Source organism: Ziziphus jujuba, chromosome 5, assembly GCF_031755915.1.
Source record: "Ziziphus jujuba cultivar Dongzao chromosome 5, ASM3175591v1".
Classification (NCBI taxonomy): domain Eukaryota; kingdom Viridiplantae; phylum Streptophyta; class Magnoliopsida; order Rosales; family Rhamnaceae; genus Ziziphus; species Ziziphus jujuba.
In genome coordinates this window covers 14,461,688-14,604,920 of record NC_083383.1, presented here as the reverse complement: position 1 = coordinate 14,604,920, position 143,233 = coordinate 14,461,688, and the positions used below count along the sequence as shown (strand labels likewise).

At 31.8% G+C, this 143,233-nt stretch overlaps 13 protein-coding genes and 1 long non-coding RNA gene across 48 annotated transcripts; 6 read left to right on the top strand and 8 right to left on the bottom strand.

Annotated features, from left to right (window-relative positions):
* Positions 1–1,410: 1,410 nt before the first annotated feature.
* Positions 1,411–10,959, bottom strand: LOC107421126 (UDP-sugar pyrophosphorylase). The gene is made up of 17 exons (XM_016030296.4): positions 10,665–10,959; positions 10,459–10,563; positions 9,266–9,382; positions 7,987–8,127; positions 6,947–7,046; positions 6,581–6,708; positions 6,427–6,498; positions 6,211–6,275; positions 5,667–5,727; positions 5,434–5,551; positions 4,825–4,949; positions 4,210–4,286; positions 3,832–3,937; positions 3,577–3,636; positions 3,283–3,363; positions 2,321–2,560; positions 1,411–1,845 (listed from the first exon to the last, which is right to left on the bottom strand). Exons 1-17 carry the CDS (start codon positions 10,773–10,775, stop codon positions 1,678–1,680), a joined length of 1,875 nt encoding a protein of 624 aa, XP_015885782.1. The 5' UTR covers positions 10,776–10,959; the 3' UTR covers positions 1,411–1,677.
* Positions 10,960–15,412: 4,453 nt separating this feature from the next.
* Positions 15,413–19,495, top strand: LOC107421105 (uncharacterized). 22 transcript variants are annotated; one of them, XR_009639091.1, is made up of 7 exons: positions 15,414–15,687; positions 16,010–17,394; positions 17,550–17,808; positions 17,962–18,044; positions 18,111–18,323; positions 19,111–19,227; positions 19,427–19,495. XR_009639091.1 is itself a non-coding variant. In XM_048476176.2 (6 exons), the coding sequence occupies exons 2-6, from the start codon at positions 16,138–16,140 to the stop codon at positions 19,222–19,224; spliced, it is 1,632 nt and encodes a 543-aa protein (XP_048332133.2). In that variant the 5' UTR covers positions 15,413–15,687; positions 16,010–16,137; the 3' UTR covers positions 19,225–19,403. The 22 variants fall into 22 exon arrangements, 13 of the variants coding, with proteins under 13 accessions (XP_048332133.2, XP_015885752.3, XP_024930308.3 ...); XR_007241610.2 differs by lacking the exon at positions 19,427–19,495 and having other exon boundaries at positions 18,118–18,185; positions 18,307–18,323; positions 19,111–19,403; XR_007241608.2 differs by lacking the exon at positions 19,427–19,495 and having other exon boundaries at positions 18,118–18,185; positions 18,277–18,323; positions 19,111–19,403.
* A 7,595-nt stretch (positions 19,496–27,090) lies between these two features.
* LOC107421112 (uncharacterized) lies at positions 27,091–31,122 on the top strand. 3 transcript variants are annotated; one of them, XM_016030272.4, is made up of 5 exons: positions 27,091–27,568; positions 27,891–29,269; positions 29,436–29,664; positions 29,799–29,881; positions 30,675–31,122. In XM_016030272.4, exons 2-5 carry the CDS (start codon positions 28,004–28,006, stop codon positions 30,939–30,941), a joined length of 1,845 nt encoding a protein of 614 aa, XP_015885758.3. In that variant the 5' UTR covers positions 27,091–27,568; positions 27,891–28,003; the 3' UTR covers positions 30,942–31,122. The 3 variants fall into 3 exon arrangements, with proteins under 3 accessions (XP_015885758.3, XP_060672928.1, XP_048331255.2); XM_048475298.2 differs by lacking the exon at positions 27,091–27,568 and having other exon boundaries at positions 28,410–28,590; positions 28,677–29,269; XM_060816945.1 differs by having other exon boundaries at positions 27,091–29,269.
* A 268-nt stretch (positions 31,123–31,390) lies between these two features.
* Positions 31,391–32,561, bottom strand: LOC107421113 (NAD(P)H-quinone oxidoreductase subunit M, chloroplastic). The gene is made up of 2 exons (XM_016030274.4): positions 31,957–32,561; positions 31,391–31,795 (listed from the first exon to the last, which is right to left on the bottom strand). The coding sequence occupies exons 1-2, from the start codon at positions 32,416–32,418 to the stop codon at positions 31,613–31,615; spliced, it is 645 nt and encodes a 214-aa protein (XP_015885760.1). The 5' UTR covers positions 32,419–32,561; the 3' UTR covers positions 31,391–31,612.
* Positions 32,562–33,061: 500 nt separating this feature from the next.
* Positions 33,062–44,969, bottom strand: LOC107421110 (uncharacterized). 3 transcript variants are annotated; one of them, XM_016030270.3, is made up of 10 exons: positions 38,861–44,968; positions 38,284–38,485; positions 38,039–38,189; positions 37,781–37,883; positions 37,551–37,625; positions 35,379–35,469; positions 34,946–35,216; positions 34,797–34,839; positions 34,611–34,714; positions 33,062–33,922 (listed from the first exon to the last, which is right to left on the bottom strand). In XM_016030270.3, exons 1-10 carry the CDS (start codon positions 44,823–44,825, stop codon positions 33,500–33,502), a joined length of 7,428 nt encoding a protein of 2,475 aa, XP_015885756.3. In that variant the 5' UTR covers positions 44,826–44,968; the 3' UTR covers positions 33,062–33,499. The 3 variants fall into 3 exon arrangements, with proteins under 3 accessions (XP_015885756.3, XP_048331254.2, XP_048331253.2); XM_048475297.2 differs by having other exon boundaries at positions 33,805–33,943; positions 38,861–44,969; XM_048475296.2 differs by having other exon boundaries at positions 33,805–33,943; positions 34,797–35,216; positions 38,861–44,969.
* A 5,749-nt stretch (positions 44,970–50,718) lies between these two features.
* On the bottom strand, positions 50,719–55,327 carry LOC107421127 (protein kinase STUNTED). Its single transcript, XM_016030297.4, is given in 11 exon segments — positions 50,719–51,154; positions 51,156–51,371; positions 51,697–51,846; positions 51,953–52,100; positions 52,224–52,303; positions 52,399–52,562; positions 52,677–52,925; positions 53,028–53,765; positions 53,859–54,108; positions 54,444–54,541; positions 54,658–55,327. Coding segments are annotated over 11 exon segments (2,331 nt in total). The 5' UTR covers positions 54,836–55,327; the 3' UTR covers positions 50,719–51,094.
* Positions 55,328–69,885: 14,558 nt separating this feature from the next.
* On the top strand, positions 69,886–71,967 carry LOC132803916 (uncharacterized). Its single transcript, XR_009639157.1, has 2 exons — positions 69,886–70,615; positions 71,407–71,967. It is a non-coding gene; the product is annotated as an uncharacterized LOC132803916 (long non-coding RNA).
* A 10,320-nt stretch (positions 71,968–82,287) lies between these two features.
* On the top strand, positions 82,288–84,978 carry LOC107421115 (glutathione S-transferase TCHQD). Of its 4 annotated transcripts, none has more exons than XM_016030281.4 (3): positions 82,288–82,540; positions 83,713–83,975; positions 84,156–84,978. In XM_016030281.4, exons 2-3 carry the CDS (start codon positions 83,767–83,769, stop codon positions 84,748–84,750), a joined length of 804 nt encoding a protein of 267 aa, XP_015885767.1. In that variant the 5' UTR covers positions 82,288–82,540; positions 83,713–83,766; the 3' UTR covers positions 84,751–84,978. The 4 variants fall into 4 exon arrangements, with proteins under 4 accessions (XP_015885767.1, XP_015885765.1, XP_015885766.1 ...); XM_016030279.4 differs by having other exon boundaries at positions 82,289–82,540; positions 83,707–83,975; XM_016030280.4 differs by lacking the exon at positions 82,288–82,540 and adding an exon at positions 82,547–82,753 and having other exon boundaries at positions 83,707–83,975.
* Positions 84,979–86,105: 1,127 nt separating this feature from the next.
* Positions 86,106–104,717, bottom strand: LOC107421114 (uncharacterized). 2 transcript variants are annotated; one of them, XM_016030277.4, is made up of 18 exons: positions 104,447–104,717; positions 100,734–104,252; positions 100,373–100,535; positions 99,171–99,337; positions 98,805–98,881; positions 97,490–97,621; positions 97,295–97,411; positions 96,030–96,122; positions 95,135–95,212; positions 93,313–93,369; positions 91,817–92,621; positions 91,676–91,731; positions 91,162–91,241; positions 90,974–91,056; positions 90,776–90,855; positions 88,732–88,811; positions 87,684–87,729; positions 86,106–87,438 (listed from the first exon to the last, which is right to left on the bottom strand). In XM_016030277.4, the coding sequence occupies exons 2-18, from the start codon at positions 103,930–103,932 to the stop codon at positions 86,206–86,208; spliced, it is 6,546 nt and encodes a 2,181-aa protein (XP_015885763.3). In that variant the 5' UTR covers positions 103,933–104,252; positions 104,447–104,717; the 3' UTR covers positions 86,106–86,205. The 2 variants fall into 2 exon arrangements, with proteins under 2 accessions (XP_015885763.3, XP_015885762.3); XM_016030276.4 differs by having other exon boundaries at positions 100,373–100,550; positions 104,447–104,714.
* A 6,907-nt stretch (positions 104,718–111,624) lies between these two features.
* Positions 111,625–115,074, bottom strand: LOC107421109 (agamous-like MADS-box protein MADS9). Its single transcript, XM_048475314.2, has 7 exons — positions 114,770–115,074; positions 114,474–114,540; positions 113,743–113,804; positions 113,543–113,642; positions 113,262–113,291; positions 113,079–113,123; positions 111,625–112,027 (listed from the first exon to the last, which is right to left on the bottom strand). Exons 1-7 carry the CDS (start codon positions 114,955–114,957, stop codon positions 111,902–111,904), a joined length of 618 nt encoding a protein of 205 aa, XP_048331271.2. The 5' UTR covers positions 114,958–115,074; the 3' UTR covers positions 111,625–111,901.
* Positions 115,075–118,068: 2,994 nt separating this feature from the next.
* LOC132803886 (uncharacterized) lies at positions 118,069–119,631 on the top strand. The gene is made up of 2 exons (XM_060817690.1): positions 118,069–118,187; positions 118,747–119,631. Exon 2 carries the CDS (start codon positions 118,751–118,753, stop codon positions 119,366–119,368), a length of 618 nt encoding a protein of 205 aa, XP_060673673.1. The 5' UTR covers positions 118,069–118,187; positions 118,747–118,750; the 3' UTR covers positions 119,369–119,631.
* A 1,416-nt stretch (positions 119,632–121,047) lies between these two features.
* LOC132803871 (uncharacterized) lies at positions 121,048–122,595 on the bottom strand. 2 transcript variants are annotated; one of them, XM_060817655.1, is made up of 3 exons: positions 122,408–122,595; positions 122,022–122,039; positions 121,048–121,506 (listed from the first exon to the last, which is right to left on the bottom strand). In XM_060817655.1, the coding sequence occupies exons 1-3, from the start codon at positions 122,419–122,421 to the stop codon at positions 121,230–121,232; spliced, it is 309 nt and encodes a 102-aa protein (XP_060673638.1). In that variant the 5' UTR covers positions 122,422–122,595; the 3' UTR covers positions 121,048–121,229. The 2 variants fall into 2 exon arrangements, with proteins under 2 accessions (XP_060673638.1, XP_060673639.1); XM_060817656.1 differs by lacking the exon at positions 122,022–122,039.
* A 153-nt stretch (positions 122,596–122,748) lies between these two features.
* Positions 122,749–127,315, bottom strand: LOC107421104 (PLASTID TRANSCRIPTIONALLY ACTIVE protein 6, chloroplastic). Its single transcript, XM_016030264.4, has 6 exons — positions 126,491–127,315; positions 126,319–126,387; positions 125,735–125,839; positions 124,051–124,170; positions 123,252–123,341; positions 122,749–123,168 (listed from the first exon to the last, which is right to left on the bottom strand). Exons 1-6 carry the CDS (start codon positions 126,998–127,000, stop codon positions 123,052–123,054), a joined length of 1,011 nt encoding a protein of 336 aa, XP_015885750.3. The 5' UTR covers positions 127,001–127,315; the 3' UTR covers positions 122,749–123,051.
* A 5,256-nt stretch (positions 127,316–132,571) lies between these two features.
* Positions 132,572–141,075, top strand: LOC107409768 (ubinuclein-1). Of its 5 annotated transcripts, none has more exons than XM_048475569.2 (13): positions 132,573–133,286; positions 133,848–133,934; positions 134,051–134,143; positions 134,284–134,360; positions 134,586–135,183; positions 136,245–136,341; positions 136,467–136,576; positions 136,737–136,820; positions 137,694–137,819; positions 138,643–138,780; positions 138,893–138,940; positions 139,491–139,592; positions 140,351–141,075. In XM_048475569.2, the coding sequence occupies exons 1-13, from the start codon at positions 133,062–133,064 to the stop codon at positions 140,804–140,806; spliced, it is 2,241 nt and encodes a 746-aa protein (XP_048331526.2). In that variant the 5' UTR covers positions 132,573–133,061; the 3' UTR covers positions 140,807–141,075. The 5 variants fall into 5 exon arrangements, with proteins under 5 accessions (XP_048331529.2, XP_048331526.2, XP_060673227.1 ...); XM_060817244.1 differs by having other exon boundaries at positions 132,574–133,286; positions 134,589–135,183; XM_048475568.2 differs by having other exon boundaries at positions 132,575–133,286; positions 136,734–136,820.
* The last annotated feature ends 2,158 nt before the right edge of the window (positions 141,076–143,233 follow it).

Below are 143,233 nucleotides of genomic sequence, written 5' to 3'. Positions count from 1 at the left end.
AAAAATTTTATCCTAGTCATATGAAATAAAATATTTTACAAGTATTTCTGATGGAATATTCATTAATTCTATCAATTTAAAAAAATCTTTACCACAATAGATTGATAGATAGTTTTTAAGAAAGAAAAGATTTTCTCCAACAGTGTTATGTAAGGGATTTATTAAGATGAGATGACAAAAAAAAAAATATATATTTTCACACAAGTCTATTAGCCAGTATGAATTATTAGTCTTTTCTCTCTCCTCTCTCCTCATCTATTCCAAGCCTCTTCTCTCTCCTCTTTTATCTCTTAGCATGTCAATCTATTTCATTTAAAATTCTAAATATGATTTATTAGAAAAAAAATTTAAATAAACATTATTTATTGATAAACACTATACCATCTAAACTTCAACACTTTCTAAATTCCTTACCAAATCAATAGAGATGCATCAATAGAAATGCTCTAAGCCACACTTGCATATCCTTGTCTAAATACATGTTGAAATTAAATTACGGGCATATAAAAAAAATTTAGGATATATGTTTTTTGTTTAGAATACTTTTGATTCTACCTTTTAAGAGAATTGAGCTTCCAAGAAAGAAATTTGAAATTCATTACGGTTACGATAAGAGGATAAGCTTCAAAGATCCAAACCTGGATGAGACAATTTTGGAGCATGAGCTTCAGTTTTTCAATTAACCAAATTCATCTTAATATTTTGAGGAAGATAATGGATGAGAGGAAAACAAAAAGGTACGAAGAGATAAAAGAGAAAAACCACATAATAAAAATTCAATACTACTATAACCATCAATATATTGATAAAAAAAAATATTTATATATATAGATAGATAAATATAATATATATATATATATATACAGTTTTTCATCTTCTTAGAAACGTTTTAGATTACAATGGCTATTAATATTTAAACTTTAACCTTTTAGTTTCGAATGAATGGAAAATAAAATTGCTTTCAAATATTTATTTATTTATTTTGTTTTTTCCTTTCTTTCTCCTTCCAAGTGTCTTTGTCTTCCCTTACGGTACAAAAGGGGTCTTTCTCTTTATTTCTTGGAGCCGAAAGGTGGAAAGAAATTTCTTACTTCCATTCCAACACCAAAAACGAAGTTGTAAGTGACAAAATGACTTTTGTTAAATGAACATGGCTTAAAGCCTATAGGCAAAGGATCCACATGCTCTTGAAAGCCCACATGCATAATGATTCAAATAGCTTCAAGAGAGAGCCAAAAACAAATAAATAAATGATTCATTCATTGAAAGCTTTCACTCTCACAAGACACACACTGCTCCACGTAATAATCCACATGAGCTTTGCCAAACACGTATCAAACTCTTGTAGTAGAGAGCTTTTCTAGTCATCTTCTTGACAACAACTTTAGAGAGTTTTTGAATCAGAGCCTATAAAGCACAACTGAAAATGGGAAATTTATTGGGTATTTCCACAGAAAACTTACATGTTTTGAATCAGATTGTTTCAGAATAAGATTAAATAATACTAAAAACAAAAGTTCACAAAAGGAAGGCCGTACAAAATTTTTACCTAAAAAATTTCATACTTGATATGATTTTTTCCCCCTAATTCAAGGGGGTCTAAGAAAAATACAAAGGAAATTTATCTGGCTTGAGAACTTGCCAAAAGATTTAACTAACTCTGTGAATCAGCCAACTTCAAGGCTTCAAGGAGAACTTGCCAGGTTCAGAGTAGTTCTTTTCCAGCTGCTCAATTTTGTTAATTCTGAAACCTCTGATCCTTAGTTCCTCAGGCACTGAAGTATCTTTATAATCAACATTTTCGATGGTCCAGCCCTTGTTCTGAATTGAACCCCCTATTCTTACCTGTTTAAAGTGAAAGCATTAGGAACATCTCTGATCACAAACATACAGAAAAGGTATCCGTTTGTTAAGAATATTATGAGATTGTCTTCCTGGTTTACACAAAACCGAATTTATTGTTTTGCTGATATAGATTCAATTGTAATAACTTGATATGCAAAGAGCTCCATAGACAATGTTGAGTAACAGTTCTGGTATAGATTGTAATGTTTAGCAACAGTTCTGGTATAGATGGTTAGTTTAATTATATGAATTCACGGATCTAAGACAAAACAAGTAATACTTTCTTCACACATGATTAAGAGTCTAATTAAACACATGAAAACATATTTATTTTCGTTTCTAATTAGAGGGAAGTAAAGGAAAAAGATATAGTAGTTGCTACCACATTGACTGATCCATGTCCATTTGCGACTACAACACCCGTACTTGCTATAATATCTTTTAATTGCTATAATATCTTTTAAACACAACATACCTCTGCATGATCAATGGCATCAATGAGAAGGGCCCCATCCAAAGAGAGATCTTCCACAAAGACGTTACGACCCTTAATAACCATTGTAGATCTTTGAGATATGCAGCAACTTCCACCGACTTTCTTTTTAACATTCGCAAAAGTGAGAGCCCATTTCGGCTTCCATGCGATACAAGGCCACACTTCCACTTCCTGCCCATTGAACACCTGCACCACTGGATCGGCTACTTTGACACCAGCCTAGGAAACATGCAAGTAGAAACCCAAAATCAAATGAGACAGAACCACAGAGACACCTGCTATTTCCATGCATATGTAGTTTAAAAAATTATTGGTAAAAATTAACCTGACCATAAAAGGTGTGCATACATAGGATATACATGCATGCACACCAGGCATACACCCACCTACTAATACCGAAACAACTTAGATTCGCATACTCTAGTGAGAATGGATTCAGTGAGACAGAAAAGAAAACCTATGTTCGCCAAATCTACACAGATCAGTCTTGAGGCCATTCATTATTATGAGGGTAACTCAAGATTGATCAGCCAGGTCTCTGATGATTCTTCTGCAGAAATCCCGAAAGACCTCAGGTCACTGTTCAAACTATGCTTCTTGGGTGCTAGTGAAGCACAGGGTTTCATGCTTAACTCAGTTAATAGTGGCATTGTTTTGTACCTTGATCAGTGGTCCAGTTACAAAAAGACTACTCTACGACTAGAAAATGTGTCATGTTGATGAAAAATATCTAGCATAAGTCAAACCAAATGCTAATCAGTAAACCTTTGGTGTGTGACCAATTGTTCAGAATCTGTAGGGAAGAAGATCAAATCAACTTAACCAAAGAGCTAACATTTCAATCCCCCTTCTGCTGTTCTAGGAAACTATGTAACAAGAATAAACAAGACCTTAGCATCATAATATTCGATACTCTAAATGATTATTTAAATAAATATTACCTTTCTTAGAATGAGGCTATTTGCACGGTAGATGGCCATTTCTCCGGAAGTTGCACTATGATATGGATTTCCCTTTGGTACCTTCAGATAAATTCATGCAAACAATTAGGAATTAAATCAGACAACATACTAAAATCCCCAATAAGTACAAAGGTAACCTTAAGAAAAGAACAAATAACCATACATTACTAAGCATCTACACTTCTCTATCCATAAAATGTAATGGATTTGCAGATATTAGTCAGAGATTCTCAAAAGCATATAATAAATTAAAGGTTGCTTTGGTATTTGTACCTTAGCAGCATCCTCAGGGTTGTTCTTCACAGGAGCATAAGCAAGCCATGCATCCATTACCTAGGCAACCACATTAAAGGTAGTAAGCTGACTAGTTAAATCAATAATGGACAATAAGTTAATGAAGAATGTTAACAATACTATTAGAAAGCTAATATTTGATAACAAATAAGAGATGAAGTCCATATAAACACCTAAAGGCTCTGTCTCAAAACAGCATTTGTTTGCTCAACATTGATGGAAAAGAAACTTTACCGTGAATCCAACCCTAGCTGTAGGAGGCAGCGTTTGTGGATAGTCTTGCATCATGCACTCTAGCCGAGTTGAAGACTTGAATGAAGTTTTGCTGGCATCTTTATATCTGTAGGAAGATTGGATTAAACAAACAAAAAAATACACAATATCTGCAGGAAGATTGGAGTGTCAAACAAAATGATTATATAATAATGCTTAATCTAAGTTTATTACACAGAACAATTTAAAAACAATAAGACCCTTCTCAGTGTTCTGCTAAACCAATTCATTATCTAGATGTCAGGTGAGCCAAATAACTTTAATGGTAGTGGGGAATTGCACTTGTACAGTCAATAGGAAATCTAACAAAGAATAACAAGTTATAGATATAAGAATTACTTTGGGTTTACAAACTCTTTTATAGAGCCTCCTGTCTTTGTGAGCTCCTCAATGTAAGGACCAAGCTCCAAAATCAACTGCAGAAAAGAGAGGAAAATTGTACATGTCAAGCCCAGGCGTAAAACAGCTCCACTAGATAATACTACATGAAAAAAAGTTGGACCATAGAGTGTGAATCAAAATGGAGGATCAGATCCTTATGGTGTATCATCTACTTCCTCCTGCCACACTTAGTGGCAATAGAAAACTAATAAATAATATAAAAGATCCATAACAGGTGAAGAAGGACCAGAAGAAGCACCACATGTTATTAATTCACTTATGGCACCTTTCTCTTTACAAATAGCAAGAGATTTTTTTTTTTTTTTTGGTTTTTTTTTTGGGGGGGGGGGGGGTTGGGGGTGGCGGAGAGGAGGGTGGTAACAGGTGAAGAAGAGCCAGAAGAAGCACCACATGCTATTAATTCACTTATGGCACCTTTCTCTTTACAAATAGCAGGAGATTTTTTATTTTATTTTTTTGGGGCGGTTTTTTGTTTTGGGGGGGGGGGGGAGAGAGAGAGAGAGAGAGAGAGAGAAGAGGGCTTCACAGGCATTCCAAGGTGAGAAATATTACTTGGTTTATATTTCCAGGGAAAGGGGAATAGCCAGTCTCACAATTCACATCTCCATCAGCATGTCCAGTAGCTCTAAGAAGAGGATCAAGTTGGTTGTATTCCACATTGATCACCATTGTTCTACCTGAAGTTAGTTTTCAAGATGAATAACTAAAAATATTTTTCAAAATGAATGACTAAAGATAAATAACAAGAACTATGTTGCTTTCAAGCTACATTCAGTATAACTGTTCCACACATATTTTATCACTTGTACCACAAAATAAACTAAGAAAATATGAAGTTGTCCTTTCATAGGGAAGAAGAAAAAAAAAGAGATGAAGCTCTAAGAATCTTGATGTAATACAAACATATATGCAGACATGGTGAAATGATACCCCACTTTATAAGTATATGAAAGACTAGAATGTGAGTTTTCATACCAGTATTAACAAGTAAAAGCCTACATCAATAAATAGCAAGTAAATTCAAAACAAAATTGATTTGAATGAATCTGCAATTAATCAAAGCACCTTTAGAATAAGGTTTATAGCATAACTTTGGTTAAAAATTTTGATATTCTAACATGGTTCTCTCTGTATGAAAGGAAATGAAAAGAAGCTGTATACCATCAGCATGAGTAAGTCGGGTTATTCCTCCTATGGCTTCTTTTGCTTTCCGTGGAACAGCAAGGGAATTAACATGATATTGTTTGGCAGCGCTTACACCTAAAGCTGCTGGAATTGCCTACACAAAGTACGAATAAATGAATAGGGGCAAAGTGTTTTATAGCCAATTATTGATCTTCAAACAGAAAGAGATATATAGATGATACGATTAGACATGGGTGCAAGCAACTGACATTGAACAGAAGTCCATTTGTATCTTGGAAAAATAGAACCCATCTGAAACCAGCATCATGCCTGTGAAGATGAAAAGACTGTTAAAATCATGCCTTATACAAATTATGAGAAATTGGCAACATGATGACAAAAACTATGAACCTCCAAAGGCAACAATTCAAAAAGAAAACTGACTATTCAAGTTAATAAAATATATAACAAGCCTATTAGATGGAAGAGCCATAGTAAAGACAGTAAAATATTTTCAATATTTCAATCACTATCATATTTAATTCATTTTAAAGGCAGTTATCAACTAAGCATATTAGACATGCTGGCAACAACACATAAAATAGATACAGATATTTTGCCTTTCTAGCAAGCCATATGTGCATGCTAATGTCAAACATACAAGTGCCTGCGCAATATCTATCAAATGGATCTCATGGTGAAATTAGCATACCTAGATTAGAGTTTGCTATGCATAACATAAAATAAAACATAAAGATGATGCTAGAGACAGATGGGCAAATTCCAGAGATTACATAAGCAGTTATGACATACCACGAATTTAGAAGGCCACTGGAATATAGTAGGGAATGCACATCACCATGGCCATGAGGTTTGGTCTATTACAGGGAAAAGCAGTAAAGGAACACATGTAAATTGAAGGTAGGAAAAAGATATTATAAAATCCTTCAAATCATTAATTGACAAGAATATGACATTAAGTTTATATGTATTATCTATATATGAAATTGAACCATGTATGAAGGCTACCTGTATCCTGTACTTATTATGTGGGTCCAGAGCAAGCCGGGCATCATTATCATTTAAGCATGCAACTTTTTCCTGTAATCAATGGCAAATTTAACATCCTCAAATTACATATATATTAAGCTTTCTCCAGTAAGGCATCAATAGCCATTCTTACCTGCTTTAGAAGCTTTACTTGTGTCGGCTCCATTCCAAAATAAGAATTTGCTTCTAAAAGTTGCAAAGTACGGGAATGTGTGTCATCTGATGTCATTATGACAAAGGGAATCTTTGCTTGACATTTACCTACAAATAAAAAGCCAAAACATTACTTTAAATGAGAAAGGAAAATCCACAAAACATAAGGCTAAAGATAAGGCTTACGTCTCTTGGCATCATGCACCAACCCTTTTATTAAATCATGTTATCTCTATTATAAAAGGGGCTATATAAATAATGAACCCATGCATCAAGGTAAGTCATATATCTATAAGTTTTTGCTTAATCACTAGCTCTATATGTTATGATAACGGTCCCGACAAACCTTGCGTAAGCTTACAGCTAGCATCTTGAAGGGCCAGAATAGATTCAATGTAATGCTGTAAAAAACATGTTCCTGTAGTGGTTTCTCTTGGAAGAGCCACCTGAGACACGTAAAATTGCTTACTTAAAGTTGGAGGTACTACAAATCAAATCAAGATATCAGCAAATAATTTATCAGTATCATTAGAAATTTAACAAGGATATCTATTATATGACTAGAAGATATATATATATATATATATGTATATGATTTTGCTATAAAAAGCGCCTTTTTGTGGACGCCAAAAAAACTGATACATATATTCTCAAAAAGAACATGCATGTAAATATTTTTTAACGCCTGTCCCTTTAAGGATAGGCATGAAAATGTTTAGGTGCACACATGATGGATTGGAATAGGCACTTATGCACCCGTCCTGCTCCATAATGTGTTTGCCTAACCATTTACACACGTAGCCTTCAAAGGATACGCGTGTAAATGTTTTCAGCGCCCATAGACAGGCACTTTTTATAGCAAAATCCTACATATATATATATATATATATGTATGTATGTATATATTTATTTTGAGGGAAAAAAAAATACAATTTCATGAAATGGTATTCAATGACTATCCAGAATGCATGCAATACCTGCTGTTAGGGAGGAAAAGAATTATGTCCTTAAAAATAAACTGAATGTGAATTTAGGATCTTCAGTTGAAGAAAGAATCCAGGGAGAACTATCACCATATCAGTGGCAAGGAATTCCAAATAGCATCATGAATAAGAAATATAATTAAGTAATCTAATTTGATTATATGCAACAAAGACCAGAATGGCCATTTCAACAACAATAGAGTTGATTTGAACCAAAGACACTTTAAGTAAAAGATGGACAAGATAACTGAAGCAAGAAAAGAAAACCAAAATGAAGGGCTGTCCCAAGAAAGAGAGATTTTGGCAAATTATCACATTGTGCTATTGGGATAGCAAGTGTATAGAAGTTGTCTGACTATCGGTTAAAGAATGCTGTATTTAACAAAGAACTAAATTGCTTTACCTTAATTCCATTGTATCCCAAACGTTCCCCAAGCCCACCAGCAACAAGAACAAAAGCTGCTTTATGGGCTTCCCTAATGCCTGCATCTTCGAAATTTATAAAGTTGTCATCACCAAAAGTCAAGACTTCACCTTTTGGAACCTTCAAAATCATTGCATAATTGTCAGCATAGTTTAATTTTGTTCCCAGCTGAGTAGTTCTTACTAAGAATGTGAATTACTTGCTACATATATATAGCCATTATGTGAACTACTTGCGACATAAATAGCCATTATATCAAACAGAGACAAAAAGCAAATGTATATAATTTACTTTCTAAATTTTCAATATTGCTGAATACTTTATTTGTTGCTAACTGATAGAAGTGAAGTCGTTACATACAATTATATCTAAAAGACAGATATTTTATCTTATCAATAATAAACAAGCAATTTTTAAGATAGCAAAATATCACTAAAAACTAATTTCTTCTTAATAATTAACATGTCTTTTATATGGATGAACAAACGATCATGAATCAATTTATTTTGTTTAAATTCACATGTCAATGTAACTACAAACCTTATTTGGAAACCATTACAAAGTTTCCATAATTCTGTCGACCAGAGATTATATGAACACACATGTCCCCTTATCCTAATCCAATCTTACAAGTAAAAAATGGCATAATTCATTGCTTCCAGATAATTAACTAGGTCCAAGACTTCAATAAAATGTAAAGGTGGTATGATTCATGCACAGCAGCGCGAAAAATAAATTATGGAATGATGCAGAGAGAAATAAAAAGACTGGAGACCAAATGCTTATTAATAGTGTATACACTTTCCAAGTGATCATGTACCTAAAGTGCCAAGTTGTAGTCAAGTGTTTTGTTAAAGAAAAATGAGCTATACGAGATTTGAAGTTCCAGCATAAAATAGGAAAAAATACACTTTTGGAAACAAACTGTAGATTCAGTTTCTTCAATATAGAAACTAGCAAAAGGAATCCAAAGATCTAATCCAACTGTTTCCAACTGACAAATATGTTTTTATCTTGAAGCAAATGCAAACAAGAAAGTCAGCAATTTGTATATCAACTAAGGGTTCTAAGCTGATGCAGTTGTTTCAACTGTTTCCAAAGTTTTCAGACAGATGCAAGCCCAAAAAAAGAAAAAAAGATTAAACAAATCGTAAAAGAATTTGCATACTTTAGCTACTTTTTTCCTATAGGTTAGTTTAGACGTAAACAAAGTTCATAAGTATTTTAATCATGAATCATTAGACATGTATTCACTTACTGAAGGTGTGAAGCCATCAAATGGGTTCCTTCCAGCTTTTGAATCTGCTAAGAGTTCTTTTGCAGTTTTAATGTATGATGCCAAGCCACCAGGATAGCTTGAATTAAGACGAGTCACCTGCAAAGAAATTGCAATTACAAAAAGAAACTTAAATTGAAAATGAGGTTGAATATTATTTAAAGATATAAGGAACTGTTTAAAAGACATGTTTTAAAAAGCAAATGGCAGAACATAGGCAAACAAGTAGAACTATAAGATCTATGCATGTTTTTTATGCATGCATATAGATACAATTACACATGCGCAAGTCCGTAAGAATAGTGTGACTACAAGACAGTTAGGTATGTGGGTGACATTTCTAAGCACTGCCCTAATGCCTACGAGGAATTCTCCTATATAGATATATATATATATATATATATCAATATAACTTAACACTTGCACATAAAAGGGATGAAAAGGGCGAAGTAATTAAAAGCTCTGCAGCATGGTTAATCCCAATGTGTCAACCATGTAGAAAATTTTGGCACTTTATTACATTCAACTTGGAAACCAGTGATCATCAATGGTTGACCAAGTGGGAAATCCTAAGTCGGAAAGACTTTGAGCAAGTGGGGCTTAACAACACTTTACGGCGACAACGCATTTGTAAGATAACAAATTTACTGTTTTGGCTCTACGAAATTCCGGGACATCTACTAAAATCACAAAGATTTCTTACCCGTTAAGTCTTCTAATACCCATTTGTTTTGACTGTTCTAATATTTACTAATACTTTGTTCTTTACCCTACAGCTCATTCCAGAGTAATAGTTGGTTGGTTCTGTTTTCTGTTTTTGTTTTCCCCCTTTTTTTTTTTTTTTTTTTTTTTGGGTTTCTGCCAAAAAAGAAGGTGATAGGTACTCTTGAAAAAACCTATTTGTAAGCAAATCTGGTCCCTAAAAAACCATGTTGCTTTCAGAGGTGCGCTGTTTTATGTGAATTTGGTGCCTAAACAAATTAGAATTCAATCCAAAATTATCAAAATGCATAACAATAGCAACCAATTCGGTTTCAAGGCATTAAATTCACGTGCCAGAGCTCCAATAATCAGACGCAAAAAAAAAAAAAAAATAGAATCACAGTGTCAGTCAAAATCGAAAACACATCTACAAAGTTCATTTCCATACCAAGGCAAAAATCCGAATACCATACCTGTTCGAAGAAAGCTTTCTTTTCCTCATCATCAACGCCAGGCTCAGCCCAATGCTGGAAAAGATGGCTTTGTCCCGTTTCCAACAGAATCTTCGCAAGCTCAATCTGCAAAATCAATCAAAAACACCATCCTCAACAAATTTCTATACCAAAAAAAGAAAAAAAAGAAAAAAGAAATGATATAATTGTCAAACACCGATAGATACCTGTTGAGGTGACAGAAGGTGGATGTTTTTCTGAAGATTAGGCGCAGAAGCAGCGAGATCCCCATCGATTCCGAGCTTGGAGAGCTTTTCGGTGGTGGAATCTAGCGCCATTAGAGCGAAAACGAAAGCGAACTAGTAACGTAGATAATGTGTTCGACGAAAGGTGGATGAAAGAGAGAGAAAGAGAGAGAGAGAGAGAGAGAGAGAGGCAGATAAACAGTAGGAGAGTAGAAAGAGAGAGATACGTAAACAGGAAGTAGAAGAAGAAGAAGAAGAAGGCCGTTAATGAGTTTTATATATATTTTGTATAAATGGATCTGGAAAGAGAGACAGATTAGCTGGTCACCGAGTTGTACGGGTGACCAAACCGTTAGTTATTTGGGCCCCACTTTCCCTTTCCCACTCACACGGGCGTTGTTTTGAAGCTGCTGTTTTGGTGATCGATTAGACCGACACGTCAATCTAGAATCCCTTTTAACTTTTTAATCCTTAAAGGAATTTTTTTCTCTTTTTGCTTTTTCAATCTTTTATTATTTTAATTTGTAGAGGAAAAAACAAGTAAAAAGTAGATTTTTTTTTTAAATAAAAAAAACGAAAAGAAAAATAGAGCTCCTCTTTTTCTTTTTTTTCTTTTTTCATTTTTTGTTTTTGTTTTTCGTTTTAATTATTGGAACAGTGGCAAAAGTAGAGCTTACTGTGGATATGTTTTTGATATATTTCCTAATTTGAAATTTGAATGTTAAATTATTTAAAGTGGGATTTTATTGTATTTAATAAGATAATTATTAATTATTCAAGTATAGAATGTATATGCAATTTCCCCTCATTCTCATTTGATTTTAAAAATGATTCTAAAAAGATCATTTTATTTTTGGTGCTTGTAATAAAGTTGGTGAATATAGTACCAAAAGAATACAAATTGTGCTGATGTGTTTGGTAAGACGTTGGATGGAAATCTCTTGTATAAATATACATATATATATATATATACACCTCTTTTTTGGATAATTACTAATACATTCACTATAAACTCACGCCACGTAGTTTTGTTCTATTTGGAGAAGACCACATGGAGATGCTCATCCACTTAAAAAGCATATTCCCTTCAATAATGTTTAAAGTGATTTAGAGATAACTAAATAATACAAATATTTTTAGATGCAATGTGAAAATTGTTATGGATTAAATTATAAAATGGTGAGATTCAAATGAAAAAAGGATATTTAAGTACTCAGATAAATATGATAGTTCAGTTGGTATAAGCATCACTATCTACATTTATTATGCTGATTCGAGTTCAATTGGAATGAATATCACCATCAAATACCTAAGCCCTAGAGACAGAAAAAGGCATAATAAATGATGAAATGCTTTGGGGAGTTGAAAAAACAAAGGGATTGGTTAAAAGAGGGGAGGGGGTTGAACTAGATGTATATAATCTAATCGTTATAAAACAATTCTTATATATGTTTCGAAAAATGATTTTAGAATCCAATAGAAATTTTCTTTTATTTGAAAAAAAAAAAAAAGAATAAACAGATAAAAGAAGAAGAAGAAGAATAGATAATACTCAGCCATGCATAGACTTTCATTTTAGAGGGGTTTTCCTTCATGGCCCTTTCAAAACAAAAATTAATTAATCTCAATTTGTTTTGCTATCTGCGAGATGGTATGAAATCAAAAAGGAAAAGTCAAATCTTTTTTTCTTTTTTTCCTTTTTAATTTTTGCCTTCTTTCTTTTTTTGGTAAAACCTCGGCGAAAATTTAATTAGAATTTTTTCAAATTTTCGCCTTGGTTTTTCATCAGTTGGTCATTTTCATATTGGAGAAACATTATTACATGCTTATTAACAAACAATATTCTCTTTTTCAAAAAAAAAAAAAAAAGAAAAATCATAATCTCACATGAAAGGTTCTAAATTTAGATTATCGAAAAATAAAAATTTAAACTCATCGTTTAATTTTTCTTTCCAAGAAACAGGTATATCGGTAGCTCAAGTACATCAAATCATCTCTTCCTTATTAATATATATATATATATATATATATAGAGAGAGAGAGAGAGAGAGAGGGAGAGTATATTAAAATATATTGTATATTGTAATTCAAAAAACTTCTCTTTTTCTTTTTGTCTCAACTCTCAAAAACTTCTCTGTATATGATTGGATTTTTTTTCTTTTTTTCAGTTCTTTGTCGATAAAGCATATAAACTGAATTGTTATCAAGCATATATATATATATATATATATAAATAAATATTTATAAAGTATCAATCATATTTTGACAAAGTTAATGACAATACCGTAATTAATTATTATAAGAAAAATTATAATTAATTGATTTTTTTCAAAATCAATAATTTTATTATTAATTATATATATGTGTGTGTATATATATATATATATTAAGTTTGTGCATTGGATAGTATGTTAATATATAGTTTTGAGCAATGGTAAAAATGTCGATATCGACCAAAATGTTGAGTATATAATTTGATAAAAATATCTATGTTGATGAAAATATTGAAAAAATTAAAAAAATAATAAATAATTTTTGTATATGAAATATTTAATAAAGTATACAAATGTTAACAAAATACTTCATAAATATTAAAAATTATTGTATATAAAATAAATACAGTGTTTGTTGGCATTATAACATGTAACACCCTGAAGCATGGGAGGTAAGTAAAAAATATAAAATTAGTAAATAATACACTGGGATGGATTGTGATAAACATAAATGAACTAGTGTAATGTCACCAGAGTAAATGTGGGTAAATGCAAGGTACTGATATGTTATCTTACTACGAAAGCCACTTGGTGTCCAATCTCATACCATTCAAGTGTGGAACTGTGATATTTTAAATATAAAGTATACACAATCTTAACATTTTTAGACCTGTTGCCTTTGAAGTTTGTAAGAACTTTGCAGCTAAGTGTATTTTAGTGGAAATAATCTAATGATAGGGGCATAAAGTGCTGTGGGTAAATGGGAAGTTAATATAACTCATAATAATCTATGGTTTAAATTAATGACTATATCCAAATACTTAATGTGCATAACAATAGGTATTCTAGTAGCTCCACTATCCATAAGCCATTTTTGATTAACAATTATATCTGGTTATGCATAATAAAAATAATTATTTGCATTATTTGTGGGAGGACCATTATAATCTCATAAAACTTGCGATAGCATTTAACTACTGTATGATCTGGAATTCCATAAAGTTGACAAACTTGTCTAGGACCACATTGAATTACCATTTTTTTCAAAAGCTTAAACTGCTGGGATATGGATTTTCATTTTTTTTTCTTTATATATTTTTTCTCTAACATTCTCGTTTACATGTAGGTTCATTTTTTTTGGATTTGAACTTGAGTTTTGAATCTAAAACTTCTTATATTGTTGGCTTTGATATCATATGAGAAATAATACGCAAAATATTAATCAAATAATATTGAATTAACAACTTCCATATGGCAAAGTGATGATTACTCATTGATGTATTTGTGTATATATACAATTGACACCTTATGGATTACAAAATATACAAACTAAATATAGTTTAACAATAATTTAAACTTCTACGTAGCCGCTGCTTCCTTTAAGAAGCTAGTACACAAGCTACTAAAGCTAGTAAGCTAGTATACACGCCTTTGCCCCGAGTACTTTAAGAGAATTACCTCCTAGTTTCCAGTTTAGCTTGATATTTTGGGGAAAATGATTTATAAGATAAGACAAAAATCCTTCAATACGACCATCACTTATCCTATTAAAAGGAAAATACACTAAACTTTTTCTAAAAATTTGAGACAACTACATTATAACATAACAAGAAGTTATCAATGTATCTATATATATATATATATTTTTTTTTCTATTACCTACGAAATATCTTTTGTAGTTCTGACAACATATCATGTTGAATCGTATTTATATTGTATTATGTCATATTAACATGCAATTTAATTCACCTACATGACTATTAAACTTTAATGTAGAAATAGATAAACTCAAATTTATTTACTAAATTATTTTATAACTTATCGCTCAATGTGCTAACTTGAGAAAAACTTATACAAATTTATAAATTCAAATTTGACTTAGTTTTCAAATAATAATATGATCTTATTAGAAAAAATTGCAAAAATAAACCTATTTGTTTTATATTTTTAAAATTATAATGATTTATAATTGTAAAAACATCTTTCTTATTGGGTATTGATAAGCAATTTATCTGTGAAAATTTATTAATTTACTAAATTTTATCCATGCATATCCAATATTATCAATTTAAACTTATAAATTACCATATAAATTGAATATAATTATCATATACTTTGAAATTTTAACGTATCTAATGATTAATGGCAAGTAAAATAGTATAATGACTAAGAATTAGAAAACAACTAAACTACCACTAATAAACAATTTAATAAAATAATAGATAAATAAATATTAAATAATAAATATCTAATTTAAATAAATAAATAAAAAAACTACCGCTTACAAACAACTTAGCAAGTGTCAAGAAACTGGGGCTTCCCATTGAAACGCACATTGTAGGATTTGTTTTTCTTTTTTCAAAAAAATATAAAATAAAATATCGAAATCCATGTTTGCATAATAGGTGGACAGCCAAGTCACACTTGAGTCAAACTTCATAATCGCAGATAATTATTATTATTATTTTTTAAAATTAGGGATTTTTAAGTATATTAAACCCTAAACGTTTGGGATAAAACCTAAAAAATCTACAAAATCGTCAATTCAAAAAAAAAAAAAAAAAAAAAAAAAATCGTCAGCAAAATCTTTATCGGTCGGACCAGAAAGATTTTACCGAAAACAGCAACGCGAGGTCGGTTCGTCTTTCACACCACCACCGCTACTACTACTACTACTACTACACCGGCTTTTTACAAAATGCACGCGCTTCAACTTTCTCTCTACCTTCGCAAAAGTTTAATCCTTGGGTTGCCGATGTTTCACACTTTTTACCCCTCCATCTTCTAACCAGGTAAGACCATTATCTCTTTTAACTTAACCCCCCCCAACTCCCGTTTGGTTTCCAAGAAAAGCGCGGGAAAGTTTTCATTGTGCTGTAAATATGGATTTTATCTTGTCGTTGTGAGTGTAGAAGTTTTTGGGTTTAGATTAGTGGAGTTTTTCTTATAGAATGAAAGGTTTAAAATTTGTGGGTTTTGATTGATTTTTCTTGTATTTCTTTCTTCAATCAAATTAGGGTATTCCTTAGCTTTATGATCTAACCCTTCCTTCTTTTTTTTTTTTTTTTTTCCTTTAATGGTTGTTTCTTTTGGTTTTTGCTCTGTACATTACAGTTCTGTACTGGTGAGAAAGCAGAAACTTTTACCCATTGAAGAAAGAATTTTCTTTAGGGAAAAGGGAAAAAAAGAATAATAATAAACAGTTGGATAGTTTGGAGTAGTGTGATTGTTTGTGAGCTCAAATGGGTACCAGTTCAGGTAGCAAAAAGGCTCGGACATTTGAGGGGCTGGTGCTTCAGCAAGGTTGTTTTGATGATTTTAAGGATGATTCGAGGTTGAACAGGCGGTTGAGGAGAAAGTTAAATGTGTTAGCTGCAAATCAAAATTCCAAGCGAAAGTCAAGTGGCAATGCCCCAGGGAGAACAAGAGTAAAAAACAAAATGCATGTCGAAGAAGTAACATCTGCAGGTGGTGTTAGAAACACAATACGAGCTGAGGAAATAATATCCCTGGATGATGTGTGTGATGAAGATGATGAGAACGATTCTGATTATGTAGCATACTTAACGGAAGGTGTGCGGTCCAGTACTGATGCTGCTACATCTGTGCAAGAAGTTAGTGATGATGTTGATGGTGATAGTAATGAAGACGATTCTGATTATGTAAATTATTTAAAATACTTAACGGAAGGTGAAAAGTCCTGTAATGATGCTAGATCTGTGGATGAAATTGGTGATGATGGTCATGATTGCGATTCTAGTTATGAGGAATGCTTAAGAAACTTGCTTGGAGATGGAAAGTCCCAAAGTGATGGTAGATCTGTGGGTGATGTACATGATGATGTAGATCCTGATTATAAGGTATTCTTAGAAAATGTGAAGAACGATGAAAACTCCTATGTACTGGAGGCTTTTGTTGGCGGTGAGATTCTGGATCCCATAATGTACGAGAAAGATTCTGGTCCTCAAGACATGCTCTATTTAGAAACTGAAAAAACTTTGAAGAGCTGTTCAGTGAATGGGAAGACTAGAGTTCAAAGAAGTTTGAGTGGGATTTCTGGTAGAGAAAATATGAGGATCACGAATAGTATAGAAGATTGTGAAAACCCAAGAACATTGAAAGAAGCACTGGAAGCTTCTAATGAAGTGGTTCGTAGAAGAAGGGCAGTGAAGAGGAATGCAAATAAGAAATGCTCAGGTCCTGTTTCTATTAGGATGCAAGGGTTTTCTAATATGACATCTGGTTCAAAGGCTACTTGTTCGGCTAAGCAAGACAGCACTGGTAATGCTGAATCTGATGGAGAAATTTCCTATTTGAAGTATTTGAATGGTCATACAATAGATTGTGAAGTAGTATCTGTAGGTCCATCTGATAACCCACTGATAGTTGATGAGGATGAGAAGAGTGACTCTGATTTAAAAGTAATTGCAATGGATAAGGATCCATATTGTAATGAAGGTTATACTCCATTTGTATCTGCAAGACCATTTCATGAGCGTGTATGTATTCTGCTGCAACTTTGGTCTCATTTATTTATGTTCTGACTTGACATACGCAAACACAAACACGCATATATGCATACATATGTACATGCATTGTTATTTTTTTATGTAATTTTATATATCTGATCAACAATATTTTCCATTCCTGATAGCTTATTCTGTTCTTGTTTGGACTTAAAAAGATAGAAGCTGACGACTGGACATGTGATGGAAGTCTTACTACCAGTCACTCCCAGTTTAGAGAGAAGCTTATGGAGATTCTTAAAAGGCCCTATGACTCGAATGAGTGTAAAAATCTTTTGAAAGAAGCATCTTGTCGAAAGCCTATAGTGCGAGATAGAACTTTGCGTAGTGTGACAAAATCATATAAATCAGACTCCATTGCCCAATCATATCTTGATTGGTGTACGGGTTGGTATTTTTGCTTTTTCTTGGTTGTGTCAATTTTTTATTTTTATTTTTTTGTTCATGCATCTGACATGGTTTCTTTGGCATGCAAGTTCTTTCTTTAGCATGGTTTCTTCCATGTTACTATTATTTTCGTTTTCTTTTTCAATATTGCAGATCTTGCAGAAAAAATTGATTTAGCAAGAGGTGATCAACTTAGAACTTTGAATCTTCTACGTGGATTTTTCTACTGGTTGAAGGTAAATTATTTTATTTTTTATAATTTGTATTAGTTATTTAAAGGGTAATATTTTTCTTCCTTTTAGTTCACAGACAAACCGTTTGTTGAAGAGGATAGATAGATAGCATTGCGAGGTCCGTTTGTTGAAGAGGATAGATAGGTAGCATTGCGAGGTCTCCTTGATTTTTTCCCTCTTTTTGTTCACGTGTTTGATATTCATACTATTCTGACCGGAAGAAGTTAAATGATAGGTTGTGGATCTTGTTGATGTTTTGGTGCAGCACTTGGAAGCTACTAGGTGGTGTCTAAAAACCAGTGTTGTATATGTATTTGTGTGTGTGTGTGTGTGTGTGTGATATTCATACTATTCTGAACGGAAGATTGCACCTTGGCTTGGAAGTAAATTTCTAAAAACTTGGGAAGTAGTGTGAGAAAACAGAGGGGGCTGTAGATTGGGTCAGAACTTTGCTTCCCAACCTCTCTCTTTATGTGGTCGTTTATATGTTATGTGGTCAAACTGACATCCATTAAGAGAATGCAACTCAGTTTGTATTTTGCAGGATTTTTTATTGTAATGCAATATTTTGGACAATAGTCTTAAGTTTTGGAACAGGGGCCTGTTTGGTCTGAATTCAAGCAGTTTTCAACTTAAAATATTTTTTTTGAAATGGCCTATATCCTATATTTCTTGAATACTTTCTCATTTGTGTGCATTTTTTTTTTTTTCCATCTCAAAATTTTTTTTAGTATTTTTTTATTTGCTTTTCTTTGATTCTGAAAACTCTCAAATTTCCTTGAAAATTCTTTGGATCTTTAAAATCATCATTAAACAATCTTGTTTATTGAAGTCAAAAGAACCCAAAAAAAAAAAAAAAAAAAATTAACTTTTTTTTTTTTTTTTTTGGGAATCAAAATGTAAGTTACTTAATTCAATTGTATTTTTGTCAGAGTGGGTATGTATAAGGATGTAAGAATTTGTGTGTATGGAGGTATTTATTTATGTTTATGCCTACATGAGATTTGTGGTTAATGTAATTAAACCTGGTGACATTTCTGATGTGTATAATTGGTGCAAATCTGGTCAGAATTTGTCCCAGGAAGGAGCATTCCGACCATGGTTGGATCCAATATGTTCAGAGGTGTTGCCGCCGTTGGAATCACCTGTAGATGACAATGCAACAGTGGAATCTGAGGAGTGAATTGTAAGTTGTCAATGAGGCAGGGTTGTGCAAAGCTGACTGCTGCATATATTGTTGAGTGGAAGTTGGCTGTGAACTTTGGTTGTCTAATTTTTGTACATGCTATCTTTTATCCCATTTTTGTTGTTACTATCTTTAATCCAAGGTTTCATTACTCTCGATAGAGTGGTGATTTTTCACTTTCTGGTGTTCTTCTTTGCAGATGTACATGGGAAAGGAAAAAGAAAAGTGAATAATAATAATAATAATAATAATTTTTTGTTATTTGGAATTCCATGTTTCCCTTTTGGAAACTTAGTTTCCAGCAACTGTATTGAAAAGGAGGAATGGGATTCGTCAAGAAGTCGTCAACTTGATCATTTGTCTTTGTACTAGAGAATTTACCCATTATATTTTTCCTAAATACCACTTTCCTAAGAAAATCAAAAAAGCAAACAAGAAAAGAAAATAATAAATTGGAGTCAAATGTAAGTGTTGTTTATGCGAGAAAATTATGTACAAATTTAATTGCTGTTTGTCACATAATATAGCACTTGATGATGATCTAAAATGGAGAGCAGAGAATAAAATTGCAGATGGAACTTTTGTTTTTTTCTTGGTTAATTACTATTTGAACGTGGGAATAAACATAGAATTAGGATAAATAGAGAATGATCAAATTTTTTTATTAAAATTTTAATATTTATGATTTAATATGTTTTAAAAAAATTATTTTTTTATGAAAATATAATAATATTAATTTAATATTATTAATAATATGTTACGTAATTAATTATTAAAATTTCGATTAAAAAATTTGATATCTACAGAATTGACCATAAACTTATAAAAAAAAGAAGGAAAAAGAGGTGATAACTGAGAATCCTTCACCGCAGATCTTGAGGTTCGGATATCGGGCATATATAATTTTAAAGAAAACAAATATTATTTAAATATTTTTTGAAGAAAATGTTAATTTTAATATTTTTTAGGAAAATATTATTTTTTGCATTTTTGTAAAAATATATATATATATATATATATATATAATTTTAATATGTTTTTTAATAAAATAATACCTTTTTTAACAAACTATATTTTAAATGTTTTTCTGAATAAATTATTATTTTTAATATATATCATCAATATATTAATTACTTTTAGATAAACTTTTTGTTAAAATATTATCAATTATTAATTATTAAAATTAATAATATTACAATTTTAGAAGAAAATATTATTTTTAATTATTTTTAATAATATTACAATTTTAGAAGAAAATATTATCGATTTGTAATTAGCTATAGAGTTTAGGGACTAATTATCTAATTTACCCTAAATTTTTAAAATAAATGTTAAAAAGAATAAAAAAACATTTAAAAAAAAATCTCTACAAATATTAAAAGATATGGAAAGAACATTGCTTATCATAATTGTTCACAAAATTTAAAATTTGTTTCTGAAATTCATTAAATAAATTTGAAAATTGACATGAGCAATAAATAAATAAATTTGTAAAGTTTTATTTTTATTTTTTTATGTTAATTTACAATTGTTTATATGAATAGTTATTTTATTTTATTTATTATAAAATAGATCAAAACTTATTTGAAACGAATAAAAATTATCAATTTCTTCTTTTACTTACAAGATTAGATATTTCTCTCTTTTTTAGTATTAATTTAGATTTTTATAAAAAAAATTAATTAATTTTAAAAAAATTAATTTTTTAATTATTTTCAAAGTATAATATTCAAACTTTCTAAAATAATCTGTTTTGAAAATAAATTATTTAACATAAATATATTTTTACAATGATAAAATGACGCATATATTGGTTTTTATTTGTTATTTAATTCATTCTGTAAAATGGATTTTTTTTTCTATATTATGATAAGAAATATATTTTTTTTTTCAAATGCATATAAACTTTTCAATTTTTTATTTTTTCCAAAACTTGTTGAGTTTTTATTACGGTTAATCTTTAAATTATAGTGTAATTCTAATTTAGTTCCTGAATTATTTTTTTCTCTTCTCACTTTGATCCCTAAAAATTATCAACCCTACCCCTGAATAATGAAGCACATGACATGTACATGCCACTTCCACTTGCTAAATTGATAAAAGATCAAATAAAGACTAACAGTGAGACTCTATATATAGCTTAGATATCAAAATGAGCAAAAAATTAGCTGGACAAAAGTGGAAGTCACCCTATAGTTGAAAGCCAACAGTGAGAAAAGCCCTTCTTTTTATGTCTGTGGTTTGGATGTGTTGGAATTAATTTAAGTTTTGCAGGAATTATTTTGGGATCTATTAAGATACTATGTATATTACTTAGTGGGAGTTGAGTGTTAGGATTTGAGTGCTAGGGCACACTTTGGAAGTATATTGTATGAATATTAGTGTCTCAATATTTTTTTATTTTATTTGTGTTATGTTAGAATGTTTTATAATGAAAAATGCCAAAATAAGAAATTGTAAAGTCAATTTTGTGTGTTGACAATTTTCATGTCACAATATAATTGTGTACCTACTATTGTTTGTTTCAATAGTTCAAGAACAAATCTTTTTTAGAAATGGCAAAGTGACCTAGAGACTTCATTTGATTCTTAGGTGGCTAGGCACTTTCACATAAGTTTTTAATAATTATTTTTATAACTTTTTAAGGTAATTTGATGCATGATTTTAATTGTTGTTTATTGTCATTTATCATGTGTCAAAATTTATTTTTTATTCTAGAAAAAAATTGGTTTAGTTTGAATTTTTATTTGAAAATTGATCATGTGGTGATCAAAACTAGACGATCACGATTTATAATAGTGATCAATCACCACATATATAGTGATTGATTATTAAGTCCACATAAGTGATGGTCGATTATGAGCTGATTGATCACCAATTTTATATTGATTCGTCACCATTGAGTTATAACTGTTTCAATCAGCTATTGATGGGTTTTTTTGCTGGAAAAAGAAAACTTTATTCCTCTTTAGGTTTCAACCCCATGATACTTGTACCCCAAATATGATATGTTTGACATAGATTTCATGGTTTTTGTTCATTATTCATTGTATTATTTATTTCATGATTTCATATTTTTACTTGAAACTCACTTACACTTTTATGAATCTAAAGAGTTGTTAGGTTGATTTCTCTTTAAAACTACCAAGATTGGTTTAAAACCCTTATTCATCATTTATCCTTGGGATATAATGCTACAAAATCTTGGAAAGTAGTGAGCTTGTAAGAACGGTTGCGATAGCAATGGAGCTATGCCTTTGCAATAAGAATTGTTGTGACAGTGTTATAGTCCAAAGTCTAAGGTATCTAAGCCTAGAGATTTGGGTCATCCATTATGATATTGGATAGGGATGCCGATATATCCCTTATACTTTAATTCCCAATGGGATTGAGAGTAAGAATAATAGTTACAATAATATTGATCATTTAGTCGGTGGTGTTAGGAGGTACATTCGAAATTTCATATCTAATTAGGGATAGTAATAGAGAACATTACTTCATATATTTTGATATTGAAAATCAAATTTTTGAGATTGACACCAATCATTCTTTTCTAAGTGCCCTAAAATTTTTTTTTTTAGTTATCAAAATTTTAATTATCCGAATAAAGTATCTAAAAGTGATGATCCTCACTATGAAATAAATCTAGAAAAAAAAAAAACCATAAAAACCAAATTAAATACAATTAAAATTGTGTTGATTTTTTCATATTTTTTTTTCTTCAAATTTATAATTATTTAAAATGTCTAATAGACTATAACTATTGCAAACTAACTCTTAAAATTAGCAAATTACACAAAAAACTAAAAACTAACTGCATTAACAAATTATTTTTTTCAAATAAAATATCAAAAATCATGTGTGCATCATAAGTGGACAGCTTAGTCTAGGATTGTACCCAAAAAAAAAAAAAAAAAAAAAAAACAGATAACAAGAAAAATCAATCAAAAGACCCACATCGACCGAAATTTTCCAATGATCGACTGCTAGTCGATTAGTTAACTACCATGGGCAGGAAGGTGGTGGTTGGTTTCGACTTCCAATCTTGTAAAACATTTGGTCACCAAAATTGACCGAGTAATTGCCAAAATCATTGATCATTCTTCTTTCAATTCAACCAATCCTACTAACTCACATTCATTGTCATAAAGCCTGCCATGATATACGATGATATTCTTCAAATTACTCTGACTTTGTCAAAAATTTTAGTTCAGCATTAGATGGGTTTTATTCAATAGATCTTATATATATATATATATATATATATTTTTTTTTCCGTTGGTGTAATATTTTGGTGCTCTAAATTATGATTCCAAGCCTGGAATCATGAAAGGAAAAAATGGCTCCTTTCAACAATTTTTTTTTTCCCTAATGAAGGATTGCTTTCGTTATAGTTTTGAATCTTAAGCTCCCCATCGAAACCCATGGCCAACACCTTGGTTTGACAAATTCCACTATTGATGGGAATATATGCAACCAATTTTCAGATCTCTTTCCAAATTCAACATTCAAATTGCTTCCATCGATATTAAATTTCACATGGTTTGGATCCAATATGATGGGAACAAAAAGTTGTTGGACGTGTATATAGCAGAAAAGGAGAAAGACTTTTTACTATTAAGGGGAACATGGTTCTTTTAACTTTCTTTTTGTCCACGATAAGGGAAAAAAGTCATTCGGCAAAAAGGTGAAACAGGAAATCCTTAGTTTTTATTACCAACATTCTTTCCTAAGTGGTGTCACCACTAAAAAAGTGCTGGAAAAAGGAGGCAATCTTTTAACTCATTGCTCTATGGCCTTCTAATTTATCTACATTGGTATTGGCATTGTAAAAGCTTAAAAAATTGTTCTTAGACACCACCAAAAAGATGCTTGAAAAAGGAAAGAGCCTCTTGACTAACAACTATATGGTCTTGTAATTTATCTTCCTTGACATTGACAATGTAAACATCCAATATACTAGTTTCAAAAATTCTCCTTCTTTACACTTCTTTTTAGTTGCTTGGCCTGTAATAGATATTTGGTTCATTGCTTTTGGTACCAACACTATGGTTTTCAACTTAAATTATTTCAATTTCAACCAATCTGTAGTTGATAGTTAAGATCATGTAATTAATACCTAAGTTGATATTATTAACCGTATTAACTTCAGTATCAAAGTTATGCATGAATGTGATGTTCATAACTTCCCTTTAGAACTAGCTGCTGTCAAAGTTTCATTTACAAATGGATAAGACTTTGATTCTAGTGCATACAAGTTATTGAAAATAACAGAAAATGAAAAAGTTCTCAACTTCTATTAAGGATCAAGTTAGTGTTCAATGAGTTAAGATAGTTGCCTAACAAGTGATGAAGACACCCAATCAAGTCTTTTTTTGGCCTCGACCTTCATATTACCAAAGTAAAACACAACATATCTAAAAAAATTGTACTATAGTTTAGACTCGATTTGGTGAATAAAATTCCAAGGTTCAATTAAATGCTTATGGAATAGTGGTAGATGAAACACAAATAGTAGGGGCAACGAGTAAGCTTTAAATATACAATTTAAATAAAGAATTCAAGTAAAGGCGGAGCTAATGTTTGTGCGTGCCTTGAAGAATTCAAGTATTTATGGTCATGCTCACGTTTAAACCAAAATTGACATATCAATCGATTTTGGTCGATTTTTAAAAATTGAAAATTGGTTTTTAAATTTAGAAAAAATAGTTGTCTGTGATAAAACATCCAATTGATCAATTTATCTGCAGGCATAAATGATAGAAACCGAACAATGAAAATTTCTAGCTAGTAACACTTGAGCCAAACTTCATCTTTGCAAATAAATTTTCAAAACACAAAGTTAGGGGGTTTTAACCATTAAACCCTAAACTTTTTGGGTTAAAAAAAAATCTGTGAATCATCTATTTAAGAAATCAAAATGTTGGTAAAATATTATTCGTTGGTAGGACCAGATTTTAGCGAAAGAGAAATGGTCTGGTCGCTTCGTCTTCCTCACTCGACCGACTTCACTGATTGAATTTGGTTTATGAATCAAATTACAAAAATGCGCTTCAACTTTCTATGCCTTCACAAAGTTTAAGAAAAGTGTATTCAGTCTAAATTTTAAAAAGCTTTTAATGACTTTTTTTAGATGGTTGACTTTCACAAATTTGATGTATTTTTAATAACTTATATAGGGTTTTACAAAATTATAATTAACTCTTATTAATTTTTACAGATTTCATTTTAAAAAACTTTGATAGACATTCATGCATTTTTATTGACTTTTAAATATATATATATATATATTATAAAAATTTGTACTACCAAAATTATATTTCTCATGGCAGTAAATAATTTTTTTAAAAAATTATATAAAAATCTGGATTTTTAAAAGTCAATAAAAATTATTGACAATTTAAATAAGTTTATTCAAAAATGAAAAATTACTTATAAAAAAAATAGCAGTAAAAATTCATGGAGATGCAATTATCATTTTACTTCTTGTAGTAAGCATAAGTAAATTAAATAAATAAATAAAACAAAAGAATAGGTGGAACCTACCGGCTCTTTTTCAAGTTTATTGCGCGTGTGTGTGTATATATATATATATATTAAAAATATAAAAATATGTATAGATTTAATTATTCAATTACTACTTTTTTATTAAAAAAATAACAATTGTTTGATCGAGAACATAAAATAAAATAGAAAAACAGGAGAAAAAAATAACAATAGTCTATAAATTCAAAAAAAAAAAAATCAATTAGAGCTGAATTAAAGCTTTAGAGAAATAAGTAAGATGAAATCAAAACAACATGAAGAAGAAAATTAATTAGTGAAAGTGATCTAAATATTTATTTATTTGGTAAACTAAATGGAAAGGAAAAAACTATTATTAATTCTTTATTTATATTTTCATATATAAGACCAAATAAAAATATGAAAAAAAAAAATTTGGTCCATTCTCAAGCCTCTATAAGTTTTTCAATTGGAGAGAGAAAAAAATGGGTATACTACCAAAAGTGTTGAGAATAGCTTTTAAAAGTTTTGGAGATGGATAAGGGATAATTTGTAAGAAAAAGGTTTCCATTTTTTTAAAATAAAAATTATATAAAAGTCAGGATTTTTAAAGTCAAGAAAAATTATTGACAATTTAAATACATTTAACTTTTATTGATTTAAAAAATAATAATAATTAAATATATCATAACTTAAATAGATATTTTAAAAGTCTTTAAAAATTTAAAACTTTTTAATTTTATAATACTATATTTGGATCAAAGAGATAATAAGTTTAATGAGAAAAATGAAAAGAAAAGAAAATATTTATTAATAATTATCTTTTGGATTATTGAATAATGGAAAGGAAAGGAAAATGAAAATATTTATAATAATTGTTATTTGATGAAAATGAAAGGAAAAAGAAAAATAATTAATGCAATTTATATATTTTTTTTTTACAAAAACATCCTACATACAAAATATTTCCATTAATTAATTTTTAATTAATAAAGATAATTTTCAAATATTTAAATGCTCCATCAAACTCATTTGTTGTCAAAATTAAGTGAAAAGTTAGACTTATTAAATATGCATAATTTATCTTTTCATTTTCTTTTTTTTTATCATTTTCTTCCCACTAATGTTAAAAATCTAAATGAAGAAATTTTCTCTTATTCCATCAATTCAATCATGGTGTAAAAGTTTATAAAAGTTTTTTAAAAATTGGTGTTGAATACAGCTCCTAAATCGTTTGGGCTGTTGGGCTGCTGATGTTTTATTTTTGAAATACCAGTTGCACTCTAAAAAGAAGAGAAAAGTAAAATAAAATAAAAACTAGTATTTATGGATTATCATGATTTTGAAATTCCCATAGTACCCCTCATGAAATTTTTTTTTTTTTTTTTTGTTTTTTGTTTTTTGTTTTTTTTTGAGTTTCCAATGGCTCTCTCCCAAAGCCTCTAGTAGGACAAACGGAGTCGTAGCACCCAAAACCAAACCCCAATCGGAATCCGCAAACCATCGACTTTGACATCGAAATCTGGGGAACCCAACTGGCGCAGCGCATTAATGGTTTGGGGGTTCAACCTCAACGACTTTGCCATCAAGGAATTGGGAATCAGCCAGGGCTGCACTGCACAAACACATAAAATAGACCTCTCCAAGCGGATGCAAACCAACAAGTCGCCGACACCATTCTTTGCCCGGATTAACCAAAAAGCTGTTTTCTTTGGTTGGTTCCGAGTCTAGACAAAAGAGAGCGCCTAAAAAATGTTTTTTATTTAAAAAAAATAAAAATCAAAAAGTTATTTAGGGTATTTGGGTCATTTTACGTTTTTCTCCTCCATCTAACCAGGTAAGACCGGCTCCTCTGAACCTCGTTAACCCTCCCGTTTGGTTTCCAAGAAAGCGCGGGAAAATTTCCATTCTGCTATGTATTTGTATATTGTTGTTTTGAGTGGAAGTGTGGGATTCAGTTACTGTGAATTTTCCATATGTTGGTGTTAACTTTTGGTGGGAAAGTGTGAAAGGTTTAAAATTTGTGGGTTTTCGTTGCTTTTTCTTGTATTTCTTTCTTCAATCAAACTAGGGTATTCCTTAAAGTTCGTGATCTAACTTTTTTTTTTTTTTGTTGCTTGTGTGGTTGTTTGTCTTGGTTTTTGCTCTGTACAATGCAGTTCTGTACTGGGAAAGCAGAATTTTTTATCCGCTGAATAAAGAATTTTCTTGAGGGAAAAAGGAAAAACAGTTGGATAGTTTGGAGAAGTAGTGTGACTGTTTGTGAGCTTTGATGGGTTGTTCTCGTTCAGCTAGCAAAAAGGCTAAGGAATTTGAGGGGCAGATGCTTCAGCTGGAGTATTTTGATGACTTTAAGGATGATTCGAGGTTGAACAGGCGGTTGAGGAGAAAGTTAAATATGTTGGTTGCAAATAAAAATTCCAAGCGAAAGTACAATGGCAATGCCCCTGAGAGAAGAGTTAAAAACAAAATGGAAGTCGAAGAAATAATATGCTCGGATGGTGTCAAAAACAAAATGCAAGTCAAAGAGATAATACCCGTGGATGATGTTTGCTATGACGATGATGAGAATGATTCTGATTATGAAACATGCTTAATGGAAGATGAACAGTTCTGTACTGATGCTACTACATCTGTGCAAGAAGTTGGTGATGATGTTGATGATAGTAATGAATACAATTCTGATTATGTAAACTATGCAACGTACTTAATGGAAGGTGAAAAGTCCTGTAATGATGCTCCATCTGTGGATGAAGTTGGTAGTGATTGCCATGGTTGTAATTCTAGTTTTGAGGAATGCTTAAAAGACTGGCGTGGACATGGAAAGTCCCAAACTGATGCTACATCTGTGGGTGATGTGTATGATGATGACGATCCTGATTATAAAGTGTTCTTAAAATATTTGAAGAAAAATAGAAATTCTTATGTACTTCATGTTTTTGCAGGCAGTGAGATGTTGGATCCGATAATGTATGAGAATGATTATAGGCCTCAAGACATGTTCAATCTGGAAACTGGAAAAACTTTGAAGAGCTGTCTAGTGAGTGGGAAGACTAAAGTTAAAACAACTTTGAGGGGGTTTTCAAATAGACAAAATATGAGGACCAAGAATAGTATAAAAGACCGTAAGAGCCCAAGAACATTGAAGAAAGCCGTGGAAACTTCGAATAGAGAGGTTGGTAAAAGAAGAAAGGGTTCAGTAGTGAAGAGGAATGCAAATGCGAAATGCTCTGGTCCTGTTTTTAGTAGGATGCAAGGGTTTTCTAATATTAGATCTGATTCAGATGCCACTCTTTTTACCAAGGATGACGGCAAGGATAATGTTGAGTCTGATGGAGAAAGATCCTATTTAAAGTTTTTGAATGACCGTGCAATAGATGATGGAGAAGTAGTATCTGTAGGTCAATCTGGTAACCCACTGAAAATTGATGAGAATGAGAAGAGTGACTCTGATTTAGAAGTGATTGCAATGGATAAGGATCCAAATTGTAATGAAGGTTATACCCCATTTGTATTTGCAAGACCATTTCATGAGTGTGTAAGTATTGTGCCGCAACTTTGTTCTTATTTGTTTATTTTCTGGGTTCACATACACAAACACAAACATGCATATAAGCATGCATATGTACATATTCATTATTATGTTATTAACAACATTGTCCGTTTCTAATAGCTTGTACTGTCCTTGTTTTGGAATTATAAAGATGGCAGATGAGGACTGGATGAACCATGGAAGCTTTGCTGCCTGTCATTCCCTGTTTAGAGATAAGCTTATGGAGATTCTTAAAATGCCCTATGATCCGAAAGAGTATAAAAATCTTATGAAAGAAGTATCTTGTAGAAAGCCTATAATGCGAGATAGAATTTTGCGTGGTGTGACAAAATCATATAAATCAGACTCCATTGCCGAATCATATCTTCAACGGTGCACAGGTAGGCATTCTGATTTTTGCTTGCTTGCGTCCTCTTTTTTTTTTCAAGTGATTTCTTTAGCATGCAAGAGTATTTCCATGCAAGTTCTTTCTTAGTTACTTTCAACATCTTTCTTTTCTTTTTTAATATTGCAGAGCTTGCAGAAAAAATTGATTTAGCAAGAGGTGATCGACTTAGAACATTGAATCTTCTACGTGGATTTTTCTACTGGTTGAAGGTAAAGTATTCATTTTTCTTATAATTTGTATTAGTTATTTAAAGGGTGATATTTTTCTTTTTCACAAACAAACCGTTTGTCAAAAGGGATAGATAGGTAGCATTGCGAGGTCTCCTTGATTTTTTTCCCTCTTTGATGGGATGTTGAAATCCGAAGTTGAAGCTTAGTTTCAGACTAATGATTTCTTATCATTGATGAAGTTTTGATGTTTTTTTGGTGCATCACTTGGAAGCTACCTGGTGATGTCAAACCATTTTTATATATATTTGTGTGTGTTTTCCAGCTATTTACGCTATTCTGATCTGTGATATTACACCTTGGCTTGGAAGTAAATTTCTAAAAATTTAGGAAGTTGTGTGAGAAAATAGAGGGGGGCTGTAGATTGGGTCAGAACTTTGATTCCCCAATCTCTCTTTATCTAGTTGTTTACATCTTTTGTTATTTTTATCATTTTTCTTTTTTGCCATCTGAAATTTTTTAATATTTTTTTATTTGCTTTTGTTCGGGTTTGAAAACTCTCAAATTTCCTTGCGAAATGCAACTTCTGAATCTTTAAATCATCATAACATAATCTTGTTTACTGAATCCAAAGAAAAATAAAAAATTAAAGCATTTTTTATAAAAATTTCAATGCTTAATTCTATTCTATCTAGATTAGAATGGGTATATATATAAGCATGTAAGAATTTGTGTATAGGTATTTATTTTTGCTTATGCCTACATGAAATTTATGTTAATGTAATTGAACCTGGTGACATTTTCTGATGTGTATAATTGGTGCAAATATGGTCAGAATTTGTCCCAGGAAGGAGCATTCCGGCCATGGTTGGATCCAATATGTTCGGAGGTGTTGCCGCCTTTGGAATCACCTATAGATGACAATGCAACAACAGAATCTAATGAGGATGACAAGGCCCCACCTTTGGAATCACCTATGGATGACAATGCAACAACGGAATCTGATGAGGATGACAATTCAACAACGGAATCTGACGAGGATGACAATGCAACAATAGAATCTGATGAGGATGACAAGGCGACATCGGAATCTGATGAGTGAATTATAAAGTTGAAAATGAGTCAGGGTAGTGCAAAGCTGACTGCTGCGTATTGTTGAGTGGAAGTTGGCCGTGAACTTTGATTGTCAATTTTTTTTTTTACAAGCTATCTTCAATCTCCCCTCTTTGTTGTTGGTATCTTTAATCCAAGGGTTCTTCACTCTATAGCATGGTGATTTTTCACTTTCTGGCGTTTTTATTTGCATATATGTACTTTGGAAAGGACGGAGAAAAGTAAGGGGAAAAAAACAGAAAAATTGCTAGTAGGAATTTCATGTTTCCCTTTTGGACACTCAGTTTCAAGCAACAACTTCAAATCTAATGTGTGCTGTATAGCAAAGGAGAAATGGGATTTGTCAACTTAAGCACTGTCTTTGAACTAGGGAAGTTGCCTATTATATTTTTCCTATATGTCGCTTTTTCTAAGAAAATCATAATGCAAAAAAGAAAAGGAAAAGATTGAAGTATGGTCAAAATGTGAAATTATGTACAAATTTAATTGTTTTTCAGCACATAATATAGCATTTGATAATGACCTAAAATGGCCAGCCAAAAAAACATAATTATAGATGCAACTTTGCTTTTACTTGGTAAATTACTATGCTAATTTGAGAATAAACATATAAAAAAAGAAAGAAGAAAAAAAAAAAAGGTGATAAATGAAAATCCTTCACTACTGCAGATCCTGAGGAGGAATTTCATTGCTGTTAAACACGATTCTAGGCTTGCCCATGCTGAAGTTGAGGACTTTGGCATCCATATTGTACCTAATTTCTCCATCAAATAGAAGCTTCCTTATGTAGTGCTCAATATCCGAACCAATAAGACGAAGTGTGTATTCTGTCAATGGAGCACCCTGATTTCAACACCAAATTGTCAAATTCCTTGAACAAAACAAAATTATGAGTTGATTAAGGATTAAAACGTTTTGACATTCATTTTCTAAAATATGAGTTCTTATGGCTTCAAGGCATAAATATATTCATAATTTTGTCATTGGAAAAGCTAATATTTTACCTCATATTGATCCACAAGCTCTTGGAAATAAGAGTAAACCTTGTTGCAAGTTTCAGGATTCCAAACAAATTCATTGGTAGGATCGAGGATAAGAGTGAGTTTATCCATTTGTGTTTGATCGAATTCACAGGTTTCTGGGTCGATATAGGCTGCGAAAATTCGCACATGCCTTGTGACACTGCTAAGCCATTGGCCTCCATAGTCTCTGCTCATGTTTTTGCTTTTCACATTAATTTGTGGTTCAACTGGCCTTGGAACTGCTCCTTGTTTCTTCACTTTCTCTTCTCCTTCATTTGTTTTTACTGCTTCTGATTCTTCAACTTGAGCTTGCTGTTGAGCTGAAACTGAGAATGCCATTCTTCTATTCCTCATTTTCCTTCTGCCTCCCATGTAATTCAACATGGGAACTCGAGCTGAGACCATGTATGAGGAAGAAGTTGCTGCCATGACTGAATATAGCATAATTGCTTCTTGAATTCAATAGTTCTCAATTTTTATTATTGTGGGTTCTTGGTGTTGCTTTTGGGTACCGAGTTTTGGGAAAAATTTTGGAAGGCCATTAAGCTTTAGATCCGTGTATTTTTGTGTTTTTTTTTTTTTTTTTTTAGGATAAGATTTCTATATTTTGTTGGACTGAAAGCGCGCGTATGGTGAAGTTGCAAAGATTACTGGCTGACAACCATTTGGACCATTCCAGTTTTTTGTCTGGACAAGCTCTGCCATTAATTCCTGTCCATGGAACTCACTGTCAATATTTTGGTGTTTTTTACTCTTTTGTCCAATATTCATTGTTTCATTGATCAACATCAATCTCAAAACTGTAGCTGATCAATAAATTTTTATAATATCATCCTTCAATGTATTACCTTTCCTATCTCGTATTTCGTCACTTGTATGATTTGTGATTATTTATCTCACCCCTAATGAAACTTTGAGCAATAAATCCACATGGTTACCGGTCGTAATGTTTTGGTAAGCTCCTTGTATTTCAGATGTTGCCGCCCGGAAGACCTGGATTCGATTGCAATTTGTAATGGAAGTTAAACTTATGGCTGCTCCAGGCTGTTTTTATATTCTTGCATTCGTGTAATTGAAAACTCTCATCCTTACAATTGGAACTTATTTCATTCCATTTTTATATTCTTTTATTGCTCATGTACAATGTTACACATATACAAAATATTCTTGGGGGCCAAAAAAAAAACAACACCCACCATAACAAGGGACAAATCACAAGCCCCTCATCTCTCTCTCTCTCACACAAACGCCATCCACACACACACACACAAAACTAAAAAAAACTAAAAAAAAACTATAAAAAAAAAAAACAAAAAACAAAAAACAAAAACAAAAACAAAAATAGAAAACAAAATCCCCAACCCAACTACCCTAACAAAATGGAGAGCATAAAAGAATCATTCAAAAATTAATTACATATATACCTAGAAACGTGCTTGGTTAGATATTTGATCTACTTCCTTTGTTCTCCTAGGCTAGCAGGTCTACTTCACATTTAAGCTGCCACGATCCAGAAATAAGCCTGTCATCGGATTCTCTTATCCATTATGCGAACTGGTTTAATTAATTCATCAAGACCATCTAAATGAAATTGAGAGATATCACTGTCGGATAATGTTGCTTGCTCGCTTTCCCGATCATTACTTTCTCCAGCCTCATCATCACTAACATCAATACTAATAAAATCAGCAAATTTCCCTTCAGAAGCAATATCATTATCATGTTGTGCTTGACCAGAAAGCTTTTCAGAAACTGCCGTTATAGGCCCCACAACGTTAATATGCATGGAACCAAAGTAACGTCCTTGAACATTCTTTTTCTCTCCAGTGCGTTTCCTTTTCTTTCCCTTGGTTCGGTTTTTGGGGTGGTGAAGCTTGCATTTGGACCCCTGAGGGCAGGTTCCTGTTGCCTCAAAAATGGGGCAGACATAGCTATGCTTCTTCCGACACTGTCAGATCAGAGAGATATTCTATTTTACTTCACTCCAGCGTTAGTGTTGATTGATTAAGAGACAAACAAAGAGGACTATCAAGTTAAACAGATCTCTAGATCAATGCCACTGTGATGGAAGACAATTAAGTAAGGTGACAGAATTCCATAAATTTTAATAGGACCTGTAGTAATCTCAAGCTGTTGTGAATTGGGTGATATAGAGTTCATACAATCCAGGCTCTTGGTTGAATCAAGTAAAATCAAACAAAGGATAGCACCAAACTACTCAATCACTAATAAGGATAATTCTTGAGTTGGAAGGATGTGGCTTAGTTCATTTAGATTTTTTTCTTTTTAGGATTTTTTTTTTTTTTTTTTTTTTTTTTGGAGGATTTCTCATGATCTAATGAAATGTCTTTATAATCAATACAATCAATACAGTCTTCTATCCAAAAACAGAAGAAGAAGATTTCAACTTCATGTTGATCAGGTATTAAACGAGTAGGTTTATGCTTCTAGGCTTTTCATATGTTAACTCCAGATAAAAGACAACATGCACAAGCTCACATGTGCCACACATTCACCATCAGATAGGCCTCAATGTGCAGTAAGCAAATTCCAGGATTCAAACAGTGTAGCATTAAAAAAACAAAACCGAACAAAGAGAAAAGCATTAATATAGGGTTTTGTACGGAAAGTAGTACCTCATTGCCATCGGCACAGTAGCCCCTAAGAAATTCTTCACAAGTAGATGCCTTTGGATTCACATTCACATGCCTGTAAGGACAATTTTGATTGGTGCATAAACCTGCGAGGACATCTATCAGAATTCTGCATTTCAATCAATACATCAGACAAAAAACACAATAACACAATTTAGGCATAAGGACCTTGCAAAAAGTAAGAACAGTCCGGCATTCTTTCTGGAATTACCTGCATGAATATTTAAAATGAAAAAGAAAATGTCAAAAGACAAGTAAAGGATTATTAAGATAGAGCACTTTAAAGTTCCAGCAGAAGCATTTAAGGTAGGGTAAACCTTATGGGTTAATTTGCAATTGGTGTTGAAGCATAAACCATTCAGAAACTTTGTGCATACTGCAACTTTAGATGGATCATGAATGTAGGGACATTTCCCATCTTCTTTATTACATTTTCCAAATCTTGTAAAAAACTGACAGTACTTTCTCTTTCTAGCCAAGCGCAGTCTGGCAGTGTGCAAACTCCATCGGACCTTCGCACTTGCCAATATGCGAGTTCGTTTTTTGGGATTTCTAATAAGCTGGTTACCATTTCCAATCCGGATGTATCTGCCAATATTGGAATGCATTCATAACCGAAATCTTAGGTATTAAAGATAAATGAAACTAAATGTGACAGGTTCTCTTTCTCAACACACAACAGCACATAATCATGTGAATTAAACAAAGCTATCCATTTCTATCAACTAAAAGAACAAAAGCACATCATACTCATCATTGCCAATAACTAATCTCCTTGGAATGTAAGATATCTTTGCTTCCTTATCTGGATGGAGACTGACAGAGCATGACGATTCATCATCTGCATAGAAGAGAAGTGAAAGATAATACTACAAATTTCTATTGTAACATAACAGCATAAATTGTACAATATGATGAAACGGGGAAAAAAAAAGGCTAAATACTTAGATCCACGCTCAATAATTACATTACATTATTCCTGTATATTTCCAATATACATTCCATTTAATAACAAAACTGCAAGACAAACTTAATTTTTCTGAGCTAACACAAAACATTTGAAAAGAATGAAATATTGATGCCTTACAGCAACAGATTAAATTTCACTAACTATATGCCAGCATCTCGCAAACCATAGTCTAAAAGCCAGCCACTTACAAGGAGATAAATGACAGAAATAAAAAAATTCATCACTCAACTTTAGATAAACCAAGTAAAAACAAATGGCTAACTCCTGAAGATGCTTAACATAAATAACAATACATGGAAGCATATACCTACCTCTATATCAGGTACTAAGACTCTACGGTAAATAAATACTTCTTGGTACATACTCCATTTTCCTTATTAAACTAATAAACCCAACATTTCAATAAATTACCCACTAATAAGAATTTAAAGTTGGCTTTTTATGATACACACTTATTTTTTCAAGTATTGCACAACCAAAGTAGAAAAGTATAGCAGTAGGACACATTACGAGATAAGGGTCAAAGGAAATTAATTCTGTTAAGTCATACGTATATATTGCAGCATGAAACATAATTGGTGTTGATTTAGCGTCTTGACATAGAATCTTAAATTGCTTCAGGGAACTAAATTATAATAAAAAAAATAAACAAATACAAAGCTTCTAATTATCATCCTCTTGAGTAGTTATAATTATATTCTATTTTATTAAAATATTGCATTTCTCATTGTCGAAAAAAGAAAAAGAAAATAATAATATAAATAAATACACATGAATAAGGATAAATACACATTAGGCATTAACTATATCAATTCTATATCTTGGCACATCCATATTCCATACTATGGGAACCACCAAGCAATCTCCTGACCGAAAAATAAGAACAGGTGACTAGATAAACAACCAGGCTCAGGCCCATATTGCAACTATCCAAACAAGAGGGAACAAAATACTAATATGGTGACTGGAAAAGAGATCTCCACCAATTACCAGTACAAAACAAATGGCTGTCAAAGTCCTATTTAAACTTGTAAAAAGAAATCTCATCTCAACAAAACCAGTGATATGCTACAATAATTGAAGAAATTGACCAATTTACAAGTCCACTGTAAAACTATCACGTCCTTTCACGAGAACTTTATGAAGCATGCCTTTACACTGCCCTAACAACAAAAAAAGGATCACAGAGACCAAACAGATGATGTGCACCCACACCCCTCTCTCTCTCTCTCTCTCTCTCTCTCTCTCTCTCACACACACACACACACACACATCAACCAGAAGTTCTTACCTTTAGTTATCCTTTGATGGGATGAGTTAGATGGCCTTCCGATGCATTAATACCAATGCAATAATCTCGTAACATCTTTCAATATATTAAGATATGATTCTATGACAGTAATCACCTCTTGGAGAACTGGAATGGTGGATTAATAACCTCAACTTCATCTTCCCATGACAGTTGAGCAGCGCCTGATGACTTAGTATTTAAACTTTCTTGATCAGCAGGATTTCTGTTTTACCTCCATATACTAAGGATGCTTTTAAAGGTGAACCCATAAAGAGTCTTTACTTAACCCCCATAAGCAAAAACATAAGCCAAATCATAATTTTTAATAAGAGGTTCCATGTGTCTACATACGTGTGTATACCGCATAAACTTAAAATAGAGAGAGAGAGAGGGAAAAAAAAAAAAAAAAAAAAAAAAGGTATAAAGATTAAAAAAAATAAAACATCAATCAACAGGAAGTGAAAACGGTAAGAAAAGAATAACTGCAGATGTAACTCCAAAAAAGACAAAAGTACATAATCTAGCACATCAATTGAACAGCATCCACCATATAAGAACCATTAATGATCAAGCTTTATTATCATGGAAGAATCAGAAAAATACTAAACAAGATATGAAGAAGGAATAAATCAATATGGACCAAAAGAAACAAGTACACCACCTGAAATCCTCTGAAGTGTCTGCCTTGATGGATCCATTTTGTACCGGACAGAACCAATACGAAATATACGTTCCCCTGAAATATTCTCAGAAAATATTAAGACAGCCCTTGCATAACCAACACTATGCTATACAACATTAACATATATGCAAAAAAGTAAATGTAAATGCTATGTAAGGATTATTAAGTGGTGTCTAAATGGGCATAACTCTTTACTGTGAACTGCTTACTTGGAGAATTATTTCTATTCTTAGACCCAGGACTTGCGGCTCGATTCTCTCGATTCTGTTCTCTTTTCTTCCTCTCCACTTCAGCAACAGCAAGGGTAGCTTCCTGTACGAAAAGTAACAGAAATTTACCGCATGGACAGTTAGAACACCCTTCTTGACATGAAAGAGAACATTATTTGACTAAAAAGGAGAATGTAACTTCAAAAAAATAATAATAATATGGCCTGCCTCTGTATACCATGTACTACCATAACTAACCTCATTGACTTTCTTTGCGCGTCTTTCAATGGATTTTGACCACTTCAAACTAGATCCACCAACACTTAATACCTTGGACTTTCGCAGTGAAAATCCATTGCTCGACCTAGTGTAAACTGCATCTCGCTTTCTTGATAGAAGCAATTTCCGACTGAAAGAAGAAATTGATATATTACTTGCTTAAACAACATACACAAATACTGTATAAAACAGTTTCAAGCCTTAGCTAGAGAAAATTTGCATGCCTGATTACTGACAAGGAACTAGTTTTAGAAAACAAATTCCGACTGTGAATAAAACTTCTCCAGTATGCTGCACGCTTCCAAGGAAACAGGTGAGGAAAAACTTTCAGATGACCCACAGAACCACCATGATTTTTTAATGACTGTGTGCCACATAGCGTCCACACCAATGAGTTTTTTGAAGTTGTACTTGACTTTGCAACATCTGCCAATGCAAATATATAAATATTATAACGCCAATACTTCCATACACCAAAAGTACAAAGAACTTCAAACTGAGCATAAATGCCAGCAGAGTACGTCAAGCAGACTTGCAAAATGAAACCTCTACAAGAAACCACCCAAAAAACTAACAGTTTTTCTTTTTAAGAGAGAGGGGGAGGGGGAGGGGCGGGAGGGGAGAGAGAGATTTAGATATTTCAAGTTCTCTGATGATATCTATCAGAATAAAACATAACTCAATTATGTGTCTCTATATGAGTGTGTATGTGCGCATATAATCAAATAAGAATAAAAACCCCTCGCATTTGTGGCTTACAATAGAAGAGATCTAATAGACAAATAAGTTCTTCAGACATACCCTTATATGATCGCCTCTTACCAAACCTGATAGAAATAGCCTTTGAAGCCTCTTGCACCTCTGAGTTCAAATTGTCATCAGGAACAACAACAGTCGGTCTGGTTTGACCTTCTAAAGAAGTCCTAATCAACTGGTTTGTTCTCCTCTTGTAATAGCCATCAAAGGATGAGGGTTGGATCTTATCAGCATTAGGAATAGAAAGGTCAGAAGAATTTGAAGTTGCAACCAATTGATTTGACTTGTGCTTTACATAAACTATCCTCTTCATATTTGAAGATGCCAAATTCCCATCATTTAGTTCAGTCCGGTTATCAAAACCGTTAGGTTGACCATTCTGATTTTCAAGCGCTTCAGAAGTCCTCAATGAATCCTCAGCAAAGTTATGTGTATCATTATTCTCAGAAGATCTCATAGGATTTGATGTAATTTCAGAGCAACCACTAAAAGGCTCTGACTGTAATGATGATGTACAATCCCCCAACAATATGGCAGTACTATTAGGCAATTTGATGCTGTTGGTTAAGAGAGATGTTATGGGCCTATCAAAATAAGCATTCATTCCTCCTGTTCTCGAAAGATGTGATGGGTTACCAATATCAACCCTATGGTCAGAAATTGTTCCCTTCTTAAGTTCATCTATACCCACATAATTCAACCGATAAACAGACGAGCTAAAACCATGAGAGCCCTTGGGTAGAGGAGCAACTGGAGAAGGTTTTCTAACAAGGCTATTACCTTTACGAACATAAGAAGAACTTTGCAACTTTCCATCTCTTTCTGGTAACTGCCTATTGGGGGAAGCAGTCCTTGGGAAAGGATTGCTTTCAGTAACAGAAGAAGCAGAAGGATTAGCACTTCTATGCCAAGTTCGGGGCTTTGCCTGGGTTGACGAAGCTGTCTTCTTTACCATAGGATATATAGATGATGCATGACCTGGAAAAATCTTAGTAAGGGTAACACCAGCCTGGTTCTTCTGCCCATTATATTCACCAGTAACAATATTCAGACCAGAAGACATACTTTTAGTGTCTTTCAGTGGCAACGGAACCATCTTCCCCGAGACTTCAGATCCATGGTCCAACTTCACATTGCTTTTAGAACACTGCGAGAGTGATATTTGTGCAGATACATCAGACCCACCATCAACCACAGACTTCTCCTCTACATTTTTGTCATTCCTACAACTGTCATTCGATATTTGGCTAAAAGATACTTTGCCACCCAACCCCGGTGTGTCAGACACATTAAATGAGGTTTGTGGAGAACTCATGTCTGATAATGTATCGGTAACAATCTCCATCGGTTCATCATTGCAGGTACTAGCAGAGACTCCACTACAATCAGCAGGCAAATTATCCTTCACAAGAGAATCATCAGATTCTGTACTTGTACAGGGCAATCTTTGATCTATATCTGGAGGGTGGAAAGCTGAAAGCACTGTGCACTGAGCAGTCTCATCATGATTAATCAATTCTTCTTTTGAAGCACAAACACCCAATTTTTCTTCCCTTTCACATTTTATATCATCAATCTGATGGTTATTAACAGGCATAACGGAAGCATCATCTTTCTTCTGCAGCCTCTCTGACCCTGATGGACAAAGTGGCTGAAAAGAAGGAATAATCGACTCCCCAAGAATTGAAGAGCCAAAGCATTGGTGCTCAACTTTCAAATTACCATCAAGAAAGGAGCTCCTAGCAGCATCCACAGCATCAAAAGATTCTCTTATCAATTTATTACCATGCAAGAGAGTACACTCCTTTTCACAGGGCATCAAATTAGTAGTAACACACAAAGCATCCATACTAGTTGTGCCAATTTTTTTCTTCTGTCCCGTCAAAGCAACATTCCCAGTTAAGGGTGCTTTTACAAAAGATGAGGATGCATTTCCAGATTGCTCATTGATCTGAGATGTAGCCAGACTGGATGATTCCAAAGGAGAAACAGAGACTTTCCTCCTTTTTCTGCACTGGAGAGGTGTCTTATCAAAATCATTATTAACGTCGCTTCTAGGTACATAGTTAGCCTCAGGATACCCATCCACTGGACTGTTTCCATCTTCACAAGGCCGTAACCCAAAATCCAAGCTTCCAACACAAGAAACTTCTGCTTCATTACTAGGGTTTTTGAAAATTAAACTTAATGTCTTATCCACAGCAGTTGCAGATTCAGAAACACTTGCAGGCTCTAGATCAGTGTCAGATGTCCTTGAAAAGTCTAACCAAGTTCCAACTGTTCTCTTTTTCTTTATTATAGGCGCTTCCCCCTCAATATCTCCGACTGAAATTTTACATTTTGGAGATTTTCCTGTGGCACCATTTTCAGGTAATGCAATGCCACCATCCGGAGATGGTTTCGTGACAGCACAATCTATAGGCTGACTGTCAGAAATGGCAATATTCTCTTCACAGTTACTACAGCCACTGCCAGAAACACAGATTGAACCTCTATCATGCTGAGAGGCATCTGTATCTGCATCCATGATGCTTTCCCCTGAACTTGACAAACCAATATCTCCAACTGAAATTTTATGTTTTGGAGATTTTCCTGTGCCACCATTTTCAGGTAATGCAATGGCACCTTCCTGAGATGGTTTCCTGGCAGCACAATCCATAGGCTGACTGTCAGAAATGATAATATTCTCCTCATGGTTACTACAGCCACTGCCAGAAACACAGACGGAACCTCTACCATGCTGGGAGGCACCTGTATCAGCATCTGTGATGCTTTCCCCTGAACTTGACAAACCAATATCTCCAACCGAAATTTTATGTTTTGGAGATTTTCCTGTACTACCATTTTCAGGTAACACAATGGCACTGTCCTGAGATGGTTTCATGGCAGCACAATCTATAGGCCGACTATCGGAAATGATAATATTCTCTTCATAGTTACTACAGCCACTGCCAGCAACACAGATTGAACCTCTACCATGCTGGGACGCATCAGTATCTGCATCCATGATGCTTTCCCCTGAACTTGACAAACCAATATCTCCAACTGAAATTTTACATTTTGGAGATTTTCCGGTGCCATCATTTTCAGGTAATGCAATAGCAACATCCTGAGATGGTTTCCTGGCAGTACAATCTATAGGCTGACTGTCAGAAATGATAATATTCTTTTCATAGTTACTACAGCCACTATTAGAAACATAGATGGAACCTCTACCATGTTGGGAGGCATCTGCATCAGCATCCATGATGCCTTCCCCTGAACTTGACAAACCAATAATTGCAGTGCTTCCTGCTGAAAAAGTAACCTTTGAAACCTCTTCTGAAATACCATTTCCACATGACGTAGAGACCTGAAGTCCACAAGGTTGCTTGCTCAAAACATCAATGGTCCCAATATCACATGTTGAATTTTCCTCTTTTGTCAATTTTTCACCATTGACAACATGTAAGGTGGTATCGGTACTATTGTCAGTATAACATACATTTATAAGATCCTCATGCATTTTGATTTCCCCTGAATTTAACAAACTAGAATTAGAATTGCCTCCGCCATGCAATAAAGTCTCTGAAGATTCTTTTTCTAAACCATTCTCGTGCACTGAAGTTTCTTTAGCCTTACAAGACTGTTTGACATCCACCATGCACCCAATGTCATCAGGAGAAGTTACACCCAACAATTTGGTTAAACTCTTGTTAATCTTTGATATGGCATGCAAACCAAGGCCAGAATTATCTGCATTTTCAGGAACCTCATCAATTTTTCCTTTTTCCAGACTTGGTGAACACAAGGCAGAAGTTGAGCTCTTCCCATTTTTCTCAATCTTATTTACACATTTCAGATGAGAATTGACATCAATTTCAGATTCCTCTACTTTCATGGTCATTGGTGATCCTTCCTCCACTTTTTTTCCTACAACTGGACAAGGGCTTGAAGAGGATCTCACCCCCTTGTCAGTCCCAAGGGCTGCAGATGGACTATGGACACAGCTATCTGCTGTCAGAGGTTGATTAGACTTATTTCTAGGCTGTGATCTCAACATGGATGAATGAGGATGCATGGAACTTTTCACTATTTTCCTCACCACTTTTTTCTTCTTCACTACTTTTGAAGAAGACGGTTTACCAGAATCAGTTCTAGTAACATTTTTGTCCAAAACAGTACCCTTGATTCCAGAAGAACGTTTTCCTTCTAACTTTATCAATTCATTGTTAGAAGTAGATGTACCATTTGCAACATGTGTGGACCTATGCAAATTTACAGCATCTTCACTTAGTTTAGTCGGCTCTGAATTCAAACGATTATTCTTGATGCCAGAAGTTATTTTCCCTTCTGACTTCATCAATTCTGTATCAGAAGTTGAGGTATTTGCAACATTTGTGGAGCCACGCAAATTTACAGTATCTTTGCTGTGCTTTAAATTCAAACAATTACTCCTGACTCCAGAAGTAACTTTCACTTCTGACTTCATCAATTCCTTGTCAGAAGTAGAGGTACTATTTGCAAAATTTACAGTATCTTCACTAAGTTCGGTAAGCTCTGAATTCACAATATCCCCATCAAATACCGAATCCTTCGTAAGTTTCCTATTTCTCAAATTCAAATCTGCATCGATAACATCAGAAGAACTTGAAGGTGCCATAATTGCCTTGGCTACTAGTGCATTGGATTTAAAAGAAACATCAAGCTCTACGGGGCTTCCCTCTCTTTCTTCTTCTTCTTCTTCATCATCCATCTCACGGCTCATATACACATGCTGATGATCTTTACGTCTGAAAGAACTAGAGCCGGAATTATCATGATAACCAGAATAATGCAACTGTCCACTCTCCACACTCCTTCGATAAGGCTTTGCCACTTGGATTCTGAGCAAAGCACTCTTCTTTTGTAATTGCTTCCTAGGAGTGCGATTGTATTCATGACTACCATCCCTGCTTCCCCTATTACTATATCTTCCTAACTCTGAACCATAATACTCACGCTTCCCATATACTACAGGAGCTCCATCACCAACACTATTCTCAACGCTTCCCCTCTCAAACCACGAGTTATGTTTCCTATCATGACCCCATCTGGGATTTTCTCGAACCCCATCACCATTACCACTCCTGAATAGCTCATCATTATAGACCAAACCATATCTACCATCATTGCTCCCGGAATTCAATTCCAAATCCCTCGACAATCCAACCTGATCAGAAACAAATCCCAATTCACGAAAAGATGTATCAGAACCACCCGATGAAAACTGACCGCCGCCCCGATAATAATTCTCATCATCTCGGCCCCATAAGATATCTTCTCTATACTTGGGTTCAAACCCATCATCATACTCACCTCTAGTCCTAGATATGCCCTCCAAATCATGCCTAAATTTTTCAGTTATTCTGTACGGCGACACGGGTTTGTTATGATCAAATTGAAGTTTATGTGGATCAGGCTCAAAACCACGCAGAGGTGTATACGGCCTTTCCGGCCTATTCTCAGCTACAACTCTAGATTGATCCCAAAAATCAGACCTGATTTCCGGATAACAATGATATTGATGTTGATGATGACGATGAGGAGGAGGAGGACGATCATCATCCACGGGAATTCGGTGAGAAGAAGAAGCACGGTTCGCCAGAACGACGAAATCGCGATGATGCTGCAGCTTTCTGGAGTGTTCTTCAAAAGGGAGGTTGTGATTAGGGTTGTTGGAAAAGGCGAATTTTGAGGATTGAGAGGGATTGTAAGGAGGAGGGGGTGGAGGAGGAAGAGGGTGGTGGTATGAAGATGACTGTGGTGGAGGAGGAGGAGGAGGTGGTGGAATAGCCGGAGGCGGTGGCGGCACCAGATGATGACAGAGGTTGGAGTGGTGGTGATTGGGAGGTCTAGGGTTTTGGAAATTGGGATTTTCAGGGTAGCGAGTTGGATTGGAAAAAGGGACGTACCTCGGATTCTGCTGCTGCTGATGGTGGTGGTGGTGGTTATGGTGGTGACGATGGTGGATCAGATGCTGTAGATCCATGGATTACGATCGGAATTCTCACAGATCTTCTTCGCCTGCTAATTGGAAATTCTCTTATCACTTTTCTTTTCTGGCTTTTGAGCCCAACGGTTTTTACCAATGACTCTTGCGCTTACTTTTTTGCTTTGATTCGTTTTCTTTCTTTTCAATCCTTTCGTGGCCGGCACTTCAAATAATTATCTTAATTTGCCTTTAGCTCCTTCTATTTTTGCAAATTTGGAAAATATACTATTTCTGTTAATCTGATAGACCCAAACTTTAACTATGTTAATTAGCCCAAAGGCCCCATTTTTAATGGGCTTTGGTGCCACAAACACTATTTTGACAGGGTCCATGAATACCGGATCAGTTAATACCACTCCAAATCATCATGGGTCATGTGTTACAACATTTTACCACATCAGTCTCCATTTTCCTTGAACTTAAAAAGGTAGAAAAACAAATTCCTTCTGTCTACTTCCATGGCATTGTCATTGAACCAAATCCTTTATCCATCATAATCACAGATCTGAACATTACAAACATCTCTTGACAAATTTCTATGCTGTAGTGGTGATGGACAAGCAGTTGACAGCAGTTCTGCAGCCACACTTCAAATTAGTTGGAAGAGTATCACAACCCAAGATTTGGTTTTTAATGTTTCAGAACTTGGAAAGAAAATAAAATGGTAGAATTTAGCTTTTGAGGTGAGATTCGTTCACCTTCAAGATTTTGTTTTCATTGACAATGGAGATGGAGGAGGCTAGAAACCCCTGTCCAAGGAGGAAGATGTTGGAAATAATGTATGAATATATATATATATATATATATGTAAATACATGTGGATACAATATAATAATGTAAAGTAAAATTACATAGATATTCAGAGAATTTAAAACCTGTATTTCCTTAATTTATCTGTTTTCTGAAAGTCTAATCGAGGACTATGTGATACCACGGTGTCTTTAAAACGTTTTACGTCCACCGGTACAGGAAGCTTTGTGACGAACGTCTTCTAGAATACAACGGTTGCAAAAGCTTTCAGATTTAGTACTTCCGAAACTTTTCTCTTCGAATTTTCAGTGTACTTTCACTTTATCATTGTCACTGTTTTCTCTTTGTTTTTCACATATTTTTTAAAATTCTATTTTTTCTCTGTAAAACTTCAAAAAACTAAAAGAACGTTATTTTCTTTCAAGTACGTGCAAGCTTCAAACTCTCACCAAAAGAGTTGTTTCCAGGTAAAACTCTCTTCCACTATTTTCAAAATATTATTTTATTTATTAATTAAAATAAAAATTATTTTATCAAAACTCAACCAACCAAAAAAAACTCAAAGCTCAAATTATTCACACATATGTGCCTGGACCCAAACTCTAACAGAAGAAATGGGAAGCATCCAAGTAAGAAGAAAGGGGGAGCGTCAAAAATTTACCATTTTAAAAGGATTAAAAAAAATTAATCGAAATAATAAACTATTGTGGCAAAATGGTTAACAGATTTTTTCTCTTCTGTTTATACATTTTTAAATTATTATAATATTTAATCAATTAAATAGTAATACAGATATTATTGATTAATATGTTGATAAATTAGATAATGTTTATAATATTAATTTCCTCGCACACTGTCAAAATTTTCATATACGTATGTTTGATTAATTATAATTGAATATCATAGATATATATAGTCTCATAGTTATAAACAATTTCAAAATATAGATGCATGTTAGATAGCTTATGAAAGAATAATTTTAACTTGTTAAGTAAGTAATATAACTTTACACGATTTTAAACTTTATTGTTCCAACTGTTTTATAAAGATAAATTTTGATTGTGCCAAAAAAGTTATCGTCTTTAAAATTTGATTTTGGTCTTTATCATAGAGTTGGAGAAAGATATTTTTATTAATAAATATAAAGTGTCAATTATAATATATATATATATATATATATATTATTTTATTAAATTAAGGATCATCTTTCATAACTATTGTATCACATTAAAATTATGATTTACAATTTAAAAAATAACAAAATATAAATTTAATAACACATTAAAAATGTATTTCAAAAAAGTAAACTTTGTTGAAACATAATTATCAATAAATATAAATTGAAACCTTAATCCTTAATGTTATATTTGGTTAAAAAAAGATAAACCTCATATTAGCCCAAGGAATTTATTTCTTCATATTAAGGACCTAGCTATATATGTATAAATTTTATTTGAATTACAAAATTTTATGTTCCCTTTATATCTAAAAATTAATAACATATTAAACCATTAGTTCTACTAATAGCATTAGAAAGGATTCTACCATTATTTGCATAACTTTCCAAAAAGGCAATACATAAATTGATTGCACGTTTTGGGATGTACTCTGTGGACATTTGTAGTAATCTCACTCTCTCGAATTAATTTAGATCTTATATCAACAAAGCTGTTTATATTAATGGATTTCATGTGTCCACAAAAGGTGATTTGTGTAAAAGGTTCAATAATCGAACAATATGCATTGAGCATTTGGGGCCTTAATAAAAACATAAGATAGAAATTACATGAAGGATGAACAAATGAAAAAGAAAATAAGCAAACAAACATACGAAAAAGCAAATGAGCAACAAATTTCTCAAGTGTTAAAGGCAACAAGCTATTTAAATTTGAAAATATAAAGTGAAAGAGCAGAGAAATTTTCTCTTTCTTGTTACTCTATTAAAAAGCATCAAATTTTAAATTTCAATTTACCCATTTGTTTGTCGATGCAAAAGAATTGTAATTTTATGAAAAACATTATATCTAAACAAAAGAATAGCTAACATCATTTTAACATAAATTTAATTCATTTTAACATATAATTTAATTTATTATCTTTTGTTAATGGGTTTTTTTATTTTTTTATTTAGAAGATGAACACATAAAAATAAGCAACAAACTCTACAAAATTGAGATTAGCGAACTATTTGAATTTTAAAATTATTTTAATTATTCTATATGATTTTTATTCAACTTTGAGTAGTGCTGTATGCTTATTCCACTATTTTGGTGGATTGGTGCATTCCATCACTCTTATTTATAACCAAAAACATTAGCTGAATTAACTTAAATTAAAATATGATTGAAATTACATTTTTATTATTGCATTCAATTTGAATTTTAAAATATTTTTAATAAATTTTTAAAATAATTAATTTTTGTAGATATAGAGGATGTATTTAATTTAGAGTTTAATGGATTTATAATGAGTTATAAACTTTAAATGATTTGATAGATTGTTATAAAATTCTATAAATTTCATAAAAAATTTATAAAAATCTAATGTAATCTTTAAAGTCAAAGTTGGATTACATATTAACAATTTTTTTCATAATTTTACTTTTAAAATCTTTTTAAATCCATTAAATCTATTATTTTTTAAAATCTTTTAAAATTAATAACTTTTTGAATACCTGTAGATTTCAAAAGAATTTTATAAAGTCCTAATTGAATAAAACTGAATTTTAATGGACTTTATAAAATCCATTGAAATTTGAATTGAATATCATTGAACTTGTATATACTTCTTTAAAATTTAAATTGAATACCTCTAAACTTCTAAATATTTTTAAAATTCTCTAAATTTTAAATTGAATACACTCCTTAGTTCATTGGATTACACATGATTTTATAGACTTTTATGGACTTTTTCATAAACTTTTATAGACTTGACTTTTCATTTAGAAAGTTTTTAATAAACTTTCATAGCTTATAAATATAATATAGACACTGTAATAAAAAAAAATAATAGTGGAAATTTGTAATTGTTTTATAATTTTTTTAGTAATAAAAAATTATGAGACATTTTACCTTTGATGTTAAGCAAAAATAAATAATATAAAAAGAAGAATAAAAAAAATAGCCATCGAGACTTTCTCGAACAAATAGCTATTATATTACACTTTGACATACTTATATATTAAAAAAAAAAAATCAATTGTATGTATTTTTTTATTAAAAAATGTTCTTAAGATAAACAAATAGGTAAAAAAAAAAAAATGGTGAACTAAAAAAAATCTTATCAATAGTGAATAAACATTTGTTTTCCATATATTTTGTTGATATTTCTTAAAGATTTAATAAATTTAAGTTCATTGAAATCAAAAGGTATAAAATTAAAAATGCTACAAAATACCTATCTATATCAAGTGACATTTTCTTATATATATATATATATATTATATTTTACTTTTATTACAATAATGGGAGAGACAAGGGGAGATGGATAATCCAAAAAATGGTCTACCGTTGCGAAAATCTTCAAAAAGATTTCAAAAGTTTTTGTGGATGGAAGGAAATTTTTATATAGAAATTTCCATTTTTTATTGAAAAGTCAATTTGAAATTCATAATTTTAAAAAATCTATAAAAATTATTGATATATTGGATACCTTTTGATTTCTATAAACTTTAAAAAGTTTTAATTAAATATTTCATTATTTTCATATACTTTTTTAAAAATTTTAATTAAATACTTTATGATTACTGTTAACTTTTTTAAAGGCCTTTTAAATTAAATATCTGATTATTTTTATAAAATTTTAAAAATCTAAATTAAATATCATATGACTTTTCAATTCCATAAAACTCAATCAAAATCTTGATAAAATACACCTTTACACTAACCAACCAAAAATTATTGTATTCTTTGAAACATAAAGGAGTGGAAAAGGGTAGGGAAAAAAAAAACAAAAAAATACTTTTAGTGAAAAAATAGTTTTAACAAAAAATATATTAAAAAGAAAAAAAAGAGAAAACCTTCAACATTTCAATGGAATGGATTATGTAATATAATTATTTATAGGAATTACGCATAAATCTTTATGTTACTCCCAGAAAGACGACATATATATGCAGCCACGGACGTCCTTCTTCCATCCAGCTCAAGTAATTCATTGCATTCATATTAGTGTCTTAACATTCTTCACCAATATATATATATATATATATATATATTCTAACACTCAATATTTATTACTATTTTTATTATTATTCTTATTATTTTTTCTTTTTATTTTTCGTTTTCTCCATTGGACAGATCCTATTAGTTTAATTCTTCAGATGTTTCTTAAATTCGGTCACTTGTCTCAATCAATTTCATTCTGAAAGATTAGAAAGTCAGATACACATCCCATTTGGGTGCTTAGTGAAAATGGGGTTTTGACTCTTGTTTTACATATAAAAATCATCCAATCAGGGGTTAATCGGTTTCCGTGGATATATGAGTGAAAAGGAGATTTATTAACATGCTTTATTTGATTATTGGTTGGCTTAGACTATGATCCATGTGATTCCCATAGAACTCAAGAGGGGGACAGACATTTTTTAGGTCCATGTGAAGATTTAGAGACGAAAAAGAAAAAGGAGATGTTGATGGATGGTGGAGAAGAATCTTAAGCAGACAATGGTTTTGGAGGCCAAAATCAAGTCCAACAGTAATGGAGGCAAGTTGAAAGGATGATAATGACTTATATAGCATTATCCCATTTTTTCATATGGCATGCAACATGATGTTGTGATTATGAAATTTAGAAAATAGAATATCATTTGTGATTAAGACTATATATATATTATAATATAATTAAATTAACATCAAATCGATCTCAACCGTTAAATTCCTTTAAAAATTGATATTTAAAAGTACAAATATAATAAAACTTAATTCACTTTTCAATATTTATAAAATTTATATGAAATTTATTTTACTCAAATAAGAACTTTACGATTACTCATATAGGCCACTAATATTCATTTTAAAATACCTGCTCTTAAAACAAATTCAATAGCTAATAAAAAAGGTCTTATTTTAAAATCATCATGTCTTATGCGAGTCTTATTTCTATGTAAGCACTGAAATTATGAAGAAATGAAGCTCCAGTAGACATCTTAAAGAAATTTTCTATAATTGAAGTACAAGATTAATGAACTGTTCTCACTTATGAGAAAATCCTCCACAACACATTCATGATCTTATGATATTACAACACCATGCACTCTTAATCTAATTGAGATCAATGAGCACAACTAACACCAAGAAAGATAAAGAAAACGAAGGAAAAACAGAAACCAGCCCAACAAATAAGGACTAGTTTAGTGACTAAACTGGGAAGGAGGAGGGCACACCCACAAACAACCTCTCATCCAAAACCCATCTATAAGCAATTCAGTTTTTTTTTTTTTTTTTTTTTTTTTTGGGGGGGGCGGCCTAAAGAATATACAAAAAGAATTCACAAACAAAGAGAAAGGACAATTTAGACTAGCAAACATGGCGGAAAATGCAGTTAGTCAAAGCTTGATGACCGGCTCCACCGGCCCTGCAAGTAATCCTCTAAAGAGACACTTTGCTCAATGCTGCTCATGGAAAGTGAGTCATCCTCCATATCAAGCAGTGCAACGTTAAGATGAGACTGGATATTAGATCGTGGACAAGCTTCGTCGTCTACAGTGTCATCAACTGCGTCCTTCGAAGTATTATTCACTTGTAGCCTTGCCCACCTGGTCACTTCTGAATCCCCTAGAAGGAGCTTTAGAACCTGTGGTGATCATCAAATGTTTGATATGGATTTGTCAATATATAGCTTTCAACATGGAACAAAACATAAGAAAAGAAAAAAAGAATCAAACAAATCTGAAAGTTCGGCTAAACAAGTGATTCTCATACAGTTTTCTGATCACTAAAGAAAAATAAAATCTTTAAATAAATGAACAACTTTATATACCAGCTTTTCTCTTTTCTCTTTTACCATACCATTTCTTGTTAGTTTTAGGCTTTAACTTGATGTAAACATGAAAATTAGTGTGCAGCTCTGTTACAAAGGATGAGCTACTAGGGAAAAAAGAGCAAGCAGAGCAACTTACAAGACCCATTTGAGGCCTAGCTCGTGGGGCACGTCTGACACAAAGTGTCGCTGCTAACACCATTCTCTCCAATTGATCCTGATCATAGTTAGTCCCCAAGCATGGATCCAATAATTCGGAAACCTTTCCTCCATTTAGAATTGGTGTGGCCTGGACAAAGTTTTTTCAATAATTCAGTTTTCTTTATAGGAAACAAACATCAAAAATGTGAATTAATCAGCACTGGTAAAATCCCATTCAGAACAAGGACACATACCCACATGACGAGGCTCTCCTGGCCCTTGGGATATTCACTGCTTATAGGTTTTCTTCCTGAAAGAAGTTCAAGGAGTACGACACCATATGCATATACATCAATCTTGTTATTTACTTTTCCATACATGAAGTACTCAGGAGCCAAGTATCTGTAGCAAAAAAAGTAAATCACTGTCCTTTGAAACCTTTATCATAATTTTAATTTTTAGGAAACAACAAAATTTTGGATGTATAACATGGAAAGTAATCTTATTGGAGTTGAATTTACACACCCAAAAGTGCCTGCAACATCAGTGCAAGTTATATGTGATGAGGAGGTTGATGCCCACTTAGCGAGTCCAAAATCAGAGAGCTGAAATAAACATTGTAGAAATAGCATAAGTAATGACAAATTCAAAAAGGAAATATATTGAAGAAATAAACTGACCCTAAATATCCCTTAATTACCTGTGGCTCAAAATCATCAGAAAGTAAAATATTGGATGATTTAACATCCCTGTGGATTACTGGTTGAGCGCTGCCATTGTGCAGATAATCCAAGGCCTCAGCTATGCCCACGGCTACCTTGTATCTCTCACTCCAACCAAATGAAAGTGGGTCCTTCTTACTCCCTAATATGGTAAAAGTTAAAAGATGTTAATCTTCTTACAAATCAGAATAAAATCATATCATAGTCTTTAATTCAGATAATTAAGCCCACAACCAAAGTATGAAGCTGAAAATACCATGAAGATTCTCTTCAAGACTTCCTCTTGATAGGAAATCATAGACCAAGAGAAGATTGTTATCCTCGAAACAGAACCCCAGAAGCGAAATAATGTTCTTGTGATTTAAGGTAGTAATTATCTCTATTTCCAAAACAAACTCCTTGATTACATCTTCGGACGGACGCAGGAGTTTCACAGCCAGTTCTTTACCATCAGGAAGGCAGCCTCTATAAACTTGACTGCTGCCGCCTTTCCCAATCAAATTTTCTGGAAACAAAAAAGGAAAGAATAGTTTAGCAATCCATATGCAAACAAAAATTGGTTACCAAATCTACTATCAAACATGAATTATGTGAACCAAAAACAAACCAGCTAAGAAATTTGATGTTGCTGATAGGAGATCCTGGTAATTGAACAGTCTGCAAGTTGATGAATATTTATCATGGAGACCTTCCAATTCTTGAGGCAAGTTCTTGGATTTGTGTTCAGAAGATGGTGGAGAATGCACAGTCTCAGTACCCACAAGAACAATAGCACCACTTTCACCATTTATATTGGAAGAACGTTCTTCAGCTGGGCCACAAGTGAATTGTCTCTGCTCTAAATTGGGGATAGATGAAGGATACCTGCTAGGCAATTGCATTGCCCACTGAACTACCGGGATCTTCCTTAGCATAGACCTCTCAGGATCTTGTCGGTCCGGTAAGACCGCACTGCGAAGCAGTGGCCAACCAGGTCTATTTTCCGGCAACTCTCTGACCAACAGAGAAATTGAACCTGTAGCTGTATTTACTCTCTCCACTGGCACTAAAGCCATAGATTTGTCTTCACCACCATCACTGGAAGACTCTTCTGCAGATTGATTGCAAGATTTATCCGGCAAGGAAGAAGCTGGTGTACAGATTGAGCAGTTCTCTTTGGCTACATTGACTGTACTTTCCAGAACAGCTTTAGCCAAGCACTGCTCCAAAGTTTGGTGATTGCGGTCATCATTCTTATTATCCTTCAGGACCCTATTGGCATTGCCATTGTTTTGTTCCACAGAAGGATTATTCAGTGACCGTTGAAACACAGCAAGAAGGCCATTCCGGCGATGATCTTCATTTCCTGCATGCACATCACTAACAACTAAGAATTCCCACATCATAATTAAAGAAAAATCACAAAAGAGAGCACCAATTTCAGTGAAAATTTTGAAACCTTGCTGGTGATCAGAGGTTTCTGAAGGACCTTCTCTCTTGAAGACAACTTTTCCATTGTTCACAGCAAGAACCCCACACTCCTTTGCTAGCTTTTTAGCACAGTATTTGGCAACAGAGGTAGAAGACCGGATTTTGTTGTGGTTCCGAGCAGTTCCCACTATTACTTTAGTAGCAGAATAAGATTTGGCTTCCCGGACTAGAATTTTCTTAATCGATGTTCCTCTACAAACCTTAAGCTTAAGATCCACCTGCAAACATTTCCAGCAAAATCCCAGTTCTTTAAATTGTTTTGTTTGTTTAAGTAAATAAAAAAAAAAAATGCTAGAATCGGAAGGAAAAACTACAAAAAATTTTGGCACTTAAATTGGAAACTAGAATCTCCATTGAATGAGTTATAAAAACAACTTCACTTGGGTTGGTTTTTTTACATAAACAGTTTCGTCGTTTTCGTAGAAATAAACCAAAAAAAACATTTTAGTAAAAGAATTTTATTGAAATTAAAAGAAGGAAACCAAAAAAAAAATATATATATATGGAGCAAAACCAAACAACATTAACGACAAAACAGAGATATTTCATCAACCTGTTTCAAGTTGCAGAAACCTTCATAGACAGCAAGAACAGAGTCAAAAGCTTTGACAAGCGAAAGTAGCGAAGACTTCCCATCTCGATCCACAATTTCTACACGTACCCCAATTCACCAAAGAAAAATAATCAATCTGAAACCGACCCAGAAAACCCAAATTTCCAAAAACACAAAAAAAAAAAAAAAAAAAAAACCATAATTTCTCACTCACCATTTTTACCGAGAATATGGAGGGCAATCACACAGTCACCTGGTTGAGCAACTTTGACTAAAGCCCACGTAAGCAGCTCTCTACTCTGAGAATCCAGATTCACTCCGACCACCACAGTCCGGCCACCGGAACTTTCAACCTTTGCTGCTTCTCTACCAAAACCATCCTGCAGAAGCATTTTTCCAACTCTGTTTTTTTCTTCTTCTTCTTAAAACTCCAACGACAAGTCGTTTGTTTACCCTTTATTCTTCTTCTTCTTCTTCAGTCAGATTCCGGCAAGTTCGTCGTTTTGTTGCCGGTGATCAACGTCCATGCTGAGGAAAGCTAAAGCTTTAAAATATCGTTTTTGAGAAGGAAGAGTTGGGTGTCTTTTTAGGCCTTAAAAACGTCGTTGGTTTGCTTTTCAAGCACTCGCACACCAGACCAGGAAAAAGAAAGGTGAGCAAAATTGTTACAATACGACCGCTCCTACTCTTTACTAAACTGAGTCTCTTCAAGTTCACTCTGATTATGCCATTTTAACCGTTGCGTATGATTCATTTTCTGCTTCCTAAGCAAGTGATTAAGGTTCTTCCTTTTTTTTTTTTTTTTTTTTTCCTTTTTTGTTTTATTTTGGTGAATAAGTATTTAAGGGTTTGATGGATGGTAGTGTTGGGTGATTTTTTTTTTTTTTTTTTAGGTTTGCATGGTGGGTTGCAAACTGCCAAATGGGACATGAGACCCGTAAAAGGATTGGAGGGATGGTCATCAAATGGAACTTAATAAATGGGTATGGTTTAAATCTGTGATGTTGGTTTGGTGGGGGCCACTGGGGAGATTTTTGGTGAAAAAGAGCCTTTTCTTTTTTCTTTTTCATTTTTTTGGGGTGAATTTTCATGAGAAAAACCTTGTAAATAATCTAATGGACGTATAGATAATATTATGCAATAAATCATCTATAATTAGATATTTATTAAATATTTTGTAAGTTCTATTAATATATTTTTTATTTTAACATTGCACTTGATTAAAAATTATTAAATTTTTATATTTTTTAATAAAAAAAATATCTTCATCATAAATCCATACCAACTAATTCAATACCCTAGCATAGCATGGAATATTTCAAAGTATTAACAAAGTTTGTCAAAATTAAAATCATAATTTCTTTTTGCTAAGCTGTGGCCATTCAAATTTTTACATTAAACACGAGTGATGAATGATATGATGTAGTACCACCACACATAAGTTTTCTTGGTTTTCATAGGGTGACTGTGACAGTGCAGGGGTTACCATGGACCCCATCTTCTTTTGATCTTCCTTGTTAGTTAGACTTTTTGAGACGTTTAAAATATAGTTACTATCTATTTAATTAGAAAAAAAAAAAAAAAAACTAATTACAATATGACCTTTTCTTGGCTGCTTTCCTACTTTTTATAAATAGGGTTTCATGGACCACAACTAGTCCTCTTCTTTCCCCACAAAGGAAAAAAAAAAAAAAAAAAAAAAGCAAGTATGCCATGTAATGGAAATAAAAGAGGAGAAAAACAAATACAAAAAATTAAAAACAATATTTGGAATACACACGGAGGGAAAATGAAAAAATCAAATGAATAGGATTATACACGTGAGAATTTTTATATCAAATAGTGAATGAAGAAAAGTTTGATGTCTAAGTTGGTGGATGTAACACAATATAGATTGATGAGAGATTTCTTCAAAAAAAAAAAAAAAAAAAGGAAAAAAAAAAAAACAATTATCATCGACGGGTTGCATTATCTCTATTCAAATTAAGCTTTTAATTCTCAGCTATTGATTGAAGCAATTGGTAGGTGCTTAAGCAAATACTTTATATTTAAGGTATTAAGTTGGTCATTTTATAATGAATATAGGAATACAAAGTGTAATGAGTATATACCATTTTTAGGAGATAGTTCAAGCATTATTAGATTGGAATATAAAAATAATTTCATTTCATTTATTTTTTTATTTGATATTGACAACTGAGAATTCAGAATTACTGTCTAAAAACACAGTTATTATGCCAACAGAAAACTAATTCTGTGCTTTTATATGACAATTAGTAATAAGGAAACTTCGATTGTTACTTTTTTACCTTACAGAGAAAAAGAGCAGCACTCAATTTATTAATTTATTTATTTATTTTTTCCGTGCATGAATCATACAGCCAAAAGGGTACCATCAAAAAAAGGTGGACTAATCATTTTCAAAGAAGCTGCATCCTTAGATATAGCCATTAAAAAAGCAGCTTAAAACCTACTTTTTCAGATTACGCCTTGGATTGCAAAATGATTAGTCACACTATTCACTATTATTATTGCTAAATCCCCGAAAAAAATTCACTCTTAAGCCGTTTCTTTTCCCTTCCAAAGTTGTACTTTTTATAGTTTTCATCAAGTCATATCATGATTATCATCCCTTTTCTTTTCCTATTACCCAAATTGTTTATAAAAAGAAAAATTTTAAAAAAAAAGTTGCGTCCTATCAACTATGTATTATACAATATAATATTATAAATGTGTGGTAAAATTTTATTCAAAAAATATAAAACATAGAATAAGAGAAACTTGTACAATATGTGAAACAGATTTATAACTTTGTTTAGTTAGTATAATACCAATAATTTTAAGATAAAAATAATATTAACTTTTTAATATAAGTTAAAATTGATATATTAATTATGAATAATTAAAAAATTAAACTTAAAATTTTAAAAGCTTTTTTTTTTATTCTCAAAAACAATTATCAAAGAATATAAATTTTTGTAAAATAAATTTTTTAAATTTTACCAAACATTTAAAATAGCTTTATATTCTTTAAAAATCGTTTTTGGAACTCCAAAATCAATCTCAAACAAAATTTAAAGTTGGCTAATAAACCTCCATGTAACACTGGAATTCTCTAAAGTTTAATAAGGTTGATAAATGTCTGTTTTAAAAATTAAATTAAAAATAAATTTAATAAATCTATTTATAGAAATCGAAAAGATATATAATCAAAAAATATAATTATTTACAAAAATATCTTGTTATATAAAAAGTATATTTAAATAATAGAAGGATACTGTTTAAAAAAATAAAATAAAAAGGCATCCGTTCTAAATAAATACCTTCTAAATAATACAATCTACAAGGTGAAAAGAACCTTTAGAATAAAAAAATCAATGAAAATGAGTCTACTTTTCCAACTTAAATTTCTAACTTTTATTAACGAATGACTGGTGTGATATTTAGATTTTTCAAATCAGGATGACGGATAATTGAATGTCACCATCATGAATTGAATACTCAATCTATATTTATAATATTATAAACGATACATGAACATCATATCTATGGAATCATAAAAAAAATTTGCAGTGTGTCCACTCAAAGTTGCCAAAGAAGGTAGATGGATATGTAGTTTTCCAACATTTTATTTTTATAATATGAAACCAAAATTCCCAAATTAATTTTTTTAACTTTTTTTCGTTCCTAATAAAGTTTGTGGGGGCCAAAAAAAATATATATATATATATTTGGTAGTAGAAAAATAAATAAAAATCATGGAAGCCAAGGTGCCTATAAGGCTACGACATGGCGTTTTTGTTTAGGAGTTTGGTCGGTGTGAGTTGGAAATTAAACAAATCCCCCGTGAGTGAGCGTCCAATCGAAAAAACATCGTCCAGCCTTCAGCGGTGCGACGCTTGCGTCTAAACTGTTGTCACGTGAGATATCACCCTTAACCGCAACCCACCCGGTCCGAAATATCCAACCCGGTAAAGCTGGACGTCGGTGTTTGTGTCCTACCTACGTTGACGTTTACCTACCCACCCCTCTACACGTGCACCACACGCTGACGGCCACGTGGTCTTCCATTTCCATTCCGCATTGCAAATATTTGCCCCTTTTTTTTTTTTTTTTTTTTTTGCTCTTTATAAAAATAAAATTTACCAGAAATGAGTTTCACAAAAATATACATATACCAAAAGAAAGAAAAAAAAAAAGGAAGTAATTAAAGAAGAAAATGAAGTAACGGAAGGGAGGAAAGAAGTAAGTCTTGACTGTTGAGTTTTGAAAAGGACCATTGAGGGATGAGTCCAAATTAAAGGAACAGCAACCTACAAAGTTTGGTTTTAAGCTCCATGTGATTGGGTCCCATTTGTTAACTAGTCCTACACTTTGTTAAAAATGTTTTTTTTTTTAATCATTATAACAAATTCATAATTTAAAAATTAAAATATATTTGGAATCCACAATTGTATGGATATAAATATTGAAGAGTTTATGAACTAAATCAATTTTATTAATTTAAAATAACTAAATTGATGGAATTTTTTTAAAAAATAAATTTATTAAATCAACCAATTGAATTATTATATTTGTTATGGATAATAATAAATAATCGAAGGCGTATTAGAAGTAGTTGATAAGGGAATTTTAGTGTTAGAATATATATATATATATATATATTTTTTTTTTTTTTTGGGGGAGGTTGTAATTATGTTGATGGGAAAATAACAAATGGGACTGACTGTGAGTGTGTTTTAGGAAAAATATGGAAATTTAATAGTAACATGGTTTGTCGGTGGATGCATGCTTTTCGTTCACGTGCTGAAATGACCTGCTTGCTTTTTCTTTTACCACTTAGGCCTTGAATTTGATGGCAACTGTTGTCTTTTTCACATTTTTCCCAGTATATTTGTACTAAAACACAGAGATGAATACAAATGTTTCATTTTCATAAAATTATTGCAACATATTTTTTTATTTTTTATTTTGGCCCTTTTAGTTGTTACAATTTTAAACCATGTAAGTTAAATTTTGTGGATAATTACTAATTAGTGTTGGAGTCAATAAAAACAAAAAACAAACCAAACTAACTTCAAATGTATGAATTTTGAGCTATTGAAATTTTTGTTTTTCAGCTTTGCAAATATCTAGACATCACATTTTCCAACAGTCCAGTTAGATAAATATTGCTCTTTTATCAAATTTTAGATTCTTATTAAATTAGGTAACCACATTAAATCCATTCCTAACTCTTTTTGCTTAAATTTTATTATTTTGGGAGCCTTTTTTTTTTTTGAGATAATTATTTTATGAGCTTAATAAAATTACTATTTTCTTCCATTTTCCTACTAACGTCTAAGAATGACATTTACCAAACATGAAAGAAAACAAATTAAACTCATTTTATTATAGGAAATAAAAACTTATAAGAGTCAGGTTGATAGAAAAGTCAGGCTGAAAGTTTTGTAGAACAATCTGTGATATATACAACTTTCTCCAACTATATAGAAATTAGAAAAAACTATTTTCAACAAAGCTAAATCCATGTGATCATCTCTATTACCCAAAATAAAAAATAAAAATAAAAATCCAAGTGACATTTGTACGGATGGACCTACCAAAAAAAAAAAAAAATCCAAATGATCTATCTCTTTTTTTTTTTAAGAGACACATAAACAAATCTTGAAAATTTTGATATGAGATATTTGTGGGGCCTGCTAAAGCAAACCACAACCATAGGATATCATCATGATCATGGTGATTGTGTATGCAAAACCATATATATTCTTAAATTTATGATTTAAAATATTCAAAATTTCATTGATATTTTTTTGAAAAGATCAAAATAAAATAAATTTATATTATTTTTTATAATTTTTTATTGATATTTTTTAATATTTTTATAAAAATACATTAATAAATGTTTGTGATTTTACTTATAATACAAAATAATTGGGGAGGCCTGCTTAGAAACATGTGCAACATGGGCACCATTTAGGGTGGACCCTTAAGATATTATATATTTATTATTTATTTAAAAATAAATTATATAATTAAATAAAAATAGATATATGTTTTTCAGTGAGGGATTAGGTATTCCTTTCATCACGGGTAGTCGAGCCAAAAATGTTGTAGTGTTGCGGGAACTAGGAAAGTGGCTCTTGTCCTTCAAAGTTAGTGCACATTTTTGGATTTATTACTTAAAATTACTTTAGATAAAGTGACCCCAAATCCCACCCAATAATCGAGCAATTTATTTTTTTTATTTATTCACAAAAATTTTATTTTTTATTTTTTATTTTATTTGTTTTCAATCCCAGTACGGAATAATCAAGGGACAAATCCTATCCAGCATCCTGAAGTTTGTTTTTATTTCAACAAGATCTTTTGATTTTTGAAAATGTCAATTACACTTATATTGAGAATTTGAATGATAAGGTTTGACATTATTATTTTTTCAAAGAAAAATATTGTTGTTAAATTCAAAAGGTGTGAATGTATTAAAGCAATTAGAAAAATTATGGTATTTTTATCTTCTTCTTTTTTTTTCAAAAAAAGAATCTAATCGAATTTAAAGTCAAACTTGAGTAAAAGTAAAACAGTATTAACTCAATAATTAATAATTGATCAGCATGACGAGTAAGGCTGATATAATAGTGTACTCCTCATTCTTATAATAGTTATGGTTTAAGTCACGCCTCCCCTACTTTTAACTAAGATTCTATCGTAATCCTAACCAATATACATATATATATGTGTGGAGGAAAAATAAAAGCTGAAACTTACAATTTCTAAAAATTTCATATACTAATATATATATATATATTGATTAACATGAATGTAAATTTATTATTTTTTTTGTATTTTCTTAATTAACTCAAATCAATTAATTTAATTAGGCAATCTAAACTGCGTATATTGAATATAACTGGTTTTATATAACTTACCAACTTGTTAGTTGTTGTGTCTACTCCAAACCATGCGTACATGAATGCAAATTGATTTTTTTTATTTATATATTTTTTTAGTTAAACTAATATCAATCAATTTAATTAAGTAGTCTAAGTTGCATAGATTGGATATGACTTGTTTCTATTACTTAACAACTTGTTAAGTTTTAATATCGACTCAAACCATGCCTTTCCAACTATGACAAGAAAACTCTAGAACATCGTATTCTCATCTACATACGGATGAACCTTATACATCAATTTAACACATACTTTTAGTTAACAACAAACATCATAACTAATTATCTATATAATTATAAAAAGAAAATTTAATTATTTCAACTAATAAAACAAATGGAAGCTTAATTATAGTATAATTAGATTCCATTCAAAGGTTGCGAATTGATCAACAAACAATTATTTGGATAGAGTGCCTCTTATTCATTGACTTTTTCTTCCCCATATATAATATACACTAACATTTTATATTACAAAATAGTATGGTTAAGAATTCGATGCCATAAAACAAGGCTATAAACACATGCAATATACATATATAATAGCGTTTTGTTTTTTGATGTGAATAGTGATGCCCAATAAAAACCGGTGGGTGGTCTATATTGGAAGCATAATTAATAATAATAAATTGAAAAAAGGTTTAGTCATGCTCAAAAGACATGGCTTAAGACCAGGGAAAAGCAAGCAGCAGAGGCGGGCAAAAGAGAGAGAGAGAAAGAGTGGATTTTCACGATTTGTGTCGGCGGTTACGTGCCATAATAGTTGCTTATGGTTAGAGTTCCGAGTTAGTTACTCAAACCAAACTGACGAAGAAAAAAAAAAAAAAGGCGTTGGATTTGATTTGACCAAAAAACAACAAAAAGAGAGAGAAAGAGACGGCCTAATTTGTTTTCCCGCCATTTTACTACATGTTAAGTTTAGTTATTCAACTTCCATTTGGTTTTAACTGACTTGGAAAACGAAACGTAACTGGTCAGTTGGTGGACTTCTATAAAAAGTAATAAAATTAGTTAAACTCTATGCGGACCTTATATAGTTGCCCTTTCATTTTCTTTATCTAAATTTTGAAGAAGAAACTAATGGTTCATGAGATAATATAAAAAGTTTATGTAGTTTGAAATGTAAAATGCAATATTTTTCAAAACAGCTTAAATAATAATGATTACTGTATTAATCTTTAAATTTTATATTCTGACCAAGTGTGAAGCTAAAAAAAATAAAAATATAAAAAAAAAGGTAAAGTGCAAGTGTGCAATAGATAGCATAATTGGGAGGTAAAAATATAGTTCTCATTTCGTTTTCTATTGCTTATTTAAAACGATTTTGTGAAAAATATAAAATAGAAATGTAAAGGAAATGATTGTTGTGGAAAAAACTCTTTTTAGTTTCCATATCTATATATAATACGGATGGTTCGTTTTAAAATATATGATTTTTGAAAAAATAATTGTTAATATTTATCTATGCATATGTGAATCATTGTTTTTACAAAAATGCACATAATAAAAATACAGATACTCCATCATAAACTAATTATATATATATATATATATAAATTTTTTTTTTTGGGGTCCAAAGTCTTAACTCCAAAGTCCAAACCAATTGATATCAAAATCATAAAATTGACAGGCAAACTCAATACTATCCCATCATTTGAGAACATTCATATTGTAGGGCCTGTCAGGCGTACTGCTTCTGCGGCCCATTTATTTGTTTACGTTGTCTATTATTACCGCCAAAATCAAAAGATTCCATTTTTATTCCAAACCGACCTACTTCTTGTATTAAATTCAATTGTATCATATTTGTGGAAGAAATTTAGGTGAATGTTATCTCTGTTTTTTTATTTTACATTATTTTATTTTATTAGATCTATTTACATATTTTTATAAATTATAATTATATATCCCATCACATTTTGCTTGAGTACTACATGCCCAAGACTTTTTTTCCATTGCGAAAATTGATGGAATCTATAATTAATTAGGACATCGCAATAAGTGAATTTTATCACTAAATGTCTTCTTTCAATGCTTTAATCAATACAAACCAGCTAGTATTTAATTGTGAGCATAATTGAACTTGATTTTAGGCACAAGGCTATGATTTTGTTATTTTGTTCTTTTTTTTTTTTTTCCCTCTCTCTCCAAAAAGAGAGCTGCTTTTACCCTAAACACAATATCAGTTTCAAATGTATAAGACGTTAATCGATAAAACTAGTTAAAGGTATTCAAATCTTGTTGACAAAAGTCTAGGACGATTAAAATTTGAAACAATTAGTTAATGTCCTGCTCTTAATATTTTGTTATACTACACGCTAACTATTTTTTAAAACCTAATGGGGGAAAAGTATAAATAATTTTTTTAAAAATAATATGAATTAAATATGAATGAAGAAAACTCAGATACAAACTAATAAAATCATTAGTTTGTAATCAAAAAGTTGATACCTACAGTATTATTGAATATGAAATATTTCATTCTCAACTTGTATGTTTTTAAGGATAATGTTAATGTTCAAAAGAAAATTATAAAATAGATATTTTTAGTCAATCACTTAATTTTTAAACAAAGTCAGCCAAATAAGTTGGCAATTTATAGCAACCCGTAACCCATCCAAATATCCATCAATCCGTCTCAAATATATTTTCAATTATCCAAGAAAAGTCTCAAATTTGTCTGGCCACTAGTCACATCTTTCTCATTCTAATTAATTATTTTTTGGGATAAAACTCACTATGAGAGCTTCTAAATGTATTTGTATTTCTTGAGCTCGGCATGTTTGATGTTGCATATGGTTTACGTTGACATGTTAACGCCAATAGAGACGTATTGATCTCTCTCCCTAGCATTTCATGAGAACTCAAAAGTTTTTAATAAAATTTATATCCCCAAAAGAGAGAGAGAGAGAGAGAGAGAGGGGGGGGGGGGGGGGGGGGGAGAGAGAGAGAGAGAGAGAAACCTACATAGATATTCAATAAAATGAATATTTTAATTGGAGTTTTGGAAGCAATTGGTTATGGATGGAAGGTGACGGGTGTGAATATGACCATAGAACTTGAAGTCTTGAATGAATCGTTTAATGCATCAACATATACATCTAAAATTTAATGAGTGTGGTCACTCACTTATCTCTTATCTCCAATTAGGTATCTATCTCTCACCATGCATGTGGGAAATTTTAGATATGCATATTTTTAGATGTTAGGTTGATTTTTGGATTTGTTTGGTTTTGTGCAATTTTTTCTGCCGAACCAATTTCTACTACTATAAATTTGAGTCTTTGGATATTAATTTAGGATTTTTTACACGTATGCTTGTGAACTTTGCGTTTAAACTTTGGATTTATCACTTATACTTCCCAAACTATTAAAAACTCTGTAGCTACAATCCTATATTTAAGGGTATAGATGAGAAGTTTTGCAAATCCTATATTTAAGGGTATAGATGAGAATTTTTGCAAAGTTTAGGAGGTATAAGTGTGTATTTCTGTAAAGTTCAATGAGCGTAAGTGACAAAAACAAAATTTAAAGGTCAAATTTAGGAGTGGGCAAAATCCAATCCAACCCATTCAACTCGTCCAATTCAATCCATTTTTAACGGTTTGGATTGGATTTTTACATCAATTAGATTGGATTGGGTTCAAAATATTATAAATTATATGGATTGGATTGGTTATGAATTGGAAATATAAATCCAATCCAATTCAAATAATATATTATATAACTAAAAAATTATATATTTTTTATTTTTTTTATTTTTATATATTAATTTTAGTATATTTTTTTCATTTTTATATATTAATTTTTAATTTTTTTTCCATTTTTATATATTGATTTTTAATATATATATATATATATATATATATTTACATCCTCATATCCCAAATCTCAAATCAAATTGTAACTTATAATCCTAAACTAAACATTTACCTTTATTGTCGCCCACCACCAGTCCACCACCATTACCATAATATATATATATATTTTTTACATCTCCATTATATATATATACATATATTGTATCCAATTATTACTTATATATATATAAATGTTTAAACATAATATATTGCTAATTTTATTGTTTTGATCTTTGTAGAGCTTACAGAATCAACTAAAATTAATGAATCTGTCAACGTTGAATGACTTATAATTTACCAAAGTTTTAAGGTTAAAAAAAAAAAAGAATTAAGCATTGATTCTTGAGTGAATGAATTTTGACGAATATATTATTTTACATTATTTGTTCTAACAATTTAATTTAATTTTATAGGAATGAGATGATGACATTAATGTTTGCTATTTAATAAGTGCATCATGTGTATCATTTGCTACATTTTCTTTTTTATTTTTCATTGTAGACTATGTTGTATTATTCTAATTATATTTTATGTTTGGATAATTATAATTTATTATTTATATTTTATATTTGAAAATTTTTTTATTTGTATTATATATTTATATATTAGTAAGTTTCAAACCGGTTAACCAATCCAAACCAAATCGATCATAAATGGTTTGGATTTAATGCTTTAATGGTTTGGTTTGGATTGTAAATTAGAAAAATCGATATGTATGAATTGGATTGTATTTTGGTATAAAATCGAATTAACCCAATCCACGCCCATCCCTAGTCAAATTGCAAATTGATGCAAAACTAATGGACCTAGATATAAATAATCCACTAATTTATTATAAACCAAAGCGAGAATTAAACTTAAATTAAAAGTTATTGGGATCTAGCCCATTCTAAAACGCTGGGGTCATTAAAATATAAAACACAATAATGGGCCAGAGTAATGTTCTGACAGATCTGTATCAGCATATTCTTAATCAATGGGCCAACTAATACACAAATGGTAAATTAATGAGCAAAGAATATTTGATCAATTTGTTTAAAAACTTTGTAGGGGATAATAGCTAACTAATTGTATCTCATGTGTTTCTGATAGAAAAATGGTATATTAATGAGCAAATAATCATTAAATAGGAAATATTGTACTTTAGTACTATGAAGTTTAGGGTTTACATAATTCCTGTTATAAAATTTCAATTTTAATGATTTCAATATTGAATTTTCAAAATCATTGCAAATTAGTTTGTTAATTCAAGAAGAAATGACTTTGTGGGAGCAGATAACTAGAGTAACATGTTAATGCTATAATTTATTTAATTTTAAATAAAAAATATTTTTAAAGAAAAAATTGAAAAAAATAAATTTATTATTTTCTCATTTTATATTGATGGCTTTTATTTGGAAAATGGAATCCATTAATTTTTTATATTTAAATTAAATTACCCAGAATCATAATCAAATATTTTTGAACTAAAATCATAAAAAATAGTAAAATTAAAATAGAATTGGAATTTGTGGTCTAATAAAAATAATTTTTTTAGATAAAAAATTAAAAACATTTTTATGCCAAAAACAAAAAAATAAAAAGACCAAAATACCCAAATAAAAATTAGACCAAATTTTTTTACAAAATTTTGATCTAATTTTTTGTCTGTTTTTTATTTTTTGATCTAATTTTTATGTTTCCATTTTTGAATGGTTTATTTTTCGATCAAATGGAAATTTTTTTCAAAAATGAAAAAAATATACCAAAATTCATTTCCATATTGGCATTTTCATCTATAATCAATGGTGCAGATGGGCCAAGTTTAGCTGAATATTACGCCTTTGAAACTCAATTCGTATAATTTTTTTAAAGTAATTAAGTTTGATTCAAACTTATCAAATTTTGAAATTCATTGCTCAATATGAAAAGAGATGAAAAAGTTATTGGGATAGCCCAATCTAAAATGCTTGGGTCAGTAAACCATAAAACATAATAATGGGCCACAGTATGATCTGACAGATCTGTATTAGCATGTTCTTGGCCCAACTGATTGACAAATCACTTCATTCGTTTACTGAGTGATTTGGGTTCGGAGCTTCATCATGAAAGCAATGCGAGTCTTCAATTCTTCATAAAAAAAAATTAAAAATAAAAATAAAAAAAATAAAAATAAAAATAAAAAAATAAAAAAAAGAAAAGAGAGAAAAAATAAAAAAATAAAAAAATGCAAGTATTCACCTCAAATATTAATGATATTTGTATTGGACAACACCATACAGGGCCATTAAAAGAATTTTATTTAAGCTTTTTTTTTTTTTTTGGTGAATAAAATTTTATTTGAGCTTTGTACAGCTTACAGAATAGCATAGTAAATGAGAACATTGTTTAGTTTTATTTATTTATTTTATTACTGTTATTTATTTTTTAATGCATCAATATACCTTGAGCTCTGACCCTTTATGCAATTAGTCCCTGAATTATTATTTGTTTTTTGGCCATAAACTTCATGAACATGGTTAAAAATACAGTAACGTCAAAAATTAAGAGCCGGGGAGGGACTGTCATTGCACTTTGTATGAAGTTCATGAGGTTTTGATTGAAAAAAAAAAAAACCAAAAGTTTAGAGTACAAAGCGAAAAACTGCTTAAGAATTGAAGTACTCTCTTTCTCTCTCTTTAAACATTGGCATATTTTCTGGGTTCCAAACTACTTGTCCAATTATTATACTATTCAGCATTGATGCTGTTAGCTTTTTAATTCTTTAATCATACCAGGTTAGACAATGATTTAGAATACCACTTTCGTGAAAAAGAAAGAGGTAAAAATAAATATATATGCATATATATACAGAAATATTTTATTAGATGATGTTCGACATCGTTACGTTATTTGACAATCATTTGATTCAAGGTATGTCGATCATAAATTAAAGAGCTATCGGGTAATATAGTTTGTACAACATAGCCTAATAAAATATTTCTGAAAGAAAGTACTTTGAGTATTTAAAAAGATGGGATTTGATATTGAGCTTCTTCTATCAAATCCATATTGGAATGGTAGATTTAGGGCTGGATTTCATACATCCATTGGACTATATACCCATATAAGCTTAAATTAGATTGTCCCTAGTTATCTTTTGGGCAAATTAGTTGGGTTTTTTCGAAAAATAATCACCATACAAATGGAAACTTGAAAAATAGCAAAATTTCTTTTAAAAAAAAAAAACTAACCCATTTTTAATCAATCTGGACCAAAATACCCTTAATTAAGATTTTTTTTTTATTTTTTATTTTGTTTCTTTTCTTTATCAAAAAGCATGTTTTTTAATTTTTTGTTGTTGTTGTTGTTGTTGTTGTTGTTGTTGTTTTTGGTTTTCTTTCTACTTTCCCTTTCGACAGCTAGGGGTTCTTTTTACTTTTCCTTTCAAACACCGCCTCTGCGCTCTCAACACAACTGACATCGCCTTGCTTTGTTCCTCTAAACTCAAAGAGTTCGTCAAAGGTTAGCCTCTCATTCTCTATTTCCATAAATTTCATCCATTTTTGAATCCTAGCACTCTAGAACGTGTGCTTCTCCATGTTATGTTTGGGGTTATGATGGGAATGGGATCTGTGCTTCTTGTGTGGGTGTTGATGGTGGGTTTTTACAAAAGGTTGTCAATCCCCAATCTAGTTGGAGCAACGCTCAACTCTGTCTCTATTAGTTGATTGCTTTTCTTCTTCTTCTTCTTTTTTCTTTTGGTGTTCTCTAGTTGGGCACGTGGTGAAAACAGATGTGATTTTTGTTCCTCTTTTTTGATTCCATTGATGTAGAAAGAAAATAAAAAAATAAAAAAATAAAAAAAAGAAAAGAAAAGAGAAAAGTAGTGATGAATTACTTATACCTATAGATAAAAAAGTAATTGAAGAAATGAACGTTAAAAAATAACTCATTTTCAGTATCTCTCTCTCTCTCTCTCTCTCTCTCTCTATATATATATATATATATATAATACATTAATATATTTGTATGTTCATTATTAAGAATTGTTTTTCACAATACGTAGCAAAATGAATGCTCCTCTTTTGGAGCACTTCCCTAATCACACTATTACCTCTCGGCTTGTGTTGCTTTGCATTTTAATTGCCTCTATGAAAATTTTGGTGACAAGAATTGAATTAATAAAACCAATTCTCATAGCATATTTTTAACTTGTCAATTAGTTAATTAAATTTCTTCATTTGTTTATGAATAGTTGTGGTCGGATAGTTTTTACAACTAGTTTAAGCTTATGAACATAAATACATAATTTTACCATAAGACCAAACCTATGGATATACGGATATATAGGTGTATGTAAGTTTTTCTTTTTTGATATTTGTATTGTATAGCAAAACATTAAAAAACGTATGATAGATAAATATATTGAAAAATCAGATATATGTTATAATCTTTATATTTTTTTAAATAATGATATCTATATTATAATATATTATAATACGATAAGAGATATGAAGGCACTCTCTCTATATATATAATCCATTTTTTGACAATACATATATATATATATATATATATATATATATATATATATATATATAGATTGAAATATAACATCCCATCCTAAAGTACATTGGAATTTCCTCAAGTTGATCGATGTTGACCAGGTTTGATCGTTATTGACCGAGATGGGTTAAACTTTGACTTTTTAATTCAGATAGAATTCTAGACTGACCGAGGCACCATTACGAAGTTCGCATCGATCCAAGTCTGTAGACTAGTAGCCCGTTGAAAATGGAGTTACGGTTTGAAAGTTATGAGCAAAACAAAGTTGAGGTATGAACTGTTCAAGGGTACCAAAGTTAACTTTTTATTCTTGCTTAATTTAGGTTTGACTCTTGTATATTTTTTATTTATTTATTATTTTATTATTTTCTCTCTTTTTCCTTTTCTTTTTCCTTTGTTTTTTCTCCTCCTCCCACGCACGTGCTCTCTCTTCTCTTTCCCACACGAAAAGAACTTCTCTCTCTTCCCCCTCCCTCTCCCTCTTGGGTTTCTACCCGTTTCCTTTTCTCTGGCTGCCGGGAGGATGCACGAAATGGCCCGCATGAAAGCCCATGGCTGAGTGACGTCGAAGGCCAAATTTCTGGCCGTTTGGCAGGCGGACGTGCTGGGATCGGCCATCCAAAATCGGCCACTGAAGGTCCACCGGTTGACCCATTTTCCTATGGTTCTAGACCGTGAGACCGGTCTTTCCCCTAGTTTTCGACACCCTGGTTCAAAAAATGATCTCCATCCACCTAAATTCTAAGCTGTTTGTGAGATACACGAAGGGAGAGCTTAGTCGAAACTTTCCGTTCATTTTCCAGCCAATCCTGACGGTTTTGAGCTCAACGAAGGTTGGTTCATGTTCCTTGTCTTCTTAGCTTTCTAATGCTATATTATTTATGAATTATGATTGAGTATTTTGAAAGATGCCATTTTTGAATAAAATATTATTGTTTTAATATAGTAATATAAAAAATTGTATCTATTTAATATTTAAATAATTATTATTTATATTAAAGACGTCAAATTGTGTTGAATTGAATAAATGTGGTCTTGAATTAATGTTTTCAAAATGTTGGGAAGCTGTAAATTTTAAATTACTGTTCAATTGTTGTTAATTTTATTGTAAGGTTATAGCATCTACTAGAATGTATCTTATATACTTAATTATATGTGAAATTGTATGTGGTTCTAATGATATTTGGATGAATTGATTGAAGGTTTGAAAAACTAATTATATTAAATTATTATGATAAGAAAATATGTTTATGCGTTTAATTGTTTATTTATTTATGGAATTGAATTATTGTGGAAGCGATTAATTTTATGAAATTATGGTTTAATTTTTATTAAATTTATTGTTGATTTAAATGTTGAAATTTTAATACATAAATAATGCATTTATGTGATTTTAATTATGTATGAATTTTTATGTATTTTTTTAATATATTGTTTTGGTATAAATTGATTTCATGGATTTGAAGAAAAATATTTATTTAAATTTAGTATTTCCAAAAAATACATTAATTAATTAATTTATTTATTTATTCATAAACTTGATTTTTATCTAATTTTATCAAAATTTATTATTTTAATAATACTATAAAAATTTAGAGTTTTTAATGCACCATATACGTACCAGTGTTTTGTAGTTGTGGATGTGATTAGCACGCGGACGGATTGTTATGAGTGCACAGGTTGTATACTTTCCAATGGTTGCCATCGGACTGAGGGCAGACAAGTTTAACATTGGCCATAGCTGTCCTCTTCCATGACCGGGATTGAGGGTTTTAGCATCGGCGCTGCTGGAACGCCAAGGTGGCCTAGATGTAGATTTCTCTCTTTAACCTCTCCGTCAGGCAGTGCTGTGGGATGCTGGGCGCCGTCGAGCACCACTAGTATATAGTATGTGCATCAAGTATATATATATATATATGTTATATTATGTTATGTTTGTTTGTATTACATCGCTTAGGGTGACGATTCGATGTGGTCTATAAAGAGCTAGCCTCATAACTATGTTGTCGATGAATCCAGGAGATCGAAGGATCAATCTAAGCAACCACCTCGGATTGTATTGATAGCAAAGTACAGACGACAGTTGAAATCATGGATTTCGTAGAATATTAGAGGGTATCGTTTGTAACTTCGATGCGAGTGTATATTTTATAATATATTTTGAATTTTAAAATATTATTTTACTTATATTATCTTAACTATTCATAATCTGATTTTTCTAATATTGTACTTAATTGCTTTTATTGTCATCGCTGTTGTTAATATTATTCTTGATATTAATATTGTTATTATTTATCACGATTTCATTTACAAACATTTTCATTATTATTATTATTATTATTATCATCATGCAGAATCTTTGGGGAAGTGTCACAGCCTACGGGTAAGAAAGATAGCTATTGGGTAAGTATAATAGTAATTGGATAAGTGGTAGTCTTTGGACAGGTGAGATAGCCCTTGGTGCAGCTGTGGTTATGTGATAGCCCTCAGAAATGTATGATATTTTAGTAGCCTTCAACAAATTATATTAATACTATTTTTATCATTAAAATGATTGCTATTACTAGTACTGTTGATGTGGTGATTGTTTTACTTTTCTTTCTATATTATGCATTAGTATATTTCTAAAACGATATTTGCAATATATTTGAAATGTACGGTACTAAGTGGATAGTATGGGTGGACATGAATAATTAAAGGTATTTCATGTTTTAAATTATTTATAATACATGTACCTATAGATAGTTTGATATTAAAGTGCTGTAAATTGTGGGAGAGATAAAGCTGTATCATATAGAAGTGTGTTTTCATGCAGTAAGTTTTTAGGGCATGTTTTACTCGTAGAAGAGATATTGCTGGGTTTTTCATAGGACAATCTGATAGGGTTTCTCTAGCATCAGAGCTTATTTAGGATTTTGGAAAGGGATCCTGGATGGGTCCTGACAGAAGTTTGCATTTTATTTATTTATTTAATTTATTGATTTTTATTTTTTTGTTGGGATCGGGCATTTGAAAACGAAACCAAAAAAAAAAAAAGAAAAAAAAAACAGAAACCCAATTTCATAATATCCAAGAGAGTCCACACACAGAGTAGCTCTGTGTGTGTGTGTGTGTGTGTGTTCATTTTATGATAGAGAAAAACCATCACTCACACATGCTTCACAATCTCAGAGTGCTATGTAATTTGTTTCTAACAGGTGTATCCTTTGATCTGTCTAATAAGGAGCTATTTTGTGTGGAACACAAACACACCATTCGAACACAGCTAGCAAAACAGACCATTGTTGTTGCCACTTGACCGAAGTTGTCATCCCATTCGCCGGCTTCGTAGAAAAACTAATTTCTGGAAAATTGTCCTCCCTCCCCGTGTCCGTGCAGCTTTGTTTAAGAACCCAAGTTTTATACAATTCAAGAAGCTTCCCAGCATAACTCGAAGGACGATTGTTGTGTTGTCATCGACGACAAGGTACCACTAACCCATTCATCGATGACTACTGTTTGCCTTTACATCAACATGTTTCTATCATCTATGTTATGTGTTTTGTTTTCTTTCTATCCTTTTTCAATTCTTTGGTTTATGTTCGTGTTTTGGTTTCTACGAGATTTTGTATAAATTTTGTGCCGTGTGAAGCAAATAGATTTTATTTGATTATTTTTGTTTGTTTATTTTCATTACCATTTATTTTTTTCAGTTTCTTTATTTGGGTATGTGGATTTTTTTGCTTCCTGGGTCTATTTTGCCTCTTTAAGAGTTGTAGTTTGGTTATATATCATGTGAATTGGCCCATTGGGGTTTGTGGAATTCTGTTATTTGAAATTATGGCCTTGCAATTGATACTACACTAGAATATTTGGAAGGCTCTATTGGTGGTAGATAATGCAATTTTTTTTCTTTTGTGGTTGGTTTGTTTCAGTTATGTTTCTATTGTTTGGTTGTTTTAGTTGCTTGAGAGCCAGATTTTGACTTACGTTGTATTGATGGCTTTAGCCCTATGATGGATAGTTTTATTTTCTGGGAGGTGGTATCGTGAATTTTCACATTGGGTATGCTCTGTAGGATGGTTGCTAGATATATTGATAGAATAGGCAAGTTACATTATTATGCCTATCCATTGTACATGCATAAAGTTAACTCATTTTAGTTTACTTAAGAAATATATAAATATTTAAGTTCTGTTACTAATATTGATTTTTTATTTTTTTAAGCATTGGAGGAGCAAGTGATGGACCGAGCAGAAAATTGAAGCATACAATTTGAGATTGTATAGTTACAAGTGAACGCTGAAAAAATTGCAAAAAACAAGAATTTGAAGCTCTCACAAAGACACACACACTCTTAGATATGGAGAAAGAGAGAGAGACAAAGAGATAAAGAATTATTGGTGGTGGTTTGTCCCCCATTAATGTAAGTTGCTTCTCTGAATAAAATAGAAAATGTTATGGAAATTAATTTTGCATTAATGTAACGAATTTATCATTGAACCTTTATTTGTGCTGCATTGTATAGTTTTTCAGCATTATGCTTAATTTTCATAATGGATTATTTTAGAGAAGATAACTCATCTCTTTGTAAATTGTTCAATTTTTAACATTTGTCATTATCAGCCATACTTATGATATTGTGTTATTCGATGTGACAACAATATTTGTGTTGCATTATTAGAATGTGAAATTAGGGGAGTTTTTGAAGCTGCGTACTTGTTGAATTTAATAGGAGATCTGAATGTAAAACCATAATGTTTGAGGTTGGTTGAAACCATAAGTTATCTTTAGTAAGCAATGTCACATATAACTTTCTATTTTTTTGGTGCTTAAAATATAGTTATTTATGATATATATTGTACATAAAACCCAAAAACCGATGGTTTGTGTGGTTGGTGTGTTGCCTAATGTATAATGGATACTAATATATAAAAGATAGTGTAGCTGTTAAATCCACAATATGCGTTGGTTCTAAAAATTTCTTTTGACATTTTTATTATAATTCATTTTTGTACAAAACCGTTAGGTCTAGTTCATTTGCATTTCATTTTTAGGTTCTGAAAATTTTTCCGACAAGCGAAAGGTTTTCCTCCCGTTGGAAAAACATTTCCTCTAGTCGGAAAGCATTTTCCTTATGTTGAAAAATTTTCTCCAGTTAGAAAATAGATTCCTCTAGTTGGAAAATTATTTATAATAGATGCATAAACATCGCTTTTTTTTGAACTCTCAAATTGTACTTGTTCGGTGGAATTTTTGCTAGATTTTCCTATTTAATATGTTTTTGGTCCTTTCGATTTACTGTTCATATGCAAGCATGTCTTATGATTTGTTAGTTGTATTTGTTTTTAAGATAAATGGATTTAGAATATCAACCAACATTTGTTCGAAGGTTTTGGGACTCAAAGATATCGAGGAAAAAGGTGAATTGTAGTTCTAACTTCTGGAAAGCCGTGACCGATATTAAGTTCAAGCTTACTCCAGCCCATAGAAAGAAGTTCGAGGATAATTGTTTTGGCCACTTTTTGAAGGCCAACGAGATACAGTTTAGTGGCCATATCGTCAACAGCATGCTATATAGGCAGTGTGTTTATGACGACCAGAATGCTATGGTATTTAATTTTGGAGGTCACGGTGCTAGATTTACGCGTAGAGAGTTCGCAATTATTACAGGTCTACATTTTAGTTATGAATCCAATAGTCGAGTTAACCTGTCTACGCGTATTAGTGACACGTATTTTGGAGGAAAGCAAAAAGTCACTAATTCAGAGGTAACTGAAGCTTTCATGACCGCACAATCTCAAGATGATGATGAAGATAACGGTAATAGATTGAAGTTGGCATTATTATATTTTCTGGAGAGGGTTCTTCTTGGCAAGGAAAACATGGCTACCGTACCCCATACTCACTTGAAGATGATGGATGATTTAGAGTACTTCAATAACTATCCATGATGTAGTTTATCGTACAGCACCACCATCAGATGTTAAAGAGTGCTTTTGAGCATAGAGAGTCAATGGCAGTAAACAAGTCAAAGACTTATAGTGTCTATGAGTTTTCTTTGGCTTTTATGGTAAGTTTGTACGACTATAATTTAAAGTTTGTGAGTTTCCTTTTGGTTTTGTATTTACAGTATATATTTATATACTTATTCATTTATTGTTTGACAGATTTGGGGTTTTGAGACAATTCATTTGTTAACAAATGTTTTAGCTAACATAAAAATTGTCTTAAAATCCCAAATCTGTCAAACAATAAATGAATAAATGAATAAGTATATAAATATATACTGTAAATACAAAACCGAATGGAAACTCACAAACTTTAAATTATAGTTGTATAAACTTACCATAAAAGCATCCACAGACACTATAGGTATTTGACTTGTTTATTGCCATTGACTCCCTATGCTCAAAAGCACTCTTTAACGATATGAAGGTGGTGCTGTACGATAAACTGCTTGATGGATAGTTATTATAATACTCTAAATCGTCCACCATCTCCAAGTGAGTATGGGGTGCGGTGGCCATGCTTTCCTTGGCAAGAAGAACCGTCTCCAGAAAAAATAATAATGCCAACTTCAATTTATCATCGGTCTTCTTCATCATCATCTTAACATTATGCGATCATGAAAGCTTCAGTTATCTTTGAGTTAATGACTTTTTGTTTTTTTCCGAAATACGTGTCACTAATACGCGTAGACATGTTAACTCGCCTATTGGGTTCATAACCAAAATGTAGACCTCCAATAATTGCGAACTCTCTATGTGTAAATCTAGTACCGTAACCTCCAAAATCAAATACCATAGCATCTTGCTCATCAAAAACACGTTGCCTACTCATCACAAACACATTGCCTATATAGCATGCTGTTGATGATGTGGCCATTAAACTGTATCTCATTGGCTTTCAAAAAGTGGCCAAAACAATTACTCTCGAACTTCTTTCTTTGGGTTGGAATAAGTCTGAACTTAATATCTGTCACAGCTTTCCAGAAGTTATACCTACAATTCACATTTTTTCTCGATATATCTGAGTCCTAAAACCTTCGAACAAATATTGGTTGATATTTTGAATCCATTTATCTGAAAAACAAATACAACTAACAAATCATAAGACATGCTTGCATATCGACAGAAAATCGAAAGGACTGAAAACATATTAAATAGGAACTAGGAAAATCTAGCAAAAGTTCCGCCAAATGAGTACAATTTGAAAATTTAGAAAAAAGCGATGTTTATACATCTATTGGAAACAATCTTCCAACTAGAGGAATCCTTTTTTCGACTGGAGAAAATTTTTTAGTAGGAGAAAAACATTTTTCGACTGGAGGAAATATTTTTTTGATTGGAGGAAAACCTTTTGCTTGTCGGAAAATTTTTCAGAACCTACAAATGAACTGCAAATGAACTAGACCTAACGGTTTTGTGCAAAAATGAATTATAATAAAAATGTTAAGAAACTTTTAGAACCAACGCATATTGTGGATTTAAAAGCTACAATATCTTTTATATATTAGTGTCCATTATACATTAGACAGTGGATTTAAAAGCTACAATATTTTTTCTATATTAGTGTCCATTATACATTAGACAACATACCAACCATACATACCATCGGCTTTTGGGTTTTATGTACAATATATATCATAAATAACTATATTTTAAGCACCAAAGAAATAGAAAGTTATATGTGATATCGCTTATTAAGGATAACATATGGTTTCAACCAACCTCAAACATTATGGTTTTACATTCAAGTCTCCTATTAAATTCAATAAAAACGCAGCTTCAAAAACTCCTCTAATTTCACATTCTAACAATGCAACACAAACATTATTGTCACATCGAATAATACAATATCATAAGCATAGCTCATAACGACAAAGGTTAAAAATTGAACAATTTACAAAGAGATGAGTTATCTTCTCTAAAATAATCTATTATGAAAATTAAGCATAATGTTGAAAAACCATACAATGCAGCACAAATAAAGGTTCAACGATAAATTCGTTACATTAATTCAAAATTAGTTTCATAATATTTTTTCTTTTGTTTAAAGAAGCAACTTACATTAATGGGGGACAGACCACCACCAATGCTTCTCTATCTCTTTATCTTTCTCTCTCTGTCTCTGAGAATGTGTGTGTCTTTGTGAGAGCTTTAAATCCTTGTTTTTTATAATTTTCTCAGCATTCACTTATAACTATACGATCTCAAATTGTGTGCTTCAATTTTCTGCTCGGTCCATCACTTGCTCCTTCAATGTTGAAAAAAATAAAAAAATCAATATTAGTAACAGAACTTAAATATTTATATATCTCTTAAGTAAACTAAAATGAGTTAATTTTATGCATGTACAATGGACCAATTCACATGATATATAACCAAACTACAACTCTTGAAAAGGCCAAAAAGATCTAGGAAGAAAAAAAAAAAAATCCACATACCCAGATAAAGAAACTGAAAAAATAAATGATAATGAAAATAAACAAACGAAAATAATCAAATAAAATCTATTTGCTTCACACGGGCACAAAATTCATACAAAATCTCTTAGAAACCAAAACACAAACATACACCAAAGAATTGAAAAAGGATAGAAAGAAAACAAAACACAAAACATAGATGATAGAAACATGTTGATGTAAAGGCAAAGAGAAACCATGGATGACTGGGTTAGCGATACCTTGCCGTCGATGACAACCCAGCAATCGTCCATTGAGTTATGCTGGGAAACTTCTTGAATTGTATCAAACTTGGGTTCTCAAACAAAGCCGCACAGACACAGGGAGGGAGGACAATTTTCCAAAAACTGGTTCTTCTATGAAGCTGACGAATGGGACGACAATTTCGGTCGAAGTGGCAACGGCAATGGTGTGTTTTGCTAGCTGTGTTCAAATGGTGACACAAAACAGCTCCTTATCGAACAGATCAAAGGATACACTTGTTAGAAATAAATTGCATAGCACTCTGAGATTGTGAAGCATGTGTAGGCAATGGTTTTTCTCTATCATAAAATGAACTAATATGAATCCTATACACACACACACACACAAACGTATATGTATATATATATATATATATATTTTTTTTTCTTTTTTCTCTCTACCCACAGACTACTCTATGTGTGGACTCTCTTAGATATTATGAAATTGGGTTTTTGAATTTTTTTTTTTGGGTTTCATTTTCAAATGCCCGAGCCCAACAAAAAAAATAAAAATCAATAAAATAAATAAATAGAATGAACATTTCAATCTATATATATATATATATGTATGTATTGTCAAAAAAAGAATTATATATATAGAGTGTCTTCATATCTCTTATGGGTATTATAATATATTATAATATACATATCAATATTAAAAAAATAAAAAGATTATAACATAGATCTGATTTTTTAATATATTTATCTACTATACAGTTTTTAATGTTTTGCCATGCAATTCAAAAGTTAAAAAAGAAAGACTTACATACACCTATATACTTGTATATCCATAGGTTTGGTCTAATGCTAAAATTATGTATTCATGTTCATAAGCTTAAACTAGTTGTAAAAACTATTCGACCACAACTATTCATAAACAAATGAAGAAATTTAATGAACTAATTAACAAGTTAAAAATATGCTATGAGAATTGGTTTTATTAATTCAATTCTTGTCACCAAAATTTTCAACATACACTTATCAAAAAATATAGAGGCAAAGAAATGCAAAGCAACACAAGCCAAGAGGTAATAATGTGATTAGGGAAGTGCTCCAAGAGAGGAGCATTCATTTTGCTACGTATTGTGAAAAACAATTCTTAATAATGAACATACAAATATATTAACATATTATATATATATATATATAGAGAGAGAGAGATATACTGAAAATGAGTTATTTTTTAATGTTCATTTCTTCAATTACTTTTTTATCTATAGGTATAAGTAATTTATCACTGCTTTTATCTTCTTCTTTTTCTTTTTTTGTTATTTTCTTCCTACATCAATGGAATAAAAAAACAGCGACAAAAATCACATATGTTTTCACCACATACCCAACTAGAGAACACCAAAAGAAAAAAGAAGAAGAAGAAGAAGAGTAATCAACTAATAAAGACAAAGTTGAGGGTTGGTCCAACTAGATTGGGGATTGATAGCCTTTTGTAAAAACCTTGCCATCAACACCCACACGAGAAGCACCGATCCCATTCCCATTAGAGCCCCAAACATAACATGGAGAAGCACACGTTCTAGAGTGCTGAGATTCGAAAATGGAGAAAATCTGTGGAAATAGAGAAGGAGAGGCTAACCTTTGACGAACTCTTCAAGTTCGGAGGAACGAAGCGAGGCGATATCAGTGGTGTTGAGAGCGTAGAGGCTGTGTTCGAAAGGGAAAGTAGAAAGAAAAGCAAAGAAAAAAAAAAAAAAACACATGCGTTTTTATAGAGAAAAGAAATAAAAAATAAAAGAAAAGAAAAAAGATATTATTTGGTATAGATCGGTTAAAATTGGGTTATTTTTTTTATAAAAAAAAAAAACTTGCTATTTTTCAAGTTTTCATTTGTACGATAGCTATTTTTCAAAAAAACCCCTAAACTAGTTCTTTTGCATTGTAAATGTGAGTTATCTTTGCAACACCATTTTGGACTCTACACACAATCCTCTAATAACTAATTTGAGCGCCTAAACCATCTTTTATAGGAGTGTGTATAAAGATTAAGATCCTAGTTCTTATTATGTTGTCTTCACTATTGTCTGAACTAATCAATACAATGTCAGCTTATTTTAAGAGTATAGCAAAGAGAACTAATTAAGAACAAAGTAATTATTTTTATATGAAATGACATTATATTATTGACCCAATAAAAATATATAAACAGAATAAAAAAAAATACAAAATCAAAATACTCTTCAGATCTATTAAAGTGAAAAGAACTAACCTTTCAAATTTTGAAGAGACCAAACCAATCTTAATTCAAAAATCATTAGCAAATAATGGTTTAAGCCAAGCCATCGAACTGTCCCTCCAATCAAACCATAACTAACTCATTCACAATTTTTTTTTCCTTGCTAAACAATTACTTTATAATCATACATTTAATAAAACTTCTTCTACTAATTCTTTAAGTGTCATATATTATCAAAATAAAAGTTATCAAAATCAAAGTTAGATAGTACCCTATATTAACAAAAAAAGGAAAAAAAAAAAAAAGATTTCATGATATTAAACTTAAGATGAGAGTTGTTTAATTTAATAAATTTCACATATCAAACTGTTTACAAATATATTTTGGAATCCACAAAATTGACTTTCTTTGTATGAATTGTCTTAACCCAAATAATTTTGAGCCTCATCTTTATAATGAATAGCAAAAATGACGCAATCTCAATAATCTATGTATTGTTTCAGCACCAGCATGTGCTCCCAACCCCATCAGCGCCATATGAGAGAGATATGAGAGGCTAAAACAGCCTGTCTCACTGCTTTTCACAAGGCACCAACTGCCTTCTTTGACCGTCTTTTTTTTTTTCTTTTCTTTTTTTTTTCTTTTTTCTTTTTAAGAAGAAAAAAACACTATTTATTTATTTTTAAATTTTTTTATGGGTAAGAACATCTTCTAATTAGCTGTTCTTGTACTATACTAAAAGTCTTGCTTTTTATTGGATCATTAACAAGCACCATGTTATAAATAAATAACGTTGCTTTTCTTTACCCAAAAGTAGCCTTTACACAAACTCATCCCATGGGCCATATATTCTTCAGCTTTCCTATGATGAGTTTATTTCTTGCTTTTATAGTAAAATCTATGATTATCCCATCATGACACTCCAGAAGCTTCATGTTTTGGTTAGTTGCCAGCCAAATTTATAACCAAGGTATTTTCTAGTGTAGGACCACTATTTCAAAAGCATGGTAAGATCATTCCGCAAAATAAAACATGATCTTTAAATTATATAACATGTTATTCATAAATAAATAATATTGGATTATATTATCGGTCTTATTATACAGTAGAAATTTTTTTTATAAACAAATGAAAGAATAAATAAAAAAAAAAAGAAAAAGGAAATGCTGTTATTTTTGTATTTAATACAACGTTGTTATGAAGTTTTATGGTGTGAGTATTATAGTAACCAAAAATTAATTTTGGTATTAATTTCAACTATAAAATCTGTCTGTAAAACTTGATGTCATTCAATTGACAAAAGTGGTAATATGGTGTCCCCCTCAAGGACAGTTTCAGACAATGATTGCAAATATAAATCTCCGCTTAGATCGTACTCTCAGTATCTAAGCAAACTCCCTCCAAAAAAAAAAAAAAAAAAAAGAAAAAAGAGAAATGTGGTTGTAATTTTTTCTTTTTATAAATATATTACGGGTTGAAAATTGAAATGTGCGGAGTGACGTGGCGGAATCAACTTGGGAAAGTACATGTGGACACGTGTCATTAAGGAAGAGCGAGTATGTAAAATCTTTGGCAGATTAAAATCTAAAGCACTTTCCAAGTGGGGAACAGTGAGCTAAGAGTTTCCAGTTGTAATTTGTTCTGATTCTTTTGGTTCATCTTTCTTTCACCTTTTCAACGCCCTTTTTGAGTTTTTTTTTTTTTTTTTTTTTTTTTATTTGCCTGCACATAGTCTCTCACAGCACAAATCTCAAAAGCCCTAAGCAACAGCGTTTTCTTTTATTTTCTTTTCTTTTTTTCTTTTTTTTTTTAATTTATTTTTTCCTCTGTTTCCAAACAGTTTGAGAAAATAAAAAATAAAAAATAGCTTGCAGTTTTCGAGGTAAACCACAGTTGACTCATACTTTTACTTCAAGTTTTTGGTTTTTGTTTTTTTGAATCTGTTTTTTTGTTTTGGTTTTTTCTGATGTTGAGTTTGTTGTCTTAATATGATATTCGGTTGAAACTTGTTGTGAATTTGATTAGAGCATAGGTTTTGGTTGGTTTTTTAGGAGCTTATGCAATTGGAACGCCTTATTCAATTTGGCTGCAATTGGTAAAAAGGGCTTGAAGAGTTTTTGTATCTGCATTCTGTTAGTTTTTGAACTGTTGTTGTTGAATTGGTTGTGCATGTCGTCCTTGTCTTGTCTGAATTCCCCTGTTCTTTTTTTTTTTTTTTTTTTTTTTCTTGGTCTTGGAATTAAACTTCTCCAAATTATCTCTTGTTTTTTAATTGAAATTTGAGCTTGTTCTTTCTTAGCAACTCTCTAATCTTTTATAGTACTTTGTTCGTTTTGTGTTATGATATGTATATATAATAGATTTTATGCACTATCTGTATGTGGGTTTGCAGTTTTTTTAATCTGTCAGGTTTTTGGTTGTGGTTGTTGAACTTGCTTTCTGGGTTATCGTCCTGGTCTTTTATTTTGGTAGTTTAACAGTGAAATTTAAATGGTAATACTTGATTCTTGAATATTTGATTTATATTTAAATTCTTATTCTGTATGCATATTTTTCACACATCCAATACACAATACAAAAGCAAAACTCTGGAATTCCATGCAAAATCTTGTGGTCCTAGCAGATCTTGGACAAAGTTGTATTGTTAAGAAGAGAAAGATACTATATTTTGCTCATAAGATATGCTAGCTATTCTTATTATCACATATAGATGATTTGTTTCCCAAAAAAAAAAAAATTCATAGATTATGAAATTACGTATTCTAATGTAGTTTTATGGTACCCACCAATTTCGCTTTATCTAAACCATGATACATAGAGGCACAAACTATAAAGAATGTTCTTCTACATCTTGTCTATATCATTGATAGGGAAAATTACCCTTATCCCTATGTTTGCTTAATATTATCATTGGTGTGTTTTATCTGATTGTAATATCATCCATGGACATGATGTGAAACAAATTAAATTAGTCTCTTGTTTGGTGGCTTTGAGAAAAATTATCGGAGAATAGTAAGACATGTTATTGATCTTCTGTGTGTTGTTCAGTTGCAGACCTCAATTCTTCATGCTACTTGTATATCCTACAAAGCTGATGAAACTGAAACCATGCAACTATATCACCATCCATACACTTTGAACAGCCAAAGAGTTAGACTCGCTTTGGAAGAAAAAGGCATCGATTACACATCATACCATGTAAATCCTATAACTGGCAAGAACATGGATGCCTCATTCTTCAGGATGAATCCAAGTGCAAAACTCCCCGTTTTTCAGAATGGTGGCCACATTATTTTTAACACTATTGAGATAATTCAGTATGTATCATCAAACCTTTTGTTACAAATTTGTTTTTGAATAAATTTTTTTTTAAAAAAAAGAGAGAATGAAAAAAAGTAATGGGATTGTTACTGGTTTTGCTTATTTCTTTCATTTTTTGTTTTCTTTCTCATTTTTTGGGGACAAAAAAGATTTTAAAGTGCTGCATAATTTTTCAGTTATGTGGAAAGGATTGCGGTTGTCTCCTCAGGCGGTGATAATGTCGCATTTAGCACCAGAGAAGTCATTGAATGGATGCAGAAAATACAAGAATGGAATTCTAAGTATTTCACGCTTTTGCACATCCCAGAGAAGTACCGCAACTATGTTTCCAAATTCATAAGACGGGTGGTTATAGCTCGAATGGCTGAGTCTCCTGATTTGGCAGGTGCCTACCATCGTAAGTTAAAAGAAGCATATGAGATGGAAGAGAAGTTGAAAAACCCAGATACTTTGAAGCGGGAGAAGGAACATCTCATTAGACTTCTTGATGAAGTCGAAACACAGCTCAATGAAACAGCTTATTTAGCAGGGGAAGAGTTTACCATGGCAGATGTGATGTTCATTCCCTTGCTGGGTCGCTTGGCGCTTTTGAATTTGGAGGAGGAGCACATCCGTAACAGGCCAAACATCGCTGAGTACTGGATTTTGGTGCAGCAGAGACCTAGTTACAAGAAGGTGATTGGCAAGCATTTTAATGGGTGGAGGAGATACAAAACATTGATGAAAACCTGGTTCTTGGTTCGTGCAAGAACTATGCTAAGAAGATTTTGATAATATGAGTTGAATAAATCGGGAAAAAACAAATGGAGTGGTTACCGTTCGATGCTGTAAAAGAAATTTCAAGTGTACGTATTAGTTTCTTTTTTGGCATTTTCTTCTTACTTTTACTGGAAGATATGCATATGCATTGAATGGAATACAATTATATTGGTTTAAAGGTTTAAACAGAAACAAAGAAACATATTTCTGAGTTGAATCATTTTGATGCTTTTTACAGAAGCCTGAAATATTTATGGGATTTCTTGTTTATATAAATGAGTGTGAAAATATCTCCAAACATTCAACAAAATTGAACTACAAAAGAAGAAACAAGCATTGCTAGTGTATGGTTTGGTTGCATTGATATATATGAATCATGTAAAATAGCTGGCTAGAAACTGGTTACTTGCAAGAAAATTTTTGTTCAGTAATGGAATAAACTACAATAACTTTACCTGTATGTGTCACCCACTTAATATGCAAAAGCAAATTTTGAGGTCCTGGCAACAATGAGTTTCCTTTTGAGATCATCAAATACGAAATCATGAAAACATTTACTGAACCGTCAAAAAAATCTGTACATTGAAACTTAATACTCTTTAACCTATCTGTAACCTATCTGTTTCTTCAAAATTTGTCAGGAGTATAAACGAGCAGCCTCATCATGTTTTTGGCAAAAAGCCAATACACCAGTTTAGATTCCCAAAATAAATAAATAAATAAATAAAAATAGAGGTCTTGGTAACCTGGTTTAGAAATTTTACTTTGCATACGTCTTTCTGTCAAAATCTTTCTTTATAAAGACAAAAAAGGATCTAATAATACTACAACAATCACAGTGAACAAAGGCAACTTTGACCATCATAGCAACTTTCGATCTCTATGAAACTGCAAATTCTAAATTCTATTAAAGATTGGAAAAGGAAGAGAACTTAAAAGCAAACTGCAAAAGAAAAATGAACCAGAGAGAGAGAGAGAGAGAGAGAGAGAGAGAGAAGACCTTTGGCTTCCACATAAAAGCATAGCGGTTTTCATATGTGGCAAAAATAAAACTATTGTTATATGAATGTGATTAACAGAGTTTTTGTAATATCAAGTGCACCGTCTTTCCAAATGCCAAAGTTACCACTAAATAATACAAATAATTGTTTCACAATATTAGCAGGAAAAGAAAAACAAGAAACATATAAAATAAAATCCTAAAGTTTTTCATAATTTTCAATTCCTGTAAGAATCACATGAACAAAAAATACCTACTTCTTTGAGGTGCAACAGGATTGATCATCTTGTGTAAGAGTACATCACCAAACGGGAGTAACTTTCTTTTCCTGGAGGTTAGCAATAAAAATTCAATACAGGGACTGGGATTTGGATATTAAATTAATTTTCATTGAGAATTGTAAACCCAGAAACAAAGAATTGGGGATACATCAAAGTATAAAGAAAATCAGTTGCTCTTCCTATAAATCAATGTTGATTTTGGTGCTCTGAATGCTGATAAAAATTATTTCCAGCTTTTTCAGCCTTACAGCTTAAATCCTCTGAACAATATGTACTTCTAAGCTCATTTGTTACTTTTCCTATGCCTACACCGTTTGACCCACCTCTTGCATTTCCCATGCATCCAAGCCTATTCCTTAGCCATGGGGGCACTGATTTCGAATTATTCCATTTTTGCTGTTTAAAATACCTCCTGCCCAAATCGCATGAGGTTTCCCTTCCTCGTTTAGCAGTATTTTGATTGTGCGTTAATGGAATATCCGCATCTGGTCTGTCACCGGTTGTACTAGGAGAACTTTCTTCAGAGTGGGAAGTTGCAGGAATACAGCCATCTAGTTGTGCTTCTTCTGCAGGTTCATTAGCTGTCATATGGTTGAAAGCAAGTGAAGGTGAAGGGTTTTTGTTATCACGGGGATAGGGGGGTAGTGGTGGAAAAGGAATGAAAGGCATGCCAGGTGCAATAACCATACTTCCTACATGGGGAGTCCCATATTGCTGCATGATAGAAAGTGGGATTCCATATGAGACAGGTAAACGAGATACAAATTTCTCCTGTGGCTGCCCAATCACCATATCAGGACACATTGAATTGTGTACCATCAGTGGCGCAATTGGTGAAACCAAAGCCTTCTTGAGGGGAGATGAAAACCCTGGTGGAATATCCTCAGGGATGCTATGCCTTCCATCATGAGCCATATGGGCTTCCTTGACCTGATGATGATCATGTACACGATGAGAGCAATTTTTTTCCTCTCTGCTCACCTTGTCCTGATAATCTGCTGCCACTGCACCAATCCCAGGCAATGAGCTAGATTCAAACTGTTTAACGGATGTAGAGTCCATCTTCTGCTCCTTGTGTTGAAGAGAACTTAACTCCGGTTTTATCTCTGCAGGCTGATCCCATCGGCTTTTACGCTTGCGAGTTTTTGTCCCACTGGTAGGGCAATCACCTATAGAAGGTGCAGAGCAGCCTTCCTGAACACCTGCATCCACCACAGGTGTTGCAACTGTTGACTGCTTGACACAGTCTATTGCTTCTGTAGGTCTTCCACCCTGATCACGCCAGTTATTATGAGAAAACCTATAGCTGTTTGAACTCCTGTGAAATTCTGTCTTGCCATCATCCCTGTCTACAAAGTTAGGTTTTCTGATAGGTCTTGGGATCCATCTATCTCTAAAGTTTCTTGCTATTTGATGGACCTGAATGTGTATATTCAACACATGTAAAGCCACACAAGAATATCCAATCATATATCAATGTGTCATAAGGATAATAAATAGCATCAAGTGAAGCTCCAAGCAATTTGTGCAGTAAAACATAAAATACTAAATTATTATAGCATCTTAAAAGGAATTTCGAGGAAGAAAAAAAAAAAAAAAAAAAAAAAAAAAAAAAGAAAAAAGAAAAAAGAAAAAAGAAAAAAAGAGTTAGTCTGACATAATACCTGTTTGTCATCATGTTCTGTTAGTGATAGCATCGACTCCCTAAAGCTGCACATAAACATAACATGTAAGGGATATGTTCAAGAAAATAAACCAACCAAAGTAAATAATGAACTTAATTAACAAACAAGATCCTCAATTGCATTTCAGAAATTAACAGCTGCAAACTGGCTGGAGACCAAGACATGCAAGATCCTTTTTCATTTGTTATGGGAACAACAAGAACACACAGGCCATAATTATCCTTAATCAAATCTAGTTATTATGTGGATGTTTACTATTTAGTACAAAAATTAATAGTAGAGAAGGGACCCACTTAAGATTTTAAGGAAACAATACCTGAAAAGCATAAAGTATACTAGTTTAAGAGTTTGTGGAAACAAAAATTTTTATCATGGAAAGTAGTTATAGAGTACATCCATCCATCAGCATATGCAACTTTTTTCAACACCAACAAAAGGGAATGAGACTGGGCTTCTAAATAATTGGTTAAAAATGTTTCTTGATTTTCCTTCATTTTACAACTATTGCATAAATCCAAAATAACGCAAGAAAAAATTCAAACTATCTTTAAGAGATATAGTCCAATAGAGTCTATATGCTTTCCAGGTCTTCATAAAGCTACTAAACTTGCATTATCTTTAAGTAACAACCTGGATTTTACTAGACAAGAAGAAACACTTTGCTATAGAATAGCCAAAAAAGTATTAAATCCCATAAACAACATCAACAGTGATATCTATTTCCCCCGTTTCTATTATTCAATTCAGAAAATCCTACATTTCAGATCTTTGGGAAGGCATTGGGAATGGTCAGGAAGGCGATGCTATTTTTTTTCACCCTTCCTACACGTTACAAGCTTTATTGTTTGATCATCAATATAGCTGAGTTTCATTCACAACACAAGTAATTAACACCTGACAGAAATGCAATTACAAATTTTCGAAATACACAGGCATAGTCACCAGCCAAAGAAAAAGAAAAGGAGATCCACATACTGGAATAGAATATTAGGCCATTCAGAGATAAAAACCAGTGAAGTTTCCTAACCTCTCCATTCCAGGGCAGGGAGGACCTCCATTAATATGTTCGGTTGATAGAATCTCCCTCACAGCCAAATACTCCAGGACCTGCAGAAATGATCAGTTAGCAGCAAGCATGCTGTACTCTCAAAATTTGACCACCATTTTATCCAATGTAACAAACTTTCAACAAGTAGTTGATAATAATCCACACAAAAGAAGAAGAAGAAGAAGAAAGAGAGAGAGAGAGAGAGAGGAAAAAAAAAAAAAAAAAGGAACCACCTACCCAGAACAATTATGTTCCATATCATTCTAAAAATTGTTTAATTCAACTGAACCAACTGTATAGCCTGATTTCAAGCAGTAAACCAGATAAGTTGCAGGTTAGGCTCCCACCTACCCAATTTTATAACATAATTTTTACACGTTTCATAAAAATAAGTGGCCTGTACATATATATGCTAATGTTATGAAGTGAATAGTAATATACATTTATTTTAACCATTAGTACCTCAGAAGCTAAACCAAGTTCCACAATTTACCACCTCAGAGGCCTAAGGGCATACTGCGACTTGGACTTTAGCAGACAACAGTGCAAAGAGAAATGTATTCTGCATCTTACAATACACAACACAGGATGCTGTATGCTACACTCACATATTAAAATACCAGAACAATTGGTAAATCTTAAGACAAATAAATAAAATATAAATGTTATATCTCCTTTCCATATTTATACAAGTTCAAAATATTACAAGGTTAACAGAAAACCCTCAAGACTGACTTTTACTTTCTTTTACCTCCTCTAAGCTTCTCTCCATCACAAGTACAAATGTTTATAGTAAAATGCCCAACCCAGACCCGCCAGACTTCTAGAATGGAAGACATCAATACTGAAAGAATTATTTCCTCAAAAAAATAAATGAAAAATAGAAAAAAAAAAAAAAATCTGAGAAGAAAAGCCTATCACATCGGCCTCCATCATCAATGCAGCAGAGTCCATTGAGCTTCAGAAAACTCAACTCCTCGCTGAAACATTCAGCGACATGCACAAAACATCAAAAACAAGAACTAAACACCCATCTTCTGAGCTAGTTGCTCATTAAGTCCTACCAAATATCCACTCCAACCGGAATGCAAGGAAACTACAGACAATTGACACCAAACTAGAGAAAGCATATTCCAAAACTCCAAGCTATGAAACAACAATTCAGCACCAATTGACAATGACACACACATCCCAAACAAAATATCATAAGTTGGGATCTTATGAAGGACAGCTGCCTCAAAAAAGAAATGAAACCTCAGTAAAGGAGGATCACTTCCAAAATGATATACCTCTGTCGGGATCAAACCAATGATGCACATTGTCAAGGAGTAAAACCCACCCATCTCATCTCTTAAACATATGAAGAGTTCAATCCATAAGGTACTATTGAAAATTCTACTCATCTAATCTTCAACCTCTCTAACCAAACCTCATATACGAGATCAAGAAACTTTCTGGGGTTAAAATTGTGACTTCAGTTCTGGAATTTCTTAATAAATGGATTGCAACAGAAAGCCTTGACATTATAAGAAGCTTCATGTACACACAATTACAATGTTGAAGTTAAAAAAACTCTACAACTTCTATTCTGTAAATTCATTTTAGAAACCAAAGACATATATTAATCTAGGGGAACTTATTTTGCCCTTTTTAAGTGGACAAGAAAGCTCAGCATATCTTATTTCTTTACAGACGAAATATTTCAATTGAATTTCATACTCGAAAACATCTCATACAAACCCTATTTTGCAGTGTCAAACAAGTAGCAGGTATTTGACCCCATAACTCATCATGTAAGTGAACCAATCTTTTTTCTTCCATAGGAGACAGAGTGAACATTACTTCTTGTCTAATTTAATTTCACAAGATTAGATCTCATTTATGTCCAATTTTTCCAATGTATAGAAAAACACTGCAACTAAGATGTAAGACAGATAAAGAGAGTATCAATATTCAAATTATTGCAAAATATAACTAAAAACTTTAAATCCATTAGCATCGAATCTAGTGGCAGTGCAAGCACCTTGAGAAGCTTCCGGAGGATCGGTATCTTTTTGAAGTCTCGTCTGTACTGTTTCATTATGTTGTGTAACATTCTCAAACCTAATTGAGAGAAACATTTATTAGCTAAAAAATAGGGAGAACAAACATAACGAATTGACATTTCCAGCAATGAAGAAACACATTTCAGGGCTATGAAACAATACAAAGGATACACTACCATTTTTGTTAAGGATATCAATCAATACCACCCGTGATTTTGTTTTTAAAAGGGCATCAAGGATCATCGAAAGATCTCGGTTGCTGCAAAGAAAATAACTTTTATGAAGATTAACTACACATATATAACAAAAATAACTTGAATTGTTTTTCAACTTAGATAATCATATAAAGAGATTCTAAAATGACCTCTGAATTGCTTCACCATTGGCACTATCACCTGATGCAGCAGTAAGAAGAAGAAGCTTCAAGTATCCTTTAGTGGCATCCTGTAAAAAAGCGATGCAACTTTCCGATATGAAGTCCCTAAATTACAATGCACAGCAGGAATAACCAGAACAGACAAAAAGATCAATCATAGAGGCTAAAATAATTTTTTTACTTTTCTTTTTGTTTTTTGGATTAGAAAAGAAAATAAAAGAGGCCAAATTATCCACGAGAAGGAAATGATAATAGGCTTCACTAGAAGTAGCATTCACTGGAAAAATATCAGGTTACAAAAAACTATCACTAAAAGAAAATTGAAAGGTGAGTATTTTTTCCAGAAAAAATATAATAATAAAACCAAAATGAATCATCAGGGGAAAACGCCACTCAGGTTAGTGGCCAAAAAGAAAATGCAAACAGACATAAGAGAATCCAGCATGCTTATAAGTTTCACATTCTAAAAAAATTGTAAACACCATATTTTTTAGCTACTTACTTTCCTCTTGCTTATTCCCCCTTCAGTATCCAGTAGCTCATTAAGTTTCTCCTCAACTGCAAGAATTAAGGGTTGTTAACAATTAAGCTAATCAGCCTATTCGATACTCTTCTAATAATAAGTACAAGAAGAATAGCTGACCTGATTCAATACGGCTAGCACCTTCTATTAATTTTTTAGGTTTGACAGCAAGCACCTGAGATTTGTTGGCTGTCACCTGAACTTTGGCAGCATTTGGGAGAACATGCTTAACTTTTCCTTTCTTAACAAAAGTGGCTGAATGGGAAGTTTTCGTTTTATGATGTGCTTTAGAAGAAACCCGCTTATCATCAATAGCATCTGATTTCAATTTCCTATTACCATCAACTCCATCAGATAAAGATTTGGAAACCATTTTAATTTGAGAAGCAATCTCCAGTCTTGGAGAAGAGCTCAAGGACTTTTCCATGTTTTCCTCTTCTATGGTAATCTCTTGCTGAACAGACATTGGCTTACTAGTTGCATCATCAGCCTGTTGAGAAGTTTCAAAAGGTTGGGCAGAAGATGGTAATTTTCCCTGTAAATCATTCACCTCCAGTGCATCATTTGTATGGGAAATATCAGACGTAGATTGATTCATGGAATCCTCTTTTCCTTTAGTAATTTCTAATTTCTCAATTGCAGTTATTGATTTATCCCTTCCATGTTTGTTTTCTGTTTGCATTACCACTCCATGGGAGGAACTGCCTTTAGGCTTTAGATTATCCAAGCTATCTTCAGTTTCACAATCCTCAGGAAGCATCACAGGCTCTGGAAATTCATCATCCGAATCATCTTGAACAATGACATCAGAATTAAGAGGATCACCACCTATATAACCGCGGCATTGATTTGAACCACAATAACATTTTTGGGCAGCTGCCCCAAATACCCTTACATAATTGTAGTCAAATGTCACCTCTTCACCCTGTCACAGATAAAAACAAGCAGCCCCAACAGAAGAGTTTAACATAGAGCAATGATTATGAATGCATAAAGCAAAGTAGAAAGAAGAAGACTCTAGCTACAAACAGCGGGTACAGAGGCAAATGTATGCAACAAGCCATTAGAACCTCATTACCCACAAAATCAAGTCTCATCTTTCTCCATCTTTTCCTTAATAATATCTCTTTTTTCCTTTAGATTTTATTTTTCTTTTGGATTTTAAAGACCTAATTAAAACTAAGATATCAGATATTGCATGATTAAGATGAAAAAGTTTTTAGAACCAATGCAAGCAAAATAAATAAACATATATATTTTCTCTAAAAATAATACAAAAGAGCGAGGAAAAAAAAAAAAAAAAAAAGAGTCAAACAAGCACATGGGAGGTAATTATTCAGGATTTCTACACGGAGGTTTTACAATTAGTATTAACAATAAAATGTTGATTCCCCAAGGACCATCCATATACAAGGGCACTGCAGTGATTCAATGATCAGGGAGTGACTCATAAGACTTAAACCCCAGTGAATTGAATGATTATTCTACCACATAAAACCTTTACAACTTCAACTTGATTTCTCACAAACTGCATGGTTAAAATCAATATGACAAAAAATAAACTCCACAGAAAAGTTCTAAGCATGAAAATAACAATGCTACGTGCAAGAAATTACCTTCTTTATATCTCTCAGTGCAAATAGTCCTATACAAATTTCTCCATTCACCATCCACTGTTGAACAAAAATTACAAAATTAGGTAGAACATAAAAGAAATAAAACTTAAAAGCAAGCTTTCAAAGAAGCATAGCTCAAGCAAAGCAACTAACATGTGAGGTCTTGAACTTTAGGGTAAATAATTTTGCTACTATCCGTTTAAACTCTCCCTATTTACAGGATTCAGGTTCGCCTTCAATATTCACTAAGATAAGTTTTTACACACAAATACATGACTATGAAGGAAGCAGCTATATTATGATACGTCAGAATACTAGAAACATTAAATACGTTTATGTTATATCAATCAGACAAATTAAACAGAAATACTATATAAGCATTATTTTGTGCACCGAAAAAGAATTATGGTCGAGCTTTTTTTTGGGGTCAAAAGCTCTACTTGAAGGCTAAAAGCTTTTTTGTTAAAAAATAAGGATATTTGGCAAAAGTCAACAAGCACTTGTTGACAAAAAAAACAGCTTCTTTTAGCCCAAATTTTGTGCTTCTCTAGAAAAGCTCTTATTTTTAGCTTCTATGGAAATTTAATGAGCATTTATTGTAGCTTTTTTAGCTTATATGGAAACTCATTGAACATTTAACGCAGCCTTTTTATTTACAACCCAACACTTATTAACTTTTTAATAAAAGCTCTTTTCAAAAAGATCTATTATATAAAGCTCTACAGACTAAAAAGCTCTATTTTCATCAGCTATACCAAACGGACTCTATATTTATCTGAAATACTAAAAAAATAAAAAATAAAAAAGCAAATCGAGTCTGTCAGATCTATTTTTAGTGACAAATAACCCATAGAATAAAAATATTATGATTATTATCCTTACAACAAAACATAATAGAATCTTTCATATATTAAGAAAAGGATGAATCATAAAAAAAGTTCATGTGTGCAACCTATGCTTCACAACTTGAGGCATAAAGGTGACAAAGATACATTTCTAAGCCTTGATTTACAATTCTCTCTAAAAAATTGCAACAACCCATCCAATACCTAAATATGAAAAATTCATTTTCCATTATATGTATCAGAACTATTCTTTCCAAAATAGTCCCAAAAAACAGTGGGAGTATCCGGGATACAAGAGGCATAAAATAATAATAATAATAAATTTCAAAAAAACAAAAAACAAAAACAAAAACCAAAAAAGAAAACAAAACAAACAAAACAAAACAAAAACAGAGTAGGGAACAACTGCAACAAGAGAAACTAGACAATAACAGACTCCATGATAAATGTTTTCCAACATCTAAACTAACCAATCCTAGAGAATCACAATCCACATAGATGCATCAGACAACCACAGTCCTCTGTAGCTCTGTAGCCAGAAGATACTACTCCCCTTAACAAAGGGGGCAATGGTTGTTTAGAGGATATTGGTCCCCCAAGATACATGAGACATGGAAAGACAAAAGAAAAAAAAAAAAAAAAAAAAAAAAAAAAAAAAAAAAGAGAAGAAGAAGAACCGCAACTAAAGAACTAGACAATAACACAATACTAGGCATTTTACAAAATTTAAGCTCCCCAGTGCAAGAGAATGGAGATCCACATAGATGCATCAGAAAACCATAGTTCTTTCTAGCAAGGTGATGCACTTTTCTCTTAACAAAGGGGGCGATAGTGGCTTAGAGACTATTTCTCCCCCAACTAATAACCATCCACCCATGGAAGAAAGGAAAAGAGCTCATCAAGACCAACAAATGATATATTGAGAATAAACTCATTCAATATACAAATCACAAAGATAAGAGCTGATATTTAATCACCTTTTCCGTGCGACAATTTGGATCACAACTATGGTTGATGAAACGTCCCAGATTTCCCTTTACGCATGCATCTATTACCTGATATAAAATGTGGAAAACATGAATGGTCTATCATAGTCAAACAATCTATGAAAGATAATCAGACACAATAGAAAAGAAGCACAATTATCTAATATGAAAGATGAGCTAAAAAGATTAACCTAGTCAACCATTATGTATTAGGTTAAAAAGAGTAACTGATACCAGAAAGAGGACAAATATAAAAGCTGATATACCCCCCCCCAAAAAAAAAAAAAAAAAAAAAAAAAAAGATGTAAGTGGAACAATGCTATTAAAGAAAAAGTTTAATTTTAGGCAACAAGCTTAGTCCTACAAGGCATCTTAATAGCTTCGGAAGATGCCATGTGGGAATAGAAACATAATATCTTATAAGATTTAGCATAAACAAGTAAATTAACATATATTAAAAGTGGATGAGAATAATTTGTCTATGTCATGCTAGACAAAACTCTTATAACATTAGCTAACAACTATTAAAGGATTCTGCACTTCTCTCCTAACTATAAGCAATAAGGACATATTACATTTTTATTTTCCAATAAAATTTACTTAATAGTATAAGAAGCATTACACTTTACTAAATAGAATGAGAATTCCTTGAAACAGTAAAAAAAATAGAAAATAAATAATTTAGATCATCGACAAACATGCATGACAAAAAACCAGCCCTTCCTTTTTTCTGGTTCAAGGCAGAAATGTTCCATTATTGCTTCTTTTCCAACTAGATTTAATGAATATTTGGAACATGCATATGCTACTCATAAATTTGCCAAAAACCCATCACAAAAGGCTCAATTAATGTGTGAGTAAAAAAGTATATAAGTATGGCACAAACCTCACTGCCATTCAATGTCATGAAGTAGAAATGCTTATGACCCTTCAAGGCATACTCTTTCTGCCTTGCCTCGTAAGCATGCATATCAAGCACCTGGTAAGACATACATTCATTATCTTGGCAAAGAAATAGGTAATATTATATCCATGTGGACAACGTGTAGAACGCAAATTACCGCAAACAAAACAATCAACCGCAAACAACCCCTACCCTCAACCCCACCAAAAAATATAAGGGAAAAAAAAGGGATAACAAAAAAAAAAAAAAAAAAAAGAAAAAAAAAAAAAGTAAAGCGCAACAAGTGGGGCAGAATTTCAAGCCATTTAGCACTGCATGATTAACTTCATTTACTGAAGGAAGGGATTCAGCTTTTTGCCTCTTTGTTAGTTTATCAAATCTGTTTAAAAATCCATCTATGCAGTCATAAGTGCAGTCTTACCAACAAAACTTCATTCTTTTCCACTTATACATAAAAACTGAAAAGTGTAGCCTCACCAAAAAAAACTTCATTCTTTTCCACTTATACATAAAAACTTCAGGGCCAAAAAAAAAAAAAAAAAAAAAAAAAAAAAAAAAAAAAAAACCACACTTGAAATGCATTCATGCAATTTTTTATGTTTGGTTCAGGTGTAAAAAATGGTTTTCTGTTATCTGTTTTCTTATATTCAAAAACAAGTCAACCAAACAATATTTCTTCATTTCAAAACCATCCTTCATCAAAACTAGATAAAAGCAGAAACCCTATAGCAAAATGCATATTCATTTATAAAACCAATAATAATAATAAAAAAACTTAAAATATTAAACTCTGCCATTAATTTAAAAAACATTTCACTGCATCTCTTCAAACGATGATGAAGTAGAGGCCCACAGTGATGCACAATACCTAAAAATTGCATACCCTCCTCTTTTACTTCAAAAATCTTCTATTATCTTCTTTGAATCTTTTAAATCTTTCATTCCAAATCACCCACTACAAAGCCATAGCATTTTGCTAATACACCCTTTCTTTGACTTTACAAAACCATCAATCTAAATTTTAAATATTCCTTGGGTTGTAAGAGAGAAAACTTGACATATTTCAGCTATATACAATAGCCTTACACCCCAATATGAAACCAAATCACATTCTACTCATGATCTCATAAATATTATAGAACATTATAAGTTTCAGCTTCAGTAACTAGCCAAAAGAGACCATCACTTATGAATAGAATCCACATTTGAATTAAATAACACAAATTTAATGAATATCTCAAAGTTACCTCCCCAACATATTCAATAAGAAATTGTCCTTTGGATATATCCTGACTTAACTTGAGCCCATGACCCTTTTTCCCACATGGATACTTCTCCACTTTGGCATACTGGCGTTTTTGGAACTGTGAACAAACAAAGGGATTAAAACAAGGGACTTTGAAAATCAAGAACACAATCACTACAAGAAATGGCTGACAAACCTGTTGATTTGAGCAGAGGTCTCCACATGGACAAGCTCCTTGCACACATTCAATGTTAAGCACACGATTCAGGCAGTCATCTCCACAACCAAATGAGCCATCAGAAGGTCGTTTGCAATGGCAGACCATTATCTGATTTAAATTTCAGTGTAAATAAAACTAGATGATTAAGACTATGACCAAAAAGCCACAAAATCCACCAAAAAATTTTACAACAAACTAGCCTAACTTTAGAATCAATTTACGAATGAGGAAGTATCATAAATCCATATTCATTTCAATAAAAAAAAAGAAGTTAAGCCTTCAAAAGCTAGGCTGCATTGGGAGGAATTTTAAAATCCTTGAAGGCATGAACCCACCTACACCATAACAAGGTTTAACCACAAGAAAGAGGCATCTGACTTGTCTACATCAAGACACAACTCTAAATAGGCAGAAACATTTCCAAACTATAATATATAGAGTTTTTCACATTTTATATTGCAAGGTTAAGCATTTCCAACAGCACATTAATCCATAGTCAAAGAGGTACAATTAATATTGTTGAAAAGAAATTATTCCATTTAGTTTCACTAGGAGGGTGCCAATTTTCTGCATAAGATGAAAAGTAACACCTTGCTTAAGGCGTGTCTGTATTTTCCCTATGCCAGTTCCAAGGTGGAAATGATAATATTTTCCTCTAAATGCAGCCTTGTTCAACCATGCATGACAAAAATCCAAGTTTAAACCATTACTAGTCTAATAAATGTCAAATTCAATGATTATACAACCATTCTTCTTCATGAGACGAACCACCCAGACACCAATGGGCATGCTATTGTCCATCCATAACAACAATATAAATTACTTAAAATAATGCAAAATCTAATCAACTTTAAAAATAGAAATTGTTTTTGAATATTTCTATACATTTTCTTCAACATGCCTAAACATGATTGTTAACAGCATAAATCATAATAATTTTTTTGTCTTGGTTCTTCAACCATAAATTCATCCAAACAGAAATACATTCATATATACATATATATATATATATATATATAATATATCCAAGATCTCATAGATCTAATGAACATGCATCCAAGTTATTATAGATCCAATAAAAGAGTATGTACTGGCATCTTCTTGGTCTTGTTTCTGGAATCAACATGTCAAAAGACTAGTATTTGCAAGTGGAGCATATGAATCTCAAAAAAACAAATATCTAATTTTGTGAAATAAAAAATTTAGTTCTTCACCAATCGGCCAAAAATATACCAAACATAAAATATCAAAATGATCCAGTCAAAAAATAAAAATTCAATAAAGTAACAACCTCATCAATAGTCTGCGTTTTACGACTACGGTGTAGGAACTGATTAGTTCTGATACGTATGACATTCTCTTGTGAAACTGCAGTGCACCAAAAATATCAGAACCAAAAAAACCATGCATGTGTCTATTTGTGTCTGCATCTAAATGAATATATATACACGCATTCTATCAGAAAAAACATTTATATGTGTATATATACATATATATATAGTAACATGCATATGCTGATGTAGTATTTGTGTGTTGTATGCAGATGCCACAGAGAGAGAGAGAGAGAGAGAGAGAGAGAGAGAGAGAGAGTGAACATTCAGGCTCATGTTCTCAGGCTCGACACAATCTTATATCTACAGAAGCAGATAACACATACATGTTGGACGCCTGCATTCCAACCCCTTTTGATTTAATCGGGTTCCAGAAGCATCTTCTTCACCTGAGGCATCTGATAGTTCCAACTCTGCATTAATTTCAGCATTTGACTTCTCTTGAGGGATTGAGCAACAAGCAAAGGCTTTATCCATGTTGTCCTTGCAGGTCCTTTAAAAATGGATCAGAAATAACAAAATATCAAGGAAGATTTAGAGTAAAATTCAAAAAAGATGATTCAGAAATACATGAAAGAATTGTGTACAAGATCAAAATAGTTACAATTTTTACAATTCATTCATAAGCAACCATATCCATGCTGATAAGCATATTAATTCATAGCAAGATGACTCTGAGATATTCGTACATTTATGTGCAGCAAAGGTCACTAGAAAAGATTTGACTTGTTTTTTGCAAATGATGATTAAATGATCTCCTCTAGAAAAGTAGATCTACTCCAAGCATAAATGTATAAATGGAAACTATCGGTTAACCATGTACGTTCCTATGATTTTGATTGAAAAGTCTCAAAGAAGTTGTGAAGATCAATCACAAAAGGCCCAAAAGGATGATTCTTATGTCATTTGCAATCCAATCAAGCTAAAATGAAAATTCAGTTCAAGAAACTAGAAGATGTATGATTAGATTATCAATGGAACATTACAGAACTTCAAAAAAAATGGCTGGTTTTTTAGATAAATCACTATCACTAGAAGGCAACAATCCTAAGCCTTTATACCATTTTACAACCAAAGATTGCTTAGGGAAATCCATATGACTGCCTCAGTTTTAAATAACTTGGAGAAATATATGATTTGCTGCCTGTAGCAAACCATAAAGTGGCAAATCAAAGATACTAATAAAAACTCCTAAAGCAAACCAATAGATTATACCCTACCAAGAGTTAATTGCTTCTAAGTTGCCTAGCCTTTCACTTTTAAACCAAGTCTCTAAATATCATATCATAATGCAGAAGTTTAATGATCCTACATGTATATATCGATTCCATCTAAATACAAATGAAGAGTAATGATCCTGCAGATATAGTTTGCAAATAAAAATAAATTGCATAACTAGTGGTTTAATAAAGCAAACACAAATATAAAATTTATAAAATAAAATAAAATGAGCTATATAACATGTCTTATAGTTTCTGCGCAGTTAGAATCCTTATAATGATCTAACAAGGTATGAATGATGCTGTACCATGTGCATTTAGTTTCTTCAATAGAATCGGCAAGTTCAGCAGGTATACGCCGCCATTTAAGACAATCATCGCAGCGTGCCCAAGCATTATTTGGGGGCAAATATTGCTCAACAGGACCACCAGATGCAATATTGCTGTCAGAGTGTGTTTTTCCAGTGTCATCTACAAAGCAATTTCCTACACCATTAATGCATGTACGGTCAGAAACAGCTTTCTTTTTTCAATTTTTCAAGCATGCCTAAACATAAAGCATTGACAATAGAAACATGAAAACATTGAGCAATAATGATAATGATGGCAATGATCATGTGTGACAGATATTTAGTAACATAGATGCCCATACAAGAATTAAATGCATACCTTCTTCTAGGTCACTTTCCACTTTGCCAACAACCTGATCACAAGCAGTTTTCTCCTTGGTTTTCTTCTTACTAACAGACCTCCTTTGGGTTTCCTTTTTTCTGCGGGCATTCACTCGCTTACTTCCTGAGACAGAGCCTTTGGACCTGCTCTTAGGAATTGCACGTCCCTTGGTTTTAGCAGCGGAAAGAGAATTCTTAGACTTCTGTGACTTTGACAACCCAAGGCTAGCATCTAGGTTGCATTGTGTTTTAGCTTCTGTACTGCTTTCTATTTTAGATGCCTCTGCAGAAACACCAAGTTCAGTCTCTCCTGACAAATGCAATGATTCCTTAGATATCTCCTTGTTACTTGATGAGTTGCTTGAAGCATTTGCACTAGCAGATGACGTAAGAGTCTCCGTGGAGCAAATGCCATCACTAGAATTCTGTCTTTTTCCACGTCGCTTTGATGGCTTACTTTTGTTTATTCTAACAGGGCACGGTGATCCATCTTCCACAATGCAATTACCTGCACCTGAAACCTTATTTTTCTTCTTTCCTCTCTTACTGCTGGTAAGATCTACAGGTGCAACAAAATCATTGGGAGGAGTCAAAACTGTAGCGTGTAAATCTTCATTAGGTCTCAAATCAACATGGACATTTGGAATCAAGTCGATAACTTCTGAATCAGGGGAGGTCCCAGGATCTTTACACCTACTATCACTTAGTATTCCTGATGCTTCTTCACCCACTACAAAATTGGCCCTCAAATCTCCAGCTAGCTTCTCTGTAATCACATTGCCTTCCAAGTCCCTATTAGCAAGTTGAGCATCGAGAATTGAAGCATCTGCACAATTCTTTTCCTTCTCTTGCTCGTTGGTGAAAAACTTCAACTGCCTAACAGTTTCACCATTCCTCAATTCATCATCAATAGAGCTGACTAACTTTGGAGATCCCAAGCCATTCCTTGGGCAGGACTCAGTTCTACATTCACCACTAATAGCAGTACCAAATGGTAAGGTATGGACAACCTCAGGAACTGTGAAGCTAATACAATTTTGACCAACTTTCCCCATTTTAACCTTCAAACGTAAACCATTAGTCGGAGTAGAACATTTTGTATTAGAACTTCCACCAGCCCCTCCACTCTTATTCCACTTTCTAATTTTTTTGCCACCCTTTGATTTCTGCAAACCTCGATTATGAACTTGAATCAACTCAAGCCCATTACAGTTCTCAAAAAGTTGTGTAATATTTCCCAACAATCCCCAGATAGATGATCTAGCTGGTTTGGACAGAGAGCTTCTCTTCTTTCTAGCAGTTAGGCAAAGCTTGATACTTCCTTGAGAGGTTGACGCTTTATCTGTACTCCTGCATTTCCTTGCGGCCTTTTTCGTCTTGGTCTTACGTTTTGCTTTACCTCTTTGACTACTTCTTCGAGAGGATGATGACACAACATCACAACATTTGTTCTCAACAACAAAATCAACTTTCAAACTATCTTTTACTTCATTATCTGCTGGTTGACAACAGTCAACTGCATTGCAAGAATCAGTAGGACCAGAAACATCATTCCCAAGTTGATCATGTATATTTAACATCCTAGGTGAATCAGTATTGACAATAACCAAGGGTTGACAAGACTTTGGAGAAATGGAGTTCTCAACAATACAGTCAGAAGCTACACCAGAAGAACCTTCTGTAAAGTTGCAAGTGTTTTTTTCCAGAGGTAATATCTGGGTGTCAATTTCATCTTTTACATCAGTTGTAAAATCAATTTTCTCCCCCACAGTCACTATATCCTTTTTGGCTGAGGGACTACTATTATCATTCATCTGCTCATTCTGTAGGGCAGAAAAGCTCAGGCACTCAGACATATATAAATTTTCCAAGCTTTCCTGGCAACTTGATGAAGATGATATTTGGATGCATGCATCAAGGTTACTCTTAATTCCATCAACCTCTGCAACTCTTTCAACAAAGAGACCAATATCATGGTCATCCTTCTGATCATTCTTCCCATTACAATCATTCATTTCTTCAACTGTATGTACTTCTGAAGGCATTTCACCAATATTTAAAAACGACATGTCATTGAAGACGTCAGCTTCAATCCCAGCATCTGAAACAACAATTTTCCCATACAAATTTTCAGAGGGATGATCAATGCTCTTAAAATCCTGCTTATTTTGTTGAACAGTATCACTGGATACTGATTCCAAAGGTGTTTCACAGACCTGCAACGGTGATACTTGCTCACACAAATCGGTCTTTAACCCTGCTAAAACATCAGCTTTCTTTTCGATGACCCCTTCTTCACCACAGAGACAACTACTACCTTTATTTTCCTCCTCATCCTGTTGACCACAAATTTTTGGTGAACCAGTCACAGCTGAAGCTTCCAAGGGAAGCTCACAGCAAACTGGTGAACTTGTCAAACCATTCTCAACTTGAAGCCCATCATCCTTCAAGCACTCCCCAGCACTTTCCACATTGCAAATATCACTGTCACTTCGATTATCATTCCAACAATCCCCATCCTGTTGATCATAAATTCTTTGTGAACCAGTCATTGCTGAAGCTTCCAAGGGAAGCTCACAGTGCACCAATAAACTTGTCAAGCCATCCTCAATTTGAAGTCTGTCATCCTTCAAGCACTCCCCAGCACTTTCCATATTGTAAACATCATTGTCACTCCTATTATCATTCAAACAATCCCCATCCTGTTGATCACAAATTCTTGGTGAATCAGTAACAGCCGAAGGAAGCTCACATTGCACTGATAAACATGTCAAACCATCCTCAATTTGAAGCCCATCATCCTTCAAGCATTCCAAAGCAGCATTTTCCATATTGCAAATATCATTGTCACCCCGATTCTCATTCAAACAATCCCCACCATCCCCACATTGATTTTTCAACATATTCTCCACTGCCAAAACATCTGCATTTTCATTCCCACCCACCATCCCATCTCTATTGACTGTAACATCACTAGAACTCGAACAACCGGTATTATCATTCTCATATATCTCCGAACACTGATCAGGCCCACCTGTTGGGTCAACAATAGGATCAATTAAAGGGTTACAAAGCTCTGAGCACGACTGCTGCTGGGGACCAGATAGCCTCGAAAACTCCAAGCATAAATTCTGCTCAGCATTGGACAGGCACGAAGGAGGTTCCTCCAAGGTAACAGAATCCTCACACGATCCCATCTCGACTAAATCAATTTTTTCTCTTTTTTCTCAAACTACCGCAAACCCATCACTCCAAACCCATCACTCTAAATACCGTGAAAACGATCAAAAACGAACTCTAATACAAACATAATCACAACAGCAAAACAATGCTAGACCCAATCACCTCCAATCAAACCCTAACTCTCTTTATTCCAACCCGTCTCCTTCGTATAACAAAGAAGCCGACAAAAAAATAAAAAATCAAAAAATAAAAATAAAAAAAGAAACCTGTTGAAGCCGTCAGAGCAATCTTAAGCGCATAAAAACCCTAGAATCGCATTCCTTTGACTTCTCCTCTGCAAAATCAAAACCCTAAAATTTCAGAACCGACGAACGTAAATGCCGACATAGAGTCACGAGTATAGAAATTACAAAGCAAACCCACGTATACAAAAACCGGCATTCTTCCAAAATTAAAAAAAAAAATTAAAAATAAAAACAAAATTCAAAGAGCGATACAAACCAGCGATTGGAAAAAAAACCCAAATACCTGGTAGAGGAAGGAAGAGATTGAAGAATGTTGAAGAATGTTTTTTTTTTTTTTTCTGGGTTTATTATTTACGTCTTTAATTTATCAATTCCCATTTTAATCACCTATTTTTTTTTTTTCGTATAAAATCAATAATATTTATACATTATATATATATATATATAATTTTTCCTCTGTGTATGAGACAGAGAGAAAGAGAGAGAAAGGGAATCGGTTGGTAGTGTCTGTCAACAAACGGTTTAAAAGGTGAAAAAAAAAATTAATTAAAAAAATAAAAACAAAAACAAAAAATTAACCCAAAAAAAAAAAAAAGGCGAATTGGGAGCCTCTCCGACCGAGGAGAGACGCTTTTATCATCTTCATCATTGACTTATATTTTTAGTTTTTATATTTTATTTTTTTTATTTGACTGTTTTAGCCCTATTTGACAATATATATATATATATCTAATTAGAAAAATGAAAAGACTTTTTTAGCCCTACATTGTGGACATGATCATGCCCTTTCAACAACCCCGATAAGGTTATTTTGGTCATTATGGATTAATCAAATAGGGGAAAAAAGGATTGGGATTTTTTTGTTTTTTTCTTCATATAAATGAGATATTATGTAAGAGTGCCACATCAAAAAGTGAAAATATCTAATGGTCCCAGTTTCAGCGTATGACCAATTGCTTGGTCTCGATAAATTTGGACACACGCAATACCATTATGCTTTTGGATTTTTATACGCCTTAGGCCTCTTTGGTAATCCGAAAAAATTAATAGGGATTAAAATTTTGTTTTTTGGGAAAAATGACAACTTTTGTCATTTGGATAGCTTTTATGAGATGGCAAATTGTGGGTAAGAGAATCAAATTTCTAAATTTTATATAAAAGAAAAAAAGTGGAAAATTTGTTGGAGGAGTTTATAAAGAGACAAATAAACACTTAATTTGCAAAATAAATTTATGGTATATTTAGATATCAAAAAGTTGATTAAATAATTTTAGTAAATAATGTGATATTATTTTATTAATTTAGATATTTTGTTTATATTCTTTCCTTATATATATATATATTTACCAATCAATAAAAGAATAATTCGTCATCTTTATTATATGATTTGATAAGTTATTTAATAAATTTTTTTATATATATAATATTATCAATAAAATATACATTTTCATAGATTTGTTTTTTCTTTCTTATATTTGATATATTTCTAAATTTAAAAATAATTATTTTATATGAATAAATATATTTTAATATTTTTTTTATTTCTATACTATAATGTAGATAAATTTTAAATTATCTTTATTATATTTTAATAAGTTTATATTTAAATTCATTATAAAAATATATAAAATGTAACTTTTTAATTAATTTTTATCAAATTAGACCACTTTTTAATTAATTTTTTAATTCTCTCTCTCTCTCTCTCTCTCACATTTGAGAAGGCACTTCTCATTTATTTTTCTTATTTATTTGTTCTACTTTTTTAAGTGGTTTGTATCATTCAATCTTCATCTTCCGTATATATGTACTGAGATCTAAAGCTTAAAACAAACCACTTAAAGCTCATTTTTCGTTCTTTCTTCCTAAGCCAACAATCATAAATTCCTTAAATTTTTATTTTTTTTTTCAAAATTTCTCTCCATCTCAGTAAGAATATCTCAACGCAAGATCCAATTATTTTTATTGTTGTAACCCAAAACCCAAAAATAAAAATTTTCATCATAAAGTATAAAAAAATTATTTATTTATTTATTTATTTCCTTTTTACGTTCGTGATGTCAAGGAGAAAAGAAAATTTGTGGATTGCTACTTGCGGCTTGATAAAGAAGTTTGTATCAGAAGATTAAGAAGAAAAAAATTTAAACTAAATATTTAATAGTGAAGGAAAATAGACAAAGGATAAAAGGAATAGAGCGAGATGATGAATAAAAACGTTTTTTTTTTCTTTTTTTTTTTTACATTTGGAATTTAAAAGAAAATATACATATATATATATAGAAAAATATTAAGAGAGTCAATGCTAATGACATCAATTACCCATGTTTTAGCACATGTAGCGTATGATTATTTTTATTTCATATTTTAACAAAATGATAATTTGGGTAAGATTTTATAAGTTCCGTGTACGAAATACGAGAAAAAATTGATCATTTGTGTAAGATTTTATAAGTTTAGTATACAAAATAGGAGGAAAATTTGTTTTAAAATACAATGTGCAAAATTTAATATACCTCAAAGTGTAAAAATGTTGATTTCCATCTAATTTAATTACTTTTAAATTTTAAAATTTTTATTATTAACCAAACATTATAAAAATAAAATTATTTTTTTGAAAAACTAATTTTCTGGAATGTTAAGAACGTTGAAAAAAAATAGTGTACTTCCAAAGCATGTTCCTTTACAATTGTACGTGTTTTTACACTTACAGTAAAAGGAAGACAATATATGGGCTCACATGCAAATAAGGAAAAATAATCATAAGCACATTGACTAAGTGACAATCTAAAGCAAAGGCCCTATAAAATAATGCCGTTGAAACTTACATTTATTATTATTTTTTAATAAATTTATTTATCGCAATAAATAAAACAACCATGGGGTGGATAAGCGCTAGGAAGCCGATTCAATCTATCGTACTTGTGTATAGGAGTTGCTGGTTTGAATATTAACGATCCTTCATTTAAGTTTTAATATGGATTCTACGTGTTGAACACTGTGAAAAAAATGATGAAAACGGAGCAATAATGAGGTGGATAACTTATAGATTCCTGCATAATTGTAGCTACAACTGCCCATAGTTCTCTAAAACCTGGGCTAATGATACTTACTATGAGGTTTTTTTTTTTTGTTTTAATCAAAAAATATATATATATATTTAATATATAAAAATAGATTTCATGTTTAGTTGTGCATGTAATTTTTTTTTTTTTTTTTTTTTGGACAACCGAGATACATATACCACATGTAAATGCACCTATTAGTGATGATTATGGCTCAGATGTCAATTGTACTTTAATTGATCGTCCAAAACAAATCTTCGGAGCAAATAATAACCTTAAATAACTACTTGCTACATAACACAAATAAATAAATGTGGTAAATGCCTTATAGAAATAAATAAGTAAAGATTTCTTTTTATAAATTGGAGTGGAAAAATTTCATCTTCACATCTTAGACCCAAAACATAATTATCATCGGTGATTATTACCAAATACCAACATGAGGTTGGACCTTTTTTTTTTTTTTTTTTTTTTTTTTTTTGGCTGAATAACGTGTTCAAAGACAAGGTGCCTGCACTAGTTACACACAAAATGAGCAAAAAAGTTTGGTTTCCTTGTGGATCAGATGAAGAACACTTCTTGAAAATTGCTTTTCAGTTGCAGAATATCTTTGATAATTCCTTCCACTAACCGGTGCATGGTTTGCAAATTAAGGTTGTTTAAGTTGAGAATAATGTTTCTAGCGTCTGATTCACACCAAATTCTGGACCAACCTTCCTCTTTTGCCGAGATCAAGTTTTGTAAAACACCGAAAGCTTCAGCTAATTCTGGATTGTTCGAATGTAAAGGCATAGCCTTGACTTTTAGCACTTCACCCTGATGGTCTCTAGCAACAATACCAATCATGCTAACTCCATTTTTGATTGCAGCATCAGTATTAATTTTGATATAGTGCGGAGGTGGCTTGTGCGTTAACAAACTGCTGGAAATAGAGACCGATCCTACAGGGCAATTCTTGACAACAGATGCTTTAGCCTCCTCAAATCTAATTTTCAGCCCATCCATTGTACTCTCTAAGGAGAAAATCTTGTTGTCAAACATGAGATTGAACTTAGGGGAAGTTTGTTTTTCCCATTTATATGTTAATATATACATTTTACTTTCTTTGTTTTTTTCCACTTAATACTTAATTTAATACATTTTTATCCTAAATAAAAAAAGCTAAAAATATTTTACTTTTATCTTAATAGGGAAAAGTTCTGAGTGCCTTTTTGAAAACTTTTGCCCAAAACTACCCTGTTGTTGAACTTTGAATTCCAATAAACCCATCAACTTCTGTCTCTCTTCTCTGGTTTGTATTCCTACAACTTACACCCAATTCTCTACTCGTTCATGAGGAAGAGAAGGATGGATTAGGCAAATACTGATCGGGATTGGAGATCTAGCTGAACCAAAGTTAAAGCGCTTTGTGTGTGGTTGTGATTGTAATTGGAAGTTTTGTGTTCTGCAAATTTTCCAAGAGTTTCTCAGCAACCAAATGAAAAATGCTCCAAACCTTCAACCTATCGAATCGTCCATTTCAGAGATGGAGATTGTCAGATTGAAGTTGCTGCTACCAAACGGCACCGTTTAGCTTTTTCTTTTTTCTTTTTTTTATATTGATTTTTATTATTTTTTTTAATATATATTTTTATTTTTTATTAACTTCTTATTTGTTTTTTGTGTTATGGTCCTACGTTTTCTAATTTCTATTCTGTTATTTTTCTTTTTTGACAAATTTCTATTTTGTTATTATAAATAATTTTTTAAAATTTTAATATATACGTGTATAATATGTTATGCAATGAAAGAGATGTTATTAAATATAGATTAACAAGGTAAATTAATTTTATATACATAATAAAAAACTATAATTATTGACAAGATAATAATTATTTTATTTGTTCAAAAAAAAACCAAATCAATAATTATTAGGATATATAGTTTGATGATAAACAGTATAAGTACTTTACCAATTATTTTTTAATACTATTTATAATTTTATTTAGGCCTTTTTTACACACTTTATACAAGATAAAGTATTATATGCGTTAATACATTTAATGAAAAAAAAAAAAAAAGAACACATGCATTTTTCTGCATAATTGAATTTTGAACGAAATAGTGCCTTTTTTAAAAAAAAAAAAAATTTGCACGTATGTGAATTTTTCCCTTTTTTTTTTTTTTGTTGCTGAATTTACTAACTAGGTTATAACTATCTTTAACAAATACTTTATATAAGAAAATTACACATTTTAGATAAAATGAAATAAAAAAAAAAAAACATAAGTTAAAAACCAACCATATTATCAAACATCACCTAAAATAGCATTTGTTAACGTGTTTAGTTTTTATTTTTTAAAATTTTTTTCCTATCTAATTATATATAATTTATCTATTTTAAATGTTAATTGGTGATGGTCAGAGTTTGTTATTCATCCAAGTTAACTATAATGATAAGGGGAAAAAAAGTATAAACACAATTTCAAATTGTATTGGTTTTTGTTTTTTCTTTCCTTTAAATTTATATTTGTTTGAAATGTTTAAATCCTAATGACTATAACTAGATTAGCAAATAAACAAACCTTGTTAAAAAAGGAACCTTAAAATTATGGCCTTTATCTTTAGTCCTTTATTGAAATTTAAATTTGAACTTGAATTATGACGTTTAGCTTTTGTCCTTAATCCTATATGAAGATCTATATATGTATACATACATATATATATATATATATATATATATATAGAAAGGTTAGGGTGCGGTTTGTTTTCATGTAGACTTGCACTAGAGTGTCGGTGTCGGTTTTACTGCATACACAGCAAAATCAACGTTTTTTTTTATAAAAAATATCGATTTTAATGCAGATCTATATGCAAACGAACGGCACCATAATCTTCTCCTTTATATATATATGTATATGTTTCTTTAATATGAAAATTCTCGATAAAATTTTATCCTAAACAATACATATCTTTTTAAAAATATATACATAAATGAAAATGAGCATATATTCTTAAAAGATATATGCTATTGTGAACAAAAATTTGTCCAAAAATATCACAAAAGAGCACAATTATATATATATATATATTTGGACTTTACAATGATATGCATATTGGCCTGTTAAATTGCAAAGTCCACTGAAGGAGCTTAAGTGGGAATTATTTATCACAAATGTAATAAATAAAGAATACAAATATTAATTACCTTATGGGAATTTACATCTTCAATATAACATTATACGTATAATTTCACGTGCTCTTCTCAATTGCAAAAAATATAAAAATAAAAAATAAATAAAAAGTTCATGCTCTTAGAAAGCATATTTATTCAAGGTAAAAGGGTAAAAATTAAAATACATATGTTAACAATTAAAAAGTGACTTTATTCACACTACATAAATTGATATGGCACAACAATTTTATTTATATTTTTATATTTCAAAAATACTCATTAATGAAAGGTCAAGATACCCTTAAGCATTTAAACAAATTAAAAATCAAATATTTTATGTACCATGCTAAATATTTTAAATTTTAGGAAATACAATGGAGTTTTTACTATAAAGAGGAAAAGATAAAAAAAATTAAATTCATCCAACATCAAGAAGCTCTAGAAGTAAAAACTTATTGTTACCACGGTGAACTCATGGAAAGTAGAATTTCTGAAAACCATTTGGGATCAAAATTATTTGATTGAGGAATTAGATGCAGCTCGTGCATATTATATACGAAATGGACCAAATGGACCAAAAGAACAAACTCAAAAGCTCCAAATTAGTACAGTTCTTCAATCATCACCAAATGTTAACCTCCACTATGAAGAAAAATTTTTTTAGCCCCTTTGCAATTAATTTAGTTCAAGAAAATTGGATAGACAAGGTCTTGAAATTAACATAAAATAAAATAAAAATTAATTTATAAGAACACCGGATCAAAGAAGTGGCTCAAAAGGGATATCAACTGTTGAAGAAAACCCACTTTTTGTTTTGATCTAACCTTCAATTTCTTCAACTGCAAACATCAAAGATACACGAAGAAAACATATGCTTGTTTCTTGAAAAATTTGGAGCGCGTGAGAAATTTGGAAAATCATGTATCTTTTATATCTATTTTACACTAAAGTTATTATAAAAAATATTTACATCTAAGTTTTTAAAATTATTTCTAAAATTGAAAATTTTGTTTTAAAAAATATTTACATTTAGGTTTTTAAAATTATTTTAAATTTTAAAACTCAAACAAATTTTCCAATTTTAGAATTAAATACTTATAATGAAATCTTTATTTTTGAAGTTATGAGCAAATCATATATATAATTAATTGTTTCCAAATCGAAAACCAAATGCAAGAAGTAAGATGGTTTGCGAAGGTCCTTTTTTCCTTTTTGGTAACTAGCCAAGGTCCTGAATATGGTGCAATATTAAAATAAACACACACTAAAAGAAGTACTTAATCAAGCAATAATGCCCAACAAACATACAACACAACCTTTAATAGGAGTTTTAGTAGGACGATCCATATACTAGTTTAAAGAGCTTAAGTTGAAATCTTTTACAAACCCCTGAAACTGAAAGCATTTGTTCAGAATTTAAGCAAGCCACATACAATATTCTTGATTATATATATATATTTATATATATTTATATCCATATAAGCAAACACAAACACATATATATATATATATATATATTAATATATTAAATCCTCTCTTGTAGGTTTGGCTGATTAGGCTGCACCCGGAAGGCAAAAGGCATGTGGGAATTGTAATATCCATTAATATCCATCTCTCTCACTTTCTCCTCCAATTCAATCTCCTTTTGATGCTGTACAAAAGTTTCAACATTACAGATCATCTCATAAAACCAGAAGACACTTTGGCTATTTCTGCACTACTTATACTGACTATTACTTTATATATATATATATGTATGTGTGTGTGTGTGTGTGTTGGGGGGGGGGGTGGGTGGGTGCATATATATGTGTGTGTGTGCTTTCAATCAACTAACCTCTCATTGCATATATTGTGTGTGTGTTTGGGTGTTTAGGATTTGACTTTTACAGGACTCAACCAATCAAAAACATATCAGTATTTCTTTATGCTAATATATATATATATATATATATATGCTTTAATCATCGAGGTGACACCAACTGTAAAAAAGGTCTGCTGGACAAGTACAATATCATTTTCTCATATATTTGTTCTTCATTTTAAGCACTAATGTAGCCTACCATATGCATGATGAGTTTGTTCAATGTTGACTATCTGATGTGACTCTTCAACTGCACATATCATATAATTACATTATCCATGCAAGAAACCCACAAAAATTTTCTACTAAATATACAATTTTCTCCCACAAAATGCTCATATATATATATATAAATATTTTTTAAATTAAGCATCAAAGGCATGTGTATATTGTATACATTCTATACATTCTATCTGTGTATTTTTATAATACACATACACATTATTTTTGCTATAGTGAGAGTTACATATATTTTACCCTTTCATTAAATGTAATTCAATGTCTATATTACATGAATTATATATAATTAAAAGTCCATAAAAATATGGGCACCAAAGCTTACGATATCCGTACTGATATATACATATTGACAATGAACAAACCCAAGTACCAAGTAAAGCAAGCATATATATTTTCAGTGCTACAACTTATGACTATGAGATACAAAAAAATGAGCATGTATTTTAGCTTGTATATAGAAATGACTGTGTAATACTGATAAATTTTAGCGTGTACATAGATATGAATGATATAAAATCATGTTCATACATATGATATTCAAATATAGACATACATATATACATAAAAAGTACTACGAGTGCTTCTATATAAATATACGTACCAGCCTGTACCTTAGTTGCTTATGTTCCTCCTCTAACATTTCTCCCTGGGCACGTTTTATCCAAAAAGGTCAAATTACATGCTTATAAATATATGGTGCGAACAAGATAATAATTAATATATAGCCAGAGCTATAAGAAAAGTATTGAATCACCCAAACAAATTACTAATGTTATACGCGTACATTTTCTCTAATGTTGTTGATAACCTCGACCTGCAACCATGGAAAAGGCAAATGGTTTTAGACGTTAAAAAAAAAATAGATAATAAGAATTTATTACTGTCTAATCCATGCGATTACATGTATCATATTGTGATTACATGTAGTTGTATACAATCATATGATCATCCCACATCAAAAGGTGGGCAATGTCATATATATATATATATATTATCTATATACAGCTTATAATTAAGGAACTTCTTCAATCAAAATAAAAAATAGCTAGTGGTACGGAAACTTGCCTCCTTGTCACGGATACTTGCGAGGCCTTTGTCAAGTGCATCCTCTATGGCCATCAGCTCTCTGTGGTTCAAAGATGTTATATCCTCCCCGTTCAGGTGCCTACAATATATGCTCCAAACATAAGAATGTACTATATATAGAATATCTATATATGTAGAATGTCAAATATACGTATAAAGGTAAACAATTACAATAGTACCTGAGCTCGATTTGCATGTTGTCATTTTCTTTCTTGATCCTATCCAGTTCATTCCTGAGGTTCTGTGAGTTTCAAGGTTGCAAACCCGAATAGTGAGATTCTTAACAAATTATAAAACAAAAGAAATATTATATATATATATATATATTATATGTTCAAAATACATAATATATAAACCCTATTTCATAGAATTCATGTTCATGTGCCAGATCTGTCAGTACAAGTTGCGTTTATGCAGTTAGCAGGCTTTTACTCCATAAACCCAGCGGGTAGAGAGAGATTTTTAGTCCAAGAAAAGACAGTTTTTGTTTAAACTGGTGTTTTTTAAAAATACCATATATTTGAGTTCTTTCAATTTGTTTTGCAAAGAAAAGGAAGAGAAAAGAATACCATTTTATTACCAGATCTGTTCATAGATGTTACATTGCACAAAGGTTTTTTTATTTTTTATTTTTTAGTTCTCTTATCAATAAATAATGATAAACTACTCATAGAAAAAAGCAGGGAGAGAAAACCAGTACATCCTATTTGTAGATCTAGTCATAGAAATCATAGTTCATGTTCCTTAACATATTTTTAGCAAAACAAAATATATGTCATTTTCTCTTGGTACAAAGGCAAAAAGAAAAGAAAGAGATGCTTTTTTAGAGAATAGAAATGAAAATAGACAGAAAAAAATGGATTGTATACTATACGTATCAGAAGAGATATATAGACCCCCAAAACCAAACCTCATGTTTAGCATCCCACAATCTCTTTCCGGACTGCTTGTGATAATTGTCCAAGATATCAACCAACCTTCATCAATTAAACAAACAACAAAAAATAATATTGAAGAAAAAAGAGTCAGAAAGTCACACACACACAAAAAAATCCTTATTTCTTTTTCATTTTCACTTTTTCCTCACGAAAGCAAAGAAACCCATAAGAGATCAAGAAGAACAAAGAAAACCCAGAAGGAAAAAAAGATAAAAGAAACTCCATATACACACATATATAACATATACATGATATTTGTTATACATACGTAGTGGAAGGGCTACAGTATTGCTGCATCTTTCCGGAGCTAGAAAAGATGATGAGGGAAACCTTGGCATCACATAGAACAGTGATTTCCTTAGCTTTCTTGATGATTCCATTCCTTCTCTTAGTGTAGGTAACCTGTCTGTTGGTTGAGTTCTCAATCCTCTTGATCTCAATCTTTCCCCTCCCCATCTTAATCAATTTCACTCAAACTTCTTCTACTTCTTCTTCTTCTCTATATTCTCCTCCTTTTTGCTCTGTGTGAATGTGAAATAGAGATGATAAAATGGAGCTGTGGGTTTTCCAAGGAGATGAAAAAGAAAGGAGGAAAGTGGAGAGAAACAGAGAAGCATTTCCATAATGGGTTGGAGGTTAAACAACTTTCTGAGTGGCACAGAAAGGGATGGTGTGTTTATGGGTTTGTGATAAAGCCAATCCAACTGCCCCCCCAAGCTTTGCTTTTTCATTTTTATTTTTTATTTTTATTTTTTAATCTGATTTTGATTTTAAGCAGCTTTTGTGTTAGTTTAATTAGTTACACTTTGTTAACCACTGGTCATTTTTTGTTTCTATCTATCTCTCTTATTGACTGATATAAGTGTTTGATGGTTTTTAGGGTTAAATTTCATTGAAGACAGAGAAAAGATAAAGAGTAGGATGTGTCTGATACGTAAAATTAGGGGAGGGGCCAGAGAGAGGGTTGTGCATGTGGCATTGGAGTCTGTGATTTTGGTCAGCTCTATCAGGCTCAGCTGGTCTAGGGTTTTTTGAATGATGGAACTTGTAAATACGACAATTATAAAATCTTAACCATCAAATCAATATTGAAGTGTTTTCTTTCCTGAAATCATATATATATATATATATAATTTTTATAGCATATGTTAGATTGACGGGATTTGTGGGTGCATGGTAAAGGAAATGGTCAAGTGAGTAGGGAACAACATTATTCTTTATGTGCCCTAAAATTTGAAGTAAAGAATGTGATTCTACGAGCATGTAAGTCCAATTTGGAGTGTATATATATATATATATGGAATATTGCATTTGGCTAAGAAATGCCTATATCGTCTAGGGCTACTCTTTTTCTTCTTTTTTTTTTTTTGAAATAATTGTTTAGGGCCACCTTGACATATAATTTTTTTTTATTGTGCATTTAATAAATTATTCATGTACAATATTTTAATGAAAATATACATAGGGTATACAAAATCCTTCTGCTATGGTTATAAATTAAGCCCTGCGGTTAATTTTTGAATTAACAAAATGATTACAACAATTTGTTATGTCCAAAGTAACAAATTAAGCTACTGTTTTTATTCTGCTATATACCTATATATTTTAAAAGGATTTGAGATATGATTAACTATAATCGATAACATAAATAAAATTTTCAGAAATTTGTACTATAAGTTATATCCTGACATTTTGAGGAAATAGTATGATTTTTTTAACAAAACTAAAACAAATTAATATAGAATTAATGATTTCAAAGATTTATATTCATTCTTTTTTTTAAATGAGAATTATTTTATTTTTTAATAAAATTATTATACATTTAATAAGTTTTACTTTGAAAAAATGCATGTCATTTCCTTGTAAGGTAGTATGGTTATTTTATGTCATTGTTGTGATTTTTTTTTTTTTTGGGGTGTATATTCTATAGTTCAGAATGTTATTTTTAACATTGGAGTATTATTTGTCAGTAGCCATTAGTTTAAGGGGCATTTTTGTGATTTATCCAAAAATATGTATGGGCTTAATGTACTAAGTAAAGATTAGGGTTATTTGCCATGTTGGTTCATGAATTATGCTTACACTTTGATCCTAAACTTTCTTTTTGACACTTTGGTTTATAAACTTCAATTTTTGGTATGCGCACTTTTGTTTTTTAAATTTTTGCATAATCTATTTTTTAGTAATTTTGAGATGTACAAATAAGAGTCTTTACAGGGTTTTCTAATTTTTTTTATTTTTATTTTTTATTTTATTGTAGTAGGTGAATTGCATATGCATCAAAAGTGCTAAAAACTAAATTAAAAATAGTTTCAAAGTCTAAAATATATCAAAAATTGAAATTTAAAGACCAAAATTTTTTTTAAAAAAAAAACTAAGGACCAAAGTACAAATGTGGACATAGTTTAGCAACAGATAAAGTTTAAGAAAAAAAATTAAGAATTTTTTTTTTTTTTTTGGTGAGTTATGTTTTCTGCCTTTGGTTACTTTCATGTATTCTCTTATTCCTTCACCAGTTAAATGGTGAAACATTTGAAACTAATTTGAGTTCATTTATAATTAAGGTGCTTTTTACATTAAGAGACTGGGAATTACATACACATTTTTTTATATTTTCAGCTTCTTTTGGTAAATTATATAGATGCTTTTTCAACTTTCTACACTGTTATTTGAATTGTCATTATATTAATAAATAAAAATTTATAGTAAATGTATCTTTAAACTACGAAAATGAAAGGACGATGTGAGGATCCCAAATTTTAGTTTCACAATTATACTAGATCAATAATATAATTGGTGGAGCGGCATTGGCTTCGAGTTATCTCCAGCTGCCCCACTCCCCAAAAAAATAAAAAAAAATAAAAATAAAAAAGGGGCTAATAGCACAAGTCATATTGCGAATATGATTTGAGAACCCACAAATTTGATACCCTATTAAATATTGTATTTGAAAATGAATAGCACACAACAACAAATGTTTAATTGGTTGGCAAAACAGATTCGGATATTACCAAGTAATGAAATTTGTTAAATTCCAAAATCAACATTTTCCATTTTGCATAGCTTGGCCACAAATGACCACAAGAAATGGATTTGCTTAAATTTTAAAAGTCCAATTGTGCTTTTTAACTTTTGGGAAACGCAATAGAAAAGTTACTTGGCCTGCCTAATAATAACCCGAAGGCGATAGTTTCATCAATCAATAAACCCTGAAATAGAATTCCCCTCATAAATTGTTAACTAAATAAAAAAACAATCCGTAATTGTATATTATTGGGTAATTTTGCTACAAGACTTTTTTTTTTTTAATTGGTCAATAATTTTGTTATAAGACTCACCCACATGTTATGTGAGACTTTGCCTAGTTATATGTGGATACACCTATGACACTTTGCCTAGTTATACAGTGAAGTTAAAGGGTTTTTCCCATAAATAACCACCTTACAACTCCATTTTAGAAAAATAGCAAAATTTTTTTTTTTTTTTAAAACTAGCCACCTTGGGACAAAAATACCCTTGATAAAATTGAAAATTACACAAAAAGCTTTCCTTTCTTCTACACAGCCGTTCGTTCGTGGGGGTGGAGTTTATACAAAACTGTTCGTGGGGTTTCTCTAAACTCTTTGCATCTCATCGCCTCTCACTTTCATTTTTTTGTATTTTCTCAGATCTCAAACTAAAATCAGGTAAAAATTTTATCTTTTTTCTTATTAGATGAAAGTAAGGAAATATGTATTTTTTTTGTTTTTTCTCTTTCTATTTTTTCTTGTAAGTTTTATTAGTTTAGGATTTTTTAAGCTTTTTATTTGATATGGGTATGCAAGAAATTGATTTATGAGATGTTCTATGTGATTTTAAAGATACTTTAGGTGGCATATGGTTTGAAAATGGGAGAAATTTTGTGTAAAACTGAAAAATCGCGAAAAACAGTAAAAACGGAGGAAATTTGGCGAAAAAGATGAATTTCCGCCAATTTCCTCCAGTTTGTCAGTTTTTGCAAATTTCCGCCAATTTTCCGCCAATTTTCCGCCAGTTTTCCGCCATTTTTCCGCCAGTTTTCCGTCAGTTTTCCGCCAGTTTTCCGCCAAATTTCCGCCAGTTTTCCGCCAGTAGGAAAAAGCTATATTTGGCCCGAAAAAAAAAACAGAATCAACTTTTTTAATACAGTTAATATGTTTGTTTAATATTATTCAAAATTTTATATATTTATTGATTTAGTTTAACGTTATTCATTTAATTTTGTAGTCAAATGGAAGATGATGACATTGTAATTGCGGTTTTATACAATGGAACATTGGTACAAAATGATAGTGGTGATTGGGAATATCGAAATGGTAAAAATGTAATCGTTTCCGTTGGCAAGAGATGCACAAAATCAGAGTTAGAGGATGAGATTTTCAATTCTATTGAGATAGATCGAAATGAATATTTGCTAAAGCTAAAATGGATATATGGACGATGTGCAGAAAAGTTGGATCCTACAGAAATACGATATGATAGGGATGTGAAATGCTTTCTTCAAGAAGTGAGGAATGGAGGGATGACAATGATGCGGCCTCCATTGTATGTTGAGGTGATTTCAAAAGTTGAACATGTATGTAGAAATGTTCATCAAACAGCATTTGCTTCGGATAGTGGGAGTAATCTTCATTCTTTTTCTTGTCCTCCAATTGGCGGTCGTCTACCACAAGCTTCCGGTACTGAACCAATTCAGGCTACATCTCAGGAAATTATGGTTCAAGAAACTCAGTTTAGAGATCAAGTTGATGTTCGTGGGGGGGCCTGGACATCATTTAACATTCATGAAGGAGTTGATGTTGGAGGTGACTATGCTGAACGGTTTCCTAACGACGAGGAGTATGAGTAGTTGCATCATATTGATCATGATGAGAATTACAATGCAGCAGGGGATGATGTTGGTCATAATGATGTAGATTTTGATCATGAGTTGCTGGATAATGATAATGATATGCATCCTGAAATGAACAATGAAGGAGTTGATGATGTTAGGGTTCATCGTGCTACAAGTGACCACATATCATCGAGCAACAGAAGTGGTTCTATGGCCATATTTTCGTCAAAGTTCACTGGCTGTGAGAGCATAGTAGTTGGACAATTATTTCGCAACAAACGTGACCTACAGAATATATCCTTTGGCTTTCGGCATTGGAGATGGAGAGAACGAGCAAGCATATACATGGTTTTTCCAAAACCTGAAGGATGCCATCGGAGATTTTCCAGATTTGGTGTTTGTGAGTGATAGACACCTCGCTATTGAAAGGGCATTACGCAAAGTTTTTCCCAATGCATACCATGCGTTGTGCACGTACCATATAAGCAGAAATATTAAAGCAAATGGACATGCGAAAGATGAATCAATAATACAATGTTTCATGCTCGCAGCTAGTGCATATTTGGTTGAAGATTTTGAGTTTTATATGGGGCAAATTGAGGCAAAAAACAGTAGAGCTGCCCAGTACATTCGATCATGTGACCCTACAAGGTGGGCACGTTCTCTTTGTCCATGTAGAAGGTACACTATCATGACCACCAATATTGCAGAAAGCTTGAATGGCATTCTGCTAGATGCTAGAGAGATGCCAATAGTAGCATTAATAGAGCACATACGGGATTTACTGCAAAGGTGGTTTTATGAGCGACGTACTGCAGGTGCAAAATTGACAAAGCCTCTGACTGACCATATGGAAGAGCAACTCAAACTACGAAATTTGGAGTCCATCGGACTACGTGTGAAAGCCATTAATATGCATGAATTTCTTGTGGAAGGTGGGAGTTTGAGGGGTACAGTTAATCTCCAATCAAAAACATGCTCATGCAAAGTAGATGTAGCCGATGCGGTGGTGTTGGACATTATAGGCAGAGATGTACGAATCCATTGTCTTATGCTTCGAATTAGAAAGTTTTAATTTAGTGTTATGGTTTAATATGTTTTGATAATTATTTCATATCTTTTTTTTTTTTTGAATTTAATCCTAAATGAAAAGATGCTTTCTGGAATTGATTTTCAATCTTTAGTTTACATATCATTTTATGAAATGTCCAAATGATTTTGAAAATAAAAACAAACATATATCAATTTTATTTTTATTTAAAATGGTTATTGATTTTAAATGTCACTACATTTTTTGTTAATTCCATCTTCATCTTATATAATATTTGTCTCCACTCCCAATTTTTTTTACCCTACTATTAACTTATATAATCTATTAGAAATTGATTTTCCAAGTGGAGGAAATTAGTTTCTAATAGGAGTAAAAATTATTCAACGATTTCCGCTTGGAGGAAATGTTTTCCAACAGGAGGAAAACTATTTCCGCTTGGAGGAAAATTTTTCCACCTGGCGGAAATTTATCAAGAGGCTTCAATTTTTCTTCATATGGGATTTCCAACTGGAGGAACGTTTTTCCTCCATTTTTCCTCCAGTAGGAAAATTTTTCGGCCTATAGGAAATATTTCCGACAAGCGGAAAATTTTTTAAAATTTGCAATTGAGCTCTTAAGGCGTTTATGCATAACGGAATTCTAATAAATAAACATGGCACATTTCCTATAAGGTCAATTACTTATCATTACATCAATACCACATTGTTATCTTTGTTAAATGAACATTATAAGCCACCATTATATTTACAATTAAAAGTCAAATATAATAAATAATATGCATCTATAAACATGAAAAAAGGAAAGAAAAAAGCATCACCACGCAGCTCATATGCTAAGTTCTTTGTTGTAAACCTCATATGCATACTTCTTCCTAAAGAACTCCATGTTATCTTGTGTGAATGTCAATGGTAATCTAGCATGTAAGAATTCGATGGTCTTGAGTGTAAATATGCCACAGTCCTCTAACTCTGATTTTGTGCATCTCTTGCCGACGGAAACCATTACATTTTTACCATTTCGATATTCCCAATCACCACTATCATTTTGTACCAATGTTCCATTGTATAAAACCGCAATTACAATGTCATCACCTTCCATTTGACTACAAAATTAAATGAATAACGTTAAACTAAATCAATAAATATATAAAATTTTGAATAATATTAAACAAACATATTAACTGTATTAAAAAAGTTGATTCTGTTTTTTTTTTTCGGGCCAAATATAGCTTTTTCCTACTGGCGGAAAACTGGCGGAAATTTGGCGGAAAACTGGCGGAAAACTGGCAGAAAAATGGCGGAAATTTGCGAAAACTGACAAACTGGAGGAAATTGGCGGAAATTCATCTTTTTCGCCAAATTTCCTCCGTTTTTACTGTTTTTCGCGATTTTTCAGTTTTACACAAAATTTCTCCCATTTTCAAACCATATGCCACCTAAAGTATCTTTAAAATCACATAGAACATCTCATAAATCAATTTCTTGCATACCCATATCAAATAAAAAGCTTAAAAAACCCTAAACTAATAAAACTTACAAGAAAAAATAGAAAGAGAAAAAACAAAAAAATACATATTTCCTTACTTTCATCTAATAAGAAAAAAGATAAAATTTTTACCTGATTTTAGTTTGAGATCTGAGAAAATACAAAAAAATGAAAGTGAGAGGCGATGAGATGCAAAGAGTTTAGAGAAACCCCACGAACAGTTTTGTATAAACCCCACCCCCACGAACGAACGGCTGTGTAGAAGAAAGGAAAGCTTTTGTAGATAAGGGTACTTTAGTCCAAACGGGTAAAATATTGGTTAGTTTTTAAAAAAATAAAAAAATTTGCTATTTTTCTAAAATGCAATTGTAAAGTGGCTAGTTATCGAAAAAACCCGAAGTTAAATCCGATACTGTGTGCCCGCAAGCCCACTGTCAGGGATCTGTAAAATTAGGTCTGCGTGCAAGAAATTTGAACATTGCTAGCCATGGCTCAGTAACATGTTTCCCCAACCATACCTCAAGTTTACCATGATTTGTCATCTTGAATTTGAGGAAACAAGGCAAAAATCTCCCTTCTTCCGCACAAAATTTTCCTCAAAAAAAGGCGTCCCTTGACTCCGAGAGCAAAAAAGATTCTTTGACTACAAACCATTGCCACCAAGTATCAGTAGCTGAAACACAATAAATTTGGTAGGACCCAAGTGATTTATGTGCCATAAAGCCCTTAAAATATTGTATGGTAATCATTTTCCATGGACCTATAATAGGGGGTATCACCAACCACAACCCTTGCCAGCTGTAAATATCAACCCCAAAATGATTGAGATCAAAGACAATGACAACAGTTTCAGTCATAGTTATAGATGAAAGAAGAGCAAGAGGCAAATCCTGATATAGACTGATGAATAATACACAGTAATGGAGAAAATACAAGGTCTACCAACCTCTATGCCAATAAATTTGAAGCTGATAGAAGTTCTTAAATTTTTTATACCAAGAAGCTTCTATACATTAAGAACCAGCTCTCATCATTCTAAGGTTAGACCTTGTTGCCAGCAACATGATGAATAATTTTGATACGTCAGAGCATGCTCACCTCAACAACAAACTTTTCTTGCAAATTTATCTTCTAAGTGCAAACTTTAAACTCAGCTGAAAGATTAAAACCAATTTGAAACGGGAAAGTCCCGTAGCTTTCTAAGATGTCTCTCCATATCCTGTCTAGTCTTTGCCCATTCTTCCTTCTCTATTACGGTGGAGGGATCCTCTCTTTCACTCTGAAACCATATAAAAGAACAAGGAATTAGTTCACAAATGGCAATATAAATTACAGAAAGTCTTTTGGACCAGCGTTGCTTACCACAGGAATAATTTTGAAGGAGTTCCCATTGTCACGTATTACAAGAAGGTCCTTTTTCCTATCCCTATTTCTTCCTTCTGGAACTGTGACCTTTAGAAGGCATAAAAACAACAACAAAGTTAAGAAGGCATAAAAACAACTACAAAGTTGAGTGCAGTAATAGAGAAAAGTCATAAAACAGGCTGCATTTATCAATTTAAGGTTTCAATAACTAGAACTGAGATTCCTTTTTTTTTTTTTTTTTTTTTTTTTCCTTTTTGGGGGGAGGGATTACAATATATTCTCAATTAGAAGGGAGGGAGATGACTACATCCAGTCCTGGTCAGTGGTGTTTACCACTGGGCCAAGCCTACGAATACAACTAGCACTGGCATTGGTAGGCATCTTGTTTTTCTCATAATCTCAAATATACAACTTATGCAACAAAAAGCTTCAATCAACTTGGTCAAAGATGTCCACCACTGCAATTATCTATGGCCTTATTTGGATTTTTTTTTTCCCCCTATAATCTTCTATGCTAGCTTATCATTATGTCTAAATGCTAGGAGGCCTTCTACACTTATTTGTAATGTTCTACTGTCACTTCTAAAAATTAAGAATCTAAAACAAACTTCAAATATATGGAAATTTAGTTTTCACTTAGAACATTGTCACTTTCCAATTTCAAACGTGTTCCTATGAAGAAAGGAGCAGAAGCAAATTAACAAAGTCAAAAGAAATTAAAACTTGAGAAGGGAAAAGCCATAATAAAATTCTACAGGCAATAACAGTATCTACTATAAACATATAAAGCTCTCACCAGAACTTTCGCTCTAGTAATTGACTTTGTTTTGGAATCTATTACATAAATCTCCTCAAAATCCAATATGAATTCTGGGTCACCCAATCTTCGATTTCTGTAGTGCTTCGTCAAGAAAACCTGCAAGCCAGATGCAGCCAGAAGATGTTAGTTGCTGAAAAGTAGAATTCATTTGTCAAAGAAGAAGAAGAAGAGAAACATCCATTTAGACTATAGTTTAATTTTGCGACTAAGAGGTAAGAACGTCACAACACAATGACCAAAAAATTCTCCTACAATTGCAAGCATACGAAGGAAATTTTGAAATTCTTACATAGTGAAATATTGCCAATGCCCTAATGTATAAAGCTGCATTCTTTTTGCAAATGAATAAAACTTGTGCAGTTAAGAGAGTATAAATTCTATATTAACATATATAGGTTGGGTTAATTTGGTCACTTCATCAGTTAAAGAGTTAAAATATCTTGTCAAATGTGATAAAAGTTTGACTTGTGAGAACAATCCAGAAAGATAGAAGATGGGCAATGCCAGGTAACTTCCAAGTCAGTAAATCATCTGATGCTGACCCAAGTTAGCCAAAGTTCACTAATTTGGATGGATGTTTACTCTACAATAATTTAAGATTTCTAGCGAGGTCTGGAGTTATTCTCCAGTTTCTCTCCAATGATTCTGAGGTAATATTGACATAATGATTCCTAACCAGATTTTTCTTTTTCATCTCGGTTGTTGTTTTCAAGTACCTTTTTTCCCTGTTAAACTTAAATGTTATTTTGCACCCACATTGCCGTTCTTACCTTTTCACTATCCCTCTTGCTCCTAGATTAAATCTTGGATAAAGTTTACATTTTATTTAAAACAAACAGCAATTAAAAAATGTAGAGACCAGAAATCTCCATGGACCATGACAACTTAGGATAATTTTAGCCGCCATAATTTAAGAAATACCAATTTGCAACCATAGTGAAGTCCAATAGGCGGTGCTTAAATTCACTACATGCCAGGTTACATTTTCTCATTTTAAGACTGATTTCCTAATCATCAGATGTAAGGTCAGTATCTGTACTGGTGTCTAGAATCTTTCAAAAACCAAGTAAATTTAGGAAATTGCTCGTGTAAGATAAAATAACTAAGATGTCAAATTTACATAACAGGGCTTAAAACCAAATTTCAAAATTATATTATTTTTCAAACGATGTTGGCAGTCCCCCTAACTTACTACTACAACAATTTTATGTGTATTTACCAAAGAAATAAAAAACCTGCAGCAAAATTAAAACTTCACTTCTATACTTTATCTGCTTTTGTATTTATGATATATGCCAGATACAGAAAACATAAGAGTGAATCAGTCAAAAAAGTAATGTACATACATCATATGTAAAACTATTAATCCTCATGAGATGAGATGGATTTATCATCAGGTTATGCACTTATTTCAGTTAGCTCATTCAGTAAAGAATAACACCTTCCAAACAGATGTATATGGTCGTTTTGCATTGGGCAACCCTGGACATGATATGTTGCCTCACAGATCCATGGATTACATGTAATCTAGGGTCTGTTGGGCAACATAACATGTCCAACATCACTCACTCAGTGGAATATTCTCCTATATATATATATATAAATATATATATGCCTCGTAGCCCATTCTGTGAAGAAAGAAAGAAAAAAGTATTCATACCTTCTGTATCTCCCTATCGGTCTTGTACATTGGACCTCTTGGTGCATCAATAGGTGGTTCTGTGACATTGTAGATTCCGAAATCACTCTTGGCACAGCGTATATACTGCAATTTTTATATAAAATGAATAAAATTATACATGGATTATCATATCAATTTTACCATATTTTATGCTTCTCCACACATATTAACTCTCAAAGAATTACCATACTATTTTTAGTAACTAACTAACCAGCACTGTTTCTAACTATTAGCAACTTGCTTGAATTTAAACATAAAAATAATAAGAAAAAAGCCCTATGTGGGATATAAAACAAGGCAAAATTCTTGATTGTCTTTAGCTCACATTTGATTGTCTTTAGCTCACATTTATTTGCTAATGAAACGATCATTATAGCAGGGGAAAAAAAAAAGTTTTTTTTTTTTTTTTTTTTTTCTCCCTCCCAAGGGATCTTGATATTAGATTTTTACAAGTTTTATATGCTTTTCAATCTAAGAAAAGCTTCACATAAAGGATGGGAATTTTTCTCAAACCCAAAATGCAACTTATCAACTAAAATGTGCATTCTTCAAAAACACAGTACCTTCTGAGGCATTGGAGCAAGAACCTTTGGAATCGCATATACATCTGTGTCCGGAGGAGTAACATACATCTACATAACCCATTTCAAAATAAATCAACAAAAAACTAACCAAAAAAAAAAACCATAAATCGCAAATTAAAATAAAAAAATGAAACCATTAAAAAAATTTTACCTCCCTGAAATCATAGACATCGTTATCCGGGTCGGGTGGTTTTCTGATGAAAAAATCACAGTCGAGCAAGCTGATCTTATGGAACTCATCCTCGTTAATCCTATAATCGACAACCGTCTCGGAGTCCCAGCCACGTGTGGACACGAAGCTCTTGCTCTGCACAATGGCAATGTCGTCCTCGCCGTCGCCGCTTCCGGAAGCCGAAGATGAGGCAGAGACTAAGGTGTCGTACTCGATATCGAAATCCTTCTTGTTGTCGACCTCCTCGAGCTCCTCGTCGTCCATGTCGTAGTCATCGGGACCTGCGCCATCGGCGTCGCCGTCGTCGGCGCGTACAACGAAGGGGCTGTTTGGTAATGGGGTTAAGGAAAAGGGTTTGAGGTTTAGGGAAGGAAAGGCGAGTGGAGAGGGAGAGTGAAAGAAGGGTTGGGATGAGGTGGTGACGGTGGTGGGTGTGAGAGGTTTGGAAGAGAAAGGTGGAGGAGAGAGAAGCAGAGTGGTTGTTCTCATGGCCTTTTTTTTTTTTTAGGGAATAAGGGTTTTAAGATTAGAACGGAGTGAGTCGCTGTGATTTTTCTGAGGGTTCTTACTGGTTCGCGCGCTTGCGCAGAGAAAATAGATGAATTGGAAAATGATGATGCTCTGTTTTTCCCACTCTTATCTGATCTTTGCTTGTTTACCCGTAAAACGCCATGCCGTTTGTTTTCTAAAATATTTATTGTTTCGGAGGATTGTTAATCAAGCTCAGTTTACATAATTGTGAGCACAAAACATAATAATTTTATGGATGCTGAAGTATTATTTGAAAAGACAATAAGAAAATGTCATTCAGACCTTCTCGATTTTGTTCTGATTGCGGTTACATTTTATGCTTATAAAAAATTATCCTTCAAATTTATTTGTCAAATTTTACTAAGGGTAGGGTTTTCAAATAGGATTGAGCAACTCGATCAAACCAAGCAATTAGCGTTGGTTGGTTCGATTTTTCACTTATAGTTTGGTTTAATTTGGTTTTATATGTGAAAAAATCAGATATATCAGTTTAGTTTGCAGGTCCGTAAAAATTCATTTAATCTAACCCACAACGAATCGATTAATCTATCTACAATATCAATTAATATATAGCTTTTTATATAAAAATACTAAATAATACACATATTTGTAAAATATTTTATTAAAAAATTACTCCCGCCGTTTGATTTTCCATATCTTAAAACAAGTTGAAAACAAATTCCAATTTTATTATTATCAAAATTTTCAATTTAGCCATTTTTCTTTTCAAAATTTTCAATTTAGTTTAGTTCATTTTTTCTTCTTTGTTATGTGGGGTTTCGAAATTAGTTTATTATTCATCAAAATTTTTAACTTTATGAAACTACTCTCTCTCTCTCTCTCTCATTTTCTAATCTCCATCACTTCGTTTTTTTGGTTTTGGTTTTGATAAGAAACATAGCATCATCTTCAAAAACCTATTTGTTTTCTTTCTTTCTTCCTAAATAACTAAAAGATTACCCTTTTTCTTTTTCCAATATAAGCTCCAAATTCATGCAAAACCCTTTTTTTAATGAAAAACAGAAAAAATAATTAACAAAAACCAAATGATATCCCAACTTCTTCTTTTTTCCTAAAAATAAAAAATAAAAAAATAAAAAAAAGTATGTGCAACTTGTATTCTATGTTAATGATGCAGAATTATTAAAGCAATCCGGCTAGCTATGAAGATTGTGTTGGCTATTGGGTGCTGATTTTGTTTGTGTTAGTTTTTGTTTTTGTTTTTATGTAGGAAAACACATTTTAAGTTTTTTGGTGCTATTGGCTGGTTTGTTCCTTTGACTTTTGATCTTTTGTGTAACAATTGCAAAATTGGTAAGCCACTTACCCTTTTAATTTATTTTTTTTCCTTATTTTTGTAGCTAGAGGCTCTCTTTGTAAAGTATAGTGAAGTTTAGGTTGTAAATCTGATTGCTGTGAAATTTAGAATAAATGAAACGTAGTAAAAATTAAGCTATGAAATTTGTTTGTTGCGAAGTGATTTGAAAACTGTGGATTTTATGAGGTGTAGTTTTTGAAATTTGTTTGTTTTGAAATGTTTTTTATGTGGTTGTTCCGTTATTAGGGTTCATATGTTTTCATTTATGATAATTAAATTTTTTAAAATTTATTTAATTGCTTATTTAAGTTATTATGGAAATGCTGCTATAGAAATCTAATAATAAGTTAAAATTATTTGGTTACATTAAGATTTTATGTTTAAAATCTTATTAACTACTATATACTAAAATCTTAAAATCTGATTGCATGTTAAATAAAATTGCATATTGAAATCAAATTGAATTTTATTGTTAAAATCTCATTGTATCTTAAAATCAAATTACTAAATTCTGATTGAATCTTAAATTGTAAAATATGATTGTATGCTAAAATTATATGTTTAAAATATGATTATATGTTAATATATGGTTATATATTGTAGATTTTACATTTATATTTGTCTATATGTTTCCACTAGGTTTTTTTTATTTTCATGTGTGTTTTTCAATAGGTTTCAAAATGGATGAGCATCATCATGATTTATATGATATTAATGAGTTAGAAGAGTATTTAAATGAAAAAAAAAAAGAAGAAGAGAGAGTTGAGTTTTAACCTTCAAAATTAAATAAGCCTTATAAAACTACGTATATAAAATCTTCTAGGCTCCAGCCATGATTTAGAATCAGTTTGAAAAAATGAAGATAGTAATCCAAATAATCCTAGAGGCAAATGTAAATATTATGTGATAGATTATATATGTAATACTAAGAGATATGGAACTAGTATATTGCGAAATCAATACAAAAAGTACCTTAATAGAATGGTCGATAAAAGGCAAAATATTCGTACCTTTGATAGTGGTAGTAGTAATTTGGTGTCCACAACATTTAATAAAAAGACATGTAGGCTTTTATGTGATAAATGATAGTCATAGATAAATTGCCATTTAGCCATATTGAAGGGGAAGGGTTTAGAAAATTTTGTCATGCTTTGAACCTCAAGTATGATCCTCCATCTTATAGAATAGTTTTTAGAGATGTATTTCAATTGTATTTAAATTATAAAAAAAAAAAAAAAGCTATGAAGAGTGTGTTTGCAATGGGTAAGCAAAGAGTTTGTCTTACCATGAATATATGGACTTCCATTCAAAATAACAATTTATGACTCTTATTAGTCACGTTATTGATGATGATTGGCAATTGCATAAGAGAATCTTAAATTTTATGATTTCCAAAATCATAAAGGTGAGACAATTGATAAGATTATAAAGAATTGTTTCATTGAATGGGATATTGAGAGGTTTCACAATAAGAGTTGATAATGGGTTTTCAAATGATTTGACTTTTAATTTTTTGATTAGAAAATTAAGAGATTGGAAAGGAAGTGTTATGGATATGGTGAATTTTTACATGTTTATTATATTACTCACATTATACATTTGATTATGACATTTGAATTAAGGAAGATCCATGATAGTATTGCTGGGATTTGCATTGCTATTAAATATATTTGATCATATTCTTCAAAGTTACATAAATTTAAAGAATGAGTACAGAAGTAAAATGTTAAGTTTCAAGAGATTATGGTTTTGGACGTGTCTACTAGGTGGGATTTCATCTTTTGATGTTGAACTCAGCTTTGAAATATAAAAAATCTTTTAATAGAATGATAGATGATGATGGACACTTTGGTGGATACTTTAAAGAGGATGAAACTGAAAAAGAAAAGAGCTGGACCACTTGAAATTTTTAGTTATTATAAGGTTACATTAAAATTTAGTTATCCTTTGACCATTACTTACAATCTGTGTTTTTATAAATTAAGTTTGATGTATAATACTCTTGTTGAATGGAATAATAGTGGAAAACATTTGATGTTTTATATGATAAATAAAATGTTGATAAAGTTTAACGAATATTGAAGCTTTCTTGGAAATGTCAACAAATTATTGCTAATTGCAGTTGTGTTTTATCCACGGTATAAGTTAGAATATAAACCATATTTCTTTGAAAATGCTTATAAAGGTTTTAAAGGTTAAATTTTCGACTAAAGGGATGAAGGACATTTTTGTTAATCTTTATAACTTTTATAAAAAAAAGTCATTCTAAGCATGAAAATACAAATGTGTCATATCTCAATGATAATGAATCAATGGGAGCACACTAAAGTGGGAAATATTCAATTGATATCAATTGTTTTAAAATTTATAATTTTTTGGAAATCTTTTTTTTTTTGGTAATAATTTTTTTAAAATATTATTGCTTCACTCTTGCACCAATTGATATCAAATTTGAAGGTGTTGTGTTTGAATTTTCATGGGTATATCGTGGGAAAGATTTCTTTAAATGAATAAGATTGAAGCAAGAGCATTATTAAATATTTAGATGGGTATATGTTGGGTTTCAATTCAGTTTATCATAATAGGGTTTAACAAAATCTGTATAGTAGGATGACCGATTAAGGAATCAATAAAAAAAATATATTGTTAGAAAAACAATTTTGGTTATCAAATATTTTCACTAACAATAGTATTAGAGTTAACAAAATATTTATCAAATTTGTTTATTAAATGAAATGATAATATTTGATTAGTTTACATTTTTATTCACCGATCTATTTAAGGATCATTTGTTCATATCTAAATTATACTACTTTTTTTTTTAAATTAAGTTATATAAATATGTTAACTAATAATATATTAACACTTATAATGGTAAATGTTTTGATACTGTAGCACTTCTGTTTTGCCAAATTTTAGTTGCCGAGTGATTTGATATCTTTTCAAGGATAAACAAATCACAATGATCGTTGCTTTTATTTCCAATTGTTTTTTTTGATATTTTGCAATGAATACAATAAAATTCTTGTTATCAACAGTGCTTTTCTTTAAATACTTTTGACTTATTTCATTCTTACTTTTATGAACTAATGAATATATAATAAATTGTTTTTCATTTTCTATAAACAAAGGGATTAGGTTGATAATTAATATTCTTTTTTTTAATCAATTTTATAAAAATTAAATCTTTTTGAATTAGTAGAATTTTTATTTTTTTATTTTTTTGTCATGACCTTAAAATTTAGGTACGTGGGCATATCATTGCACCAATCTCACTTTCAGTTTATGTTTAGACTATATTTATTTGCTAACTAATAATATAATAAAAATATCATCTAGCTGCATCATTTGGAAAATACTCTAATGCCTATAATATATAAATTTAATCTAAATATGAATCAATAATCTTTTAAACAATTAAACTAGAAAACAAACAAATTAAATACTTTTATATCATTTAATAAAAAAAATTTAGTGATTTAGTATTATTCATATAAACAAGTGTAATTTTAGTATTTAGTATTTAGTGCCCTAATGCAGTACTTTTTTTTTTTTTTTAAATAATTTTGATTCCAATTTGTATGCTTTGATAGTATGTATATATATTATTTTTTTTTTATCAACTTATATATAGAGAAACATTCTATTGAGTGATTAAGTTTAAGATAATCTAGACGATACAAAATGTGAAAATAGAGTTTATAAGTTTCAAAACATGTTTAACATGTGTTAAGTTTAATATATCATCGTAAATTCAATTGTCTAAAAAAATAGAACTACATATATAAAATATAAAAATGAATGATTCATCTACCATTATATTTGAATATTTGACTAATGTATTTCACAAACTATTTGGTCATTGACGAAACAAGTATGTTTAATAGTTGAACATGTATATCTATGCTCATTCGATTAGATTAGACTTACGATGATTTGTCCAAAAAAATAATCTTGGTCAAATACTTATTCCAAAAGAACATGTCCAAGATATAAACAGTATAATTTTAAAGAAGGTATCTACCTTTCTAGAAAAGAAGGAAAAAAGTATCCATCTCCAATCAATTTTTACATAATTTACCACAACTAATATGATTATTTATTTATTTGGGTAAACTCTTTCAAATTTTAATTTTATTAAACTCGAAAGAGTCATGAGTAGGCTAAATGCCTAGTGGCCGATGGTCCATCAATTCTAAAACCCGTTCACCGGCAAAAAAGCCTTAAATCAGGGCGGCAACGGGTTTCGGCTTTAAATGTTTGGCCAAAGAGACAAAAATTCAATAGAGAATTCGGGTTCGGATCCACCCCAATAGGAAGTCCATACCCGTCCCCATCTCTCTTCCCTCCTCTCCGCACCCCCTACCCTCACTTTCTCGCAAAAGAAAGTGCAAGAAAATTTTTCAACACCCTGTTGTTTATGCAGTTAAAACCCCTCTACCAAATATTTCCCTCTATCCCGCCTAATCCTCTTAACTCCTATTTGTCTCTCTCTCTCTCTCTCTCTAAAAATTCTCTCTCTATCTCTCTTTCTTTCTCCCCTTTATCAATTCCTTTTCCTGGCAAATTCTCTTCTGTCTGTCTAGGGCTTAGACCTGAGACCTTCCCTTTGCTCCCTATGTTTCTCGCATCTTAATTATCGAATCTTCGATCCGAATACCCTAGGATTCTGGTTCTCCCAGAATTTCCAATTCCCATTCGATGATGGAGGAAGAGAAAGGGAGCGGTGATTCGTTAAGGGCTTCGTCGTCGTTTCTCAAAGCGGGTGACCGGCAAATGTTCACGGTGGAGTTACGTCCCGGAGAGACTACTATAGTTTCGTGGAAGAAGCTCATGAAGGACGCTAACAAAGTCAATGGGCCTTCTACTTCCGCGCCTGAGCCTCCCGCCAATGCTCACCCACGTCTCGAGTCTCGTATAGCTCCGGTGAGCCTCTCTAATCGTGATATAGACCGCTGTGTTTTATTCGCTGCTTTGTGTATTGGGTCGTGTGTTTTTTTTTTTTTTTTTTTTTGTTTTTTTTTGCGTTTAACAGTATAATTGAGACGTGCCCATGAACTGCAATCTGTACTTTGCGAAGCTGGGTGTGATATTTTGGTGTTAAAACAGTAGTTTGACGTACTTCAGAGTGCGTTTTCTTTTTTACCCGATGAAACTTGACTTGGGTTGTTGACATCGCCATGTGGGTTTTGACATTCTTTGCTTCCTTCACGGTTTGCATGTTTGGCTCTGAAAATTTGTTTCACGAGCATGATGGTTGGAAGGTTAATAATTGCATGAGCCTTGTGAAAACCCGCATATATTTCATTATTGCAGACTTTATATGATTTATGGTTATAGCCAGTATCTTTGATTTTGGCTTGCTGATCATACCAAGAATATACATATTCTTTAGGTTTCCCTTTTGGGCGTCAGTAGTCATATACAATCTGTTTTTCTCCTCTATATGTCATTTAACGTCCCTATATACCTGTGTGTCGACTTTAGGTGCAACCGGATGGTGATGAAGTTAAAGATGGGCCTGCAACAAATCGCTTTAGTGCGGTTATTGAGAAGATTGAACGCCTTTATATGGTATGTAAATTTTGTTTAGAATTGTTTTGTCGTTCGTTCTTCTAGTAGCGATTGTATGGTTGATTTTTACAACATATCTTATTCCATTATGCTAACTTTCAAAAAACATGTTTCAGGGTAAGGACAGTAGCGATGATGAAGATCTAAATGATATTCCTGATGATGATCAGTATGATACAGAAGACTCTTTTATTGATGATGCTGAGTTGGTTAGTCTCTTAATTGGTTACTTGTATTTTAAAATCTATGTTGATCCTTATGCATCTGTAATTTTTTGCATTCTTATTTTCGTATGAATTTTTGTTATATACATTATGGTCATAATGGTCCATTGTTATGTGTTGTGCAGGATGAATATTTTCAAGTTGATAATTCAGCAATAAAACATGATGGGTTTTTCGTGAACAGGGGAAAACTGGAACGCATGTGGGTTTCTTTAATCTTCTTTTATGATAGTGGCCCTTTTCTCAAGTATCATTTATCAGTTGCATAGCATCATTTGTTTTCTTTGTGCAAAATAAGGTCATCTTGTCTAGAAATCTTCTGGCTTTTATTAGAAGAGAATATTCAATATATAGTTGTGTTACTATGTCTAATTTGACAGTTTTTTTTAATATTATTTATTTATTTATTTATTTCCTGTCATGCTAGAAGTGAGCCTGCTGCATTGCCGAACCAGCAACCAAAGAAAAGGAGAAGGAAAGATTTAGCAAAGGGTAATGGTGAAAATGATGATGGTCACTTGCCAAATAATAAACATGCAAAATTAAGTAAGATGGCAGCTGCAAAGGTTACATCAAATCTCACAAAAAGCTCTTCTACGCCCTCTCAACCTGTGGCTGTAGCTGGTGAACACTTTGAAGATGTGAAACTTCAGAATCAGTTTAACGCTTCTGATGGTTCTAAAAAGAAATCATCTGATTCTAAAACAATGTTGGATCCTACATTTCTGAAAGTTTCAAATGGAGATGCATCTGTACCACTACCAGAGGGGAAGGATTTTGATAAGCAGAAGACTGGAGTCCTCCTATCTAAGGATTCAAGTAGTAAACTTAAAGATGTTGGTGCTGATGGTTCACACCTGAAATATCATGAAAAAAGTGCTTATTCACAATCCAGACCCCAATCTGGAAGACCACTGGGTAATGTTGATGAGCTGGATTCATCAGTTCGGGCCAGAGAAAAAAATGGGATTCGTGAACCGTTGGACCTTAACACTTTTGAGGGGAAATATTCCATTCCAACAATGGTTAGTATTTCTTACATTTATGGCTCAATAATTTACTGTCCATAATCCCTGGACTGACCATTAATTTTATGGCTTTCATGATATATGATGCTGAAATCCAGGCTTGTCTTGATTAATTTATGAATATTCCATCTGACATGGTAAAAATGTACATTCATTACTATGTGATTTGTTGAATACTTGATCAGAAGTCTCAAAGGGGTGAATGGTGCGGGAGATGATGATTTTCTATTAAGCTAAGTAATAAACATAGTTTGCACCAGTTGTTGCTTTCCAATTCTTAAGTTTGTATGTGGTGTGTTGGTTGGAGATGTTGTCTTAAAGCGTTATGCTCTAATCAGTTTATACTATTGTCTTTGCACTTTCATACCTTTCTTACAAATAAGGAACATTTTATTAGAAGTAACTTTAGAGCACAATAAGATAGAAGAGATAATTTACTATGGAAATAAAATGATAACAATTTCTGAAAGGAAGATGAGAAATAGTGGCTGAATATGTTTTCCTCAGCACCTAACATAAAATTAAGATGAAAACTATCTGGAGGCGCTTGAGGTAATTGTTTTATTTGTTCTTGTACTATCTCTTAGGAGCAATACATATGTTTATTGTAAGTTGCATGGCTTAATTACATGTTTGCTTCAACTGCATCCTTTGGCTTGCACCTATGGCCTGGCTTTGTTGTAATTTGCAAGGCATTTACCATGAACTCATCATTTATGAGCACCTTTCCTTCTAAGATATAGATGTATTTTAAATAGTAGAACCTTATTCCTTGAATAGTTTGAGGGTTGAGTTGGATATGTAAAGCCTATCATAGGTATCCGAAAAATCTAACCGTCAATCCCCTTTTTCCTATATATGTATATATATTACCATTTGCTTTTTCCTGGATGAGCTGCATTGTTGGAAAAGCAGATGAGGTCTCAATTACATGTTGGAACTACTGGAATTTTACTTTCTGTTCTGCATTTTCTTCTTATCCTGGAAATTCAGCCACAAGTTTAGTTTCAAATGTTTTCTCCATGGCGCTAGTTTATAATCTGAATTTAAATGTGCAGAAAACTCATGTGCACAAAAGGGATGGTTCTAGTGTAAGGCCAAAAAGCTCAATGCTTGAGAAGGCTATTAGGGAGTTGGAGAAGATGGTTGCAGAATGTAAGATCATTGATTATTTTGACATTTCTACTCTTATTTGATGCTATTTTGATGTTCTTTATATATAAATAGAGCCTGAGGAACGTTTTTGGCAAATAATTTATTCTTTGTGTGAAATATTACAGCAAGGCCACCTGCTGTGGAGAATCAAGAGGGTGATATTTCATCACAGGCAATTAAAAGAAGATTGCCTAGAGAAATAAAGATGAAACTTGCTAAAGTTGCCAGACTAGCGGTACTCTAGAATTTTTAGTTTGAACATAGTTTCATAATTGCTTAATCTTTGCTTCTAGGCATCATAATTGTCATATTTGAAACCAGACCATAAACACACAGAGAAACATATCTTCTTTTAACCTGTGAAGAAATTTACACATTTTCTTTGGATGCAGCAGGCTAGCCATGGGAAAGTATCCAAAGAGTTAATTAACCGACTTATGAGTATTTTGGGTCATTTAATACAGCTGAGAACATTGAAGGTATAGAGAGTTTGTTGAAAGCACAATGAGATTCTCCAGTTCCTGTTACTTAATTTTTAAATTTCAACCATTACTTATTATGGTTCTAAACGAAGGATATGCTTGCATGTGGTTTTGGAATTAGTGACTTGGTTGCAATTTAAGAAATAATTGAAGCATTCCTTCCTTCTCTATCTCTTGGGTGATGATTCTAGAAACAGAATTGATAATGAATATATTACATATAATTGGAACTTTTATGGATTTTGGCTCTTAAGTTATGTGAGTAAAGTTCCTTAACTTTCTAAATAAGATGTGCTACGACTCTTGGATGGCTTGTTATAATCTCGATAGGCTATCATTATCATTTTGGCTAGTTCAAGTATGGTTGATGTAATTAAATGGCAATCAAAATATGGTTTTTGAAGATTGAATATATATTGTCAACCTATAGGGCCCTAGCAGAATGAAGTCTCACTATTTTTTAGATCCATGGACCAATTAAATTCAATGAGATCTTTATTCACGTTTTTCTTTTATCTTGTTACTTCTGCATGAAACTGACCTTTTAATGTTAGAATTGTTCCTTCACATTTACTAAAGTTCAATCAATTATTCTGTATTTTTTATGGACACATAAGTTACTTTTTGTGGATTATGGACAAGGTTATTGGATAAAATAATAGTGCTCGTAATTGGGGATGTATTGGTTTTATTTTCATCTGGCTTTTTTTTTTTTTTTTTTAATCTTTATTCCCTTCCTTTTTTCTTTTTCACTTTTATTGAAAATTACTAGATGATGATGTTTCTGCAATGGTTTTTTTTTTTTTTTTTTTTTTTTTTCTTTTTTTTTCTCTCTCTCATATATATATATGTATGTATATATATCTTCAGAGAAACTTAAAAGTCATGATTAGTATGGGTCTGTCAGCAAAACAGGAGAAAGACGACAGGTTTCAACATATAAAGAAGGAAGTTGTAGAGATGATTAAATTGAGGACCCCCTTATTGGAGTCCAAGGTACGAATAGCGGAGTCTGTGTTCGAATTGTTGTTTTTTTTAGCTGGTGAAAGGTTATTTCTCTGTATTAATAATTGATGAAACTGGTTGATAGTATTGTTCTTGGTCATTTTATACTTGACTTAACAAAAGCTGTTACCTTTTTGTATGGAATCAGCTTCTATGATCCCTTTTTGCTTTACATGAGGTTTTTTTCTTCTGCTAATGGAGACTTTTGTATTTTTCACTGGCTAGGCATATGTTTGACCAGTACCTTGTTAGCATCCAGCACACTTTCCCTTTCTAAAGTTATTTATCTTTGTTTATTGGGGTCACAGTCTTTTGTCAATTGTCATTATTAGTGTCATCATGGTACTTATTGCTTAAGTTTATTAGGGTAAACAAAGCTTGTTATCTACACCAAATTGAGTAATTTTTATGATCTTCTTTTATCCTAAGTCTCGTGGAGCATTTTCTTTCGCTAATATTTGGTTTAATACTACTCAGATCTTTGCTCTTGTTATTACTTTTGTCTACATGGGTCATCCAGGTGGCTTTTCACTATTTTTGCTTTCTTAAGCAAGGCATTTGTTTTGTTGTTTTTCCTTGAGTCAAATGCTTTTATCCACACCATCCTAGATGAATTCTTTTTGTCTCTTTCAAAGGCTCCTGCATAGGAACATGGGTTTGGAGGAAATGATTTATCTTCTATGACATACATGCTGAACATTGTATGTGTGCGTGTGTTTTTTTCTCCCTTCAACCAGCCACCAGACGAGTGCATTGTCTCAGTGAGAAGAGTAATGTTTGTCATCATTAATGTGTGATTCATAATATGTTTTAGGCATTGGAGCAACAAGCTGGAGCATCAGATGATTTCCAAGAAGTTTCTGCTGAAGATAAAGAAACCTCTAAAAAAAAGTTTAGTATGGATGCAGCGTTGGAGGACAAGATCTGTGATCTCTATGATCTTTACGTTGATGTAATCTTCTTTGCTTGCAATGCCTGCTTTTGGGATACTTTGTTCCTTCTATTTTCATGAAAGCCTTTTGTGTGTGTATCTTATTTTTATTTTTGTTGTTTAACAAATGTAGGGACTGGATGAAGATGCTGGTCCACAAATCAGAAAGCTGTACGCAGAGGTATTTATATTTTTTAACTTTTACTTCTCCGGTGTTTCCAGCCCTTCCCCCTTTTTTTGTCTGTGATGCCGTATCTCTGGCTGCTTCCAAAGTATTTTTGTGAAATTTGTATTAAAGGACCATCAGACCATGAAAATGTCCACATACTTAATAGGGTTGTTGCTTATAGTTGGCGCATTTTAGACTTTTCAGCGCATTTTAGACTTTTCAGTTTGTTCTAATTTACATAATAAGGTGTTTCACGGATTTGTATGCGTGGCTACTCTCTTCCCTAATCTTCAGTCCCCTACATGCTTTCTGAAGAAATTTTTCGAAGCATTCACTTCATCAGGGAAAAGCTGAGTGATGTACTTTATATTATGAGACATGGCACCTTTAGCCAGTCATAATATGATTAAGTCTCCTTGTTGCCCAAAATTTTTCTAGTCTTTTTAATACTATCATGTGGTCTCCTCTTAGGCGGTTCTCTTGTTTAATATATTTTTGTCAATCAAATTCCCTTCAGTTTTAGTGAAGAGTTCCTAACATTTTTTATCCTTGTGTAAATCAGCTTGCGGGTTTGTGGCCACATGGTTTTATGGACAACCATGGGATCAAACGTGCAATTTGCAGGGCAAAAGAGAGGCGAAGAACATTATATAACAGAAATAAGGTACATAGGGTTGCTAAATCCTCTACTCAACATGCAAAATGATTTCTAATCTGTTATTGTTATGTTGTTGAGGTTGCTTAAAATTCCAAGCTTTTGGTTGGAGTATGTTCTTCTCATTCTATAAATTGTAGATCTTATACAAACTGCGATTACTTTCCTGTTTTAGCATAGGCAAGTCATATTTGTATGATTGTATCCTTGTTAAAACATACATATTGTTGTGTATTCCTTATATATAAAATAAAAAAAATCCAGTGTGCTTGATATGCCATTACTGACTTTGATATTTTTTAAGCTTCTCTTTCATTTGAATTTATCTGTTAAGAGGAATTCTTCAACTTTTTAAAGGGAAGAATTATGTATAAAGTTGATATGACAACTGCTATTCAGCTTTGTTAGGAGGGGCTACTTAGTCCGGTACAGATGAACTTATCTTGATGTTGAGTTTAGATGAACCTACTTTGCTTTTTCTCTATATAGAAAATCAGGGTTTTTCTCAAATTCTGTTGATTTTGTATCTGATCTAGCACGGGTGGGATGATATGTATTTGTGAACTAATTACGTAGCTTTCTTGTATGATTTTCCTCGAAGCTTGTCCAAAGAAAAGAATATATTTGTATTCCAATTTGACTAAATTATAGCTATTTCTGTAATAATCTTCCACTTTTGTGGATTATCTGACATACTGTTTTAGGCAGCTTTATTTATCCATTGATTTATGGTATATTTCTCGACAAATATTTTTGTTCGGGAACAGGAAAAAATTAGGAGGAAAAAGGTGTTGCCTCCGACAACAGAGGACACTGTTAGAGTTACAGCTAATTCAATTATTCAGCCACAATATACAGGAGAAAGGTTAGCCACAGAATCAGGCACTCATAGTTCAGCAAACAAGCCGGTTTCAAGTGCAGGTGCAGCGGTTCGGATGCCCAGTCCAATAAATGCTCCTAGTTTTGACAGACTAAAACAAGAGAAATTAAAAGGAAGTTCAAGCAATCCCATGGATCATGTAAGAGTGGGAGATGGCACCTTACCGAAGAAGAAGGTGAAGAGGAAGCCAGAAGTAGAATCGGATGAAACTCGTGTTCGAGCGGAGAAGTTACCTCCTCAACAAGGAGAAGAGAGACAGAAGTCATTGAAGCAGGCTGCAAGTATTCCTCATAAATCAAATCTTCAATCCAATGTTCTTCCAAGTGTTGAACAGTCGAGCTGACATGAGATAAACCTAGTTAGGAAGTTTTTGGATTATAAAAATGTTTGTGTAACGACGTCTTCAGATTTTTTATGTAATTTTTTCTTTTTTTCTTTTTTCATGGGTGGTCTTCATTCATTCTGACCTACTGATTGTTACCATTTTTGTAATTACATATTGTTGCATGGTGGCTTATTAGAGATTTATCTTTAAATAGATATGGCAGAAAGCTGTAATTTTCTTCAATTTACCAGATCTTAAGAATGTAAAGCTCTATTTTCTTCTCCTCTCCCCTTTCTGTTCTTTTTATTTTTATTTTTATTTTTGGGTATTTCCATTGACATATATTTAAGGACTGCTCTTATAAAAATATAACAGTTGTTACCAGAATTGTTCCTTAAAAATTTCTCTACTTTCTTGTTTGGATGGTATGTGTTACGACTGATGCTTCCTCAACTGTGGGATTGGGTGCAGGAAAATTTTTATATATGGATGTTGGTACGAGCATAAATATAATTGCCTTTCTTTTTATTAAATTTATATAATTGCAGAACAAAAACAGAATTATTTTATTTTTATTTTTTATAATATTTAAGAAAATCTAAACTTAAAGACTTAAGTGAGAGACAGTTAATTTCAATTTAAAAAAATGGTGTAATTTACTTTTGTGAAAATTTTGCAAAAAAAACTCGCGAGCAGCAATATAAGGGAAGTGTCACCAGCGCTTGCTGTAGCAGTGCTGAGTTTTATGATTATTCTTATAACATTACCTTTATAAGCTATAACTAATTCTCAAATTAAAAAAAAAAAAATGTTATAACTATAATTGTAAACAACAAAATATTGCAAGAAAATTTAAGATTTGATTCCGTTTTTTATTTATTTATTTTTTATTTTTAAAGCTTGCATGAAAACAAAAAGGAAAGATTATAGTGACGCCTCATGTATTTTGTTAATTTTACAAAAATATTTTTATTTGTTTTTAAATTATATAAACACATATTATTTTAATTTTTTATCAGTAAATTATCATATTTTTAATTAAATAAAAAAATATATTACAATATATATTTTTAAAATTTTTTTTAATTACAATCAAATATCTTCATGAAATTATAAAAATATAAACACGAAGATATCCAATTGTAATAAAATAAAAAAAAACTAAAAAATGAGTAGTGTAATATATTCTAAATAAAATCAATTACACTGCAATCCACTGTTTCAAAAAAGAAAAAATTGCAATCTGTATTTGCTAACTTTCATTTACTCATTTTTGTTATAAAAGTCATTTTGCAATTGCCTAGTTGGCATATCACTTATGATAGTTCTTTCTTTGGTCCTCTATTTAAGACCTGGCACTAAAATTTCCCTTTCCACTTTACATATATATATATATATATATATATATGTATATATACATATAAACATATATGAATATGTGAATATAAACATATTAGATGTTAAAAATCAAAAGACGACGTAGAAGTATGTTTTTTGGCACCACCATGCTTGTTTGATCCACAGCCTAAAAATCTTTCCGCAAGATAAAAGAAAGTTACGATTGCTAAGGCATCGATGTGGTGCCGAATACCAAAGAATAATTAGGATTTCTAATGAGCAACGTACCTATACACATGAACATAGTGAGGCTTACATAAAATTTCATTAGATTTTCATGTGCAACAAGGGAAACGGGCTCATCAAACATTAATAGGTTGGACTACATAATCATATTTAGGAAAGTAGGCTTTTCATAAGCCCAAATAATATCATGTGCAAATGAGCTAAATAGGATACCTAAAAGAAAGCGAAGATCCTTAGGACAACAATTTGGTGCCAACTAAAAATATTTTGACATTCATGTTAGTATAAATATTTTGGATACCACAATGCAATTAAGGTTGCTAATGAGTGGCATACCTATAACATGAACATAGTAACGCTTATAGAAGTAGGTTACCATAAACTCAAACTACATCGTGTGCAAATGAAGTGAAATTGTAAAGGACTAACCAATTCGACATGATTCGACCAATTCGATCTAAATATGTGTCAGACAAATGAAACACCAACTCATAATAAGATGGATGTCAGTATCTTAATGAAGCTTCAGTAATTGTTGACGTTTAGCTCGGCCATATTCATTTAATTGATCACTTCTTTTTGTTGGGCCCCTAGATTAGCTTAATGGTCTGGTCCATATTATTTGTCAGTGGACGGCGAACCAAAAAGTATATTGGTCAATAAATCCAAATTGGTTTTCGCTGTTTTTTTGTCGATTGTATGATTTGAAAAATCTACATGAAAAAGCTTTCCGATTCTAGACTGCTTAGTTTCAGTCTATTCTTTTGATTTCAATGAATCCCTTAATTTAGCCCAAAAAAAAAAAAAAAAAAAAAAGAGAAAAGACTTACCTTGGAATCGTGATTATAAGGATGAATCATC

Excerpts from the sequence above, each read along its gene's own strand:
- LOC107421126 (XM_016030296.4), bottom strand. The coding sequence starts at position 10,775 with ATGGCGCTAGATTCCACCACCGAAAAGCTCTCCAAGCTCGGAATCGAT. Across the intron at positions 6,276-6,426 it reads ATAATAAGTACAGGATACAG|ACCAAACCTCATGGCCATGG; the intron begins GTAGCCTTCATA and ends TCCCTGTAATAG. Across the intron at positions 1,846-2,320 it reads ATGCCATTGATCATGCAGAG|GTAAGAATAGGGGGTTCAAT; the intron begins GTATGTTGTGTT and ends CACTTTAAACAG.
- LOC107421105 (XM_016030266.4), top strand. The coding sequence starts at position 16,138 with ATGGGTACCAGTTCAGGTAGCAAAAAGGCTCGGACATTTGAGGGGCTG. Across the intron at positions 17,395-17,549 it reads CAAGACCATTTCATGAGCGT|CTTATTCTGTTCTTGTTTGG; the intron begins GTATGTATTCTG and ends CATTCCTGATAG. Across the intron at positions 17,809-17,961 it reads ATATCTTGATTGGTGTACGG|ATCTTGCAGAAAAAATTGAT; the intron begins GTTGGTATTTTT and ends TCAATATTGCAG.
- LOC107421112 (XM_016030272.4), top strand. The coding sequence starts at position 28,004 with ATGGGTTGTTCTCGTTCAGCTAGCAAAAAGGCTAAGGAATTTGAGGGG. Across the intron at positions 29,270-29,435 it reads CAAGACCATTTCATGAGTGT|ATGGCAGATGAGGACTGGAT; the intron begins GTAAGTATTGTG and ends GGAATTATAAAG. Across the intron at positions 29,882-30,674 it reads GATTTTTCTACTGGTTGAAG|AATTTGTCCCAGGAAGGAGC; the intron begins GTAAAGTATTCA and ends AAATATGGTCAG.
- LOC107421113 (XM_016030274.4), bottom strand. The coding sequence starts at position 32,418 with ATGCTATATTCAGTCATGGCAGCAACTTCTTCCTCATACATGGTCTCA. Across the intron at positions 31,796-31,956 it reads AGCTTGTGGATCAATATGAG|GGTGCTCCATTGACAGAATA; the intron begins GTAAAATATTAG and ends TGTTGAAATCAG.
- LOC107421110 (XM_016030270.3), bottom strand. The coding sequence starts at position 44,825 with ATGGATCTACAGCATCTGATCCACCATCGTCACCACCATAACCACCAC. Across the intron at positions 38,486-38,860 it reads TAAGAGGCGATCATATAAGG|ATGTTGCAAAGTCAAGTACA; the intron begins GTATGTCTGAAG and ends TTGCATTGGCAG. Across the intron at positions 33,923-34,610 it reads ACTGTGCCGATGGCAATGAG|TGTCGGAAGAAGCATAGCTA; the intron begins GTACTACTTTCC and ends CTGATCTGACAG.
- LOC107421115 (XM_016030281.4), top strand. The coding sequence starts at position 83,767 with ATGCAACTATATCACCATCCATACACTTTGAACAGCCAAAGAGTTAGA. Across the intron at positions 83,976-84,155 it reads AACACTATTGAGATAATTCA|TTATGTGGAAAGGATTGCGG; the intron begins GTATGTATCATC and ends ATAATTTTTCAG.
- LOC107421114 (XM_016030276.4), bottom strand. The coding sequence starts at position 103,932 with ATGGGATCGTGTGAGGATTCTGTTACCTTGGAGGAACCTCCTTCGTGC. Across the intron at positions 92,622-93,312 it reads CACTGAGAGATATAAAGAAG|GGTGAAGAGGTGACATTTGA; the intron begins GTAATTTCTTGC and ends TATCTGTGACAG. Across the intron at positions 91,732-91,816 it reads TGCTAGCCGTATTGAATCAG|TTGAGGAGAAACTTAATGAG; the intron begins GTCAGCTATTCT and ends TAATTCTTGCAG.
- LOC107421109 (XM_048475314.2), bottom strand. The coding sequence starts at position 114,957 with ATGGGGAGGGGAAAGATTGAGATCAAGAGGATTGAGAACTCAACCAAC. Across the intron at positions 114,541-114,769 it reads TACTGTAGCCCTTCCACTAC|GTTGGTTGATATCTTGGACA; the intron begins GTATGTATAACA and ends TAATTGATGAAG. Across the intron at positions 113,805-114,473 it reads TGTGGGATGCTAAACATGAG|AACCTCAGGAATGAACTGGA; the intron begins GTTTGGTTTTGG and ends TGAAACTCACAG.
- LOC132803886 (XM_060817690.1), top strand. The coding sequence starts at position 118,751 with ATGGAAGATGATGACATTGTAATTGCGGTTTTATACAATGGAACATTG.
- LOC107421104 (XM_016030264.4), bottom strand. The coding sequence starts at position 127,000 with ATGAGAACAACCACTCTGCTTCTCTCTCCTCCACCTTTCTCTTCCAAA. Across the intron at positions 126,388-126,490 it reads ATGTCTATGATTTCAGGGAG|ATGTATGTTACTCCTCCGGA; the intron begins GTAAAATTTTTT and ends TGGGTTATGTAG. Across the intron at positions 123,342-124,050 it reads TTACTAGAGCGAAAGTTCTG|GTCACAGTTCCAGAAGGAAG; the intron begins GTGAGAGCTTTA and ends TGCCTTCTAAAG.
- LOC107409768 (XM_048475568.2), top strand. The coding sequence starts at position 133,062 with ATGATGGAGGAAGAGAAAGGGAGCGGTGATTCGTTAAGGGCTTCGTCG. Across the intron at positions 138,781-138,892 it reads TCTATGATCTTTACGTTGAT|GGACTGGATGAAGATGCTGG; the intron begins GTAATCTTCTTT and ends TAACAAATGTAG. Across the intron at positions 138,941-139,490 it reads TCAGAAAGCTGTACGCAGAG|CTTGCGGGTTTGTGGCCACA; the intron begins GTATTTATATTT and ends TGTGTAAATCAG.